Source organism: Rhamphochromis longiceps, linkage group LG11 (assembly GCF_057381845.1).
Source record: "Rhamphochromis longiceps isolate RC_006_pf linkage group LG11, R_longiceps_female_GT1.1, whole genome shotgun sequence".
In the NCBI taxonomy this organism is placed as follows: Eukaryota; Metazoa; Chordata; class Actinopteri; order Cichliformes; family Cichlidae; genus Rhamphochromis; species Rhamphochromis longiceps.
In genome coordinates, this window is record NC_140567.1 from 21,424,130 (window position 1) to 21,566,422 (window position 142,293).

The 142,293-nt window shown below is 39.9% G+C and overlaps 8 protein-coding genes, 1 long non-coding RNA gene and 1 pseudogene across 13 annotated transcripts in view; 3 read left to right on the forward strand and 7 right to left on the reverse strand.

The window, feature by feature from the left end:
- The first annotated feature begins 6,849 nt into the window (after nt 1-6,849).
- Nucleotides 6,850-11,488, forward strand: glipr2l (GLI pathogenesis-related 2, like). Its single transcript, XM_085422835.1, has 5 exons — nt 6,850-7,212; nt 7,776-7,884; nt 9,594-9,697; nt 10,111-10,188; nt 10,830-11,488. Exons 1-5 carry the CDS (start codon nt 7,200-7,202, stop codon nt 10,994-10,996), a joined length of 471 nt encoding a protein of 156 aa, XP_085278961.1. The 5' UTR covers nt 6,850-7,199; the 3' UTR covers nt 10,997-11,488.
- A 2,636-nt stretch (nt 11,489-14,124) lies between these two features.
- Nucleotides 14,125-26,612, reverse strand: nacad (NAC alpha domain containing). Its single transcript, XM_085422836.1, has 10 exons — nt 26,109-26,612; nt 22,687-22,973; nt 17,059-22,570; nt 16,683-16,916; nt 15,977-16,068; nt 15,491-15,559; nt 15,223-15,369; nt 15,007-15,141; nt 14,774-14,896; nt 14,125-14,280 (listed from the first exon to the last, which is right to left on the reverse strand). Exons 1-10 carry the CDS (start codon nt 26,191-26,193, stop codon nt 14,266-14,268), a joined length of 6,699 nt encoding a protein of 2,232 aa, XP_085278962.1. The 5' UTR covers nt 26,194-26,612; the 3' UTR covers nt 14,125-14,265.
- A 5,336-nt stretch (nt 26,613-31,948) lies between these two features.
- On the reverse strand, nt 31,949-38,312 carry tbrg4 (transforming growth factor beta regulator 4). The gene is made up of 11 exons (XM_085422837.1): nt 38,220-38,312; nt 37,244-37,753; nt 36,809-37,129; nt 35,963-36,137; nt 35,644-35,801; nt 35,444-35,554; nt 35,206-35,350; nt 33,544-33,786; nt 33,346-33,457; nt 33,087-33,201; nt 31,949-32,499 (listed from the first exon to the last, which is right to left on the reverse strand). The coding sequence occupies exons 2-11, from the start codon at nt 37,664-37,666 to the stop codon at nt 32,398-32,400; spliced, it is 1,905 nt and encodes a 634-aa protein (XP_085278963.1). The 5' UTR covers nt 37,667-37,753; nt 38,220-38,312; the 3' UTR covers nt 31,949-32,397.
- A 3,791-nt stretch (nt 38,313-42,103) lies between these two features.
- On the forward strand, nt 42,104-50,320 carry LOC146659026 (potassium-transporting ATPase alpha chain 1). The gene is made up of 23 exons (XM_085422838.1): nt 42,104-42,205; nt 42,434-42,493; nt 42,634-42,837; nt 43,030-43,143; nt 43,284-43,418; nt 43,730-43,847; nt 44,008-44,276; nt 44,468-44,546; nt 45,009-45,128; nt 45,218-45,327; nt 45,580-45,714; nt 45,835-46,027; nt 46,227-46,402; nt 46,508-46,644; nt 46,803-46,953; nt 47,224-47,392; nt 47,601-47,755; nt 47,989-48,112; nt 48,852-48,997; nt 49,116-49,249; nt 49,668-49,769; nt 50,002-50,093; nt 50,184-50,320. Exons 1-23 carry the CDS (start codon nt 42,113-42,115, stop codon nt 50,210-50,212), a joined length of 3,045 nt encoding a protein of 1,014 aa, XP_085278964.1. The 5' UTR covers nt 42,104-42,112; the 3' UTR covers nt 50,213-50,320.
- LOC146659027 (DENN domain-containing protein 3-like) lies at nt 50,241-69,243 on the reverse strand. Its single transcript, XM_085422839.1, has 28 exons — nt 69,144-69,243; nt 66,535-66,683; nt 66,141-66,333; nt 65,871-65,963; nt 64,417-64,532; nt 64,143-64,267; nt 63,846-63,957; nt 63,594-63,713; nt 63,389-63,487; nt 62,775-62,894; nt 62,507-62,622; nt 61,126-61,281; nt 60,933-61,029; nt 60,708-60,811; nt 60,201-60,388; nt 59,909-60,068; nt 59,530-59,725; nt 59,275-59,443; nt 58,016-58,302; nt 57,757-57,927; nt 57,008-57,137; nt 56,750-56,857; nt 56,305-56,444; nt 54,203-54,363; nt 53,926-54,062; nt 52,833-52,951; nt 52,329-52,466; nt 50,241-52,136 (listed from the first exon to the last, which is right to left on the reverse strand). The coding sequence occupies exons 2-28, from the start codon at nt 66,616-66,618 to the stop codon at nt 51,927-51,929; spliced, it is 3,849 nt and encodes a 1,282-aa protein (XP_085278965.1). The 5' UTR covers nt 66,619-66,683; nt 69,144-69,243; the 3' UTR covers nt 50,241-51,926.
- Nucleotides 69,244-70,818: 1,575 nt separating this feature from the next.
- LOC146659028 (zinc finger BED domain-containing protein 4-like) lies at nt 70,819-71,365 on the forward strand (annotated as a pseudogene).
- A 469-nt stretch (nt 71,366-71,834) lies between these two features.
- On the reverse strand, nt 71,835-83,256 carry LOC146659029 (polyamine-transporter SLC45A4-like). Of its 3 annotated transcripts, none has more exons than XM_085422841.1 (13): nt 83,058-83,256; nt 80,690-80,996; nt 77,632-77,820; nt 77,354-77,533; nt 76,316-76,980; nt 76,084-76,194; nt 75,742-75,990; nt 75,522-75,641; nt 75,207-75,306; nt 75,048-75,143; nt 74,825-74,955; nt 74,395-74,463; nt 71,835-74,259 (listed from the first exon to the last, which is right to left on the reverse strand). In XM_085422841.1, the coding sequence occupies exons 2-13, from the start codon at nt 80,943-80,945 to the stop codon at nt 73,948-73,950; spliced, it is 2,478 nt and encodes an 825-aa protein (XP_085278967.1). In that variant the 5' UTR covers nt 80,946-80,996; nt 83,058-83,256; the 3' UTR covers nt 71,835-73,947. The 3 variants fall into 3 exon arrangements, with proteins under 3 accessions (XP_085278967.1, XP_085278968.1, XP_085278966.1); XM_085422842.1 differs by having other exon boundaries at nt 75,048-75,128; nt 76,084-76,197; XM_085422840.1 differs by having other exon boundaries at nt 76,084-76,197.
- A 2,979-nt stretch (nt 83,257-86,235) lies between these two features.
- LOC146659030 (G protein-coupled receptor 20-like) lies at nt 86,236-89,619 on the reverse strand. The gene is made up of 6 exons (XM_085421817.1): nt 89,422-89,619; nt 89,043-89,309; nt 88,709-88,953; nt 88,070-88,154; nt 86,588-86,713; nt 86,236-86,421 (listed from the first exon to the last, which is right to left on the reverse strand). The coding sequence occupies exons 1-6, from the start codon at nt 89,617-89,619 to the stop codon at nt 86,236-86,238; spliced, it is 1,107 nt and encodes a 368-aa protein (XP_085277943.1).
- A 10,018-nt stretch (nt 89,620-99,637) lies between these two features.
- LOC146659031 (diacylglycerol O-acyltransferase 1-like) lies at nt 99,638-117,436 on the reverse strand. 2 transcript variants are annotated; one of them, XM_085422843.1, is made up of 17 exons: nt 116,897-117,431; nt 115,706-115,796; nt 113,841-113,881; nt 113,409-113,494; nt 108,433-108,485; nt 107,826-107,931; nt 105,057-105,185; nt 104,734-104,802; nt 104,497-104,600; nt 104,133-104,171; nt 103,996-104,037; nt 103,451-103,495; nt 102,993-103,105; nt 102,536-102,601; nt 102,050-102,137; nt 101,176-101,238; nt 99,638-100,709 (listed from the first exon to the last, which is right to left on the reverse strand). In XM_085422843.1, exons 1-17 carry the CDS (start codon nt 117,136-117,138, stop codon nt 100,560-100,562), a joined length of 1,527 nt encoding a protein of 508 aa, XP_085278969.1. In that variant the 5' UTR covers nt 117,139-117,431; the 3' UTR covers nt 99,638-100,559. The 2 variants fall into 2 exon arrangements, with proteins under 2 accessions (XP_085278969.1, XP_085278970.1); XM_085422844.1 differs by lacking the exons at nt 99,638-100,709; nt 101,176-101,238 and adding an exon at nt 101,247-101,695 and having other exon boundaries at nt 116,897-117,436.
- Nucleotides 117,437-141,860: 24,424 nt separating this feature from the next.
- The window catches only part of LOC146659032 (uncharacterized), a 3,021-nt gene continuing 2,588 nt past the window's right edge, over nt 141,861-142,293 (reverse strand). For both annotated transcript variants that reach the window (XR_014913768.1, XR_014913767.1), the window contains one exon: nt 141,861-142,293. This exon is cut by the window's right edge and continues 253 nt beyond it. This is a non-coding gene — a long non-coding RNA (uncharacterized LOC146659032).

A 142,293-nucleotide genomic window follows, 5' to 3' on the forward strand; every position in this document is an offset into this window, starting at 1 on the left:
TCCATGCACGAACTCAGTTCATAATACTCATACTCTGTTCATTGTGTCAGCTTAAACACAGCAGGGTGACAAATTGTTGCTCATATGAAAAGGCCTGCATATCCATATGCATAAGCAGTTCTTGGATATGCATGCCTACTGGTGGATGCAACAGACTGCAGGTGACCACTGGCAAAAAATATCCTTCCTATCGTTCAAGAGTTGATGGCTGAATATTATTCATGTCTCTCTCCCTCTCTCTCTTTCTTTCTATGTTTTTCTATGTGTGTGTGTGTGGGGGGTGGGTGGGTGTGGTTGACAGTCTGCTGATGGACTAACACCTTTTTTCCCTCTCACTAGAGCTTTGGAGACCCATTCAGCATAATAAATGTCCCTCAGATCCATCTATCTCTATATTCACAAGCATGCAATTAAGTCTGTAAGTATTCGGACAATCCAAAAATTGTCCTAGTAGTTTTCGTCCTCTGTCCATCACAATGATCAACATGTGATTGAAGTGCAAATTTTCAGCTTAATTCAAGCGGTTTTAACAACATTTTGGGATTAACTGTTTGGGAATTACATACATTTTATACACAGGACCAAATTTTAAATATGAAGATAAATGATGAAAATCATTTTCCCTCGATGCCTGCATAGCCATGAGCCAGTGGACATCACTAAATGCCATGTCCCCTTTGCTGAAATGATTTGGTAGGCTTTTACTGCAGCTGGCTTAAGGTGTTATTTGTTTGTGGGTGTCTCATGCTTTTGTTTTGTCCTTCATAACTGAAAATCATTCTCTGTTGGGTTGACACAAGGTGACTGACTTTTTCATTAAAAATATGCCAATTCTTTGGTTTGACAAACTCTTTGGTTGCTTTTGTAGTATGCTTTGGGTCATTATCCACTTGTCAGTTTTTCAGCATTTGGCTGAATCTGAGCAGAGAGCATAGCCCTGTACGCTTCAGATCCTGCTACTTCCATCTCCACTCACATTATCAATAAAAGCTAGTGACCTGGTTCCACTGGCATCCATACATGCCCATGCGTAACACTGACAATCTTTCCTTCTTGTTCTTAAATGTAACCAGGGGTTTGCATCTTGTTGTAAACCAAAGATGTCAAACTCGTTTCACATCAGGGGGCACACACAGCCCTCTTTGATGGTAAGTGAGTCATTCCAGTGAAACTTTGCTTTCTACAAGTGTGAAGAAGTGTAATTACACATTTGATGTCTGTGATATTTAATATAAGAAGAAGAAAAACAAAGCACACAATTTCAACAGCAAATCTCAATTTTCTTTCAGTGTGATTAAAAAAAATGCTGTCAGTGTGACTCCTGGGGCTTAAAATGCAAGAAATAAAACATAAATGTGAAAAATTACAAAAAAGACTGTCCTTTAAATATAATGCAGGCTGTTAATTTTAATTCACAGGTATTATCATTAATTTTTATTATTATTTTAAATTGTGGGCTCATTGTAAAAACAAATGATATTTTTAGAGAAACGATGAAATAATTTTAATTTCACTGTTTGTCTATTGCTTGTTTATTTTAGTGTAGCGTAATTGCTAATAGGGGAGGACTTTGTCAGCAGGAAAAGCTGTTAAAATGATCCAAATATAGCTCAAGGTCAACAAATTTTCCAACACTGTCCAGTGGACTAGATTGGAGTCTTTGTCGGGCCCCGGGGCCTCGTTTTTGACACCCCTGTTGTAAACGTTCTGTATTCCATTCAGCAAGAAATCACTTGACAAGCTCTAGACTTTGACAATAATACACTTACCTCCCCCAGATTTTGACAATGATACACCTACCTCCCCCAGAGTGTTCTTGAGTTGGCTAGACATTTAGAGGCTAGAACAGGGGTGGGCAATCTCAGTCCACAAGGGCCGGTGTCCCTGCAGGTTTTAGATCTCACCTTGGGTCAACACACCTGAATCACATGATTAGTTCATTACCAGGCCTCTGGAGAACTTCAGGACATGTTGAGGAGCTAATTTAGCCATTTAAATCAGCTGTGTTGGTTCGAGGACACATCTAAAACCTGCAGAGACACCAGCCCTCGTGGACTGAGATTGCCCACCCCTGGGCTAGAAGATTTTCTTCTTCTTCTTCACCAAGGAAAGAATTTCACGATCATCCACTTTAGTCATATTCTGTGGACCTTAAGGGTTTTTTTTTTGGTGTTGCTGACCTGGTAAGTGCATTCATTCTTTTTTAAAATGTACCGGATTTTCAATTTGGCCACTTCAAGTTTTTTGCTAGTTCTCTGATTGGTTCATACATGTATCCGTTCTCTTTGACTTATTCTTATCAGGGATGGGGCGTCTAGAGCCTGTCACAGCTACCATAGCGTAAAGGCAGGTTACACCACGGTCCAGGCCTTCATATTAAGAGTTCCAGTGACCAGCTACCAAATGAAAGTTTAATATGCATTTTTTTTTATCTGCTTAATTTGTCATAAAATAGAGAAAAAGACTCATCTTTCTGCGAAACTGCTTGTCAGTCAATTGTCTAATTAACTTTGAGATTCTGAAAATGAGGGGATATGTATGAAAATGATTTTAACTCCTAAACAGCTGAGGTGATGCTTTTGTTTACCCCTTGTATTAAAGCTGAAATCATGCACTGCAGTGCTGTACTGAGGCAAAACTACAACAATTGTGTCGCTGTGCAAATACGTGCAAACCTAATTGTGGCGTTTAAGGGAACTTTATTTAACGCTAACCTGAAGAAACACCTTAGCATTCCCAAAGCAAGGTCATGAAAAAGTACTTAATGATACAAGCACAGCCCAAAATAAACCAAAGAGGCACCATCTAGAAATACAAAATTAGCAAGCCGCCAAGCCCAGCCACAAAAGCTGTCCTAGATGCTGAGAAAAGCGCCTTCGGGAGCCCATGCAGAATGCTTAAGGCTGGGTTGTTATTTTCAGAGGCAATAATTAGGGTCTGTAGTGTCAAGAATTCTCCCTGGCTCTGCAAATATTATTTTGTATGACAACTATTAAATGGCATTAAATCAGCCCAAGAAGCGTATTAGCTATGTTACTTGGGCATAACTATTTAAACTTGAATATGCATAATGCCGGGTGAAAAGAAGCAGAGCAGAAGGAACGGGCAGCAGATCCAAATGCTAAAAAGAGTTAGAAAGCCTCTTTAAACACTAAGAGCTAGAAGGAAATTGAAATTATGTACAAACAGATGGACGAGTGGGAAAAAGTTGATTGAATTCACTTTCTTCCTTGATATCAATTAGTCATGACCCCCTTAGACTTAATACTAAATTATAAATACCTTTGCTGGAACCTGTCAATTATTACACACATCACTTTTAAATGGAACTAAAGGGCCCTTGAAATAAGTAATTACTGAAGATTATTATATGCTGTCGGAGACATCACCGACCCGTCGACTGACAATTGATGCGTGAGAGCCTGCAGTTTTCTGAGAGACTGGCAGTCTCCTTGTTTTAATCAAAACATGACACATCAATCAATGTCAAGGTCAAATAATACTTGTTAGTGCTGCTCCCATAGATCCACATCATAATCAGCCTGTTACTTTCTCCTCTTTTCACAGTTCAAGGTATCAGCTGACACACAGTTCTCCACACACTTCCTGTGAACATGCATAAATGAATGCACGCTTGCTGAAGTGTGTGGTTTGAGTGCGTGCATGTGTGTCTGTATGAGAATGAGGATGTGAGGATAATTTAATTATGGTCCAGATAGAGTGGGTTACTGGGGTTAATATCCTGCATGCACTCTGTTCCTCTCCGGACACAGTAATTGCTTTAAGCACATTAGGAACTTTATTGACTGTGATGGCCTTTTAAGACATTACATTTCTGCTGCTTAGTGTCAGACAAGCGTCGTCCAGCTCTTACTGTCTCCCACTATCTCGTTTTCTTTCTTTCCCACTCCAAGCCTTCCCTCTCCTACCCCTGTCACTCTCTTCTTTATGCATGTGTCTCCTTGCCTGTATCGGCTTAATTGAGGCTCCATAAATATGATGAGATTTGTATAGCGCCTCATCCGTAGAGGCGGCTTGATGAGGTTTGACTGGCAGGTGATTAACTCCTCTTAACCCACAGAATCATTTGTCCTCCATGGAACAGTTGCACTAATGACACCATAAAAGACTTCTTCATGTGTCAAATTCTGGAGCGGAGCTCTGGAGAGAGAGAATCCAACAACTGCCTGGAAAAAAAAAAGTGCAGCCCCCTCACTTTCTTTTTTTTTTTTTCTCAGCCGAGATCAATCCTCTCAACACCCCCTCAGTAGATGTCTCCATTTTCACTCAACTAGACCCCTTAATAAGGATGGAGGTGAATGGAAGGAGTTATTAAAAAGTCCTCACCTTCCTCCTGGGACCGCTAAAGAGGAATTATATGAAACTAAGTGCACTTACAGCCCCAGTATGAGTTATTTCATATTTCTGTTCTCATAAATCCACATCCACTGCAGTCATGACAGGAGTGGAAAACCTGTTCTGTTCAAGAAAGAATTTGGTTTTCTCTTCTCTTTAGGACAAGACCTGCGGGAAGATTCCTCGGAGGTTTCAAGTGGAAAAAAAAAAGAAAATTACAGGTTGACGGTGTGGTGGTCCGGGATACGAGACCTGGAGAAAGAGAGAGGGATGGGGAGAGAAGTTAAGGAATGATGTCACAGCTGACAGGGAGGAGAGCCAAGCAATATCTACAGCAGATAAGGACAGTGTGCAGAGATAAATGATCTAATATCTGCATGGATCAATGTCTGTACTGTCCCTCTAAAAGGGGCTCTCCTTATAAATTGTGCTATCCCTGTTACCACATGCATACAAACACACACTTTCGCACTGCGTATACTCTTTGATATTACACACTCAACAACTATCTCAATTAGTACGAATTAAGATATATTGCTGTAAAGTTCCGGCGTGTCGAGAGCACTACGTAAATGTCTTCTTCCAGCTGTCCAGTCCCATCACTCTGCAGATGGTAGCAGGGAGGAAATCTATTTGTTAAGATAGCACTATCCAGCTAATGAGAAATCAAGTGGCTTGACTTTTCACATGAATCCCATCATGTCCACTTGTATTATGAAACCAGGATGCCATTAGTTGCACTTAGTGTGACTAATGGCCACACTGAGTACCTTTGCTAACAGACCCACCTTGTGGCAAATGAAATAATTACAATTCAAAGCATCACAGAGTTTGTCAGTAAAGTCTTATTTTCATTTATTAAAGATGAGTGGATGATTGCCTCAGTAGGATATATAACTAACTTTAGCTATGTCTCACACTTATTTAACCACCATTTCTGGATTTGTTCTTGAATTTTTGGCCCAGAGAACAGCACATACGTCGTCTGACAAAACAAGGACCCATTTTCCCCACTTTTCCAAATTTCACATTTTTAAATGCTGAATCATTTCGTTTTCATTGCATCTCATTAGAGACCAACACCTGAAGCCTATACTGCAAATTAACATTCAGCTGACTCATTTACGAAGTTGTCTTTGGGATTACCATGTATTGTATTCACGGCATGAACTGCTGCATCAGTTGCCAGAACAGCAAAAATTACAAACCGTTGCAGAGAGCATAGCCTCAGTACAGAGCTACTTTCATCTACCCCCTTATTCACAAGGGGTCACCTCTGCAGGTAGTTCAACATATTTGATTTAGCAGATTTTTACACCAGATGTCCTTCCTGACACAACCCCAAAGGGATTTGTGTATCCGTCTGGGATCAAAACAGGGATCTTTCACTTGTTAGGCAAGTGTGTAAACCGCTGCCCTACGTAGTCAAATATAAATCCTTTTAAGTCTGAGAGGTTTTACAGCGGTCCTCTAAACTACACGATAACACTAGCACAGCAGTAGGCTCACGAAATATACAACTGTTTATTCTGTTCAGTTGTTGAGCATGTCAGCATTACTGCCAAATGCAAAATACAGCTGAAGACATGATTAGTTTTGTATTTATGTCATTATAAATAGACTGTCAAGATTTTATGGCGTGCATCCATCAGTCTTTAAAATATCTGCATATTTGCAAGACGTTTAAATATCTTGATCCTACGTGCATTCATATTCCGTGCTGCGTGTCCTCATTGGCCTTGATTTATTCAAGCCCAGCAAACTGTGGCTGAACAACTGGGAAATTAGCCAGTAAAGACTCTGCATCATCTGCTTTTAAACATTAAGCAGTTTCCTCAGAGCACTTTGGTGCTGACACAATGAAATCCTATTGATGGCAGTAAGAAAGCTGTAAGAGTGTTTTGTTTTCTAAAGTATTCTTTACACAAGCTGTAACATGAAGAAAATACTCCAGACACGATTTCCAAAGCAGAGTCAGACAGATGTGTGATAAAATATGAGGTAATTCTATGTGAGGTTTTGCTGCAAGCCAGCCCTGCTTTTATTATTTATTTTGAAATGACAAATATCTTTGGTAGAAGACATGGATAAAGTGTGGTGGTAACATAGCAAAAGCTCTGCAGCTTTTCTGTAGCATGATGAATATTGAATCACTTTGTTTCAAGGGGAAATTTGTCAGTTACTAATTTCAATCCAGGGAGGGAATTAAGGAATCGCTCATTTTCATTTGGGTGCACTGGGAATAACAATGGAACATATTGATCCTCGGGGTATTAAACGAGTTCCCAGTAGTGAAAGTGAAAGACATTTATTGTCCTTAGTGCACACTATTTAGCTTAATTCTTCATCATGAACATGTAGATTGTGAGAAAAGAAGTACAGGGCTACCAGGGGCAATGTTTTCCTGAATATTAGGAGTTCAGAGCCATATATGGGCATGTGTCTCACAGAGATGATGTCACCAGTGACTGCAGGGGCTCCCCTGCTTGGGTGTGTGCTTCTCTAGGCCAGAAAGGAAGAAGTAGGGCATGCAGATAGTATGGTGTGTGGCCAAAGGAGGGACAAATGAAAAAGAGGAATAGTTGAGCAATAATTGTTACATCCCGATAGAGCTAAAGGGGAAGACTGCAAAAGTTTATGTGAGTTCACGGTAGAATGAGACAGGAAAAACCAAGAAATAAATGCATTAGAAGCACTGTCAGAGTGCCAGCATTACACTGCACTTAAGAAAGAGAAAGTAACAGTGAGAGAGTTGAGTCTGAAAACAGCACAGAGGAGAGGCTGCTTCTAGTTTGCTCTAAGCTTGTTCCTGATCTTACTTGAAGGCTTCCTGTGTCAGCAACATGGGAAAATCAGGTAAGCAGATATTACACCCTGAAGCTTTTGATGTTTATTGTTGGCTGAACTTTGTCCCCATGTAGCTGTACAAGAGCCATGTTTGTTTACTGTCTGCATTTGTGGGCAATGCTCTTTTAAAATTAGAACAGACCACATACAGAAGTCTAAATCTAGTTTCTGTCCGATGTCCTTTTCCGTTATTAATTTACTGTCCTCTTTGATGGCACTAAATTGTAAGGTAAGCTTAATAGTGGTGCTGCATGCTTTCTCTCAGCCTTGTTGTTTCTGCGGGGCTGTTTCAATGTGCCTATTGTGTGAGTGCTCAAGAGACTGTGAGACTCATGAAAAGCCCCATGAGTGATAGGCACCAGTGGTGGTATGGGGGAGGGGGCTGATCCAGATGATGTTTTCTACTTCATCACCTGTCACCAAGTTGGTACTCGCTATCTGAGGTCACTCAGGCTGTAGGTTTCAGCTTGAGTTTGTATTCTACAACCTTCCCCGAGTCTTCATGTTGCATCATTACGTCTGTTTTGTCAGAGGCTGACTTAGTCTTCCTGTCTGTCCTGTTTGTCTCCCAGCCTCAAAGCAGTTTGCTGAGGAGGTGCTGCGGTGCCACAACGACTACAGGATGAAGCACCAGGCTCCTCCGCTAAAGTTGAGCAGCAAGTTGAGCAAAGAGGCTGCCCGGTGGGTTAATGCACAAACAGATCAAATTAGAAACCTAATTAGCAAGGACTGCACATACTAGTCACTGTCAAACTGCTCCAGATAACAGTGACAGTTCCAGCGTAGCCTGTCAGATGCAATAACCACAAATTATAAAAAATATATCTTGGGTGTTTGGTTTGTTTTCATTGTAATTACAGGTTTTGTTGACAATTTGTTGTCACTAATTGCAGCTGCATTAGCATTTTATTCAAATGAAGTTTGAATAAAGCTTCATTTCCACTAGACTCTTAGAGAAGCTCCACAAGAGAGTTAAATCTCTCGAGTATGTCAGCTTGTCCACCGCTGTCAGGAAGGACCGAGGCAGCTGTCATAAAAGTCTTTCTCCATTTTCTTGAACATGTGTGATGGTGCAAAGCAACAATAACATGGTGCTAAAAACCTCTTCAGTTGTGTGATCCCTCACAGGAACATTTGAAGCACAATTAAAATGACAGTATTATTTTAAAAGCCATGTATGAACTTAACTGTAATATCTATCAGTATTCCAATATCAGTATTGGAATTTTGAGATAATCTGATGCTTGCATGGAAAACTCAGTTCACTGGAACTCGACGAATGGGGTCTGTCTCACTCTTTGTGTAAACTGACTGGGCACACAGCTCTTACACGCTGTGTGTCTTGGACATGATTTGTGTATGAAAAACATAAATAAACTAAGTTTAAAGCACAGTTCAGCCAAAATGGATAACAGATCTCACTGCTTCCACAACATATGTTTTTCTTTTCATCCAAAAACCCCAAATGACCTCGACAAGGAAGAATTTAACATGTATTCTGGATCCACAGCACATTGTGTGGGTCAATCAGGCCACTGCACACCTATATGAACAGCTATGCTAACATGTGAAAACTGTAGAAACTACCTTGGAATTGATTATAAATTAGAATAATCTGGACACTACTCCTGAATTATATCACTACAAAGTTCATAGGACAGCAGTTACTCCTATATGTTTGTAGTGAGTTAACTTTATGACTTTACAACATCAAATTAGTCTATGAAAATTTATTTTGACCCCTTGAAATGATCCAAGGGTTGGGCTAACCCAGATTGTTTACAGAGGAAATGGTTTCTGTTTCTGCCCCACAGGTTTAAGGTTGTTGTTCTGTTTCTTGTAGAAGTGGAGAGCAGGATATTGCAGCAAGCTTTAAAAATGTGAAAGCTCTTGAAATTATTCTTGATGAAATATGTCTGTATAAGTTCCCAATCATCCAGGTAGTCCTTTGAGCTTTTCAAAAAGAAAGAAACTAGACTTATTTAAGAAGAAAACATCTCGTCTAAGACCTTTCATCCAACAGGCTCCTTCAGTTTTTAAAGCAAAAGCTGGAGTATTGCAGATATTTTGAGTGGGGGGGGGTCGAAGCACCTAGGAAGAGACTGATAGTCCAGTCTTGAGATCCCTTACCAGGTGCTTCAACCCCCACTCACACCTTGCCTGACAACGGCCATCTCCAAAATATCTGGAGACTGTTCACTGTTTGTTTTTAGAACTGAAGAAGTCTCTGACATGACAAGCGAAATTTCTTTCCTTTTTTCCTAGCTCTTCAATTTACTGATGAAGACTTGGACTTTTTAAAGTGTGCATCCACACATGCATCACCCAAAGTATAAATGGGAATTAACTCAAGCAGTACACTGTACAATTTTCTTTGTCTCTCTTTACAGTTATGCTGAAAGTCTGGCCAGCACACGGATCCTAAAACACAGCGTGGAGTCCAGTAGAGGGAGCTGTGGCGAAAACCTGGCTTGGGCCTCGTATGACCAGACAGGTTATTTTCTGCATTTGAATTTGTCTAAACTTTACAGTAATTCAGATGTCCTGTACATGTAGGTTTCTGTGAGAATGTGGCAGGAAAATCTAATAAGACACCTTCTTCCACAGATGCATTATTTTAGCCTGTGAAGCCTAAATTAGATCCTCTGTGGTGTCTGCCAAACCCTGCAAGTGAACAGCTGGGATCCATTTCCCTTCCACTTCAGATACTATGACTCAGTGCAGAAATATGTCAGCACAGACCGGTGTATTTCACAAGATACACACACAGTGAGGCACAGCGTGACAAAAAGTGCAGCACTGTAAGCAGGAGCTTAAGGAGGATTTGTAGAGTGCTTTCTGCTTACTGTGTGACACAAGGCTAATTTGATTTTCCTTTAAGTTCAAGCCAGTTGTTTGCATGTGCAGGTAAGGATGTGGCAGACCGCTGGTATGATGAAGTGAAACAGTACAACTTCAACCGTCCCGGTTTCTCCTCTGGCACCGGTGAGATTCATGCACATCTATCTCTAACTGTCTTTTTTCATCTTCTTTTTTTCCAGTTTGTTGTTTTCTCTGTTTCTTTGTCGTTTTTTTGTTTACTCGATGTCAGTTTCTCCCTCTCAGTGTCACATTTATTCAGGCATGGAGAAGGTTGTTGTTATTCTTGTGCTGATGTCACACCTCAGACAACGTGCAACTGCTTGACTGTGACCAGCCAAGGAGAAACTGAGGGGAAATTACAATCCTATGCATCACTTCTAACCCTGCATGTCACATCCACTGTGCCTTAATTCCTCCAGATGGTTTCCCATAGCCTCAGACACCAGTGTACATGAGCTGGTGTAACTTAATCACACATGAAGCAGATCACTAGTAGGCCATCGCAGTGATTCACACTGAGTCATGCAAAGTTCCCTTAAGAAAGGACTAAAGCGGTCGAGGCAAGAGGAGAGATTTCGAAGCGATGAATGAGAGAGGAATTAAAATTCCTGTGTCTGCAAATATTTGGATAAACTGAAGAGCGTGTGAACTTAGCCTCAACTGTTCACTACAGTAAAAGCACGTTTCTCTCTCTCTTACGTGGTCCAGATTTTGCCTTTCTAATTTCTTTCTATTCATCATTTCTCCTTTTATATGTCGCCTAGGCCATTTCACAGCAATGGTGTGGAAGAGCACTAAACAGCTGGGTGTCGGTAAAGCCATTGCATCAGATGGTTCTTCCTTTGTGGTGGCCAGATACTACCCAGCAGGGAACATCACCAACCAGGGACACTTTGAGAATAATGTCCTCCCAGCCAAAAGCAGCTCTTAAAGAGATATTGATCTCCTGGCCTGACTCGGGCCAGAAAAGGTATTTATTCAGTTTTCCAGAAGAGAAGTTGCTGCTCGAACTGCTGTGGAGCACATTGAGGTGATAACCACTTTTTGCTGTACTACAATTTTGGATGAATTTTGATGATACAAAGCAGGCTTTAAGTCCTATGTTTATATTTTGGAAGGAACTGTGTGTGTTCATAATGAAAGATTTACCACTGTTTGATGTTTGCTAACAGTACATTTCCACTGACCATGGTGACTAATCTTATTTTATAGTTGTTGGGGTTTTTCCCCCCCTATGGCATCATTTTCCTTTTAATACGATCACAGACTGAAACAGACATACTGTCCTTCACATCTGCTTTTGATGCTGCTTTTACATGTGGGAGTTAATTCAGTCAAAGGAACAGGCAATACTCATTAACAGTGGTCATTGCTTGTAATTTGATGATTCATCTGGATCAGTGTGCAGGCTTTTTTTTTTTTTTAACAAAGCACCCAGTAAATGTCAAATGTAGGTAGATCACCCACACTAGCAAGTAGATATTTGTACCAAAAATGTTATGCAACAGAACACTGAACTTTAGTGTCAGTGACACATATACATAGTACGTATTATTTTCCCTTATTTTTTTTATAGTTGTGTTTAAGTTTAAATGATTAACCAGTGATCAGTCATTGTGCTCTTGCCTCTACTTGTCAAAACAGACCCAGCATTTCCTCATCTATGCCTTGTATTTTAACCACTTTTGTACAATAAAAAAAATCATTTGGCATCTCTCTGTGATTGTTTTTTTTTTTTTTTTTTTCTTTTTTGTGGCATTGTTATATGTAAGTTGTGAGGGTGAATTTTCAGTTTAGGTCACATACACTTAAGATTGCCTTCCAAAAACATTAAAACAATTACTTGTAATGTTTGTTTAAGATACAACCTGCGGCCAGTTAAATAAAGGTCATCGATATACAATATATTGTGCCAAGCATATTTTATACAGTCTTCATTTATCTCACACATTTAGGCCACAAGACAAGACAGTTTTTTGCAGTTTTGCCTTTGTACATGACCACAGCGCATTGGAAATTGACTGATCATAAATATGTATGCGTGCAGACTTTCAGCTGTAATTCAAGGGATTTTAGAAAAAAACTGCATTAACTATTTTGGAATTACTGACATTTTTATACATCCACCTCACTCATTTTCATAGGCTCAAATCAATTAACATTAACATGGTTTTTAATATTTGGATAAATATTGTTTGCGCCCAATGACTGCCTGATATCTAGACCAAATGAAAGTCAATAAATGCTCTGTTCTTCTGAGCCTTTACTGCAACCACCTTCTTTGTGGGTCTTTCTGCATTAAGTTTTATCTTCAATAACTGAAAGGCTGCTCTGCTGAACTAAGATTAGGCAACTGACTTTTTACAGAACATCCCATTTGTTTGCTTCTTGGGCTGCCTTTGCTGTTTGCTTTTGCTTCTTACCTAATCGCTTTGTCTGGGTCAGTCAGAGTACAGCCCTGTACACTGCACAGTTCATCCTGCTGCTTCTATCAGCAGTCACATCATCATTCTCTTCTGTTTTTTTTCTCCATACAGGTGATCCAGGTGTTTTGTTTGTTTTTCTTTTTTTTTTCTTTCTCCCCCCCCCCTCTCACCATCTCTTCTCCCCTTTGGTTTTCTTTCTCTCCCTCTCTTTCTTTCATTCTTTCTCCCTGTCCTATCCCCCAGTCATGTCTGTCCCGTTTGTAGCAACTGAAAATAAAATAAATTCATAATTATAATAAAGGTCAATCAAATGGACCAATATGGCAAGGCCATGATGATCCACTTGGTAAAATAAATTGCTTGGCATCTTTCTTGGCCTCAAGACAACAATTCTGATGGCTAAAGATCCAAACGGGACACAAAAAGTAAAAAAAAAAAAAAAAAAAAAGCAGTCACATCATCAATAAACAGGCATTATATCCATATTTGACAGATGATGTGGTATGCTTTGGATCATGAGCTGTTTCTTTCCTTCTTCATACTTATTTCTTCCACCATTCTAGTACTATATATTGGAGATAAAATATCTGAATTCCAGGAGCAGGACCACGACTCCAAACATGCCCCTTCTGGGTCTTATCTATATATGACACCCCCAGTTCTAAGGGCTGTTCGTTCTTATTTCCATGCCCCACCCTCCTTGCCCTTTTTTCAATTCCTTCACTTCTTCACTTTTCATTAGTTCATGTGCCTTTATTCACCTTTATCTACTAAATAACGCTGCAAAACCTAAACTGAGGATGTGGGCCCAGCTAATGAATCCTCTTTCATCTGTTTTCTGGAAAAGTCTAATTTGGATTTCTTGTTCTTGCTTGTAACTGGTCTTTTGCACCTTGTTGTAAAATGTCTGTATTCATATTTTCTGCATTTGTGACGGCATCTCTTGATTATAGACTTTGGCAATAAACCTTTTCAATATAATTCTTGCCTTAGTTAAATTCTGTGAAGTGGTTTTTCTTAACCATGGAAATAATTCTGCAATCATTTACTTGTCGTCTGTGATCTGTCAGACTCTTTGCTGTTGCTTAGCTGGTCAGCGCATTCTTTCTTTTTAATAATCTAACAAATTGTTGATTTAGTCACTTGGTGGATTTGGTTTTTCAGCCAACTGACGACCTTCCTCACTTGCACTGATATCGTTTAACTTCATATTTTTAAATTACAGTAAAATGCTATAAAACACTGCTTCATTCCTGCTTCATTTGTAATGAAATTACAAGAGACTGAGCCTCAACTGGCTATGAAACTGTTTTCCACTCGATTTTTCTCATTATTTTTGAGCTTTTCAAACATGGGATTTAAAATTGTTTGATTTAAAATCCCCTGTGGTGGTGTACAGATGCAAAACTGCAAGAATGATGTTTTTGTCCAATAAATTAAGGACGTAACTCTAGCATGGAATCGAATAGCACAGATTTTGCTTCCAATAACCAATCAGAAACATTTCGCCTCTTCTTTCATTTAAATATTTTCAACTTCTCCTGAAGTGAAAGTTGGCGTAAAGGATCAATATAGCATGTTTGATTTAATGAATGTGAAAGACTAATCTTTTCAGTAAGATCAGTTTCAGGGTCCAGTCAGAGCCCACGTTGGAACAGACTTTATTTAGCAGATATTGGGGATGCAACATATAGTAGCAGCGATATAGAAGAGTCAGGTGTTTAGGCTTTATAGGCTGGAATAAAGGGGTCAGGAGTTGAATCGTCTTCACCGCTCACATGGTCAGCTCCTGTGGAAATGCAGGGGAGAAAAGTGAAGGTGAGAAAGAGAAAAGGTGGAAAATTGAATTCAAGATAAATGAAAACAACAAAAATACTATCTTCACTTCTACCCAATGAAAAAGATGTGCCACTGTGGAACATATCTCTCTTTGTATATAATTAAAAGGGATACTCATTATGTGAGGCTTCATTTCCCAGTTATCTTAATAGTATTTTATCCTGCATCAAGAAACAAAACATCTGCGTCACTTGAACAGCTCCAGTTCTTATGAGAGCACTTGCTGCCATCTAGTGGCCATGAGACTGTACTGATGACCTACAGAACAGTGGAGGTTATTCAGTTACTGGGGAGAAATTCTACTTGTCATTTGTCCTCTGCTCTTTCATCTCACCCCCTCCCTGCTCACTGGCTGTGACTCATTATTTTATTCACCATCTGCCCTCCCTCCACACTCTCTGTCTTCCCCTCTCTTTCCCGCCTTCAGCCTCATCGTTTCTCACCATGATAGCATTCACAATGTCATTCTTGTTGTGTTTCAGCGCACGGACGGCTTTGGCTCGTGACACATTGGCCTGAGCCATCACCAGCTCAATGTCTCTCTGCTCAAGGCCTCCCTCATCCACCTGATGTATAGAAAGAAAGAAAGAAAGAAGCAAGGATAAAGAGAGATTTCAGAACATACGTTTTAACGGTTGTTGAAATAGGTATTCAGAAACAATAGTTCAGAAAATACCTCTTCTTCTTCCTCTTCACTCTCCTCCTTGATGGTGAGGCTGGGTGGGACAGGTGGGGCTAAGGGAGAAGAGGTCACAGGCACCTTGAATTTCTCTGCGGCTGCTTTGTGAGCCTGCTGAGACAGGTCCTCAATCTGAGGAGAGAAAAGGACCGGATAAGTAAGCTAAAACTGAAAGCTGAAACTTGAGTAACCAAATAGACAAACAGTACTCACCTTTGCCTCTCCGAACACAATATAAATGTCTGATACGGGGCTTTTGAATACATCTGGTCTGCTGATGACAAACAAGATGCTCTTGGACTTCCTAATAGTGATTCTGGTCACACCGTGGACTGGCTTCAAACCCAGCTTAGACATGGCCTAAATGCACAATAGAGAAAACAAGAATTAGGGATTGAAATGAAAGAAAAAGAATCGTATCACTTTTAATATTATATTTGACCACTTATTAAGTTTATGTAGTAGCATATAGTAGTCCAACCTTGCGGGCCTTCTTTTCACTACGGCTCTGCTTTGGCCTGTTTAACCCTTCATCCGCAGAGGAGATAGACTAGAGAAAAAACAGTTAAGTTTATGAAATAATCCATTATGCTTTTAATATGCAAATGTTGCTAATATGTTTATGCTAATATACCTAAATATAACTCATGATGCTTCTGTTTTGTTTTGTTTTTTTGCTTTTTGCAATAGCAGCAACATTTTGATTAAAGTTTGCCTTAAAGAGTAGCTGGAAATCAGGGCTGCCACTGCTACTGGCTAAATAGCAAAAAGGCTAACATCTGATGAATATTAGATTTTATGAGTTTAAAATGCAATGCTAGTTGAACAACATGTTAAACAACATGCTTGGCCAGAAGTACATTGTGTAAAATATATATACTATATATATATGTATATATACTATATACTATACATATACATATATATGGAAAGATGGTCACCTTTAAAATCCCATAGACAAACTCACCTGTGGCTCTGATGGTCTCAGTGGTTCCAGTTCTTCCAGCTCAGGAACTGAACCCTCACTCTCAGACTCATTACATGAAGCCAGCACTGAACCTTCACAAAAACAAATTCAAAGCACACATATATAAAATAAGTCCATAGGAAAACTAGAGTAAAAATAATTTGTCTATCTATCGAATGATCTTCCTAATTAGTACATAATTAGCCTATTTTAATGATAGATAGATAGATTAATTATGTACCAATTATGTACATGAATAATCTATATCTGATATCTAATCCGTACCAGAGACTTTAATTAGCTTATGTTGATTAAAAATATAATAAAAAATCACTATGTGATATTCACGTCTTTTGCAATGTGGCTTCACAATAGTATGTAACACAACGTAGCAGTGTGCTCAACTCCAGCCTGAATAAACATGAAAATGAAAGAATGCTGGCACACATTGATAAGTGCACTTTCCTTGCTGGGTAATAACACTTCATCCATAATTTAGGTTACAAACTTTGAAACAGTTTAAAATATCCTCTCTGTCAGTAAACTTATAAATGTAAGATGGAGAGAGCGTTATCACGTTGCATAACCTCAAAGAGAGAATCAAAGAGAAAGAGAAAGAGAAAGAGAGAAGGGTGGGTTGTATAACACATAGCTAAAGAAATTTTGGGGGATTTCAGTGCCCCAGAGGAGGTATGAAACCACTTACAATTGCTCTGGAATGATAGGTCAGTCTCTTCACAAATGTTGTGGCTGTGTTTCATAGGACAGCTGGGCCGCCTGCCTGTAAGTTGGTGGGTAGAGAAGGGCTGAATTTCCCTTTGATTGGCTGAACCAGAGTTTTTCTGTAGTGATCCATTTCTGCTTCCTTGAACTCCTTTGGGCTGGGATGTTTTACCTCCATCGCCCTCACTGTCTGTCTCTTCCTCAGCCAAACTAGGACCTTACAAAACACACAATGATTATCACAGCTTTTATGATAACAGTGTTAGGAAGTGTTTACCTTTTCTTTGACAAACTCGCTAACTCAAATGTTTGGATTAGAGAGGGAATGTTTGGTTTGAGGTAATCATGACTTTACTCACCTTTGCACCTGTCTTGTGTGCTCCATGTGTGACCTTGACTGACTTGTTTGTGAGACTGTACTCTTGCGTTAGCATGAGACTGGGAGTATGACTGAGACTGGGGATGGGAACTAGAGTCTGGAATACAGACTGCATCTAAATTCCCCAGCTCGGGTAAAGATGACTCCTGGGCAGACTGAAACAGACTTAATGGCATGGCAGTGGAGAATAAGGGTGAAGAGACAGTTGTGGCAGACACAGTTGATGTACTGAGGACATCAGTAATCTCTTGGAGGTTAGTGGTAGGAAGGAACTGGGAATTAGGGGTGTTCTGTGTTGTAGGGGAGGTTGACAAACGGACAGGGGTGGTGTGGCACGTGAACAGTGAAGGTTCTTGCCGTTGTTGGGCTGAGAGGTCAGGTTGGGATTCCTGCACTGGTGTGGAAAGATCATGCTCTGGGTCTGTTGAGGCACAAGGTAGAGAGCAGGAGGAAGAGGAAGAGGAAACAGGAGATGCTGAGAAGCAAAGTGGATTCAGAGAGTATGGTATGGTATTGTGGGTAATATCTATGTTGTTATCATTAATGTCCACTGTAAGTCCTCTCTGATTATCAGGTAGCGGTCTATTATCAAGAACTTCCTGCTGTACGTCTTGGTTCATCGCCACAACAATATTTAGGTTGTCTGTTGTGTGTGTGGTAGAGACATCAGGACTCGGATTGTTTTCTACCTGGAGCTGTGAACCAGATTCAACCTTGTCTGTCCCAGGCGTCTTCTGTTGACAATCCAGTGATGAAAACTTGTTGCTTGCATTATGTCCTGTCTTAGATTTGGATGTTTCTGCATTCCCCTTTGACCGTACCCCTGGTGTGTTATTTAAAGGAACAGCAGGTTTCTCTGGATCAACAACAGATTCGGGGCTAGAGGCACCTTGACTGTCTGTCAGAGGTGCCCTCTGTTTCTGCCTTCCTCTCCTTCCTTTCTTTGCATCAAATGATGTATCTGTGCAATGTCCCTCCTTGGGGCTGTCACAGGGAAAGTGCTCTGAGTCATTTTGTGCAGAACGGGATTTCCTTTCCTGTTTCTTCTTCTTATCTTTTTTTGCACCTCTCTCTTTTGCTTTCTCTTCCACTTTGTCTTCTTCATTGTCTTCCCCTGAGTTATAAACAACATGCTGTTGTTCTCTAAAGGCATCTTTAGTCTTTGGTTCATCGACAACTTTGTCCATGAGGGGACTGCCATCACATTTTCTTTGGCTTTCTGTCTGAGACTCCATTATCTCTGTTTCTGACAAAGAACCAGTATTGACCTTTTCTTGACAAGCTTTACTTGGTTTGGAATCATCGGATTTGCATTTAGGAGTGAATGATCCAAAGGAGCCCTGTACCAAAGAAAATGATGTGTCACTCTCTGGAGTGATTGTCTGACACTCTGGGCCTGTATGACTTCTTAAGTTGGTTTCATTTTTTAAATCAAAGTGTTTGTTTGTTGCAGCTGCATCTGAGTGAGTTTCAGTTAATGGCACAGAGATGCTGGAGCCACCTTTCTCGGGGAATGGTGTCTGTGTTGTTTCTGGTGTCTGGTTTATCAAACTATCTGTTGATTTCCTGTCTCCATCAGGAATCATGTCCGAAACCTGAGGTGGCATCTCCTCAAGTGGAATATTAGAGACAGAGTCTCTAACACTGACACTCACACTCTGGTGTCTGACTTCCTCTGACAGAGCATTGAGACTCCCATGAGCAGAGCCAAATGCAGACTCACTGTTATTGTTACAATTCTTCCAAGTGTTTTGTATTTGTGTTTCTGTGTTATCGCCGTCATTGTGTGGATTTAGATTACTGATATCATCCTCCAGGAAGCTGGCGTTCCCGTCTTCTCCCCCCCCTTCTACTGAAATCTCCTCAGTGGACTTACAGCGTGCCAAGTTGGACTCAGAAACTCCCTCTCCAACCAGTTCTTCGGTATCTGTTTGGCGCTTCTCTCCATGCAAACTGTTGTTATCGTCTTCATCTAGCATAGACCCGAGAACATTATCATAATTTCTGCATTCTTCACTGTTCATGTTAGAAACCATGGCCGTCTGCTTGCTTTGGCCTTCTGCATCACACATGAGCAAACTTTCCGCCTCTAACTCATACCTCTTCCCCAGAGACAATGATAGAGATTCCCCTGCTCCCCAGACACCAAACTCAGCCTCTGCTCCTAATCCAAGACTGAACCCCATTCCCACCCTGGTGTCACACCATGCCCCTGCTACAGAACCCATCTCTCTGCTTGTGTCCATTTCTGAATTTTCCCTTTTCGGAGAGATGGCAAAAGGTGAGTGTGGGGAACCAACAGCTCCCAGTACTCCCTCATCAGTACTGAGGGTGTTTTCCCTTAGGTTCTCCTGGGAAGAGTCACCAGGGCAGTGTTCAGGTGTTAGGGCCAGATTGTCAGCTAGTTCTGAGATGACTTCTGGAGAGGTCGAAACAGGGATATTACTGGGATTGGGACTAGGGTCTTTAGGACAAGATAGAAGAGGAACACCTTTATTCAAGTCATTAGTAGCAATGACATTGTTCAGAGACGGACCAGAATCACTGATTCTACACTCCACACTCACTGACTCTGCTGAAGCATTCCCATTCTTCTGGTCAAGGTCAATATCAGACTCACTGTGAATACTGGTTCTGCACATGGCCTCTGCCCCTACAGGCACATCATATTTACTGCAGAAAGACTTTGACAACACACGTCTACTTGCTCCCACAGTCCTTTGGCTTTCAGAGTGATAGTGGCGAGGCTTGATGAGCAATTTGAAAGAATCTCTTTCTGGCCCATTTATGGGCTCAGTTACTGAGTTATCACTGTGTAATTTCAAAGAGTCTCTTTCTGGTTCTTTTTCCACTGTGCCACTATTACTGGGCAATTTGAAATCAACATCTTTGCCCTGGTGATCTTCTTCTGGAAAAACTGAAATGTTCTGGTCTGTTGTTTCCTGCACAGAAGTAGCAGAGGGAGGAATGTGGGACATGTGGGACTCTGTTGCAAAAGAAGGTGACACATGGCTGGTATCAGGAGTGGAGGAAGGGTTAAAAAAGGGACTGGGCTTAGGCCCCTCAAGAGGATTGGAGAAAAAATCAAGATAAGTCATTTCACTCTCATTTGCACTCTTATTCGGGTCGTCGGAGTCTGACAGAGAAGAATTCGCTTCTGCAGGACAGGATAGTTTCTGGTGATCCAGTGGTTTGTCTGTGCTTGCTTGTAGAGGGAAATGTTTTGCCTGACCTGTTTCGCTGGTAGATTCTAGTTCAGGGTCTGATTGGGTCTCAGGGATTTTACATGCATCCACAGGACTGGGATCTACATTGTTTCCTTTAGGGTGGGCAGTGGCTTCAGACAGACAGGTGGTTTTGCAGCGATCCGCTAGTTCATCCATGCTCTGCTGTGAGGGCAAAGGTTCATTTTGTACTGTGTCACTGACAGTTGCCCGTTCAGGTTCTGATTGTATTTGACCTGGATCAGGTCCATCTGCTGATGTGGGCTCTAATGATTGTGCATGCCTCTCAGTGCTGTACAGACGTTCGTCTTCCTCCCCGTTGTAGGAGGCAGAATCTGATGACTCCTCTGTATCGTCTTGGAAACAAAAAGACTCATCCAACCCCTCATTAAGAGAAGTTTCTGAAAGCGAATGAAGGAAGGATGCTGAGCTATCCTCATCTGTGGGATCCTCCACTGCTCTGCTATGACATTCATCATTGTCGTCCTCATCTTCTTCTTCTTCCTCCTCCTCCTCTTCGTCCTCTTCTACCACTTTCACTTCCACCTTAGCTTCCTCGCCTGACTCTTTACGGTCATCACTGCCATCATCTTTATTAGTTTTCTCATATTCATCACAGCTGACAGCACCATTAGCATTACCATCAAAATCATCATCATAATCATAATCGTCATCCTCTTCGTCTTCATCGTCATCTTCTACATCTGCCTCCTCTTCTCCCGCTGCATAGGCATCAACGTCCTTTTCTTCGTTTCTGTCATTAACTTCTATTTCATTCTCTTCTTCAGTGGGGAAGAGAGTGATTTCCATTGAATCAGCCTTAAAGATAAGGCTGGTGTGAAGGGGAAAGGAGATGAGGGAGGCAGGGATCATCCTCTCCTCCTCTGGTATATCATCAGCACAGGCTGCCTGGGATAGTATGAAGGAACTGGGACCAAGCCTATCAAACGCTCCAGGAAAGAAGGCATCCAGGGAGAGGACAGGTGAGTCAGGGCTAAGGCTTGATGAGGCCATGGTCATGTTCTCTGTGTCAGGAGTCAAGGCGGTTGAAGGAGGCTCTTGGTGGACATCCATCTGTCCATAATGTTCCTCTGATACGCATGCCTCAAGTTGCAGTCTCAGTCCCGACTGGATAGGTCTAGACGACTCAGCACTTTCTATACTGTCCTCATCTAGAGGGCAGAGTGAACTTTCATAACCCCCTCCATCCTCCTGGGAGTCACTACTGCTACTGCTCCTCAGAGGGGATGTGTCCTCAGTTACCCAGCAGGGGCGACAGCTTTCTCTAGAAACACTGACCTCGTCTCCTTTTAAAATTTCTTCCTCCTCAACTATGACTGTGTCTGTTATACCTGTTGGGGAATTCAAAACAAAATCCCCCTCATGGTACAGACAGAAGTCCCCTGCCCTTTCTTCCTCGCGTTCTGGAACTATTCTTCCCTTTTCCTCCCCAACTTCATCTCCAATTTCAGACAAGGACCCCACAAAACAAGCAGGAGCCTCCTGTGTTTCTTCTGTGAGGAGTGGATTTGGAGATGTGGAGGGGGAGGTGGAAGATGTGTAAGAGGAGGTCCAGCTGCCTCCCTCTGCTGTGATGTAAGAGCCAGAAGGAGAAGTGAGAGGGGAACAGAGGTCCTCACTGTCAGAGGGAGAACCAGGGGACAGTGGAGAGACAGGGGAGCCAGGATATGAATGATGTTTCAGGTGTGAAGAGCGAGATGCCATTTTAATTGGGGTAGAAGGAGCAGTGTAGTAAAGGTCAGGGTCAAGACATGAGGGGACACCCACTCGTAGTGGGTCAACAGCACAGACTGGCTCAGAAAAGGACAAAGCAACTGGACAGGAAGGCTCAGAAAAAGAGTGGGAAGGCACTTCATCTTGAGAGAGGCTTTGACACTCTTCTTTTTTCTCCATCAAGCTGTCATCTGTCGTGAGTGACCCTGGGGAGGTAGAGGGAGGGAGCAGGGGGTTGTGAAAAGGCATAGGGAGAGTCGCTGAGGGGTCTGCACGGTCTTTTTGCTGAGCCTCCTGTTTTGGGGATTGATTTTCCTCTTTTCTTGTTTCCAACTGAGTCTCTTTTGCCTGTGCCTGAGGATCTGAAAAGCTTTGAATATCTGGTAAAGGTACAGCCTGATCACTTGGGGCAGTAAAGGGATTCCCTTTCTTGATCTCTGTTGTTTTCAGCAGTGTTTCTTCACCCATCACCACCCTTGTATCAATAGTTTGTGGCTCCTGGTAGTCACTCTCCACCTCAGAACCAGTTAAGACCTGGGAATAAAACATTTTACATACACAATTACAAATGTTCATAATGGTATCCTAAGTGCTATGAAGCTACAACATGATCAAACACACATACATGCACGCACACACAAGACACGCACCTTGATTCGCTCCATCTTAACAGGGACATGGCGGCCACATGGTCCATGGCCACCTAATTTTCCAGACAGTCTGGGTGTGCTGTTGTTGCGATGATCGGAGCCTTCAGGTTGAGGTCTTGGGGTACCAGAAGAGCTAGGGGACACATGAAATAGTCGTGGTCCAAATGGAGAAGTGCATGCTGGGAGCAGCTTTTGTGGAGTACTGGGAGAGGCACTAGAACCACTGTCACTCGGGGATGAACCACTGTCACTTGGTGTGGAGTCAGTAGATGGGTGTCTGGTCATGTCTGAAAAAGAGAAATGAAAATAAATCAACTTCATAAGTAAAAGAAAAAAAGATCAAAACAAATATTAACCTCCTATGACCCGAACTCTTCCACGACATGCATTTTTGATTTCTCTTTGATATTTGGGCTGACTGGGGCCAGATGAATGTAAAAACAAAGAATTACCAGATTTTTTTTTACCTGATTTTTGTTTCTAAAAAAAAATGAGAGACGCATATACGGATATTTGTTTAAAATTTCAATAGCACAGTAGAAGTATAATGTCCTCATAAGTGGATATCAGACCCTTGTTGAGCAAAATTGAATATTTTGGTCTAAATAACCCAAAATGTGATGTCCACATATGTGGACACCAGGTCCTAGGAGGTTAAGAGTTCGGATATTAATACATTTGAACTCTGAGGAATTAACAAAAATATCATATAAGCAAGCTGACTAAATCACCTTAGTACCACGGCACTAGACGTGATGTGGAAAGTCATGCCTCTTTTATTGTATAATATTAGACTTTAGATTTCTGTGTTTGAGTTTCACTTATCTTAGCCCACACATTAGTTCAGAAAGAGCAAAAGAAAATTACACCAAAATGCCAGTCAGTAAACAAATACCCCTCAGCTCTCATGACACAGCAAATGGCTTTCAGTAGAAAAAAAAGAGTACTGAGACTTAAAACAAGACTGTTTTAATGTATTTATTATTATTATTTTTGTAATGCGTGCGGCAATCCTCCAAAAGCTTGGTCTCTATAGATGGAAGTCAGAAACAATGTTTCTTCACATACACAAGAATCTTTACCTCTGCACGTCTCTTTCACAATTAGCACAATTAGCCAGAGGCAAAATAAGCTGTTATTCTATTACAGCGTTCTCTGTCCTCTTGTCCTTCTGGACCTTGTTATCATTTTGTATCCTCACCTGTCATTGGGAATGGAGAAATCACTGAGATGAAATGTCAGGCTGAATGAAGGAAATGAATCAAGAGGGAGTAGAGGAAGTCTTGGGTATGAGTAAGAAAGTAAAAAGCAAGAAGATAAAAAAAATTTAAAATTCTATTTGTCATCTTAAATCAGTTCTTTGATGCTCTTTGATTACTACAATGCAAAATTGTACTTTTTTCAAAATATCCCTCAGAAGATATGCTCTAAGCTCTTTGTCATCCACACACCGAGAACAGAAACCTCATTTAACTGGGCCATTTGTAGGGTGACCTCAATTCACATGCTGATTGGTCATTACAACACACAAGTGGCTCAGCTCAGTGCCAGCCACATATACACCATCACTGACACATGCACGTGTTTTGTTCTCCATGGAGCATAGATATCACATTCACTTACTGTTATGTAGCTCATTCTTTCTATCACTCCCTTATATTACTCCTTAGCCTTTTCCTAGCTGATCCTCGCTTTGGCTCTGCTTTGTACGCAGATGTATCTAGCAGGGCGTAGTAGTAACTAAGCACATGCTCTTTTCTTCTCCTCCCTCGCTACTGTCCTGCCCTCCCTGGGGAGGTGGCAGATGCAAGCATCAGCACTTAGAAGCTCTTCCCGATCACTGCTCCAATATTAAGATGAAGGTGTGTTTGTGTGTGTGCTGAGTCACGCCACATAGACTAAAAGCTGCTGTTAGGTCAGAGAGATGCACAATACATAATACACAAAAGACAACTCTTCTGCTACAGCACAGCCTAGTCTCAACGGAACATAAACAGGCTGATTCTGATTGTCTTCTCCTGCAGGAGCTCAACAAAACCTCACTATGCTACGGTGACAAAGGCTAATATAGCACTGGTTTTCAACAGCATATCTGAGTTCAAGAAAATCAAGCAATATATACCTTGAAAACACATCTAGAAATGCTCTATCGTGCTTTAGTGACAATCATAGGAAGTACATAAAAACTGTTTGGCTAGGCTGCTAAATAAGTCAGTGACATAATACGACTGCCTGGCCTCGGAGCCTGGTCTCAGGGAATGCAGTTAATCTGAGCACCTAGCTTGCTGTATGAAGAACAGGCCGCAGTTGAGCAGACTAAAGCTGCGTCACAGTGGATGCAGTGCTGGATTTGCCACCCCCAAGAGCGAGTCTCTGATCTATCTATCTATCTATCTATCTATCTATCTATCTATCTATCTATCTATCTATCTATCTATCTATCTATCTATCTATCTATCTATCTATCTATCTATCTATCTATCTATCTATCTATACTCTAATAAGATCAAAGTAATTTATAATTATAATATATAACAATATAATGTATAATATAATACAATAGAATGATTATAAAGTTTAAGGTAAAACTTTCACTATAACCTATAACCATATTTAATGATCTTATATAGTAAACAATAAACAACAAAAATAATGAAAGCTCTTGTACCTGTGAGGTTGTGTTTTTGTGTTAAACTGTGCTCTGCCATGCTGCTGTGTCATGTTCCTGTTGAAGCTGGGGGGTAGGGAGGAGCTACGCCACACTGCTCTGCACTTACAGCTTGCATAAAACTGATGTAGAGATGGGGATGCGGATGTGGCATGAACATGGGGCAGTGGGAGGAGTGATAGAGACTACGGGGGCCAGATTTAGGGTGGGGGTAAGAGCACTGGGAATCCGATGAGGACTGAGGCTGGATGCTGGGGGGGGGGGGGGGGGCAGTTACACAATGAAATTAGTCGGTACATACAATACTGTGGTAGCTGAAAGGAACATATTGCTAATTTGGATTCTGTAATGGGGAGTAAAAGGAGACGAGGTAAGAGTTGATGTCTAGGGGTGGAATCTCTTGGGAGGCTGCTAATAGCTGCAAGGGGGAAGGAGAGGCAACATGCAGTTTACCGAGGAAGCAAACATGCAACTGAATCACAGCTTACTCAGCCTGCACATGTCAGACACACAGAAATCACCCAGGTCTAAAGTGAGATCTCCCAGGTACTTTTGAGCAGTTAGTGCTTGTCAAATAATCCTTTACCTTTGCTTTTCTTCCTGCTAATACTTCAGTCCTTCCTATCCTATCTGTTAAATACTACTTGCTCAACACAGTCTTGAGCCTTTCTTCTCGATTACGCCCTGGTCTCTGTCTCAATTAGTATCAATGGAAACCCTCTCCTTTCCCAGTGCTCAAGCCCAGTGGTCCTACCTGGTCCAGGGAGCCCTGTTTCCTCAGGTTCCTGCCCTGGATGCTTGCCGCTGGGCACGGATCTGTGAGTGCTCTCCCCCGGCATGCTTCTCGCTGGCTGTCTTTGACTCTGACGCAACGATAAACCATACAGCCAGAACAGACAAGGTGAACGAGGAGAGAGAGTGAGAGTGAGAAAGAAGAAGAAGGGGAGGGGGATATGAATGCTCAGCGACCCAACACTCAGATCTTCCCTGCAGCACGTGTCTGCCTCTATGTGTGTGTGTGTGTGTGTTTGTGTGTGAAAGAGAATGAGGCAAACAGAGAATGAAAGAGGGAGAGTCAGAGATGGGAGTATAGGCTGGTCTCTCTCTGTGGTGCAGCACAGTGATGCTGCTGTTGTGGGCGTGTGCTTCAGAGCCTCATGATCCAGTTCATCGGTGTGTGCGTGGTGTGTGTGTGTGTGTGTGTGTGTAGAATCTGAGAGGGAGCTGCAGTATTCTCTCTTGATGCCCAGTTCCTGCTTTCCTCCCTCCTCCTCTTCCTCGCATCTTCCATCCTCCGTGTATCTCTCTCCCTCCTCTCCTCCCTGGTCCCCCACCCTTCCCTTCACGCCCATCCAAGCTATGACTGGATCTTTGGAGATGATGTCAGCACATTTCTGCTGATCTCTCAGTGCTGCCCCCAACCTTAAAGGAAAGAAGCGGTACTGCAAAAACAAGAGTGAAATGGATAAATCAAATGGAAAACAAAACAGACAGTGGAAAGAGAAACCTGGAACACAGAGAATCGAATGCGCAGAAATGAATCCTGAAAGTATACTGCTGATTACACCCTCTGCCTCCTGCTCTGATTTGATCCAACAGGAATCAGGAAGGAGATATTTGCCCCAAGGGCCACTAAAACATCTGCTTCTGCCCTCCATCTTCATCTCTCATTAAGACAGCATCATTTAAAAAGCCAATTCAAAGTGCCTTACAAAGACTAAGTGGGTAATAGATGGTGTTAATCTTTGAGCAAAGGATTTTGGGACCTCAAGCTATGCTTATAGCAGCTCACTCTGATAGTTAGATGAGGAACATGCACATGAGTATTCTGTTGGGGTCATTTTGTAGGGCTCTAGGAGCACTCCTCCTGTTCCTCCTCCTACAAAGGCGCAGATACAAGTCCTGCTGCCAGGCTGATTCCCTCCTAAGGCCCTATCCTTGTGTAACAGCCATTCTCCTGGTATCTCTCTTCAGACTCTGCTGGGAGATACAGAAAACCTTCTTGCAAGGAGTTGGTTTAGCTGTAACTTGAATGGGCTGCAGGTACAATATCATACGACATGCAGTGGACACTTGCAACAAGCAAAACTGGAGTAAAATCAGTCAGGGGGGATAAGGAGATAGCAATGACCCGTAGCCACCACCTGCAAAACCATCAATTTTCAGGAGGGTCGTCTTGTTCACCTGGCTTACAGTGGTTTATGCCTCCATTCTGAATGGACTGATATTGCTTAAGTTGAGGTGACTTTGTGTTATACTGTGATGATCAAGTATCACACTCTTTTGAGCTTTTGTACTTTATAATGCTCAAGTAATCTAGTTCTAAGATACCTGATAGACCAAAGTCTGTTGTTGATATGGTTGATGGGCTAATTCTTTTGTATATTTAAGTGATATGCCAAATATTTCTCATCTAAAGGGGAAAAATAAAATAACAGCAGGCCAGAAACAGAGTGGCAATACTGTTTCAGTGAAGCTATAATTGATAATAACAGCCTCAAATTGCAACAAGAAACAAAGTAACAGTAGAACAAAGAAACTCATCAATCAAAACCACAGAAGAAGAATAAAGATTTTCATTGGGACTGAAGCTGCTATAATTAGATCAGATGTGAATAATCATGGAGGTGATTTCATGTGTGTGCAGTTAAAAAAGCTTCTGTTTGTTTGCTTCAGACTCCATAATGACCTAAGAGCTCTCGATACTAGGTTTATTCTTCATGAGAAATGTGTTTAGAGCCAAGACTGCTTAAATGGTAAATGGACTGATTCTTATATAGCGCTTTTCTACTCTCCCAGAGTACTCAAAGCACTGTATACAACATGCCTCATTCACACCCAGTTCTAAACACAAGTGCAAACTAATCTACATTCACACTCTGATGAACACATCAGAGAGCAACTTGGGGTTAGTATCTCGCTCAAGGATACTTGACATGCAGACTGGGGAAGCAAAGGATCGAACCACCAACCTTCCAATCAGTAGCTGATCTACCACCTGAGCCACAGCCACCCCTGCTTATTAACATTACATTAATATACAGCAGCACTTTAGCATAAGCTAATGCTGTGTTACACTCTTGGGGTATTAAAGTATTAAAATAGTTACTCCTGAAAATGAAACCACGAATGAGCTCCTCTTGGCAGGATACGTGACCTTTAATGTCTTTCTTCGAGATAATAGAGCTTGAGCATGTCATGCAAAGCTGTGATTAAAATTATTCTCAGATAAGATTTTTACCAATGAAAGCATTAAAACCTGGAAAACTCCAAAATGTTGTAGTAGTCTGCTTAGATTTCAGGACTGTGAAAGATAATATCTGTCAGTTTTCCAGTCTGCCCAGAAGTTTTTCTCACCTAAATGGTAGGGATTATACCCATCCCCAGCTCCATGGTCATGTTATCTCCCTTTACCCTGCCTTTAGGCCAACTTTGTTACTTGATTGGCTGCTCCTTACAAACAGCAGGACCAAAAAGAAGATAAGTTTATGGCTAGAACCTCTCACATATGCATCTGCACTTTCCTCATTTCATTCAACATGAATATGATCCAACGGTATGCGCAAAGACGATATTAGGACCAATCAGTACCATAAAAGATGTTTTATGTCAATATTTTTTTTAAACAGCCAAACAGCATTCTCAGTGTCATTTTCAATCACTCTGGCTGAAATGTGACCAAAAGGGCATTTGCATTTTCCTTTAGGAAAACATGTTGAGAAAGCTATTTTGAATAACTTGCCTCCAGAAATGCAAATGCCCTTTTGGTCACATTTCAGCCAGAGGATTTAATAATGGGTCTGTATTAAATTAATAATTCAAGAAACAATGGCGTCAAGGTCAGAACAGCAGGTGGATGAATTAAAATGCTCCATTATGTCCTCCAGAGTTTCGACTTTGTTGGCTGTACAGTGTAGCCAGTTCATTTTCTGCACACCTAGAGCAGGAACCCTTGTTCCATTGTTCAACATGGAGCAATTTATGGCCACTGTCATGTTTTCAATTAAAAAATGGTGCAAACTCATTACATTTACTGAGAGATAAGAAGTCAAGGGTAACTGTGTTGGGGATTAGTCAGAGCCCAAGCAGTGATAAACAATAATTTATTCCTGCTGACCGTGTCAAAAAAACTCTTGTTTTTCCTCATTTATGTCAAACTAATGTCTTCTTGTGTCATACTCAATCTGAATGCGTTTTCCTCTTCAGTGGAGCTGCTTCCTGATTTTCAAAAATGTTCTTTTACCTTTTCTCATAAAATTGCAAGAGTAAAAATTTGGTGTCTCATTGATGTAAGTGCCACAGAAAGAACTCTAGCATAACCATTATAACAGCAGAAAACAGCAAACTACTGAAAACACTGAAGCTGTCAGAAAGGCGTTAACAACATTGCTTAAAATATCTTCTTTTTTCCCCAAAAAGAAAACCACCCTGTGGCCTTGAGTGCATGTGTGGGTTCCAACAGCTCGGCTTACCTCAGAAGTCCTCAGCAGTTTTCTCTTTATTGTTGTGAATAAATAAATAAATAAATAAAAATGTGAGACAAAAGATGAAAGCCTCTCAGTGATTTTTGTCAATCATTTGTCTCAGATTATGACTCTTTAAATAATCAACTGCCTATCAATCACTGGGTTTTTTCCCTCCTCTTTTATAGACAACTAGCGAAGGAAATCTAGCCAGAAATAGAAAGCACGAGAGGGGGTGGCAGCAGTGAGCAAAATAAACAGCAGTGGTAGTTTCCATGGCAACCCAAAACTTCCCATGATGGAGTGCCAGCTCAGCACAAGTAATTAATGCTTCACTGGTCCGATAAAGTCTGATAGACTCTGTGCAAAACAGTTTACCTCAACCTTCAAAGCTTAAAAAACTGAAAGAAAAATGTATTTCTGGGTTTTCAGCTCCCAGATTGTCCTCTCAGATTGTGAGTTTCATGTGAAAGTGCTGCTGTGCCCATTAAATCTGCACCTGAAGCCATGTGCTAGGAGCAAAGGGGATTTAAAAAACAAAAGCAAAAAACATATATAACAAATAATATGGCTTGCTTTGTGGTTCAATACACTAACAGCTGGAGCGGGAGAAGCTGACAACAGACAGAATATTTTGGATGAATTTTTCACCAAGCATGTAATGGTTTTTCTTGTCTCTGTGCTGTGCCTGATATCATACTATATAATACTAAATTAATGACTTCTCTTAATCTGCATTTGGACATTGCATCATATATTATGACGTGCTTTGAGGGATGGTGGAAACTCAGCTTTCCCTCATCAGTGACGTGAGGCCAACAGATCTAATCTCATTTTACGTCACTGCTTGTGTGAAGCTCTGTTAACTTCCTGGTCTTGATGGAGGTTAAAGAGTGGAGCTGAGCAAAATAGAAATGTAGCAGATTTCCAGAGTACATGCTGTCAGCATAGCCATCACCAGTGTTCCCATTACACTTCTTCTGTTCTGTTATTACTCCTTGATTCAGGTACAGAGCTTGAAAATGCCTGCAGTCCTGCCCAAGTCACTGATTGACCATCAGAGAAAGTGTTCTTTAATATCAAGATGCCACACTTTTCCTTATTTGATTTCACTTACTTTAACATCAGCAATCCCACTAAGCAGTCACAGGAAGGTGTTATCAGCTAATTTTGTCAAATCTGCCAATATTTGTGATTAATAACATGCAGAAAGTGGGAGTCAAAAGCGTGGACCATAAACACACATTTAATTTTGTGTATTGTCACAGTGCCACCATAGCTTGTTCATGTGAGACACGCAACACAAAAAGTTACACATTTCATGTTTTTGTTTTTTACCAGAAATACTGTTCAGGTCATGATTTAACTTTAACCCTATCTTACTTTTATCATGAAATTTATCTTAACACCACTAAGCTGCAACTTTTAAACAGCAGGAAACAAAGGAGAGAAGAAGCAGCAATCTCAAATCGATTTCTTTGGAAAGTGCATTCGAGTTAAGTAATATTTTCTTTCTTGCTGCCTCATTCTTGGCTCTGGTTTTATCCACGCAGTGCTTTAACCATCGTTAAGTTCTCTCCTCTGCCCTGGTTTGCAGTTGTCAGTCTTCCTTTATACGCCACAACTGAGAGCTGCTGCAGCTGTCCATGATGATGTGTAAGCAGTTTCAAGTGAGCAACGTGTTTTATCAGTGAAGTTTACCCTAGCATGTTTCATCGTGGCAGTACTGCTGGGCTTCAGTAAACATGCACATTAATGCACATGCATATGAAGTTTGGAAAAATTACTTCAAATGCGGTGGAGTTATTTAAGAGATAACGCATTCACAAAATTCATGTTGCCGCTCAATACAGAAAATCTGGGCATCAAATGACTCGTCATTTTATCTGACATAGCAGTGAGAAGATCCACACACACACACACACACACACACACACACACACACACACACACACACACACACACACACACACACACACACACACACACACACACACACACACACACACACACACACACACACACACACACACACACACCGGTTGCGAAACACAGAATTGAGCATCTTGTATCTGAGTGCCACTCAAAGCAAACGAATGCAACAGCATTAAAACACAAAGGGAGGTAAAAGAAAATTAAATAAAACAATTTATTCCATCACAAGATGACACACATTCAGAGATAAGTTATTTCAGTATATTCACACCCTGACGCTGAGCACATTAGGAACAAATTGAAACACAGCCGTGCTGCTTCGGTTTTGCCTTGTCACCACTGATGACTTAGTCCTCGATCATAAAATTTCTGCAGAAGCCTTGTGTTCATTTCAGCCTCTCTCTGGCTCCAAAACTCTATCACTGTCACCATGGAAACAGGGAAAGCCCCACACGTTTCCAAGGGAACCAGATGGAAATTATATGCTTTTTTTTTTTCCTTTTCTTTTTTTCGTGCCAGTATATGAGAGCTTCTCTGCAATGCTGCTCTGTTCTGAGTGTGTGAACGTGGGTGTGTGTATTCCCGGTGGTCCCACATTTGATTGGGAAAGCTCCGATTTAGCTGAGCCTGCAAATGTTGCCCAGTTCACTTGGCCATGTCCTCGGCCACAGCCTTCCCCATTTTATCTTTGAGGTAGGCTAATTTCTGCCACTCTGTCTTGAGCTCCAGCCACTCGTAATACGGCACCTGAAAGAAAATAAAACAGACAAAGCATGTGTTTACAGAGCTGATGACCATCTGTCACCATTAAAGATGTATATTTAAAATAAAATGTTGGTTTTCACTCTTAGATTCATATAGTTGGTCAGTTAATACAGTCTGAAACACTGCAACCCGACAAGCAAGTGAGTATACAGTTGGCTAAGGAGATTGTCCTAGATGAGAGAAGAGACAGAGCTTGGATTGGCCTAGATGAGGCAGAGCTGCGGCTGGAGCTCTATTTATACCACAGACTGCAGCGGGGCCCACCTGACTCTCAGCTCTACAAGTATTAGCTCCATTGTTTGCACACAATCAGCCTGACAGAAACAGCAGCAGCGGCGGTGCTGGTTCTCTGCTTCTTTTCTTTGAAATATTGCTCACGAGCAGAGAAAAAAAACAGAAGATCTCTATTTCAGTTGGCTTTAGTGTGAGTTTGAGTTTGGGCAATAAAAAAAACGAATCTAAAGAACAAACAGAGCTGTTCAGCCTATATAGAGAAAATTATTCAGTCACTGTGGGGGGGGGGAAACACCACCATCTCAGGCACTGCTACAACGCTGGCTTCTACTCACCTCTACTGTGATGAAGCCAGCCAACTGAAGATGTCGCTTCATCATGACAAAACGTCCCAGAAGGTCTTTACTCTTTGAGCCAAAGTTGGGAAATTCCCAAGATAGGAAAGCTACCCTAAAAAAAAAAAAAAAAAACATATGTGGGGAAACAGGAGGACAAATATATTTAGATTCCTGGAGCAAAAGATGCTGCAACATTAAAAAGCTCAAAATAAATCTTTAAGTACCCAAACCCACATGACTCTTCCCTATGACTCACCGTCGTGCTCCTGTGGGTAAAGCCTGATCTCCTCCTCCGCTTGGTAGATGAGGGGCTTTTATTGTTACCATGTCAACTGGTTTGTTGTCAGCATCCACGACGAGCTCACCATCTGAGAACATAAAAAACAAAACCGCTCTAGTAGTGATGAAGCATGTAATCTCATATTATATCTCCAGGCTTATTATATCTCCTTACCAATAGTCCATCCATACACTGTGTCAGCACCAATGCGAAGGGCTTCTGACCTCCCGCCCACAAACTTCAGTAATGTTTCTCTCAGGGTTCTCTGCAGAGGGGACAGGGGGGAGCTGCTGGCCGGGAAAGACGGGACACTCTGAGAGGACAGAGTATCCAAAGAACCAGGATGCTCCAAGCTGAGAGTAGCAGCGATATGCAAGAGCTTCAGTTTGTAGTTCTCTGCTCGAGCTGGACTTCCTTCTATAGTGAGGGAAAAAAAAAAAAAACAACACAAAGGAAAGAGAAGGAGTGACGACAACTCACTGGCAACAGGGCTTCCAAAACCCTTACAAGAAGGTTTGAGGAAACAAAGCAATTTTTTGTCTCTACAGGAAAATGGGACTGATGATCAAGCTTGTCCAGTCAGAAGTATAGTGGTGTGGTACTGCCATCTGCTGAGCAGGAATGGTATTTAGGTAGTTAACCATAAATGCCCAGAAAGACACTACAACACAACGTTAAAAAAAGAGAAAAAAAGATGGGAATCAGAGAAATCTGAGGTCTTTTATATATATATATATATTTTTCTTTTTTTCCTTAAAAGTTTCCTTCCTGTCTTGCCTATATAGCCCAGACAGTTTCGTGGTTAGCATCCCTGCATTGCAGTTACATTGATTCAGTCACTCAGCTCTACTTCACCAGCTACTGTGAGTGGTAAGAGGTCTATACAATTGTCTTTGTTTGTGCACACCAACCACAGTTAGGGCTAAAACCTGTGATTAAGAAAACTACGGGGCCAATTTATTTTCATTTATCTATTCCCTTTATTTAACAAGGAAGTGCCACTGAGATCAAATCTGGTTTTACACGGGAGACCTTGCAAAGGTAGCAACCGAACAAACTCAAAATCTCAAAAACTGAACAAATACAACATAAAATGCAAGAGACACTCAGAGAACGCAGACCACCACCAAGGCAGCTCAGTATTTATTTTAAAGGGAACAGTATCATATTTTGTATCTAAATTCCATTTTCTTTTAAATATACTTTAAGAAGTTTGCACTAAAGGTAAAACAAGCATTAGATTATTGTAATGCACATAAAGTCAGAATAAAATGAATCAACTGCACTAAAAAAGTATCCCATGCCAACATGTTCCTGTCAGCTCTTTATTCTGGTATGACTATTTAGTTTACAATGACTATTTAGTTTACAATCTTTGAGCTGCTTTATGTATCGGTCTCCATGACAACTGTGGTGAACATTTCCTCCATGTTTCAGCTTGTAAAACTTTCAGCCTGTGGTGTCACATAGGTGCTGTGTGGGGATTCAGCTCTGAATTGTGGGAGGGATGTTTTTCAAGTCTTTTATTTTATTTGGCAAAACAATCTTTGTGCTGGTTTTCTGGGTCTGATTGGATGTCCTGCTGTTATCATCTGTTGTTTCTGCCTCAACGCATACCAGGAATTTTGGTAATGTGCTAGGGGCTTCCTTATCAGTTACCTGAAGCACATTCACCAGCCTCTCCTACTTTAAAGGAGCAGGCCGTGTATTTCACCCTGAACGTCTGACAATTTAGAGGAAACCTGATTTACTTGTGTGAGCCTGCTGTGTCACATAAAGCGCATATCTGCAGAACTGAGAATTGAGGATAAACGCACACACAGTACCGATTCTTACCTGAAAGTTTGGAAACGTGATTTTGCTGTATGAGGGGAATGAGATAGTGGGGTTTGGCCTGCTGTAGCACACACAGAGACCAAACCACATCCGTTTTCAGAAAGGGTTCCAGGCCTGAGACAGCCTTCTCCAACACAGAGTGCACCTTTAATCAAAACAGCACAGAGAGCAATCGTTTCAGTTAGGAAGAAGAACGAAATGTGCACAATCAACAAAAAGCCTTTAATGACATTAGCACCTTGTTAAAGAACTCTTCTCCTTTGCTGGGCTGAAAGCCCAGTCTGGCAAAAGTCATGAGCAGATTACACAGCTGAGAAGTAGTATACTTGTCGCTGTTTGCTGTGTAGTGCTGATAAAACAAAATGTATAGAGAGAGAATTTGAAATCACAGATGCACAATGTTTTGAAAATGACTTTTATCAGGGGCTGATTACTCACCTCAGCAAAGGCTTCAAATAGAGGCATATGGAGCCATTTGAGAAAACCAAGTGACTTAGCACAGCGTGTGATGTCAGCAGAACTGAGCTCAGGGACTCTGGGTAATAACTCCGAGGCCATTCGCTGAAATACCTGAGAATGGTGGAAACTCAGCTTCCCTAAAAGCAATGATAAAGGTTCTGTTGTTAGCAGCGCAGAGCGTGTGAGCAGACAGTCATATACAAAACACAACAAAACCTCATTCATCAGGTTTATCAAACCTAATATAAAGACTTGTGATGATAACACATACATAGCCTATTATTTATGGTGTTATTACCGTATGCAAAGGCCATGTCCATTATCAAAGGTGTGGTGAACTCTGCCGAGGGTTTCTGGAGAAGGTGGTAGGACAGAGCCCTGAGAAGTGGGACGCTTCTGTGACTCTGAGCTGCCAAAGATACACAGACTTTGCGAATATCTTCTCCTGAAAAGCCCTCTGCAAGCTCCAAAGCCTAAAAGTGGAGAAAGAGGATCCTTCATATGATTTCAATATATGTCAAGTCAAATCAGTGTATTCATATAGCACATTAAACACAACTGATCTTGCCCAGCTGCATAAGCAATTAAAATTAACAAAGAAACAACACAAGTAATTAAAGAAGAATAAAAACAATAATAATAATAATAATTAGGGAATGGAGTAATAATATAAAAATGATAATAGTGAGTTACGGTAGATGAAAACAGTAAAATGATATTAGAATAAATGCACAGAGGAAAATGACAGTAAGCTTAGGTTATATTTATACTCCAAAAGAAGAAGATGACTGTATCGCTGCCTTAAATACTAGGTAAAATCTCTGTACAGAGTTTTATGTATATGGACACAGTGTCTAACTCTAAGTTACTTTCACTGTGCTGCCACTACAGACACAATCATTTTTATCATTTCTAATCAACACATTAATATTTCAACTTTTTCTATAATATATATATAAAATTTCACACGTGCTTTCTCCATTTAGCAATCTCAAGGGATTGCATGTAAATGACTTTAACCCAGTGAGAAGGGCCAAACTTTTAAACACAGAAATCTGCCTAAAACACTGACATTAAAACTTTAAACTTCAAAACTGGAACTTTAACCGTGTTTTAAAGGTGACCGTTGTTTGAAGTCTGATACCTTGTCCTCCAGTCTGTCCATCAAGCTTGGCGACATGCGTTCTCCTTTGGATATCAGCGCACTGACAGTTTTCGTATCATCAATCTCAGTCCAGCGCAGTTCAAGTTGTTTAAGCGTAGCGTTCACTAGTTCCACATCCTGCTGAGCTTTCCTGCCTGCTCCCCAGTCTACCAAGTAGCCCAGCTGTCTGTACGTCAGCCTTCGAATTCTCCACAGGACTTCTGTCTGGACAGAACTGAGCACCGGATCACTGGGGGAAACACCCATAATCCAGAGAGTTCGCAAGACAGACACTAGACTGCTGTTCCACACAGAGGCCACCTTGAATACACAAAGATAAATGAGATATTTATCTCAACAGACAAGCTTAAAGTTCTTTTGAATGTTGATAACTTTAATAGATGAGGGCAGAGCTAGTGCACTTCACTCATGTACCTGCCGAGATAAAGTATTCATCATATCCAGGAGCCTTGAATCCATCATCAGTTCTGGTTGTTGTTCCTTAAACTTTCCCTTGGTTTTTAGTACCAGCTGGGCCCACTTCATGAGGGCGGTGGCAGCTTGATTACCATTACCTCCATACTTTTCCCAAGCAGACAGGATGTCCTCTGGCACTGTTGCCTTGTCCACCGATTCGTCCAGCTGTGTGCGAGTAGGGCTCACTGAATAGTGGTCTTCTTTGGTAACTGCTGTTCTTTCACACATTGACCTCTCTGTGAGCCATGGCCAGCCCTTGGCTCTTTGATACTCTGCAGGCCCAGCAGCAGATAGAGGTAGGCGAGCAGCAGCAGCAGCTGAGGCCTGAGAGGAGGACCTGCAGAGCAGACGGGCACATCTGCCCAGGAGGCGGCCAGCCATGGAGTCTGAGAGACAGAGAGTGGCTAAAGACAGGAAAGAAGGGCTTTCTCACGGCTCAGCAGCTGGTGTCACCATCCCACTTTAAACCTGAGGGGGCAGTAAAGAATTCAACATTAAGTGTGGCTATAAGAAAAGGGTCGCCTTTTAAATCTCACTACAAGTTAACACATTTTCAAGTCCGCCAAATGCTTTAGCCATGTTTCATCTTCTACTTGTGATACAGATTTCCTGAACAGCGTCGCTAATGGTGATAAAAGTGGTTGTGTAACCAGTGGTACGCAGTTTTTCTTCGTCAATAATGCATCTAAGCCTAGCTCTGCAGTACATGCCACTGTAACGCTGATTAAAACCCATCTTCTTTACACGGAACCCGGCAGCAAGAGAGAACACGCTGGTCTTGTCATGTAACGTTGAATCCTGACCTTGTAGAGAGGAAGAGGCGCAGTGAAACGCCGGTCTGCCATCTACCTCCCCTCATAATACTCGTGTCTGTGCGTCGGAGAGCAGACTCACTGCACGGTTTCACCGGCTACCCAAATAACCAAAGGCTTACCTTTAATTTACGATCATTTTGGCGAAAGTTGTTCACATGGAAAGTGTCTAGGAGAGGTGGTCGCAGAAAATTGACGTCGTCGGACGCTGTCACGTGATCAGCGGATGTCGCTGTCATTGGCTGGAGTCGCCCGACAAGAATCGAGAGTCCAGGTCGCGTTCAATAGTGTGTGTTTGAATCTATTTTATAATGTAATGCATTTCTATATAAACCAAATCCAAACGTTCGCCAGTTCATGAATGAAATGAAGCTCACATTCAGGGCAAATCTGTCTTATTTGCAAGCTACTTAGTTTACCGTCACAGTTGGTGTGAACGCTCTCATCACACTTGACAGGAGAAAGCACTGTGCAAAACTCTTGAACCACCCATTGCATTACTTTGTTATATTTTGCTTACATTTTTTTTTTCTTCTTGAGCAATAGTTCTACAGATTTTCTGAGGGTCAGTCAATCTTTCGACATTGGCTGCTTTTTCATTCGTCAGCACTGTCCTTGTACCTGGCCATTTTCACAGGAATTGGGCTTTCTCTTTTTCTTCTTCTTCTTCTTTTTTTGTTTTTGATCAGCCACTTAACATTGACCAAAGAATCATTAAAAAAGGGGCGAACCAGTGCTGTGTCTACACATAACAGACAACTTAGCAAAGAACTAATTTTAAATTCTATCTTTAGGCACAAAAACCCATCACTAGTTCCCATTTTATTTTCCATATTATTGTAGGTTACCATTTTGACAGGCAAAGTGATTTCCAAAGAGCTACAGCAAAAACAAAAACTTGGGGAAACCAGAGCGGTGGAGGCAGGGCTGGACTGTCTGAATGTGGCATACCTGGATTTAATGGGCCAATGGAAAGTCTAATGAAAGTGGTGAAAAGGTAGAGCTGAAAAGCTGAGAGAGAGAGAAAAACAAACAAACACACACACACACACACACACACACACACACACACACACACACACACACACACACACACACACACACACACACACACACAGTACCAGCAAAATCAAACAAAATACAAACCTTTTATGGTGACTTTCTCACAGTCACAGGAGGCTGCTGTTGTTAGCATTAGTCATGGAGAAGTGCAGGAGGCGGGACAGCAGCCCCAACAACAGAGTGAGGAAGAGACAAAGGAGGGGTTAAATTAACTCGGTAAGAAAATAGATGGAGGGACATAATAAGGAAGGGAGAAGTTCAAGGGTTCAGGCAAAATGAATGGCTACTTGACCAGTGAATGGCCACTGCTTATAGTACCAACTGACTAAAACTTGTGTCAGTTTCAATAACAAATATATACTGAGTAATCATGGTGAGCCACCTCGACTAAGAGTTCAGCCCTGGATGGAGGACAAAAGAATAAGTAGCAGCCCAAAACACTATTTACAACAGATGAATAGTATCTGAAAGTCATGTTTTCATGAAATTGGAAACAATTAAGCAAAGTCCTGATACAGAACATGAGATATGCATCTGGACCTTTATTCTACCCATCTACTGTTTGCTTGAGCCTCATCAGAAATGGTCTCTGTGCAAGGTTGGCTGTAATGAAGACATGCTTAAGGAAGAGAAACGGGGAGAAAAGGCTGATATATGTCAAATTACATAAACTGAACAAAAATCAGTGGCGAGAGGTCTGATGGAGCAATATTTAAAAATTTGAAATTTTGCGTTCAAGCCATTGTCAGTATGTATAAATGAGGAAGGGAGAGTGGTTACAACAATGAGTGTCTGCAGACATCTGTAAAAACACGGCAGAGGCTCTGTCATGTTTGGGCCCTGCAGACGACAATCTGAGCAGAGAGTTTCCCCTCACCTATCCACCCTCCAGCACTGCGTTCTTAGAGCTGATAAAAGTACTTTGATTATCTAACCACTGTACAGACTATTATACAGTGTGGTATAATATTGACTCTCACAGCTTATCGTACCTGCTATTTATCTTTTTATTTACACAGCATGCAAAGAGTTCTACGTAGGAACAGGTAAGGGACAGTATGACCTTAACTCCGTTTGGTACATAACCACAGGCTATTATAGTTAAAGTATATGTTGATACATAAATCAACTCTGAACTGTCCATTTATTATTTTTAAATGTATTTCTAAAAATTACATATTTTTTCTTCTTTGCGTCTTTCCAATCTAATATCTGATAAGCAAAGTCCAAACTGAGTCAAAACTACTAAACGTTTTGTCCCTCAACACGACGGTCTCTATACAAGCTAAATCTTTTTTTGTACTTATTAACCAAATAGCCTATTCATCATTACAGTTTTTTGATTTGGATTAAATCGATTGATTTGCAATTGCTAATGTTTAAAAATCAAATAGCCAGTAAAGGTGGAGATTCAGAATAAGGTAGAAGGAACTGGTAAAATTAATTTGTAGTTTGGGGTTAATGCTGTAAACGGAGGAGGATATGGGCTTAGACCGAACGAGTATGAGCTGTCACAGTGCCAGTCTCTGCGACACTCAGCTTGCAGCGGGAGGCAAGCGACATCAGTGAACACGCTGACACCATTAACCTTCCTCTGTGGTCGAGGTAACCTGCTCCAGCACCGCGGATAAGCTGAGATTGGCAGCAGGTGTGACAGCTGATTAACACAAGCTGCAGGCAATTTCCCCTCTGATGTTTTTGTTTGTATTTTGCTTTGTGGAGCTGCAGGCCGTCATTGGCTGTCTGGTCCTGTGGCACAGCTGTTAGGGTGTGAATTTTAGTTATGTCTGTTTTTTCACATCTTTTCCATCAGAACTACATTTTATTATATACTTATATAATTAGTAATAATCAGTGAATTATTTTCAATAATTCAGTCAATTAGATGTCTGAATTTATCAGAATCTATCAATGTAAAGTAGATTGTTGTTCAATATTGAGAGGTAGTGGGTGCACTGCAATGTTAAGATTATGTGGTTGGAATGACATTGGTCTCTATTAACCTTCACTGTTCCTTGCTTTTAATTTCATTCAGTTTATCAGGAAAAACATGCTAAGGTTAGATAAGAGATACACAATACAGTTTCACTCGTATCATAAGCTTGTGTGTGTGTGTGTGTGTGTGTGTGTGTGTGTGTGTGTGTGTGTGTGTGTGTGTGTGTGTGTGTGTGTGTGTGTTCCGTGTAACCTGACTAGAGGTGACATTTTACGCAGGCTGCTTGATAAACACGAGTCTGTTTCCAGCAGTGGGAGTGCGCATGTGCAAATTAAAAGGACTTTTTGAGGTATAAAAACCTTTCCCAGAAAATTTGTTGTGTCTCAGACCATTGTGTGTGTGTGTGTAAGATCGCGTGTGTGTGAGAGAGAGAGTGAGAAACAGGGCACGTGTTTGGGACTGTACCTTAAGTGACAAAATTTCGGGGGCAAAGAAGGACAGAGTGGTGTGGACCTCCATTGATTTGGGAGAACCTTCCCGTGTCACACCTGCAACCATGAAAGTAGGTGACACAGAATATTATGAATTAAGCGTGAAAAAGAGCAGCAGGTCGATCTAATATAAAAATAAAATGGACCTGTTTTGTAGTTTCTGGTATATTTGGGAATGGGTTCAAAAAAGCGTATATGTTTATAGATGTCTATAAATAACTGTGCAGTATACAGAAATGCCTCAGTTGAAATAGCAATACATAATTTCAGATATATACATAAATACATAAGTATTATTTATCTAACTGTACAGTTCATCTGTGGGTTTTGTAATGAAGTGGTAAAAAAATAATTTAACAAAAAACTCATTTAAGAAGCATTTAATGTTAGCAATACAAAGGTCACATTGAAGGGTGCTGTGTATACCAAATGTATGAAATTATTTTTGTTTTGGTCTCTTCACCATCAAAAATATATGGACTTAAGTATTGTTTCCATATCTACCTGCATTCAGGACTCATACGACATGTTCGAAATGAATGGCGACATGGACAAGAAGAAGAAGAAAAAGATGAAGAAGAAGGAAAAGCTGGAGGGCATGAAAAAAGAAATGGATATAGTGAGTGATTTTAAGAAAGCTCTGTTCTTTTATCACCTTTAATCATGTAGAAAGGATTGGGCATTAGTTGAATAAAGGCTCTATCACTTTCCACGTTACTTTTATGACTTATTCCAGCTGCTGTTGAGATCTGACCAAATGCATCAATTTAGATATGAGTACATAACCTTAGCTCACTCCCCTTTGGAAGATTTCTGAATCTGTAATTTTGTCTGTCTCCTTCTGCAGGATGACCATGAAATAACAATTGAAGAGCTTGAAATGAGGTACACCACCAGTGTCGATAAAGTAAGACATTTCTCATCTTTTATTTCAGTCTTGTTTATTTATTCTTTATTATGCAACATTAAACAAGACAAAGGCAGTGCCTCTGTCCTTTTTTAAAGTTCACTTTTTTTCATGTGTCTTGCTCTGTACTCCATCCACAGGGCTTGACCTCCTCATTCGCCCGAGAGGTCTTGGAGAGAGATGGTCTTAATGAGCTGAAGCCTCCTAAAGGAACTCCTGAGTATGTGAAGTTTGCCAGGCAGCTGGCTGGAGGCCTTCAGTGTCTCATGTGGGTTGCCGCTGTTATCTGCTTCATCGCCTTTGGAATTGAACTTGGAAGAGGGAACCTCACAAGCTTTGATGATGTGAGTCAGCACTCTTCCCTTTCTCTTGCTTCTCCTTTAGTGTACAACTGAACCGAATGCATTATGGCTCATGTAAATTGATTTGAGCAGGAAGTATCGGAGAGAACTGGGAGGCAAATGAAGAGAGACTGTAGGAAGGAGGGCAACGACGTCCTATTTTAACATCCTCTGTCTCTCTCTCTCTCACTCCAGCTGTACTTGGCCATTGTCCTTATTGCTGTTGTCGTGGTAACCGGTTGTTTTGGTTACTACCAAGAATTCAAGAGTACTAACATCATTGCCAGCTTCAAAAACCTAGTTCCACAAGTAAGTTGCACAAATGCAGGTGTCAAAATGTTACCAAATGTTGGCCTATATTATTAATGACGTCTGTTATATCTCTCTGGCCTTCATGTTTTAATCCTCTTTCATCTTGTCTAATCTGGCAACCCACTCTCCAACATTAGCAAGCCCTAGTAATCCGTGATGGTCAGAAGAACCAGATCAATGCTAACGAACTAGTGGTGGGGGATCTGGTGGAGATCAAAGGAGGAGACAGAGTCCCTGCTGATATTCGCATCATCACTAGTCAGGGCTGCAAGGTAAAATACACACATACTGCAGTGCACTGTGGACAGGATACTGTCCTATAGCATTGGATACTTTATTAGAAATGTTATAATGCTATGTTATAATGCAGGCCTATGGTCAAAGTTTAAAAAGTAAAATTTCTTTAAATAACACGAGTTGATGATTTGAATAATGGAGGGACACTAAAAGGTTCACATTTACTTGGCTAATGGAATTAAAAACATGAAAGAGCTCGGTCCATTATCGCACACCTCTGTTTCTTATCTCGATTTCAACATGCAGATATGTAGGAAATCTTTTGTAAATATACTTTGTGTGCCAGGTTGACAACTCGTCCTTGACTGGGGAGTCTGAACCACAAACCAGGAGCCCCGAATGTACTCACGAGAATCCCCTGGAGACCAGGAACATTGCTTTCTTCTCCACAACCTGTCTGGAAGGTACATTAGATAACAGGGTTGGCTTTTGTACTCTTTAACACATTATCTTTGCCTAAAATAGGTCTATGATGGCTTCTGCTAATATTTTTCAGTTTGTTGTGAAGCAGAAGCAGTAACTAAACACGGTAAACAAACATACAGTATCTCCTCTCCCCTCCAGGTGTGGCCACTGGCGTGATCATTAACACAGGCGATCGTACCATCATCGGTCGGATTGCCAGCTTAGCAAGTGGTGTAGGAAACGAGAAGACACCTATCGCTATCGAGATTGAGCATTTTGTGGACATCATTGCTGGTCTTGCGATCTTTTTTGGGTTTACCTTCTTTGTGGTTGCCATGTTTATTGGATATGCCTTCCTGGAAGCCATGATCTTCTTCATGGCTATTGTGGTGGCTTATGTGCCAGAAGGGCTACTTGCTACAGTAACCGTAAGTTTCACATCTACTATAACATCTGTGTGTGTCAAATACCTGTCTGTCTTATAATAAGAGAACCCAGCTTTACAAGTGCTCATTTTGAAGAATCACGTGTTGTGTATTAGTACACAGTTACTCGTTTTCTCTGTGGTTCTTCTTTGTAGTAACACACCAGCCCATAACAAACTGTTTCTTTTGGACAGGTTTGTCTGTCTCTCACTGCTAAGCGACTTGCCAGGAAGAACTGTGTTGTGAAGAACCTGGAGGCCGTGGAGACATTAGGTCAGCATATCAGACTGTTACTCAGCGGAGACAGCTTATTATAAAATCACTTCATGATGAAAGGGATCATTTTATTTATAATTAGATTATTTAAAGTCTCACTGAGTTCAATTGTGGTGATAAAATCATTGCAAGTTTGGCAATATTTAGATATTAGTTAATAATAATGTGCTGAGTGGTTTTCCACAGGCTTGACAGTTTATATCTGTCTGTGTGTTAAATTGTTTTGGGTTTTTTTGGCTGTTTTATTGTCTCAAGTTATAATAAACCTACATTTTTTATGTTTTCTCTTTCATATGAAGCTTATGTAATGAAATGTCTTATGAATAAAAACTGTTATTGCCATTCATCAAAAAGTTTATCACGTATGCAATTCATAACATCGTAAAAATGTCCTCATAAAATCCAGTCTCTCGTACGTTTAGAAGACGCGTGTGTAACCTTTGACCCTTGTGTGCTTAGGCTCCACTTCAGTGATCTGTTCGGATAAGACGGGCACACTGACCCAGAACAGGATGACTGTAGCTCACCTTTGGTTTGACAACCACGTTCACGCTGCTGATACCACAGAAGATCAGTCTGGTAAATAAGCACATTTAAAGCAGTGCCTTTTGAAATCACCCAGTTGTATTGCTGTAAACAGTTCTATAACAATAATCAAATATGCATAGGTCAAAGTTTCGATCAGTCATCAGAGACATGGCGTTCCCTGGCGAGAGTTGCAGCCCTCTGCAACAGAGCTATATTCAAACCGGACCAGGAAGGAATACCCATTCCTAAGGTACAGGATGATCTCTGGTGTTACTGTCTCATATGTACGTAATTACGTGAACTCTGTGCTATTTAATTAAACTTGGTTTGACTTGATTTGGAGTCAGCTTGCATATAGTGCAACTCTGGCCCTGCAAAATGTTGCATTTAGTCTTGCTTTATTATAAACATTATATAAAGTTATAGTAGCTCAGTGGCCCATTATCTAACTCTTTCATGAAAAGATTTGTTCTCATCACATTGCTTTTACCACCTCTCATAGCGGATTGTGGTTGGAGATGCATCTGAGACCGCTCTGCTCAAGTTCACTGAGCTCACTGTAGGAAACACCATGGACTACCGAAACCGCTTTAAGAAAATTGTGGAAGTGCCTTTCAACTCTACCAACAAGTTTCAGGTAGCAACAGAGATATTTTGTCATGCTTGATGAATCCCTGCATTCTTAATGATAAAAAAAAAGATCATTTTGTGGTCACCTGGAGCTTTACATTACTTAATTGTCTTGTCTGATCCTTAGCTGTCTATCCATGAACTAGAGGATCCGCTGGACCTGCGTTATCTGCTGGTGATGAAGGGAGCACCAGAACGTATTTTGGAACGCTGCTCCACCATTTTGGTAAAAGGCCAGGAGCTGCCGCTGGACGAGCAGTGGAGCGAATCCTTTCAGACGGCTTACATGGACCTGGGAGGGCTGGGAGAAAGAGTACTGGGTTAGAGTGCTTCTCATTAAAATGTTGCTAGAGTTGTTTGTTTTTCCCGCCACACACTGTTGGAGGTTTGAGCAAATCTTTCAAAACATTTTCACTGTAATCAGCTTTGTTTTATGGCCCGTAATAATTGATAGTACATAATTAATTTTGGTGGCGCTTTGGGTTTTGTGTTTTTAACCATCCTTCCCTGCGCTCCCAGGTTTCTGTCACCTTTATCTAAATGAGAAAGAGTTTCCTCGTGGCTATCAATTTGAAACGGATGACATGAATTTCCCCACATCTGGATTGTGCTTTGCTGGCCTCATCTCAATGATTGACCCACCAAGAGCCACTGTACCCGATGCAGTGATGAAATGCCGTACTGCTGGTATCAGGGTGCGTTACTATGGCCACACTTAAACGGCTTGTTTTTTTAGATGGTTTGAGTTCTAAAAAATAGTTTTTACTCACGTAATGCAATTTTTTTTCTCATAACTTTAGGTTATCATGGTAACTGGAGACCATCCAATTACTGCAAAGGCAATAGCAGCTAATGTTGGCATCATCTCAGAAGGCAGTGAAACAGTTGAGGATATTGCCCAGAGGAAGCGCATACCTGTGGAACAAGTCAACAAGAGGTGACTGCATCGCTTCAGACCACAGTTTAAACAATTCCCATTTCAGTGGCTTATACATTTGACTGTCTGTACATTTGAGTCTAATGTTTATTTCTCACAATCATTCAGCATATGTTGTGACAAATAAATAAACGATGTATATGTATGTGTCTGCACAGTGAAGCTCGTGCTTGTGTGATCAGCGGTGGCCAGCTGAAAGACATGAGCAGCGACGAATTGGACGAGGCGCTGCGCAACCATCCTGAGATGGTGTTTGCAAGAACATCCCCTCAGCAGAAACTGATTATTGTGGAGAGCTGTCAGCGTTTGGTAAATACAAATACACTGTGACCTCTCACTACCCTGCCTCCACCTCATAACTCGCGGCCTGACTTTTAAACTTGTTGTGCACATGTTTCATAAAAGCATATGCTAATATCTTACGGTCCCCTTACAGTAAGATATTAGATATTAGACCTTACTATGGCCCCCCTGTGAGGACAGTGAATGAAGAAGCAGCAGGGGAAGAGATTGGTTTGCTCATATCATTTTACCCAGTGTGTTCAGGTTAATGACTGTTTTCATCTTTCACCACCCCAGGGCTCCATTGTGGCTGTGACAGGTGATGGCGTGAACGACTCTCCCGCTCTTAAGAAGGCCGATATTGGCGTCGCCATGGGGATCGCTGGCTCAGATGCTGCGAAGAACGCAGCAGACATGATCTTACTGGACGACAACTTTGCTTCTATTGTCACCGGAGTGGAGCAGGGTGAGACTTGAGAAGAAACTCTGCTGTGTATTAAAAGTGGTCGTATGTAGAGTGAATTTATATTTTCCTACTTAAAGTACTATTGATTTTGAGGTAAAACCTGTGGTAATTATAAACATCCTGCAGTTGCTTGTACTAAGCAATGAACAGTTAAAGCTAAAGCACATTGAGTCCTTTTGTTGTCACACCTGTGTATGTGTGTCTGTAGGCCGTCTTATCTTTGACAACCTGAAGAAGTCTATTGCCTACACGCTAACAAAGAACATTCCTGAGCTGACTCCATATCTGGTCTACATCACCGTCAGCGTGCCTCTTCCTCTCGGCTGCATCACCATCCTGTTCATTGAACTGGCCACTGACATTGTGAGTAACTATGTCATTAGTACCAGTTCCTTAAGGAAGAAAATTGCTTAATTACAGTCATTACGCTGATAATTTGGTTTAACTAGTGATGATTGCTGTTATCCTATATTTGCTTGCACCACTCACACACAGTTTAGCCCTTAACAGTGGGTGATTTAGTGATATTAATATATTCTTCACTCTCATATGTGCTTTGGACTGATATCTCGTATGTTTATTTCTCTCTGGTGTAGTTCCCCTCGGTTTCTCTGGCATACGAGAAAGCAGAGAGTGACATCATGCACCTTAAACCTAGGAACCCCCGGCGTGATCGCCTAGTGAACGAAGCCCTGGCTGTGTATTCGTACTTCCAGATAGGTGTGGCTATAAGTGTTTGTGTCATTAAAATATACATGCAGTACAGTTTTACTATTGGAATTGCTTATCCCAGTTACCCTTAACTGAATGACAAACACAAAACTATCTCAGTCCATCCTGTAAAGTGCAGCAGATGAGATAATAATAATAATACATTTTATTTAAATAGCGCCTTTCAAAGCACCCAAGGACACTGTACAACAGATAAAAACTGGAAATATACACAATGATAAAAATAGAAGATAAAAGTTAAAACATACAGAAATTTAAGAATAGGCAATTTTAAACAGATGAGTTTTGAGGGTGGACTTAAAAAGAGAGAATGAACTAATATTTCTGAGGTCCGGGGGTAGGGAATTCCAAAGTCGAGGGGCAGAGCAGCTAAAGGCCCTCCCTCCCATTGTGATCAGACGAGCAGAGGGAACAGAGAGAGAAAGAGAAGATGAAGATCTGAGGCAGCGGGATGGGAGCTTCATCTGTAATAAGTCAGAGAGGTACGGTGGAGAGAGAGAATGAATAGCCTTGAATGTATACAGAATTATTTTAAAATGGATGCGAAATTTGACCGGGAGCCAGTGAAGTTGCTTCAGGATTGGGGAGATGTGGTGGGTAGAAGAAGTCCTAGTAATAATACGTACTGTAGATGGTACTGCTAATACTTAGAATATCTATTTTTGTCTCTCTGCATCTACATACTGTTTAGAAACTTCTGACCCTTTTTATTCTATGTATGTTTTAGGAGCCATTCAGTCTTACGCAGGTTTTACTGATTATTTCACCGCCATGGCTCAGGAGGGTTGGTTTCCACTCTTATGCGTTGGCCTGCGGGGTCAGTGGGAAGACGTCAAACTTCAAGACTTACAAGACAGCTATGGACAAGAATGGGTTAGCTTAGACCTTCTGTTTTACTTTCAGTGTTACTATAAGTGTTTTTGGTAATAGGGATATTTGTAATTTCTTTATGGAAGGACTTACTCTCTCATTTCCTCTTCTCTGTGTGCAGACTTACAGTCAGAGGCTGTATCAAGAATATACGTGCTACACCGTGTTTTTCGTCAGTATAGAGATTTGCCAGATCTCAGATGTGCTCATCAGGAAAACACGACGTCTCTCTGCATTCCAGCAAGGCTTCTTCAGGTCAGCAAAGACCCGTCTATACCATGACTTGCTACTAGCTAAATGTGAAGCGGAAACATTTCTAGTTTGTCAATAACTGTGAAACCAGGATAAAGTAGAAAACCAGCATAATTCCTGTCTGAGTGTTTAACTGTTATCCAAGATGGCTAACCCTGCTGATTGTCTTGAAATTAAGCAAAAAGAGCTTAAAGTGCAACACATGAAACTAGAGTCAGGAAAGTGGCAACATTAGATGCTTGTATAGCCACTTTTCTTAAGAGCTACAGCTGACTACAGAGTCTTTGTTAAACACTAATTTTGCAATTCCTAAACACAAAACACAAGTTTGATACATTTATCTGGGAAATTTCCCATGTGTTTGGTCTAATAAGTGACTGTAACAAGATCCAACTGGGAGATTTTATGTTTTCGTGTGCAGGAACCGAGTCCTGGTGTCCGCCATAGTCTTCCAGCTCTGCCTGGGTAATCTGCTTTGCTACTGCCCTGGAATGCCCAACATCTTCAATTTTATGCCCATCAGGTAAAAACACAGGTCCTCATTTACATGGTCACCATCTTAAAATCATAGTTCAGACTGGATTGGAAAACAAATTGTCAGTAATCTACAGAACACATTTTTTATTAAAACATAATATTGAGACAATAGGTAGAAAATGTTTAATATTATACTTACTAACTTACACAATCATTTTTGCTTGTTAAAAACCAAAAGGTTCTTTAAATGTTAACACATTGGGTTATTTTCTCTTCAGGGTTCAGTGGTGGTTTGTTCCAGTTCCATTTGGTATTTTAATCTTTGTCTATGATGAGATCAGGAAGTTGGGAGTGAGAAGACACCCAGGAAGTAAGTTTAAAAATCTTCTTCTTCTTCAATCATCATTAAATTAACCATTCTCATTCCATGACGATGAATCTATCTCTTGCTATTTCACAGGTTGGTGGGATCAGGAATTATACTACTGAGATCATAGAAGAAATTTCAGCCTTTTGTCCAGTGACATGCATGAAAGCATCCTTTATTCACAGAACATGACAAACCAGGAGAATGTCACCCAATTCAACAATTATCTACATTTCACTGAGATTTATGTATTTAATTTAATTTCAGAAATTTATGAATTTTCAAAACTTCCTAAATGCTTTTGACAAAATAAAAAAGGGTTAATCGCTATTTCAAAACTTCACAGATGTGTGTTTTTGCAAATCTTTGACTGATTGCATTGTATTTATATTAATAATGAATTTTATGACTGTCAAATCAATTACGTGTCTTTTTAATAAAATATGCTTCATGTGTGCTGACCTTTTCCAACCTACAATGTGTTTCACAAATGTTAACACTGCACATGTGATTCAGATTTTGGGTTATCAGTTTTAATGGTTAAGGATAACCTTTTTAAATTAATTTGGCAGAGGTCTTTATAGCTAATATGCAGTGCAACTGTCATAAATACAAACACACACAGATATTTTAGAAATTTGTCAAAAAATTATTTAAACTAAAATTATATCGTTTATTAAACAAATAATAAACAATTTGGATTTTTACACCCAAATTTGAGCTGGCACATTGGACTTCTATTCAAATTAAAATAATTTTTTGATTTAGGATCTTAATCAAAAAACAAAATTAATGATTTTTTGCAAAACAGTACATTTGCAAATTTTTGACTAACAATGATATTTTGGCATTACAAATATAACTTTGATTAAAGACCTTGCACACATTGGTGTATTGACGATTAAAAACATAAAAAAATGATTTTGATAACTACGAATACTGTTAATTTGCAGCAGCTGTGACATAAACCTTACACTGGGAGGTGGTCTAATACATTTGTTAAGCACTGTGTGCAAAAGAATTTCTCCAAGAGAAATTTGATTTCAGTTGTTTTTGAAAAACACCAATAAACTGACAACAATTCCATGTAGAACTGATATTTAAAGGATGGGAAGCATATGAATTAAAGTTTAAAATCACACAATCATGTGGCAGATTGAATCTTTTTACATGTTGTGAATATGCAAAAATTAAAATCTCAAAATGCCATGTTTAAGGGCTTTTTGAGATTAGGGGTTTTTTGTTCTTAGATATCATTTACATTTGAAATATTGGTACAAATGTTTTCCCCTTTTTTAGTCTTCAGCCTTTTCAACTTTGTTGTATTACTATCACAAATGATCTGTGTACAGTAACAGATAATGTGTCTTCAAACATGAGATATGAATTCATTTCCTGTGATATTTTGCTGTTTCATTAAAAAAGAAAAGTGTTGCAGCTCTTTTGAGGACTCCTTTTAGGAGTTTCCACTTTTTCCTTTCACAGAGGTAAACTTTGCATTAAAGTCTATTTTGCCATTATTTAGTGAACGTCACGCTTAAATACGACTTGAGTAACGACTTAAACCATAAATATTTTAGACAAGTGTTTACTGATGGTGTGAATAAATGAGACGTAGGGTCATTTTTCTTCCACACATTCTTTTTTCAGCCAGATGAGTTGCACCCTGCTTTTTCGTTTTCTTTTTTTTTTTTTACAAAAACAAATGTAATAATAATGCTGGTTTAAGACATGCATTGGCTTTCAGACTAACAAAACTGTTCAAAAATAGTAATTCTAGTAGTTCTTTTTTCTCTTCTTCTTCCATCTCTTTGGATCCTTCTTCTTTTTTGGACTCTATTCGACCTTCCAGATGGCGATCTTGCCGTCACGACACGCAGAGCCACTGAGGACATATCGATCCTCGGCAGAGCAGAGCGTCTGAATGCTGTCTGAATGGGCCTGCAGCTCCTTTGCTACCGTGTGGCTCTCTATGTCCACTACCAACACTTGGCTACTCAGCTGACCATTACACTGACCCCCAGCATCACTCCTTCCAACCCAGATCTAAGAATACAAAAGGACATCAATGAAAGGTTTCATTGGATAAATGAAAATGTTTTGAATGATTAAAACAACTGAATGGTTGACATGTTTGTGTAAACCTCACAAGACATGCTGACAACAATAGTAAAAATATCAATACAAAGCAGCAAACATAAGATCATTTCGTGACCTGACATGCTAATCACAGCTCACCTGGTCTTTGACACGAATCATACATGTGACCCCTGAACTTCCAGGCAGGGAGATTATTTTAAACGGATGCCTGTGATTGTTTGTGTGCCAGAGACACAACTCTACTGAGTCTGCACAGCCTGTCCACAGCTGTCCTCGCTGAAACAAACACACAAAACACATGAACAATCCTGTAACTGTAGGAGTTCAGAGTTAAGAGGTCAAGAGTTAATGTTTCCATTGTAACCCCTCCAGATTTGACAGAGAAACACTCATTTTTAACACTCGGTTTTAACTACTATCATTTTACACCTCAGAGTTACATTAAAAGAATGTGACTCTGCTTAGAGTAAAATTAACTCTACTTTTGCAAGAAGACTATTAACACCAAAACATTTAACACTTTTGAATTTGCTGTGTACACTGTGACTGCATGCCACCTACTGACTGAGACATGGATTGACACAATGAATCACCACTAGCGTTCTTAATTAACAGACATATAAGCAAGGATTGTAAAGTCACCTCTGGTATATAAATGAAGCTGCTGAAACTACTGGGCATGCTCTGTAGGTCCTTATGAAGTGTTATCTTTCTTTGTGGTGTCCCACTCTTTTTCACTTCCACAATGCCGTCACCACAACCTGCACGAACACACATCCTCAAATCATCATCCAAACACATTTGGCTTAAGGTGGCTTAATGTGTAGACATAATTGATCTACTTAGACCACCAAGAAAAAAATGTTAGGCATTGTCCCAGATACCTCTGGGCAATGTATGTAAGCAATGAGAACAAGTGGACTGTCATGCTCCTGGGCCTCCAGCCCAGTGTTTTGTTTTGTTTTTTCTGCACTTATTATAAACTTCCTTGGATTTAAGAAATATGCAAATTCAAGCTCTGTATTACTGAGTCTGGAGTTCAGTATTCCCTAGTACCACTGCACTTTTGTTATTTATATAGTTAATTCTTGGTTCTTGTTTATGTTAGTTCCCTTTTGTGTCCACTTCACCCTAGTCTCGTCTCCGTGTCTTGTCTCTGTGTTTTGTTACCCTTTTTTCTCCCCGGTCTGGTCTCCCTGTGTCCTGTCTCTGTGGCTGTATGGTTTCCCTGTCTTGCCAAGTTGTTACATCTTAAGCCCTGATCCCCGTGTTTGTCCCATCCTGTCCCTGTAGTCATCTCTCTGTGTTTCATCCTGTGTTCATCCTTTTTGTGTCCCCTTAAAGTCTGTTAAGTCTCTGTTTTTATAAGCCTTTCGTCTTGATCAAGCAGGTATGTCTTAGTCTCTGCCTCAGTGCTTATGCTTCCTGTTTTATTTTGACACTCCGTCGTCTCTTGTGCAATATGTTTGGTTTAACTTGCCATGTCTTTGATTGGCAGCTGTGCTCCCACCTGTTTCCTCTTCACCTGTATGTATTGTCAGCATCGCCCTCATTGTGTGTAAGCTTTTCTCAGTCTGCTTTTGCGTTTGTAAATTACCATCAACTCTGCTCTGTTATTGCCTGTCTCACGCCCGCTCTGTGACATGAAGCTCTTGAGAGAGAACTCATTACTCCGAAACACATAATCAGAAACATTGATTAAATGAGGGAGAAAGAGGAGAGAGCGTGTACTCACAGCACCACAGAGCACTGTTGTGGATCTGTATGGAGGAGAGATAATCACAGCTGAGTAAAAACTGCCGCTTCACTTTAAGACTGGATGAGTCCCATTGCAGGATCATCCCATCGCGGCTGCAGGAGTATGTCAGCAGGCTGGGAAAGAAGGCTCATTTAATACAGCATCACAACATGTTCATTAACACATTGAGACTCACTGTAATAAGACTGCTCTCATTTTTGCGCGTGTGTTGGTTTTTGTGCTTTGTACGAACTACAGATTAACACGTCTCTACCTGTTGGCTTGGTTGCTGGAGTCCACTGTGAGGCCAGTCACTTCATGTCTGTGTTCGGTCAGCTGTTTGTTGCTGGACATGCTGTGAGTGTCGATAATGTAGATTACAGAGTCCTGAGAACCAATCCACACCTGCTCCTGGACCAGTCCTATCATACAGTTCTACACAAAGGATAAGATAAGATGTATTTTATTCATCACAAAGCTGCCAAATTTCTATTTTTTACAACAGTTAAGCAGAACAAACAAATAACAAATAGTTTAAATAAGAAGATGAGTATGTAGCTCAATCAAATACACTACATATGTCTAAAGGTAAAAACTAATAAGAAATTAGAGAAGAAACAAATGTTCAAATTAAGTATGAATTTAAATTAGAATCTTAAATAATAATAGATAAAAGTAAAAATGTGATGGGAACTTGATGTATGTAGCTTAATGAAAATCACTATATCTTAGAACACAAAGGCAATACAATGTTGAAATATTGGTATCTGTTTTACTTCTATTACTATAAACTAGGGCTGCCACAAACGATTATTTTGATAGTCGACTAGTCACCGATTATTTATGCGATTAGTCGACTAATCAGATCATCATCCACTGGACGTAAAACTACAGCTTATTGCACCAGCAGCATCTGCTCTTATATAACTATCATTAGCTTACAGCTTTAAGCTTTTAAGGTGCTAACTAAAAATAAAGACAAGATGATAGTTTATTCAATTTTAATGAAATTTGCAGATTGTTTCGGTAAAGTTTAATAAACTCCTTGCTATCTAAAATATAACAGGACACCGGAGTATATTCTCCAGCATCTCACACTTCTGATAATCAGCTGTCTGCTTGACGTTTATTCAGCTGTGTAAAAACTATAACTTTAATCTCAGCCAAACCGATTTACTCAGGAACAAATAAAATACTAAAAAAAAGCCAAACAATAACATTTTTAATTTATCTAAGTGACTCATATATATTTAACCTGAGTCGCGAAAGACGGCGGTGGGTTTGAAAACAATTTGCCGGGAGTCCGGTGTTCTCACGGCGCTAGTGACCTAGCCCCCGGCTAGCTATCGAGCTAGTGGGTAACAGACGTCTCCGAAAACGTCGGAGCGCTTTTGAAAATATGTGGTGTCCTGATAAACTGAGCAGATATTTGAGGTTTACACAGCTACATTCTCGCCTGAAAATATGTTAAACGTTTATTTTGTGACCCAGAAAGAATAATAAGAGTAATATTAAAACTAACTAGCTACCGCCATTGTTGGAAACTAAGCTGGGCCGCGCTATGAATTCTGGGACACAGCTGCTTCTTCTTCTTCGGGGTTTAACGGCAGCTGGCATCCTTGTACATGCTGTGCTGCCATCTTCTGTTTCAGTCCGTTATTACACTCTTAAATCCTGCTATTATTCCTGCGTCTTTTGCGATCTTACAAAGCTTCAAACGACACGTCGACTATTAAATCAGTCGTCGACGATTTTGATAGTCGACGTAATCGTGACTAGTCGACAAATCGTGGCAGCCCTACTATAAACCTGCTCTTTTTGAATAATAAATACAGAGAACAACACAGAGAACAACAATACTGAAAACAACTGAATGTTGCACGAAAGCCCTCGACCAAAACAAATGTGTCCATCGACCACGCTTCCTGTGTCCCTTCACATCCTCTGCATGGTGTGGTAAACATAGACTGTGGATAAACAATTGGATGTAGCCTCTGGGTCTGAAAAGTGAAACTAATGTGGAAATGTCCCAGACCCCCTCTCAGCAGAAGGGACAGACATGACCCAGCTTTACACTTGCCATGTATTTGTAACTCAGCATGATATTTCTGGCTACACCTGTGGTCTAAAAACTGGCAGCTTGTGCGATAATATTGCAAGATGGTCTAAAGTTTGAATCACTGAGTACTGTAACAATCTAGCAATGCAAAAACTTATTGCATTTTCAGTATACGAATAACTAAGTCAAACAGCCATGACACTTTATACACATGTTGTTTGAGATCTATAAGCATGTTTCATTTTCATGGACAAAATCAGTGGAGAGATACATTAAATAGCTCATAGCTCAAATAGTAAAAGCACGCTTCCTCTCACCAGCTGCGACTGTCCAAGCTGGATACAGTCCTGCAGCATTGACCAACTCGCCGCATCAAATACAACCACCTTACCCCCACTGAGAGCCACCCACAGCTTTGGGTTCATATCACCCACTTTGCCAGTACCAGTCAGCTGACCTGAAATGAGAAAGAAACGTGCAAAAAATAAGAAAAAGTGTTCTAAATACATAAAAAAAGGATAACAGCAGTCAGTTAACACTGATTTTAAATTCATTAATTAACGCTTATTTCACATTTTCCATACATAGTTTTTTTACATAACTATATCACGTGGTAATAGCTGTTTTATATAGTTGTACAAATATCAGATCCTCTTCAAAATAGTGTGTATGGATAACCAATGTTGATATTGACAAAATATAAATAGGTTTAGTGATATTCTGTTGTAAAGGTAAGTAGCCTCCCCCTCATTTCAATGATACCTGGAGTGTAAAGCAGCACATGTACGGTCTGTGGCTCAGCCAGGTCCAATGATGGGTTGATCTTGTGTTTGAGAGTCTCTGAGGTAGTTTTAGGCACTATCATAGGCACTGGCCAGAAACAAGAACACGATAAACAAATATAAACAGCATATACTGAACATACTCTTCTATATTTATTTATTTTTTCTTTTATCAAAATTACACGATTTGACAGAAACAGTCAAAAACAAAACAAAACAACAAACTCTGAGCCCAGACCTTCTTGTCTGATTTTATCAAAGTAAGCCAGCTTTGAAGCAGCAGTGATGGATCTCTGATTCTGCAGGCAGCCTGTGACAGCATCTATTAGCAGAACGTTGGTCAGAGCCTGAGTCATGTACTGAGGGTCCTAGAGACACAAAGTGAGATTAAAAACCTAAAATAATAACAAAAGGATTAAAAGAAGGGGTAAGGCAGGTTGTACTTAAGAACAGAAAAGTTATGGCAAACCAACAGAGTAGCTAAATCAGTAACACTGCAGCAAAAGCTATAAAAATACTGGTGACCAGTGGTACCCATTAGCCTCCTAGTAGATACACCTATGGTATAAATTTTAAAATGTTAGGCGACCTATTTCTTGAGTTGTTACAAGATTTTTAGAAAAGTTTGAGGTCAGCGTCACTGAGATTCAAACTCATGAGAGATTTTTAGTAGATACAGGTGTGGAATCAAATTCAAAGTCCTACCCCACTTTGTTCTTGAGTTATCAAACTAACAAACTTGGGTGTCCACATCGCCTGCCCACTCGCCAGGCATGGTGATGACAATACCCCATCAGCCTTTTATGGCTGACAGGTAAAAAGTATAATTTAGACGCAGCATGCAAGCAGCAGCCAAACGTCTACGGCTGACAACTTGAAGGACAGTAAATCCTCGATCCTCAGCATTACATAGATGTGGACTGGGAAGGTACGTCTAATAAAATCACATCTGTTAAACTGTTTTAAGATCATTTGAGTTTTCTGCACCTTGTGTTGATCTGCCATCTTGCGTCCAGCCCACATCTCTTTGATCACGAGGTTCCAAAGCTCAGTCTCTGTTTTTAGGTTGGCCTCAAACACTTCAGGCCTGCGGGATGTCTGGATACGAAGGGATGGAATACGAACGAGCAGAAAGGGAACTGAGGTAATTTTTACCTCCTGTAAGAGATTGATTATTTATTAACAGACGAGAATGAGAACACACAAGGCACAATTATCAAAAATAGTCTTAAAGATGCTACTTGACCTGTATATCTCTGAACTTTGTGATTTCCAAGAAACCGGGCCGTCCTTCAGTGAGCAAAAACAGCCGTTTCTGCGTCATGGCGATTTTACCAACGCCGTGGGAAGTCTTGACACAGGAGGACAACTTGTAGACACACTCATTATTGTCAAGTCGGTCAATGACATCAGAGGGCAGGTTGACATCTTGTGCTTCAGCTTCCATCTCTTTCCAGAATGTGTAGAAGACTCTGAAAAGTTCAGGGTCCACCTGCTTTGGCTGACCTCGGACAGAGGGGTGTGCATACGCAACTAGATGCAAACAGACAGAGATATAGAAGACAAAGACACCCAATCTTGCAATCTTAAAGTGATCCAAACCAAAATGTCAGTGGTTTTTCCTTTGTCCATTTATCCACAGCTTTACCAAGAGCTGTGGATAAATGAGGCAGACCAAAAACATACCCATGCTAAGGTCCACTGCTTTGGTGCACAGCTGAAAACAGCTGTTCTAAAGACGACCGGCATAATACTACACCATGAGCAATAAATTTTCACACTCAGCACTGAAACAGTTAGCATTTGGAGTCATGTTCTTCCACCACAGAGTGAATTAAAGGCCAATATTTACTGCCCTTTTAGCTATTTTGTTGTTTTTGTTGTTGTTGTTTGCTAGCCCCCTGGGTTTTGCTAGCATTGCTTCTTGCCCAGCATCCAGCTGCCCACAACCCTGAAATCACTAAGCAGTTAAAAAACTGATAAATGGGAAGCTTTGGTTTGTTCACAGAGTTTCTTTTTATATGCATTAGCGTACAGTTTTTAATTTCAGCAGTTGATAAGAGTAAAGAGAATGATCTTAAACTATTAGTCTTGGTTGTACAAACCCAAACTATGGCCTGAAAGACTCAATCTGAGACAGATATGCAAATCAGAAATTATAATTTCTTCGTTAAGCTGTAATCTATAGATAAAGGATTATACTAGATCATCTGATAGCTGCTTAAGTTAATCATAATGGCAACTCTGGAGCGTTAATGGAGAAAATAATTAGTGTAAGTAACTTCTGTGTCCATCTTATCAGGTCATCTAATAAAATGACTTGAAAAATGTCTTGGACATTCACAAGCCAATTGTGCACCGCAGCATTTTAGTGAGTTCCCTTGGCTTGCACTCCTGATTACAAATACACACGTAACAGTTTTAATTCTGAGGGATCTTGAGGTTACACACAGCTCATAAGAGAAAGCTTCAAAAAGCAGAAGACAGCTTTTCTGTTTGACTTACTGTCAGTGAGAGCATCAAATAAACGCTGTATGGTCGCCACATCTCTAACAATCCTACACTCTTGAACGCATCGCATAAACTCCTCCTGATACAGAGGCTTACAGGGAAGCTGAAACTTCTTTACATGGTCATCAGGCTCCACCAGTGGCTTCTCATTGTCTGTCTTAACCTAAGGCAGAAAAAAATGACAACATCACTGCTTCATCACCAGCAGGTGCAGAACTTCAACCACGATGAAAACGTGCGTGAACCAACCTTGAGGATGAGTCTCTTGAGTTCAGGCCGCCTTTGAGCTTGTTGTCTCTCATCTCTTTGCAGCGAGTCTACGAGCCATGTGACCAAGCTAGTGGGAAAAATTGCAGTGTCGGTCTTATTGAGGTTTTGGAAGTCGCTCAGTGCGTCCAGTCGCCGCGAACACAGTGTGTTGATTAAACCACGCAAGTAGTAGTATCTGCAGGAGAAAACTTATTTTATTCATGTCTCAGGTCACTGGTGTCAGCAACAGCACTGAAAAGCTTTATAAAAGAATAAAGCGCAGGGAAAGCTGATTCTAAGCAGCGGGAAGCACATAAATATAGATATAGGTGTATATAATATAATATATAGGTGCGTATAAAGAATAACAAGAGAATACCTGGCCAGCATGGCAGGGTTCTCACTTTGGACAGAGAAAATGGCTTTTCCGAGCTGCTGGATGAGCTCAATGTAATAACTTTGGACAGAGTGGAAGGACAGAGATGCTGGGAAGTCTGGAAGCTTGAACACCTTTATAGGTTTTGGAGTTGTGCTTGGTGCTGGTAGAGACAAAAAACACAAAGGGGAGGAAGGCAGATTAGACAGATTTTCTTTGTCTTGACAGTGTTTCCTTCATTAAATCAGTCAATCAAGTATTATATCTAACTGGGTATTAACCCCTGGGGTCTCACCGGGGTCAGATAGGAGGATCTTGGAGAGCGGTGTGTTTCTTTGGAAGCCGATAATCTTATCTTCTCTCAAGTTAGGGAGACTCATGCCCAGTCTCTTACTCAGCCTCGTCTCTGTGATGGAGCCCTTTCTCCTGGCTTGAATCTGCTGCATGGTGGGTCTGTGTGGGGCTTCAACCATGGCCTTCATCCTAAAGGATGGAGGATAGAGACAAAAGAGTGCTGCAGAAAAAGTGTTCACCTGAACATTTACCAGCAGCGTAGTTGTCATATACCAACATAAGCATATCCATCATAACTTTATATCTGAATATATTTTTACTTTCCGGCTTAACAGGTACATGTAAGTAAAGCTGATACAGCCAAACGCGACATCCCTGTAACAGATCCTAACTTGATGAAGGTTGTGGTGCTTCTGAGTTTTTCCAAGAGCGGTTTGACCACCAGATTTGTGCCTCTTTTAATATTATCAGTTACCTCGAGCTCATTAGGTTAAAAAAATGGACATACTTTTGCATCTCAGAACGAGTGCTGAGCTCCATTCGTGCAAAGCTATCCATTTTCCTGTTGAGACGATCCTTGAGAAATGAATGGAAGATATGCGTCTCCAGCACCTGCAACACAGTCCTGTCAGTTCTTTTAATTATGCGTAACCTCTCCAGCATCAGTGTCTGTTGAAAGATGCCGGCTGATCTGTCGCCCTTCTAAGCAAAGCCGCACCGAGTCAGCCTTTACCTTCTTATAAAAAAGTTGCTCAGCTGGCTCTCTGGTTTTCAGGAACTCTTCACTGTGAAACACTCGATGTTCATAATTCAGATGACTGCTCACATCCCTGTTACACACACACACACACACACATCAGCAAAATATTAACACATATCTAAAAGAAGCATCCCACCAATAGTGGACTGATTAGTAAATTCAGAACCTGAAAATGTTGACAATTAATTCCAGTGCAATCCTCTGGATGTCGTTGTTAAGGCTGCGTTGCCATGTTCGCCTCTGTGCCCGCTGTTCACTGATGTCAGTGCAACTTGCATGGTGGCACTGATCCAAGTCTAAATGTATTCGTAATAACTTACACCTGCAAAATAAATTCAAGTTAAGTGAAAGTACGCCCTCAAACCCTCATCAGGTTCTTATCAAGGTCTACACCATGTTGCTACTTATTTACCTAATCCAGAATGCAGAAGCAGTGTGTGAAAAACTAAGTACACCCTTACTTCTTAAGTAGCAGCCAGTTGCTGCTAATCTAATGCACTTCCAAGATCATCAACAAATATGAGCATCTCTATAAAAGCAGATGTTTTGGCAGTTTGCAGGTCTGGAGTACTCAGCTGTATGTTATTAAAATGCTAAAGGAAAGGCTACAGCAATGATCTTAAAGAAGTGGACAGTCCTGCTACTACCCATCAGTCACAGAAGGGTTTAAAGCAATTTCCAAACAATTTAAAGTCCATCATCCTACAGGAAGAAAGATTATTTATAAGTGAAAAACTTTCAAGACAGTTGCCAATCTTCTCAGGAGTTGACATCCCAGCAAATTCACCCCATTGTCACATGAGCAGTGCTCAAAGAAAGTGCCAATAACTCAAGCGCTGCATCTCAAACTCAGGTTAGATGTTAAAGTTCATGACAGCAAAATTAGAAAAAGACTGAACAGAGGTTTCAATATAAAGACTCTTTTTCTATTTAGAAAAATAAGGCAGCACAGTCTCCACAAGGTTTCTGGCACAGTGTCCTTTGGACAAATTACCAAAGAGGAAATGTTTGACCATAATGCAGATTAATATTTGATGAAAACCAAATTGAGCATATTAGCACAAACACCCTAAAACAACGATCAAGCACGGTGGTGGAGGGGTGATGCTTTGGGCTTATTTTGCACCCACAGGAACTGAGCATCTTGCAGTCACTGAGCTGAACTCCTCTGTATACCGAAGCATTCGAGCGTCAAATGTGAGGCCAACCTTTAGCTGCCCAATAGCTAAAGATGGTTCTACAAGTTTTTGAATCATAAGGTGTACTTAGCTTTTACTCACTGCTTCTGGATCTTGGCTTAGTTTGTAATAAACGATGACACAGTGTAATATGTTCTTGTTCATCTGAGGTTGTAACTAAATAACTGTAAGACCTACTTAGGATGAGATGATTTGTTTTTTAATGATGTATTTAAATTTAAAGTGTTACAATAAAAAGAGGGTGTACTTTGGTTTTCACATGACTGTAAGACTCTGACTTTTTAATCATTACCTGGTATTACAGCATAGTATTTACTTTAACAGTTTTTTGGCAGTAAAATAAAGTACCTCTGTGTGAAGCAGTGTGCAGCAACTGGAGGAATGTCCGGCAGGTTAACAGTATCAAAAGTAGAAGTGCTGAGACTTCCATTATCAATGTTAATTAAGATCAGATCATCTGTTTCCTGTAGAACACAGTAACATGAACCAGGTTCAAACAATTATAGAACTACTAACTTATATTTGAGCTTGGGGGGTAACTCCATTTCTTAACCTTATCCTTTACAAGAGGTGGGCGAATTACTGGGAAATTTAAAGTAGAAGGTTATGTACTTACAGCTGATACGTCTGCAAAATGACTGAGATGGCAGCCCATAAGAAAGGCTGTAGGAGCCATTAGAAAGTCCAGCATGCCTTTAGCCAGGACAGGAACATATGGGTGCTGCCACAGCAGAGGCTGGAAGAGTTATTAGACAGGCAAGGAAGAAATGAATGGACCAAAGATTAAGGAGCGGATGGCTTTATTGTGGACTGAGGGGGTCCATCGCCCACTAGTGTTGGCACTTTTTAGACATAATAATTTAGGTTTTCTATACAGAAGCTCTAAAGTTTAATATATGTGACTTTTTTAATGCTTAAAGGGAAATTAATAATTGAGTTATCCATTTTTATATCCCATACTGTAATTTGGTGTAACATTAATACCAATTAACATCCATCATCCAGACACACTCATTTACATAAGAGGAATTTCATTTTGGCAAATTTTATGAAATACCCATATTCCCAAGGTTTCCAGCTGCACCCTTCCTTTTAACTGTGGCACTGACCCTTTAAGACTTTGATTGTAACTCTCAATACTTTTTTTTTTTTAAAGGATGGAATTAATAAGTATTGCATGCTTATACTAACTCTAGACCCTTGAAGATATGCTGTGGATTTTGATCTAACCTGCAGAAACAACAACAAGCTCTCTGCCATCAGCGTGAGTCTTGCCCAGTCAGCAGAAAATAACACCACCCGCTGCTCCTGCAAGAGACAAGACAGCACCTACAGGGCGGGAGACAGAAGAACAGAAACAGAGGGAGGGAAGTGGAAATGAATGTGAGTCTCCACTCGTTCGATTAACACAAACACAAAACAATGTGTGTGTTACCTGCAGCAGCTGCTGTGGCCTGAAGCAAAGGAAGGGCAGGTGGAGGTCTAAATCTATAACCGGGTGGTCCTTGTCTTCTCTGGAGGGCAGTATGATGGTCAGAGGACGTATTGTAAACATCTGTAAAACATGTGGATATGAATGTAGTGCACTGTGCTGGATACACTGGCCTACTCTGAGCTCCAGATTTTGAAGTCTCTTAAAGACAAATTTCAAAGTCTTTATTTAAGCCGATTACAAACACACACAAACCAAGTGCAGCTGTCCAGGAGGTGGAATTGGCACAAGTGTCAGTTTGGCCGCAAACTCCTTCACTCTCTCTTCCATGTCTGACAATCGACAGGTTCTCAGCTGGATTAAAAGACTAGCAAATCAACAGAAAGAGTCAGACGAGAAGAAGGCTCTCTAACCTGCCATAACCACACTTCTGAAAGTCAGATTTCTTACAGCTATTTTTAAACTCAAGAGTCAAAAATGTCACAAAAACCCCTTTTTGATCTTAGCAATTTAATTTGCTGAGTAATTAGGTTCAGTTCTCGGGTTTCTTACCATGAAAGACAGTCTTTGAGTGCAGTGAAGTAAGGATGCTTGGATATGACACAGATGCTGTAGGCACAGAAGAGTTTAGGACACTTTGAAGACCCTCTACCATTTCGATAGAGAGACATCCCTTCCTGTGGAAACACAGATAATCCAACAGGGACTTATTTTCTTTTAAGGGTTTTGTTAGTTTCATGAAACATTACAGTACACTGCACACATGCTGACTGCTTATCTTATTATTATACTATCATATGCAGTATTATGTGTAAGTAATTCGTACCAGTATTGGACGGTAGCACTGCATTACTACTCCATGGGTCTTGTTGCCAAGGATGTCTGTGAAAACCAGGAAGTGGAATTGTTCCTCTTTCTGTTCACTGGTTACTTGGAGGCCACCTGGTTAAAAAATGAAAATGTACATGTGCATTGTGTTTTATGAACACAATGTGTCATTATAGTACCGCTACAGCACACACAGCCAGAAGGCACATGTACAAAATCTCTGAAAAACTCTATAATTAAAATATATTTAAGAGAAGACTGTTGGTGTTTTTTGATGGTATTTAGGTGCAGTATATACAGTACAGTGCAAAAGTCTTGAGCCACCCATATTTCTTCATTCCTTATATTTTGCTAGAAAAACAGGGAACAGGTGCAGAAATATATTGAAACATGCAAACATGAATGGACATACAGTATATAAGGCAAAAACAGAGTTTGCACTATTCTAATGATCTGGTGTTGCATGGTGGCTCAAAATAACATGCAGTTAGAAACAACGAAAGCACCTCCACCATTTTTACCGATGCCTGTAGACACTCACTGTTGTACTTCTCTCCTGTTCTCCTCTGTAGATTCACTCTATCAGGGCGGTTGCCACTGATTTTCGCTCCAGTTCTTGAGTAATTTGACATACCTGAGGCTTTTCTCCCTGTTTCCTTTCCTGAAGAAAGGCTTCATAACAGCCACCCTTCCACAGAGACCATTTCTGATGAGGCTTCAGTGAACAGTAGATGGACCAGCTGAAAGGTCAGATGCATCTCTGAGTCCGTGTGTCAGGTCTTTGGTGGATTTTTTCTTATTTCATAAGGATGTGACTTTCATATGCTGTAGATTGTTTTTAGGTCTACCACTTCTTTTGTACTCCACTTGTCCATCCATCCAGCCATTCATTCATTCACTTCCACTTATCCTTTTCAGGGTCGCGGGGGGCACTGGAGCCTATCCCAGCTGTCATAGGGCGAGAGGCAGGGTACACCCTGGGTAGGTTCGGTGAGATAGATACCACGGTGGCCTTGTCAGAGGGGTAGGTAAACCCAGAGTTTGCTCCCCCAAAGTCAACGGGGCTCTGTCTGGCAAACACGGTTTCTCAAACCCTCACCACGGTCCATATTTGCATCCAGAAAGCCTCACCCTGGTCAACAGGACTCAGTAGCCCCGAGCGAGCACTCTCGCACGCACGCAGCGGTACCGCCGCCGCCCGAGGGGCTACCTGGTTGATCCTGCCAGTAGCATATGCTCAACACCATATACAAATGTTTGTTGTAAGTTTGCCAATGTCCGCCATCTGAATGTTTCATCCCCATTAAAAGAACCATTACCATGTTCCAGTGGACGTCAGTAACATGAGCTTTCATCGTGCATTGTGCATGTGTACATGTACTATACGTGTGAGTGAGTTGTCTTAGTGTGTCTTTGTGTCTGACGTTGTGTGTGCTATGGAAAACCTTTTACCGGGGAAGCAGAGCTGAGGTAAAGCCATGAGATCGATGTTTTTAGGTACACTGACATCTTCTATTCCTCCTCTTCGACCTGCCTCATCTCCACCTGCAAAAAGGCAGCTGGTTGGAGAGACATAAAAACTCCAAGACACAAAAAATCTATGGTAAGATAGGTAAAATGAAGAAATACGATATTAAAGATCAATAACTGTTTTGTATTTAATAATAAAGTGTTTTTTTCTCATGTTCCAACTGGTGTATTTATGGGTCAAATGTACCAGACCTTGACTGGGTGTTGGTGCAGCTGAAGGAGGCAGTTCTCTCTTTTTCCTGATAAAAGAGCGCCGCAGCTTCCCATGTGATCTCAGCATTTCACTTTCAGCCTGTGTTCTGCTAACAAAAGGTGGCGCCAAGACTGAAAGAACCTCCGGCTCCAACAGGAGGTGTTTGAGAGTTTCATCATCGTTGTTAATGGTCTGAGTGGGGCAGAAGATGGGAAAGATTTAAGAGGGTGGGAAGGGGGAGGAGAGTCCTTTCTCATACTGTACCTAAACTGGAACTTTGCTGATATAACCAGTAAAGGTTTCTGTTTATCATTACCATCACCCTTTTATCAGTTTATAGTAAATTACTTATGTCAAACATTTGTGTATCGGAGTGTATTTTAAGGCAAAAACCTGGCAGATTTCCTGGAGTTTGTCACTGGATGCTCCAACCACCACGCAGGCTTCCAGCAGAGCAGGCAGCAAAGAGTCTGCCATCTCTGAAACCAATCCACGACCTGGGTGAATACACCTGACCAAGGGTCTACTCAGATGTGCTGGATCTAGAGAAATAGAGGCAGGCTAGAGTAAAATGAGCCAGAAATTAGATACACATTAGGAGGTAAAGATAGGAGACAAAAAATACACTTAAACTTGTTTGTGTAGTAATAAATCAGACAGTTGTCTAAGCTCTCTGATCGTCATCCTTCTCTTTAAAAACAACACTTCTCAGCTAAATAAAGCTATAACACATGACCGAGCGGCTGTTCCAGCTCATTATTAGAGTCGCTGTTTTTGTTAGCATCATAAGAAAAATGGCTCAGATGAAAACTTCTCAGAAACCAGTGAGACAACACCACGCATTTTATTTGCATAAAACATGCTGAATGATTCTGTTGTGCACTTGTTTTTGCACTTCCCTCCATAGTCGGTTGAAATTAATTCAAAGAGAAAAGTATCGATACAGAGCAAAGCATCTCTTGTTACTCTTGTTAAATGCACAGGGCTTTAACTTCATATAAAATTATATCACAACATTTCTCCCTTTCATACTTTAACATGTGAAACCATCACTGTCTGACTGATTTTACATATTGATACCACTAAAGAATGGTAGGATTTGCCAAATAAAAGCATAATTTTTCCATTTTCGTGACAAAAAACAAAACTCCTGAGACATGGTGTTGACATCATAAGTTTAAAGCTGCTGACTGAGTGCTCAAAGAGCTCTGTGAGAATATAAAATGAACCTCGCCATGATGACTAACAGCCCTCTGGTTGTCACAGCACCGTACATCACTTTGTAAGTGCGTTATAAACACAGTTGATGTGGACAGTCCAAATTTTTCACTACAATTTATTCATCAGCTAAACCTTTAATGTTTGTTGTTTAACTCTCAGACTTGTTAATGAAACAAGCATATTAATATGTTGTGGCCTGTAAAATGAACAACAATAAATGGCCAATAATATTGAGAAAATGTTGCCTTGCAGCTTTAATCTGAAGGCAACCATAAAGCAAATCCAAAGTGAGGCCATACTTGACACGATTACATGTGGAAAGTATGGACAGTATATGTCATTGCACCGCATATATTTCCTGTAGCACAGTTTCCACAATTCTGTCTACGTTGTATTATTATCTTTGGCTGTACAGAGCATTATTATTATTAGTAGTATTAGTAGTAGTAGTATTAGTATTGTAAATCCTATCAATAGGCATCCTATTCCCTTTATCATCTGCTTCTTTTTCCTTAGAGCTTAATCACCACATCACATTTCCCTGATGGTCCAGACAGTCTAGTCTTTTCCTGGAAAATTGGGATCATGTGTGCAGAGGAAGATGGAAACATGCACAGAAAGCAGAGATTACTTAGAAGTAGGCCACAAGTTCTACATGAGGGCTACATGAGTTGATATACTACCAGCTGGCTTTGATATAGTTAAAAGACTAAAAGGACTTTCTTAGAATCTGAGCGGCACGAAAGTACTTTAAATGCTCTCACAGGGACATGAGCACTTCAATCAACTCATTCTAACAATATCTTAACCTTGACCAAGTAACCATGGGAACAGGGTGAGACTCCCCTTGTTTAGTCTAAATTAACAGCTACTGGACAACACCAAGAATGTTAAGAATAAATAAAGTATTATTGCAAAAGCATGCTGCATACACATGCAGACGGCTTCTTTCAGTGATGTGATTATCATTTTATGCAGTACAGTCACATGACCCCTGGAGAAAAAAGGGTAAATTCCATACAAAACCACCACAGCACATATCAAGGCAAGTGTAACATGTTCTGATACCGCCACAACACAATCGTTTACATGAACACTTGTATCTTTGATACAAGTGCTTGATAGCAGCCAGACGTAAACATGATTTAAAAAGGAACATTGTGATTTTTACTATCAGTTTAGTGGAAAATGCCCTGAAGTTGCCTGATGCCTAAAATATGATGTCTCCTTTGATCTGCTCCCATACTAATTGTGAAAAGTGCATCAAACAGGGTTCAGCTTGAACAGTGGCACTGTTACCAACGATCGAGATGAGGTTAAAGTGCAGTCAAAACGGCTCACTGAGATCTAACAATGATTCTTTTTACTGTTTTAATTTTTACTGTTCTTTTTATTGTTTTACTGCTGGGGCCATCCTAAGCTGCCTTAAAACTATGCAGCCCCTGAAACATAATGTCCAAGTCAGATCATTGCCACTGTTATGATGGAAGGTAGCATATGCTTTTTTCTGTATAAAGGTCACAATGTATAGTTGTATATCGACACTTGCATTCCTAGAGAACATTAAAGTGCCACACTTTAAGTTTAGCAATAACTGTTGTATAGATGTTGTGACATGTGATTCCGAGTCACACGCTAAACGGGTGAGACGCTTCTGTTTGCACAGCACACACACACACACACACACACACACACACACACACACACACACACACACACACACACACACACACACACACACACACAAATGTGTTTTAAAGTTTCTTTGACTTGTCACTAACCTCCTCACTCACAGGCTTCGCAGCTCCTTCTTATTTTTCCGCTCTCACATTAATAACGCCGATGCGGAGCTGAGCAGTGCGCAGCACGGACTGCGCAACCATGTCCTGAGCTGCTGAATGAAACAAACTCATCCCAGATAGTTCCCTTTAACGCGGTCTGTTTCCCGTTTCGCTATTGTAGCGGTTCAAACATGCGCACTGAATATTTGAGGAAGCGCAAAAAGCTTTTATGGACTTCAACACACGTTAGGTTTAAAGAGTGCATAAAGCGTAACTGGGCTCTGTATGAATGACTGGAACAATCTTTAACAATTAACGAAACACGTGTTTATTCTAATGTATTATATTTACAAAACGCTCATATTAAACACAAATACAATCTTGGGACTTACTGTGGTGATTTTTTATTACATGAATTCAATGTAAAAGGTTACACCCATTACAAAGAGCCCTATCTGAGTGGATTAACCGCTCAGGAGATATCTACGTGTCTGACTTTTCACGGAAAATTTATGATTTTCGATAAATAGTAAGTTTCCTTTTTTCAGCATCCTGTCCGCATCTGTCAACGGAATGAGGTCCCCCCCCCCCCCCCCCCCCCCAAAAAAAAGAAAAAAAATTACTCTCGCAAAGATAAAAAAAAAAAAAAATACATATCTCTATATAACAAAATGGAGCCCGAAAGGAAAGAAAAAGAAACGTTTCTGCTGTGTGGGATCATTTCGATATTTTAACTGTTTGTCTGTCTTTGTTTCAGTGTAATCTATCAGAATAGGAAAAACAACAGTGTGACCTGCAGTGTAAATTATGTTTTTCATTTTATGCAGGTTAAATGTCGCATCTGTTCTGCGGAGCTTTCTTACACAAACAAAAGCACCTCCTCAATGTTTAGGCATTACAGAGCCAAACATGAAAAGGAAGAGACAAACACAGGTAGGCTTATATAGACATTGAGCAGCTTTATCATAATTTTTTTTATTAATTAATATGTTTTATTATTTTGAAATCAAGCATCTAGGAAGACTGTTCTGGGCCAGGCAGTCCTGAATTTTATTATAAAGGCCTGCCAACCCCTTAGTATTGTGGAGAGTGAGGGGTTCAGGGGGCTGGTTCAGGTGATCCATCATACGTTTTGCCAACCAGAAAGGTTTGTATAGACAACGTCTCATCAGGTAGCTGATGTTAAGTACTGCATACTGATTTAATTTTGTTTCATCTTCAGACCATCAAGGAATTGATAGCCAAAAAACATGCGGAGAAACTCGAACGAGTGAAAATGGAAGTAAAGCAAGCTGTGGCAGTGAGTATAACAGCTGACATGTGGACCTCTTTGAACATGGAGGCTTACTTGGCTCTTACCTGTCACTACATTAATGAGAATATGCAGTTGTGTACATCTGTGTTGGGTGTGAAACACTTTCCACAAAGTCACACTGCAGACAATTTGGCCCAATTCAAAACAGGCATGATGGATGACTGGGCCATCACAAATAAGGTAAGGTGTCCACTGACCGACAGCACCAAACATGATTGCAGCAACAAGAACTCTCCAAAGTCGACATTCAGTTTGCATTGCACACAAAATAAATTTATTAGTCAAGAAATCATGTGATCAAATCCCTGAACTTTCATCCATAAGAGACAAATCTAGACAAATCGTATCATTCTTCAGATCCAGCACTACAGCCAAAGAAAAGCTTGCCAAAGTGCAGCAGCAGATGGGACGGCCCATCTTGAAACTTATCAACGAGGTACCAACACATTGGAACAGCACATATCAGATGCTGTCACGGCTACATGATGAGAAAGAACCAGTCTGGGTATCTGTTGCTTCTCTTCAACAGATTTAACTCCACTTACGGCTGATGAGTGTAACATCATAAGGGAAGCACTTCTTGTGCTGGCCCCTTTCCATCAGGCCACAGTGGAGTTGTCTGAGGAGAGTTTCAGGATCAAAGATCATCCCGATGATGAAAATGCTTTATTGTGCACTTGACCGGAACTCTTTACATCTACGCACACAAACAGCCACCCATCTCCATGACCAACTTAGGCATCATGTCACAGACACTGCTTCTAACCTGGAGTCATTAAGTGTGTTGACCCTATCAACCCTTTTAGACCCCAGATTTAAAACACTCGGATTTCGTAGTTCCTCCAAGTGTAGTGAGGCAGTCAGTCGCCTGAAAATGGAGTGTGCTGCAGTCCCGCACAGCATCTGAGCCACAGCCTGGACCTTCATCAGAGCAGTCACCTGTTCCAGACAAGTTCAGTATTATCAGCTTATTCTTACATTTATTTTGATGCTAATGTGTACTAATTTGGGGTAGATGACAAAAACGAAAATGGCCATGCATTTTTTATTATTTCAGAAAACCTGCAGCTCGATGAAGAAGTTGGCAGACAAACCAACAATGCAACAGCGGACTCCATCACTGAGGTCCAGCTACTTGGCAGAGAGAAACAGTCCAAGATCAGAGGATCCTTTAACGTACTGGGGGAATAGGAAGACGTCTTATCCGAACCTTTTCCACCTGGCTTTACAGTTTTTGTGTACCCCAGTTTCATCTGTGCCCCGTGAGCGTGTGTTTTCCAAAGCTGGGGAAATGGTGTCAAAAAAACGCAATAGACTGAATGGAAAAACATTGGATAAACGTATTTTTCTGAATAGAAATTTATAATAAACGCTGAGTCAATTACATTTAAATGGGTAATATTACATTCACAATACTTTCATTTTAATTTTCACTTAATGTCATTCACAATATATTTTAAAGATGCCTACAATATTTGAAATGTAAAAGATATAAAATGATTCCATGGAAAGTACAATACCTTACAGAGTATACAAGTATGAGTAGGTCATTGAATCAGTGTCTGTTGTGAGTCTCAAGTAAGTTGCCTGCAATGATATTTAAGGTCCAGCAGGTGTCAGTATGGAGCAAAACAACAACACTGTGTCGACATAGTATCGATACAGTTTGGGGAATGTGCTGAAACGCTTCACGAGGCCTCGTCTACCCATCACTAGTAGGATGTTCTCAGATGAGGAGTTTATCAAAGAGTATTTGGTGGACTCTGCCTGGCTAATTAGCCCTGAGATAAAAGAAGTATTTGAAAATATGCAAATAGTAACAAGACAGATCAAGGACACTGTGAAAAATGTGAGGCTTTAGCCAGACAATTTTAACTTTTCACTTCAGTTCGGGATGAGCGCTGTTAGGTCCGCAACACAGCCCAGTTTCTCATCTTTGTACGTGGGATAACAAAAGAGTGTGAGATTACAAAGGAGCTGGCAGAAATGCACTCTATGAAAGGGACTGTGACAGGGAGTTACTTGTTCACGGAGGTAACTGCATGAATTGATAAGCTGGGGGCTAAATTGGGACAAACTGGCAGGTGTTAAAAGCGATGGCTGTCCAAATCTGAAAGGAAAAAACATCTGACTTTTGAATCAGATACAGTATAAAGTGAGAGAAATGAACCTAGAACTGAAATTGGCATTTTTTGCACTATTAAATACACCAGAAGGTGTTGTGTAAGTCACTGCTAAAAATTAACTATGCTGTTGATGTTTCGGCTAAAATAGCTAACTTCATCAGGGTAAGAGCGCTGACTCACTTTGTTACACTTTCACTTGAAGTCAGTGTGACTGCTGGATTTTTATTCTTTTATTCTTCAAAGAGGATAGCCTTCCACACATAAAGAGATGTTTTTTACAAACATTCTCAGTCCTGACATTTAACAAATAAAGATAAACAACCTCTTTCAGCAATGATCACTTGTCTGCTTTCCTTCACATTTTTAACTCTGCCACAGAACCTGATTTTCATGAACTTACTCAAGTTCAAAACAGCCTAGATTTCGTTTGCAGAATTGAAAAACTGAGGATAAAATCTCAATGGTGCGACTAAAAAAAATGCTTTCGTTCAAGTAAACACAAAAAAGTCTCCACAACTCTGAAAGTCTCTGTGTGGTCAACAACAGACACACATTATGCATTATGGAACCTCTCAGATGCCCAAAGAGAATTCCAATTATCTGCCAGAGACAATACTGACAACAACAGTTTTCACAAATGCAACAAACCTTATGCACACATGACAAAATACTGAGTGAGCTAAAGTGACCTATGTCTAAATGACAGAATCCCATTGCATTAAAGCCAGCAACATTAATATCTCAAGGCACTTCAGCAAGAAATTGGAAAATGTTTTCTGCATCTGTATTTAGCCTGCAGGTAATGCAGGAATACACATAATTTTTACAGCATCGTGATTGTCTATTAAGCAGTTATAGAACAGCTTCTATGATGTAAAGTGTCAGACATTACTTTACTCTGCAGCATCAGCATTCAGAAGAGAGACAGAAAGTGCCCTGTGTGCTTCTTAAATCCATTTTTCAATAAAGTTTGTTTCAGTAGTACCATCTAATTTACTTTCAACAGTCACAACAGATAGCTGTCATTTGTCTTTTGGTATTCTAATGGCTTCTTTAAATCTAAGCAGCTGGAAATTTATTTGCATTAGAGCTGAGGTAGTACGACAAATGAAACATATCAAAACTGAAATACTTATTTCTGTTAGTACACAAAGCAAATAATTGTTCCAGCTCAGCTCCACCTTGATATCTTAATATGGACCTAACTTTCCGCCATGTCTTTTTTTTCTTTTTCTGATCTTTCCTTCAGAAAGGTCCAGAATGTAAAATCTGTAAATCAGGTAGATGCATTTGGTAAAAACCTCACATCCTGTGATTTCTGCTTGATGAGCATAATCCTAAGCAAGTCTTTGTATGGTCATGCTCAGGTAGAAGAGTGGTTTTCCATCTTATTCAAACTCTCCGTTTCTGTATCTGTGTTTGTGAGTTTCAGCAGAGCCTGTGTCTGCTCACTGGTATTTTCTGCATTCTGGTCTTCTACTCCAGGAAAACCCACCGAATCCTCGTCCTGCTCTGAGCTGCTGGGCTCCAAATCAGGATAAATGAGAAGGAAACAAGCTGCAAGAAAGCCAAGGAAAGAACCTCCAGAGGCCACAATGGGAATGACACGCACACTGCCAACTGCCTCTACCACAGATCCAAGTGCTGATGCAACCAAAATCTGGCTGATGTAAACCTGAAAGAGGAAATACTGTAACCAGACTATTTACAAAAACCTAAACATGCCGTTTCACTTTTGAACGTTTCTCATTTTGCTCAGTGTAACCTGAATTTATGCATCAGGGTCAGCTTAATTTGGTACAGTACTTACCTGGCAGGTTAAAATAGCGCAATCAATCCCAAAACCTCTTCGAGTGTTTTCTGGGCTGTGGTTAATGTACTGAGAAAAGAAGCATGACAGGAAAGACTGTAACTATACTGAAACGACCGATGTTTCTAATTGAATAAATGGGGAAGAGGCTCAAAACAAATAGTAATTAATTAAAGTGGTTTAATTGAATTATTGCATTAACTGTTTAGAAACTATAAAAACTGGAGCCATTTATAGACACATCAATCATTTTCAAAAGTAATTGGGGATATTAACATAATTTTAAATATAAGGATTGTTTTTAATTTTTGTGATTTGACACTATATAAATAAAACTGAATTGAACTGAATTACAGCACATTTGGTCAAACAACCTCAGACTTGACCATAATGGTTTTAGTATGCACCAGGAACATAAGTGTGATCATACCTCTTTTATTTCATGGTACTGGCCAAGTAATGCATAGGGACAGTAGGAGATACTCATGGAGATGATGCCCATGGTACTGATCATCACCATCGCAACATAAACATTAGGGATGATTGCCATGACTGCAGTACCTAAGATGAGAGGGAATCCAATCCGTAAGTAACTTTACAGAGGCTAACAACATTTATACTCATATTTCAACTATTCTAATAAGTCAGCTCACCTACTGAGAATCCCAGAGTCCCAAGAATGTAGATGACCCTAATGCTGAGATCAAAATGATCCAGATACTTCTGAAGGATGGCTGGGTGGAGAAAAACTGTCATTCACTGAGTAGTTAGCTGAATAGTTCTATAAAAAAATGAAGCCGTTTGAGTTTTACCAGAGCAGACAGCAGCAGTAGCAGCATAAACCACCAGTCCCCAGCAGCCCATCTGTACTCCTTTGTGATAATTTTGTAGCTCTGTGGAATTGGCTGGTGCCTTAAAGAAAAAAGAAAAAAAGTAGAAACACTGACGATTTGACTTCCACTGACATTTTAGTGCCTCATACTCATAAATTGTAAAATGTGCTAAGTCCACTGCACTACTGTGTGGTTTCCAAGGAATACAAAATAACAAATGATGTCAGGTAGTGCTTCAACAACAATACAGATGGGATTTGGAAGGTATCTGTATGTGTGTGCTTGTGTGTATACCTTGGGGTCTCCTTGGAAAATAACCTGCCCCATGAAATCTGTATAAAACACAGCTTCAGCTATAATGGAGAACCATGTGAGCAGGTGACACACACATAATCTCCAGAGCTGACTGGGCATCTAGAGTGAAAGTAATACAGGCAGTATTTATTACTGGAACATCAATCATCTCTGTTGACATAATCCAGTGCTGTAGTAGGAGAATGAAGAAGAAATTCACCTTCAACATGGACAACCACAGCAGCCGTACACTCCCACCCTTGTCTGTTCCTCCCTCACTGCTTGAGCCCTCAGATGACACACTGCTGGCTGAAAGCTGCAACCGTCGTCTGTCTGTATGCCGCTGGATGATGCTTAAATCATTCAAACTTTGGGACGTGGTGATTGGCCGAGGGGTGAAATGTCCTGTGTGTCGCATTCGATGCCGTTGTGCTCCAACTCGACCATAATATGAAAAGGTAAATGAGGGCTGAAGAGAAAAAACCCACCAAAATCAGTTTTTATACATCTGCAAAATAACCTATGTTGTCAATTAAAGATTAAACAATAAATTAAACCATACTTGTCTGTAGTAGGTGGGTCTGCCTGGCCGTGTACTGGATGTATGGTTTCCCGGCTTGGTGCCATGGGTTTTCATAACACTGGGGAACTCAGAACCATTGGCAGGTTTGGCCTGCTAGGACAGAAGAGAGAGGCAGTGTGGTACAAATTACTGAAGGAACACTGTTTGTCTCAAAGTTACCATAAGCTAAAAAACAAACAAAAACCATATTTGATCACAGCAGCCATTTTACCAGTTTCAACTGGGAATCCTCTGAGCCCCAGTTGGTCTGCTGGAAGGACGGATGACCATTTGCTGAATCTTTAAGTTCAGATAAAACTGAACTTATAGGCGTCACGTCGGCCATCCCATCAGGAGGGGGTTGTGGTCCGAAAGAAGGTGGGGCTTCAGCACTGGAATCTGATAGTTTGAAAACATCTTCAAGCTCTTCTTGCATTTCAGGTTGAAAGTGTGTCTCTGGCAAGAAATTTTGTGTGTCTGGGTCAAGGTCTGCATCTAACTCAATTGTAGCATCTGGCATGGCTAAGACTGAATCACTTTTACTCCTTACTGGCTCCACAGCAAGAAAGTCAATTTCCACTTCCTTAGGATCTGATTCAGGGTCGTCTCTGGATCGAGCTCGAGCAGAAGCATCCTCTTCTGTAATTACATCCAGTGTGCGGCCAGCTGGCTTCAAAGATACCTGGCCAGTAGAATCCCCATTTTCTGTGTCTTTAACCTGGTTTGATGGACTGAAGGGCTGCTCAGGGATACTGAACATGTGCAGTGTGACAGAGATAATAAAGACGATGGCTGCAAACATGAAGAGAACCTGCTCCTGTGATTGAAATGCTTGGCCCAGAGCTGTGCCAGTCCAGTCTAGACCTCCAAGCATGTATCCTATTGCTCCACCAAGCCCTAAAGAGACAGGTATAAGGGGATTAGTGTAGCATTATTATTTGTAAATATGTATGGAGGGTTGTGCAACTGTAATCCTAACATTATGCATGTATTCAGATTTGATAATATTCAGAACATTCGCTTTCTGCATCCATGTGAACATTCAAATTACACGGTCCATGTCTTTCCTCCACTGTGTCAAAGAGGTGAGCCTTCAACTTAAATTTCATTCTGGGAAAGAGGACGAAGTAGCTGTAGTATGCGTGGTGAACTGTGTGTTGGTGTCCAGATATCTAAGAATGTTGACAGTCTGATCCCCGCTGAATGAATTCCTGGTTCACAGTCTTGTGAATGTTGAGAACGAAACCTCCAAAAATCTACATAGACTTACCAGCAGAGAATGCATGAATGTTCAGCGCAATATCTTGCTCATCTGTGTCTGCAACATCCAGCAGATAAGCTCTGATTGGTCCCTCTGAGGCATCAGCGCAGAAGTCCAGCACCACCACGCCCAGCACAGTAAGAACGATGCCGATAGTATGCTTATTGGGAGTGTCGCCGACGGAAAGGCCTGAAGAGAATACCACAAAATATACACAGACCGGATTTGCTGAACTGCATTTTTTATGATTTGTTAGCAGATTATCTCCCTTGAAGCCTTGCACTCACCTATTAATGAACCATTTAAAAACAGTGCCACTCCCAGCAGTACACCTACACAAAGACCCAGAATGAACGGTCTTCTCCTGCCCCATCGCAGGCTACAGCAGTCACTGGCTGTGCCAATCAGAGGTGTGAAGAGGAGACCCAGGATAGGACTGAGAAACCAGGTTAAACTGTAATACTTTTCAGGAAGACCTGGAAAATAAACACAATTGATTCATTCAAGTATTTTCAATTACACTAAAGCTAATATAAGAATTAAAAAACAACCACAGCATAGTGAAGTGTGTGTATATATATATATATATATATATATATATATATATATATATATATATATATATATATATATATATATATATATATACACACACACACACACACTAACACACACACACGCATACATCATCAAATAACATAAAAAAACAAAATAAATGAGACGGAATAGACTGTGTGTTTCCAAGTGATCTAAAAGCCTGTGAAAATAGGTAGGTCTTCAAGTTGAGTTGAAGATTTCCAATGAGAAGGAGAACTATATAAAAGAGGGAAGACTTGCAGAGTCTTGGAGCAGCAACAGAGAAAGCCCTGTCACCTTTAGATTTTAAATGGGAGCATGGGACCCACATAAGTATTTGACTGGAGGACGCAGAGTTGGAGTGGTTAGGTGCAGGCTAAGGAGATCTGAAATGTAACCTGGAGCAAAGCCACAGAGAGCTTTAAAGACAAATTGCAAAACAGCAATCTGATCTGATCTGATCTAAGAGCAAGTGTTTTTGTTTTCTGACAGGCCACAAAACTTAATACTTAATGTATTACAACCAAATGTAAGTAAATGTCTCATATTTGTCATTTTATTTAGGTGGTGGTGGGAATAAAACATACTCTGCAGAATTTAATACCTTTATCTGTTATTTTTATTTTGATGCAAGGCAGTATTTGTCCATTGTCTATTCTTTTAAATATTGAGATCTATCAGGCTTTGGCATTAGATATTTGTATTTTGACTCTTTTGCATTAGATATTTGTATTTTGACTCTTTTGCATTAGATATTTGTATTTTGACTCGTTTGCAAACCAGTTTTTAGCTTTCACTAAAATAAAATAAAAATGCTGACAAAAAGCTGATGATTGTTTTGTAATAAGTTACTTATCTACCAGGCTCTGTTTTGAATAAGTTAAGTCAAAGTTAAGCCAAATTTAGATGCAGGAACAGGCACAGAACGTTTTCATTATGATTTCAATACACAAAGGGCAAGTTTTCCCATGTTTTAATAATATCACATGACTTGCATTCCACAGCTGAAGAACCACTAGTGCTTTTCCATTATCAGTGGTTTTTAACTTAGCAGAAGCATTTTTGGTAATATGGCGGCCAGTTACATCAACACAGTCAAAAATATGCTACAAACAGGAAAGTGGTGAAACCTGTAGTTGTGCATGTCGAAGACAAAACTATGTTACAGCATGTCTGCAAATCTCAAAACACTACTCTTCAGTTGTTTTTACCCATTTCCAAACCGGAGAGGCATTTCCATTTTTAGTGTACATCAACTCTAAAAGAAGTGGACTTTTAGGTTTAAAATCTGATGAATTATGTCAGCAGGCTGACTGAGCTGGATAATTCTCAAGGGAACATTATGCTCTGTTCCTGCCTTCCTTCTCCCTTAAGTCAACAAAAGCGAATATAACTTTCTCACAGCATGAAAAATATCTCTCTCTCCATCTGTCTTTTCCATTACTGCTTATTTCCTCTTCAACAGACTTATGCAGCAAAGCTCAGAGATGCTTTATACACTTTTCACTAATGAAGTAGTTATACATGAGTGTGTCTCTGTGTGTCCAATACAAGTACATGGGGAAGAAAACTCTAAATGTTTGTCTGAGCTAAAGAATACACATACGGTAAGTAAAAGCATGATAAACCCATGAGACAAGAAAAATCGTGTCTATACTTCACTTGAGTTTTAGGTTACAAACATACCTTGTGCACTGTGAACAAAGAAACATGAACAAAGTTGTGTATCTGCAACAAGTTAATAAAACACATTTACTGTGCTTAAAGGCAATGTCAAACAGTTTTCTAAACACATGTTCAGTCAAGAACCCTGGGATTTCAACAAGCTATGGATGCATTTATTTGGCAATAATCAAAGGTAAGTTCAAAATTACAACCTGTCCCAGCATAAAATGAACTGCACTGCACTTGCTGAATGTTTGTTTTAAAGGTGTTGGCTATGGCAAAGTAAGCAAGAGTATGAGTGGTAAGACAAAACAAATCCTGATGTTTCACCAGCTCAGCAGTGTCTTTCAGTCTTAACACAATCGTTTGCAAGTCCTGAAGCTTTAAAAAGCAAAGAAAAAGCATAAAGATTTCTCCTTTTCTAATGTAATTAGCTTAAAACGTATCCATTCCAAAAAATAAGTGAGGCTGATTCAGTTCAATAACTTTAAAAAAAATCCTATGTCAATAATCCGTTGTCATCTATAACCAATATTACTTGGTAGATCATTTACATTCAACAGGTTTAGCAATAAACTTTATTGGCATATGAAAAAATAACTACCCAATCAGACACGTTAATTAGAATCAGTCAGTCTTATCATGTTGTTAATGGAGCAGAAAAGTGAAATGTGCTGTGTTAAACATTCTTCTCATACCTAACCAGTAAAAAATGCTTTTGTTCCAGGTCTGTTATGGTTGCTAACTTGACATCAAACCACAAAGCTCCCCGCTTGAGTAGAGACACGGGCTACATGATACAGAAGAGCAGCCCTGAAACCAATGAATTGTGACAACAATCAAATTCCACAAAGTCACCACTGTTACCTGACTACTACCACAACCACAGACTGATGTGCATCTGGTTTGGATAACAGTGGTTAGCTTCACTGCAAATCAAATCCAGCTATTGTTATATAGATAGTGAACCAAACACAGCATAATCGCTGCTACACTGCAACCAATCTTCAAGTTTTTTGACAGTGATTAGGAGAATGCTGCCACAAATGTGTCACTAAGATAACTAACTAGTGGATAAGGAAAAAACTGTGTTGTGTCTCCTACCTATTTGCAGCAGAACTGGTGTTACCAGAGCGGTTTCCATGGCATAGCAAAACTCACGTCCAAACATCACTGTCCCGTGCATTACCCAGCGATGCAGAGGGATTCGTACTCCTCTGCCTTCCTCGTCCATGTCTGTCTCACTCTCACTGTCATATGCTTCTTCTTCTTTGGGTCTTCTGATCTCTGGAAGACGAGAAGCATCTCCACCCTCAGCTGCCATCTCCATTTCAGTCTGGTTTGACTTCAGGGGAACCATTTGTTGTGGCTGTTATAGATCAGTATATATGTCTTTGTGCCACAGTTTTTCCTATAAATGCAAGCACAATCTTACCATCTTATCACTGTCAAAAAGTGTAATAGGCATAGTTTTCACCTTGATTTTTTATAGCTCATGAGAAGATAAAGCTATTTCAGAAGACTAACAAGTCACTACTAAGGTCAAAGCAAAAGAAACACAGAGGCGAGAACAATCACAGTTTTAGCACATCTCCAAAAGTATTTAATGGTGATGGGTAGGGAAGAGTGTAAGAGAGGCGAGGTGGGGTGATAAGTGTTTTATGGTCTCCAGCAGATGTTTGTGGTGGTGACCTGCAGTGAACTCCTGAATAGAAGTGGCTGTGTGCATGAAGTTTGGGCAAGTCCAACTAAGAAAGTTAGTGCTAGTCAGGCAAGTCCGGGTTAAAATATCTTGAGATTTCTCAGTAAACTCCTACTAATAATGTTACAAATTAACCTGCAAAAACAAAACAAACAAGAAAAACAGATACCAGCTGTGCAAAAAGCTAAAGCTATGACAACACAGGATGTAGCTTTGCCTTGATTTAAACAGGGAAACCTGTTAGTGCATTTTCCAGAAAATCTGTTCAGTCTCCAAATGCTGATACAGAAGTCTTATTATTATTAAGTAGATTTTTTTAATGAACTGTTATTTCTGCAAGTAAATTCTAGTGTGAATGAAAAAACAAAACAAAATACACCACTGTCCTAGAAGGGTGCTGTAGCAACATCTTCCCCCAGAATTGCTTTATTCCCTCCTTATAAGATAAGATAACCTTTATTAGTCCCACACATGGGAAATTTGTTTTGTCACAGCAGGAAGTGGACAAAACAAAAGTTATGTAGCAAAAATTAGAATACAATACATTATATTAATTGTATAACTCCCAGAGCCACTACTCAAAGAGATAATACCTCCCTTAATGATAAGATGATGTTGATGGAGAGAGTGGTCAATCAGATCAACCCATACCAATGCACAGGTATCCAGTTTGGTTCAGATCTGGTGACAGTGAAGGTCATAGACTCCTAGCACTCTCATATCTATCATCATCCTGGAAGAGATCAGTGCCCTTAGGATTTAATTTTCTTATCTTACAACTCTCTTTTCAAGGGGAATAAGTGGAACCAGACACTGCCAACAAAAGGCCTAAGAGTTCGAACAGAGACACCTGATTCCCTTAGTCTAGGGTTTGAGAGGTTCACCCCATAATGGGTTTGTATAAATTAAGCCGTAAGACATAACAAATAATTTACAATAAGTATAAGCATCATAGACTCAAATAAAGGGCCAAACGATCAAAAAAATTAGACTGAATTAACCCAAGATTGCTCTGTTAAATCCAGTGACATCGCCACTATCTAGAACCTTGAAGTCATAATAGCAAAATCAGACTCATAGACAAGAGCCACATTAAAAAATAAACCATTATTACACCACTATTGCTGTTGCGTAAGTGGAGCAGAAAGCAAGCAGATCCTATTGACACATACCTTACAAGAGAGCATGGCAAAGACCATTCTTCTATTCTTTACTTATTCATTTTCTGCCTGGCTCTTCTGAGTTGAGCAATATGAAAAAAAAGCTTAGATCATGTATAAGTTGATGTTTAATGAGAGCTTTGTGCAGTTTTCTGTCATTTTCACAAAGAGACAGATCAAAGTGTTTTTGTGTTTAGTTAGTAATCCGAACAAATTAATGTAGAAAGGTAACTTTTTTTTAAACTTCATCAAGGTGTGTGAGCTGAATTCTCACAGGACTGTGTGTACACGTGAAGGTCCGAGGGGCTCGTTGGACCAGTTATGACATGTTTTGCCTCACCTGAACTACCTGCCAGTCTATAAATAATAAATTAATATATTAAAAATTATTTGCCGTTTTATGCGAATAAGGCGCACAGCGATAAAAGTGTATTCTCGTCTGGACTGAGAGGAAAAACACCAGAATTCAGGCGCATTACCGTTAACCTGACTTTGACTGACGCAAAAAGTTACCTTAGCAAGCTAGGCTTGGCTGATATTAAGCAGCTTACGTTAGCGAGTTAATAGCGGAGAAACCCACTTTCATGACAGACAGGAACGTGTAACGTACCTGAGATTTTACAGCGCTGTGGTAAAGCTCAGCCAGTTCCGCGTTGTGGAAAACTTCTATGACGTGTTAGCACAAAAAAAAAAATAAGAAGAAGAAAAAAAAAACTCTCACTTCTTTAGGTTTGCAAAACCTTTGCAAGCTAACTGGGTGACCATAGGGTTTACTACACTCACCAATTTCAATGGTTTCCACATTAACACAGCGGGGCGTGGCCATCAGAAAACCTTCGTGACGTCAGCGAACGCCTCACCTATGGACGACGGTGAAAGGGCAACTAGCTAGCATGATATAAGTGGAACCAACTGCATGGAAAATTGCATGGATTGATAACATAAAGAAATGAAAATATGTCAACAATAATGGACCTCAAGAACTGGAAAAAAAAGACAATTCACAAAGTCATAATGGAGGATATTTATTTATTTATTCATAATTCATTAATTCATTTACTCTTTTGTTTATTAGCTAGCACGCTTTCGACTCTTCCTAGAACTTGGTCCTATAGCTCTATATATGTTCCTATATGTTGTTCCTAAATCATTGACTTTGACTAACTTGACCATTAATTCGGTTAATTTCCTCCCTGCTCCAATATACATTTATTGCGATCTAGAGCTTCAAAAACAGGCTCTGAAGATTGATTAATTAGAAGCCATCAGTTCTTCAGGCTATTTAAAAATCGCATAATATTATACTCTGTTGTAAAAAATAAATAAATACATAAACAAACAAACAACCCTGTGCTTACATTCACAGAATCATTCGTCCAAGCGGTTTCCAATGCGCTGAAGTTTCCTTCGGGCTCGTTCTCCATTGGTTTTTTCAAAGAATAGGCAATGCTGCTCCCTGGTGTACATCAGTAGTTATTATTCTCTAATATGTTCTGATTATATTACTTGTTTGGGGATTGAGGAGGAAAATGCCCTCACTATTAAAGAAAGACAAGAAGAGAAAACGTATTTAATATACTTTTTAAATTCACATCTCAGTTTCTGAGCTGGTTAAAGATTGCATGGGATTAGAAATTAGTATGTATCAGAGGAACAGCACAAGTTGAGCTGTTTGGGGACAAAGTTAGAGAGGCAAGGCTGAGATGATTTGGACACATGGCGGGCAGAAATGATGGATATACTGGACAAACAATGCTGAAAATGGAGCTGCCAGCAGGAGGAAAAGAGGAAGACATCAGAAGAGTTTCGTGGATGTAGTGAAGGAGGAAATGCAGACAGAAGAGGATGTTAGATATAGGGTGAGATGGAGGCAGATGATCCACTTTGTCAACCTATAAAGTGAACAGTCAAGAGAACAAGTGTTTAAAATGAGCTCCACCTTAAATATCAGGAGCAGCAATACTGATCCATATATCACTGATGGGGAATTTTTTTGGTGCAGGATGAGTACTTTTACTTTTGACACACCTAATGTACAGTTTTCCATTGATACAGTTTAATGGGCAGTCAGGTATTTTCTAAGTGTTTTATTGCTTCATTTGCTAAACTAATAGTTCTATAAATGGTAACGACACTGCTCAAAAGTTTGCCTGTACTGATGTGGACTGGGTAATGTGTTAGGAAAGAAAGGATCCCACATTGTTTGACAGAAATGAAAACGATCAACCAACAGAGAACTGAATTTAAAGACGCCCTGAAAACCAAATTGAAAAAATGATATAGCAGCCTAGTCCGTTTTTCAGAAATTTCATTGCAACAATTTCAAATGTTACTCAGTATGTTGTATGGCTTTATGTATGGCCTGTTTGCATGCATGCCTAACAAGGATGAGGAAACTTATGGTGCCTTGGAGGATCTCCTCCCAGATCTGGACGAAGGCATCACTGAGCTACTCGACAGGACAGGACAACTTGGATGGACATAATATCCCAGAGGCGTTCCATTGAATTTAAGTCAGGTGAGCGTAAGATTTCATTTTGATACCAAATATCAGTCAGGGTGGGTAACCTAGCCTGTAGAGGTCTGTGCATCCCTCCATAAGCCTTTTCATCCCTGACCCATCCCCAAACCAGTCGTGCTGAACAATGTTAAAGCCAGTATAACGTTCTCCATGGCTTTTCGAGAACCTTTCATGCCTCAGGGTTAATCCTCAAGGTGACCCTGCACGAAAAGTTCAGGGCCGCAGTGGCAAATTTTGATATTATACAGTAAACATCAATTAGGCTCCAATGTCCTGACAGTAAGCACAGGGCCCACTGAGTAAAGCTACCCTCATTAAGTTTGTCTGTGAATGATTGGTCAGAGACATTCATACTGGACGCCTGCTAGTGGTCATTTTGTAGGGCTCTGGCAGTCTTCTTCCTGATATCTGCTTTTTGCACAAAGGAGCAGATACCAGTTCTGCTGATGGGTTAAATACTTTTTAAAACACTTTCCAGCTCTTCTAATGTAACTGTCTGTCTCCTAGAATCTACTCCATGCTCTTGAGTCTCTGCTGGAAGACACAGCAAACCTTCTGGCATCCTGGAGGATTGGACTACCCGTGCAACCTCTGTAGGGTCCAGGTATTGTCGTATGCTACCAGCAATGACACTGAGTCTAGTCACATGCAAAACTGATGAAAAAAAAAACAGCCAGAAAAGATAAGGAGGGAAAAATGTCAGAGGCCAAACACATTTTGTTTAGCAGTGTATTTAAATGAAAACTATAGAAAGAATAACATTTTACAATTTTTCAGCCAGGAAGAGTCCAGCAAGAGGCTGCGAGCACACTGTTTTAATCTGGTCCACTTCGTCTTGTTAAAGAGTCTCACCTTTCTGTAAGAGTGACACCGCGCCACTGATGAATATGCATCTTATTTCTGCCAAATTGAATGGCAGAAATAAAAGGAAAACAGACAACACTGGAATATTTACCATTTTATTGAGACATTTTCTTGTGTAGTTTCTAATAATATCCAGAGGGCAGTTGGCTAAATTGACCAAGTGTCTATAGACATTGACAAATGAAAAGTCAGTCCAGAGTGATGGCAATGTTTCTTGGTGTGAATATCATATCATATACATGTGAATATCTGCATGTTATTGTGTTGGCGCTCATCATTGAAAAAAACAATGGCAGCACTGAGTGTCTGTGTTGAGTTCTGCTGGTCAGCAAGTTGCAGAACTCAGAACTTTAACTGTGCCATCCCTATAACTTATAGTTTTATGCACCCTTTGTAAAATATTTTACAGTGTGCGGTCCTTTCCTGTGTTGCTGCTCTGCAGTGATCTGAGAATCTTGGTCATCAATATAACATTATTAGTCATGGCGTTGTCCGTCCCTGCTGAGGCTTTAGAGCTGTGCTGCATACTGACAATGTCACCACTGGTCTGCTTGGGCTCTGCGCGGCGGAAAAGATGTCTCATAGTGGCCTGGAGACAGCAGGAGAAGTAAATTATTTGGAGAATCAATGAGTAAAAAAATGATGATGGGCATATCACACCTGAAGGGACAGGTGGATGTGGAGAAAAGAAGAAAAATGTCAAGTTAAGTTAAAGAACATGGAGGAAGAGAATAGGAAAAGTGCTTCAGTCTTACCTGGAAATTATTTGTAACAAAACAGTAGACAACAGGATCCATACAGCTATTCAAACTGCTGAGGGTGACAGTTAGATGGTACACTATCACATGGTGAGGCATGTCAGGGTAGAAGTATACCACCACCTGCAGCACAAACAGGCAATGCCAAATGTTCCCATAAAAGCAAATACATTTTTCTCATTAAGTCAAACAAAAACGTTCATTTCATTAATATGTTTATTGTGTTTCACTGTTTACTGTTTTTATCTTTGTTGTATTTTATTAAAATTATAACTTTGAGATCCTTACTATTTTCCCTACTTTTGTATTCAGCTTTTTTAAAATAACATTCTATTGTATTTTAGTTTAGTATTTTATGTTAACTTTGCAGTCAATGACTGCCTGAAATCTAGAAGCCATTTATATCCAAATGCTCAGTTTTCTCCTCTGCCAGGACTTTACTGCAGTCATCTTCAGTAGCTGTCTGTTTGTGGATCTTTCTGAATTCAGTTTTGTCTTTGGTAACTGAAAAGCCTGCTCTACTGGGTTGACTGACTTGGGCATTGAACATTGTCCGATTTCTTTGTCTTGGGAAACGCTCTGGTTGCTTCTGCAGTAAGGTTTTTGTCACCATGAAGTGTTTGGTGCTGCTTCTGTTAGCAGTTGCATCATCAATAAATACTAATGACCCTGTTATACTGGCAGCCATACATGCCCATGCGATATCACTGGCTCCAACCATGTTTGACGTATAACGTGGTATGCTTTGGATCATGAGCTTTTTCTTTGCTTCTCCATACTTTTCTCTTCCCACAATTCAGGTACAAGTTAATCTTTGTGTCATCTGTCCAAATAATCTTTTCCTGCACTGTTCAGGCTCTTTTAGATGGTTTCTGACAAAGTCTAATCTGCCCTTCCTGTCCTTAAGTTTAACCAGTGGATTTGCACCTTGCTGTAAACCCTTTGTGTTTACATTGATTGCAGACTCTGACAATGATACATGAACCTCCTGGAGAGTGTTAGTGAGGAAACAGGCTTCATCTGACCATAAAATTATTTATCAGGAAGTTGTCCAATTATATTTGAGCTGCTGAAAATGGAGGACTGTGTACTGTGTGTATACTGTATGTGTGTGTATACATAAACTTTCTGTCTTTTTAATACATGTCAATATTGGTTTGAAATATTGTACATGTATTTTTGTCTATATATTTATGTTATATATATAGAGAGATTTTTCTTTTGTTGCTTTATCACCTGGTAATATTGTCTAATCAAAATTGTCCTGAACCTACCGGTGACCCACAATGCAGGGTCAAGGTTCACCCAAGCATGGACATAATTTATGAGCAGTTCAAGCAAAGGCTGGTTTTCTGCCTCACATTTGTTCATTTGTAATCCTTTTAGAGGATAAAGTTGAAAGCATCCACAGTTTCATAAGGGAGAATACAATCATTAATACTACTTGGCCTTTTACTTGTTCAAATACTTGTTGCTCACCTGTCTAACATGAAAGGGTGTGAAACAGACTGTGAAGATGATCAGCACAGTTGTCAACAGCTGGACAGCTTTCCTTCTCCTATCCCTGAGAAAATAAAGTTAAAGATACCATTATCTGCATATTTTTATGGGATATAAACTATCCTATGTGTCAGTGAGTCAAAGACAGACAGACGGCTCACATACACACATGGAACAAAGAGGCTCACATTCAAACCCAATTTCAGTTCAGAATCAACATTTAACAAACCCCCTGCACATCTTAGGACTGTACGGTGAAGCTGGAATAACTGGAGAGAATCCATGTAAACAGTTAATGCAGTGCATCCTAAAAGTATTCAGAGCGCTTCACTTGTTCCACATTTTGTCATGTTACAACCTTATTCCAAAATCGATTTATTTACATTTCACTCGAGATTCTGCACACAATGCCCCATAATGACAATGTGAAAAAGGTTTGCTTGAAATTCTTGCAAATTTAAAACAAAAAACAAAAACATAACATGTATATAAGTATTCAGAGCCAGTGTGTGATTTCCTCTGAATATTTTGTGGATGCACTTTATTTTCTTCAATACAAGAAAAACAACTTTAGTTTTCTTTCCCGCCATCTGTCAGTGTAATATTAGTTCTACCTACCTGCTCTGTTGCATCAGACGACGGTCTGTTAAGGCCCACATAATGCGCAAAGTGAAGACCACAATGATGACAAGTGGTAGAAAGAACTCAGTGATGGTGAGAAAGAGGAGCTTTGAGAGACAGCAGCCTGTGTGCTGAAAAGCGGTGGAAAGAAAGGAGTAGGTAACCACAATGGCAAACAGCCATACAGAAATGCAAACACATTTGGCCACACTGGAGTTCCTCCAGCGACGAGAGGCTTCAGCCTACAAAGACATAGCAGAATGTGCAGCCTTGTAAGTGTCTAGCATTTTCAAAAGCACGACTGTGTAACCAAGCTACAGACGACACTCACCTGCACAATGGCAAGGTACCGGTCGACGCATATGCAGGTTAGAAACAGGATACTGCAGTACATGTTGACAAAGTAGCTGAAGATGTGCAGATATGAGCAGGTGATACAAGCTCCTCCACTGTAGTAGAGCAGGATGCGAGTCGGTAGAGAGAGATTCACCAAGAGGTCACTCACGGCCAGGTTGATGGTGTAGATGACTGAGGTGGTCTTTTGCTTGGTGCGGAAACAGAAAACATAAAGTGCAACTATGTTGAGCACCATGCCCACCTGAAAAACCAAAAGAGTTAAAAGATAGATGCGAGGAAAATTAGTAAGAGGTACTAAATTTCAACATAGAAATTATGTGCAACATTAAAAAGCCTTCGTCAAAACACCTTACCAGGAAAATAAGGGAGTTTATGACCACCAGTGCAATCCAAAGGCCATAGAAGTCATTGTAGAGCCCCTCATCTAAATGTGCCAGTCTTTGAAGATATCTTTCCATACCACTTGTGTTTGCTGGACCCGATATTTGAGGTGTATTAAAGGAAGTGTTGATGAAAAGCCAGGACTCTGTACCATTAATGTTCATCATCATGATGATGTGCGATGAGGTGATAAGCCGCCTTAATGATGCTGATGAGGATTGTGAGGATGACACGGATGATAAAGTGGAAACTGTCAGAGAGAATAATACAAGTTTTATAGAGAGATATATACACCACATTTACTGACAGATCCACGCATTAGTTGCATTAGTTTTCATGTTTAAACAGAAACCTGCAGTTTTACAGTTACATCATCTCTAAAGGCCTGCCTTGCTGTACTATGTTACTTCCTCTTTTCTATGTTTGACTTCAGCATCTACAGAGAAACATAGGGACACACACTGTCCTCCTTTTCTCTGATGCTCACTCTCTCTGTCTCTGACCTCATACTGGCTGTTGCTGTTGTCACAGATACACTGGCATGGCTATTTTAAACCAATATCTGGCTTGTTGAACCCATATATTTATAATGTAACTATATTTATTTATCACTACAGCAATACTCCCTGAGGGGCTAGGATTAATTCTCATTCCAGCTATTATTATAAATAAAAAATAAATACTTTTGCTCTTATTGGCCAAGATATAACCCTCTCACAAAGTACAGAAACAACATGTCATTACTCTGGACATCCAGGGACCTTTTCATTTAATCATAATAAAAAAGAGATAGATCATTTGTTTTCTTTTCCATTTAAATAGCTCACAAAAGCTTAGATCTATAGTAAGAGAGTCATTTCATGGCTACATTAATTAGCCCCTGTTTGAGCTGGTGTGTGTATGTTTATTTACTTTAATTATTTTACTTTAAGTGACTTTTACTAAAAGTGATCTGAGGATTTTACACCTAAAGCCAACAGGACAGCAGTAGCGTGTTGAGATGAAGACTGTGAAGGAGAAGAAAAAGGTTACAGAATCAATCTCATGGAGAATCTACTGGCATTTAAAGCACTAAAAAAGGCCAAAGTCGCGTGATGTTTCGCATAAATGAGCTGGATTTCACTCCTGCATCCTTTGTCTTCCATGACAAATGCAGTTTAATTGCTCCTGTGAGTGCCACACTGGGAAGGTTTAAGAAGCCCAGTGTATGTGATGCCCGGAGTTTGTGTTTTGTGCTCCTTGCTTACAACAAATCTCTTAGCAAAATAATCATCCGGCTGATGAAAAATGTAGTCTATTCATGCTAATGGGAATAACATGCTCAACTGAGGGTGAGGCATGAATAATGTGATTCAGCTACATGAACCGGAGCAGTCTAGCCACACAACATTAAGAGCACTGAAGGAAATAAATGAGTGTTTTCACAGTGACACCCTCTGATATTAGTCAGCTTATTTGACCTAGTTCATCATTATTAACAGTGCTTACAAGCGTTATAGTGGAGCACTCTGAGGAAAGTTTTTATTTAGGCACTTGCTTCTTTCTCTCTCTTTTATGATATATGCACAAATATGAATGTTATTCATCCTAAGCAACCCATGAACTATGTGTAAGTTTCAGCAGAATGGCAAAAAAGTTAGCCCTGTTGTCATTTCTTCTTTATTTCTAATAACTTGTGCATTTAAGAGTTACTTAAAAACTGTTCCCAAACATTCTTTGAGAATTTTTCTTTTCAGTTTGTCAAAGTTTTTCCACTTAAATTTCACTCTTAGAAATGTAGTCAGACATTTTCCTGTGACACCCGTAACTACAGCCAGTTGCATTTAGTTTGCCCTTACACACTGTTCATAAACCGTGTCTTCACAGGATCCAAATGAAATGCTTTAAACTTTATAAATAGCCTATGAGACAATATTAAATTAAATAATATTTCACAGAGCATGAGAAAGTGTATATTTTTGGGTTTTGTAAAAAAAACCTCTACTATCACACAACATCATGCCCTGTTTAATCTAAATAATAAAAACATTGCAGCTATAATTGTTTAAATATATTTTATTGAAAGTAAAAATGGCGAGATCACGCTGGAACTGTTGGGATTTATTATACATTATAACCATTAAACATCATGTCTACTGCTTATTGTATAACTGCAAACTAGTCTGTGTATCCAAAACAGCAATAAGATATCACCTAGCACTGATCTACCCACTCCCTATTCCTCTTCTGAGTTCTATTTTAATCTAATTTAGCTGTCACCTAATTTAATCTCAGAAGTTCAGAATACAGGGATTCTACTGTCTTCATTTTTAGATTATTTAGTTACATTGTTGCTTCTCGCTCTTGCACATCTTGTGTCTGTATCAAGGCACCATCTGACCTCTGTTCTTTATGTGCATCATACATATGATCACTTCTATGTTTGTTTGTTTTTACTATTTCCAGACCAGCAAGTGCCTACCTCTGTGGGAACCTGGGCAGCTGTGGTGGGAACACAGTGTCAAGGTCACCCTCGAACTCTGTCACCACTATCCCATAGAAAATACACACATAGTTTCAAGATTCCCTAAATCCACAATTTTCTGTGATTTGACTCACACGAGTGGATCTAGAATGCATCTCAACAGACGCGGCTCAAAATTAACCTGAAACAGCCTCAATGTACAAAATCTAGTAGCACCTGCAATCGTATAAATTGACTGACCCTCTCAAGTCATCACTTTTCAGGCTAAACGAATGACATTTAGGATATTTTTACTGATGTCAAATGTCAAATAAAGCATGTAAGAGTTAATACATGTGATACAGCTATAACATGATTGGAATCCTTAGGCAACCCTAACAGCACGACGAGCTCATGTTTGTTCTTCTATTGCCATCATGGGCCATCAAGTAAAGATTTATGATAGGAAAATTAAAATGCTATTAATTTAAAATAAAATTTACAGTAGGGCTCGCACTCTCTATCTGCTATAAACTGTAAATACTGCCTAGTGTAACTGTACTGTAATACCGCAACATTTGGCAACCCAGATGTAATCTAATGCATCGCTGTTTCCATTTTATTGTTGCTCCTCTTCTTCCGAAATCAAAGACAGTCATGATGCAATAACTGTAAAATGATACTGGGAGGAAAAGAGAGGGCTCAGAGGAAGATCCAAAATAACACTGTGCAAATAAATCCTAGCAGCGTGGGAGTCTGGCTTTATGTGTGTGTGTTTGTGTGTGTGTGTGCTACTGATCATCTAAAAGACAGCATTCAAGAAAACAAATAAGGCAAAATTATGGAGTGTGACAGTGATATATTATGTTTTTTCCTAGTTTTACTTAAACCCTTCAAGACAACTCTGATTTTAGAGACATATGTACTCGCGATTGGACTAAAAGCTTGCCGTTGGTGTTTCAGCACACCCTGATTAAGAAACAGTTCACAAAAATCTAACTTGGTGAAACACTTCATTAAGTTTTCAATTTTTTAATAAAATAGAAATTTTATATGACATACCTGCTGAGAAAAAGGAGATCAGTCAAATGAGTAACTCTGAAGTCAACTATGATGAAACTGGGGTGTCTTTAAATCCTAATCCAAAATTCCTTCATCGTTGTCCAAGGATACTTCAGCTTTCAGTGACCTTTGCAACTTTGTATCTTCATCCCCGTTTCTGGAAGTCGTCTTTCTGCGTTAAGCAGTTCATCATCAGGTAGAATTCCATTTCTGTTTTGTGCGTAAATCTGTGAACGAGATGTACTTGCCCATTCTGAATATCTCCAAATTTTTCAAACACCCTCCTGTCTATTGGCCTCTCCATCTGTGTTTGTAAATCTCACCTGTGTCAGTGTGTTCTTATTTTTCTCTTTTCCTATTTCTCCTTCTTTTTCCATCATTTTTAGTCTCTCTCTTCATTCAGCGGCTCGGGCTTAATACCTTCCTCCCTCACTCTCTAAAGCTCTCTTCAGTTTCATCCCCGGACAGGAAGTCTTAAAATGTGTTTACATTCCCGGGAACATGCATGTGCCCATATACACTATGCACACACACACCAGTGTAAAGCACAAGCATGCACACATAAAACATATTCTGTAACAAATGTTGTGCATTTTCTAGGGGTTTTTCTTTCTGATTTTGTGACTTTCTTTCATATAAACAGAGTGCGCAGTGATGGATTCTTATATCAAACATGGCCAAAGTTTCAAAAGCTTAGTCAGTGTTTGAAGTCATTCCTGTGAACCAAAAGCTCAGGCTTCAGACTTGGCTCTCCATGATGTCAAACAGAAGGAGTATCTTTAACATAGTCCTCTCAAGCACAAGAGTTACATACATCTGCTGTTCAAACCCTTTGTTTGAGCTGAGTGGCCAATCAGGAAAGGCAGATGTTTCAGAAAAATGAACTAAGGGCATGCAAAGAGACATAGTGTAAGATACATATAAATTTGGCTCATCTGCACTTTACTACAATCGAAATAAAAAAATATTGGTGAACTTGTATGAAGGAAAATTAGAGGCTAAATATTGTTTGCTGTTTTTCTTCACTGGATTTTTTAAAAATGTGTGAAAATTTGTGTGGATATGCACACGCACATGTGTGTGTTAGACACATCTACTGTATTTTGTAGACATTTCTTAAATGTGTTGATAAATGTATAAAGACATGATTAGATTGCTTTAAATGTATTTACAAGCAACAATTACATTACAAACTTTGAAAAACTCATGTAATGTAATGTACTCAAATTGATGGATGCTTAATTATTGTCATCATGTCTCCTGTAATGTGCAGCATTTAGCATATCTTATATTTTTTATCCATAACCTAAATACAGGAAGTAAATACACTGGTCTGACTAAAAATCACATTCAAATGTAAAACTCGGGCTGTCTCTTGATAACTAGTCCTGGTTCAAGCATCCATCAGTCTTGCAGAATGGGACAGGTTTAGGTCTCCTGGTTTCCTGGCAGGAGAATCATCATCACTCATAACTTGTCAGGCTAGCTAGAAAAGATCCGGAATAACGGATGCCGAGAGAAGCGCCATGGATCAACCTGTTAGAACGAGCAGGGTAAGAACAGAATGGAAAGAAGTGCATGGAGCAAGGGCACGGGAACATTTTAGAGAAATACTCAGAGAAAAACATGGAGTAAATATATATGTCTGCACATGTGGGTAAACAGAAGACAGACCGTTACAGTATATAATATCTTTGTGAATGAAGGCTGTTATAGAGATGGTGCATCAATCTGTGGGTAAGAGGATCTGGAAGGTGTGGTTTATATCATTCTGAACACCGATGATTCGTAACAGATGTTGACATTTTTTGCATTTCTTACATTGGTGCAGCCATCTGCAGCAAAAAAGTAAAGTCTCCTGCCTTCCTTGTTTAACGGGAATGAGGAGATTTTTTAAATTATTCTGTAAACAACTACATGTATCCCTCATGACAACAAGCACAAGAGGAAAACGTGAACTTACTTGTGGAGTCTCTACAGAAACAATAATATCCTTAAAGACAGGAACCAAACTAGCCTTGTACAATTTCCTACCAAGTCCTTAAAGAAAAAATTATACCTGTTTATTTTTGTTTTGAAGGGATTGCCTCACATATCCAAAGTCCCCTGTCTTATCTACAGTCTAATCACCCGTGATGATTGTTTAACCAAATGTCACACTTGAGAAACTTTATGATTTGTCCCAGACTTCATGTTTAACTCTCTGTCAACCTGACAAAATGCAGGTTCACAGCCCTGTCCTCACACCTATGGATGACTAATCTACTAGCACATGGAGAGAAAGTGAGAATGTGATCTGGTTTTGTGCCCTTGGATAAAATAAAAAACTAAAATAAACTCTCACTGTCTTACACTGAATATTTAGCCAGGTAGGCAGTGAGCCTGATCATCATGACTATCAGTCCTTAAACCCTGGTTTGGTAAATGTCTGTGACTAAAGATTGAAGTGTATGAGTATTAATGACTGTGTCTGGATGTATTATTATATCTTTGCAGTTTCTGCTTTTACCTTGCTATCATCCAAACACACATTAAATAGTAACCATTAAAAATAAACTGGTAAAAGAAATAGGAGAGTAAGATTTGAGGTTATTTTGGAAAATACATGATGTATATGACTCTCACTGTAATTTGGGATGCAGGTGAAGTGAAGCATTAACCCATCATCCAAGGATGGAAGTAAATTTGCTTTTCTGAATGCATCACACGATCGTTCTAATCTTGATAAAGGAGCTGAAAGAAGAGCTAAGTGGTGAGTGTCACAGACATCATCATCATCATCTTGATTACAGATTTATACCACTGCCTGGAGGTATTAATATTTGATTACTTCAGAGCCTCAGACAACAGGGTCTTGAATTTAATGACAGGAGCCACTGGCGGTACATACAGGTGTAAAATTACTATGCACTGCTGTACATCGAACACTGTTAAGGGGTGAAAGGAGTGCTTAGGAGAAAGCTGGAAGGAAACTGCAGTAGTTGTCTTTTTCCTCAATGTTCTTTGAGGTATGATTCTCTGAATGGTGAAGTCTCGGTAGGGTGGTAGTTTGAGAAAAAAGTAATCCTTTAATAGAGTAACTTTTATCAGCAGTGTGATCTTATACAGTGGCAATTATGGGAAATGGCCTGTATTTGTATAGTCCCTAGTCCCTAAGGACCCCAAAAGCCATTCACACACTGGTGATGGCAAGCTACATTGTAGCCACAGCCTGGGCGAGGCGAGGCTGCTGGACACTGGCGCCACCGGGCCCTCTGACCACCACCAGTAGGCAACGGGTGAAGTGTCTTACCCAAGGACACAATGACCAAGACTGTCCAAGCCGGGGCTCGAACCGGCAACCTTCCGATTACAAGACGAACTCCCAACTCGTGAGCCATGTGAGCCATTAGATACAGTGGGGCAAAAAAGTATTTAGTGAGCCACCGATTGTGCAAGTTCCCCCACTTAAAATGATGACAGAGGTCAGTAATTTGCACCAGAGGTACACTTCAACTGTGAGAGACAGAATGTGAAAAAAAAATCCATGAATTCACATGGTAGGATTTGTAAAGAATTTATTCGTAAATTAGGGTGGAAAATAAGTATTTGGTCACCTCAAACAAGGAAAATCTCTGGCTCTCACAGACCTGTAACGTCTTTTGTAAGAAGCTTTTCTGTCCCCCACTTGTTACCTGTATGAATGGCACCTGTTTGAACTCATCATCTGTATAAAAGACACCTGTCCACAGCCTCAAACAGTCAGACTCCAAACTCCGCCATGGCCAAGACCAAAGAGCTTTTGAAGGACACCAGGAAAAGTATTGTAGACCTGCACCAGACTGGGAAGAGTGAATCTACAATAGGCAAGCAGCTTGGTGTGAAAAAATGAACTGTGGGAGCAAACATCAGAAAATGGAAGACATACAAGACCACTGATAATCTCCCTCGATCTGGGGCTCCACGCAAGATCTCATCCCGTGGGGTCAAAATGATCATGAGAACGGTGAGCAAAGATCCCAGAACCACACGGGGGGACCTGGTGAATGACCTGCAGAGAGCTGGGACCAAAGTAACAAAGGTCACCATCAGTAACACACTACAACGGCAGGGAATCAAATCCCGCAGTGCCAGACGTGTTCCGCTGCTGAAGCCAGTGCATGTCCAGGCCCTTCTGAAGTTTGCCAGAGAGCACATGGATGATACAGCAGAGGATTGGGAGAATGTCATGTGGTCAGATGAAACCAAAGTAGAACTTTTTGGTATAAACTCAACTCGCCGTGTTTGGAGGAAGAAGAATACTGAGTTGCATCCCAAGAACACCATACCTACTGTGAAGCATGGGGGTGGAAACATCATGCTATGGGGCTGTTTTTCTGCCAAGGGGACAGGACGACTGATCCGTGTTAAGGACAGAATGAATGGGGCCATGTATCGTGAGATTTTGAGCCAAAACCTCCTTCCATCAGTGAGAACTTTGAAGATGAAACGAGGCTGGGTCTTCCAACATGACAATGATCCAAAACACACCGCCCGGGCAACAAAGGAGTGGCTCCGTAAGAAGCATTTGAAAGTCCTGGAGTGGCCTAGCCAGTCTCCAGACCTCAACCCCATAGAAAATCTGTGGCGGGAGTTGAAAGTCCGTGTTGCTCGGCAACAGCCCCAAAACATCACTGCTCTCGAGAAGATCTGCATGGAGGAATGGGCCAAAATACCAGCTACTGTGTGTGCAAACCTGGTAAAGACCTATAGTAAACGTTTGACCTCTGTTATTGCCAACAAAGGTTATGTTACAAAGTATTGAGTTGTATTTTTGTTATTGACCAAATACTTATTTTCCACCCTGATTTACGAATAAATTCTTTACAAATCCTACCATGTGGATTCATGGATTTTTTTTTTTTCACATTCTGTCTCTCACAGTTGAAGTGTACCTCTGGTGCAAATTACTGACCTCTGTCATCATTTTAGGTGGGGGAACTTGCACAATCGGTGGCTGACTGAATACTTTTTTGCCCCACTGTATGCCTTCTAATTTGGTAAATGTTAAATTACTGTCTCCTAATCTAATTATTACAAACCTTCAAATTGTACACTAACAGGTGAAAGAGAAATTAGTCACCAACTCGGAGATTGTCTTTTCTCATAGACTTAAATATCTGCCTAGTCTACAGAAATCTAAGGAGATAAGGCAATACAGTTCCACAGTAAATTAGTACAGCTCTGAAACATCGTCTTCCAAAAGCTGCTTCAAGTTCAGATATTTGCAAAAATTTCCACCATTGTGGAAAGTTTAACAGCGAGAAGCTGAGTGAAAGTTATAATTGATCTTAAATGATCTACTTTAAGTTGGGCCTCTAAAATATACACTCACTTTGTTACATACAACCATTCAACTGAAGATGAATGCAAGTATGTATGAGTCAACACACAGCAGCACATTTAGGCTTGACATAGTTAAAACAACCTTAACAAAACTGAAAGCAGATGGGCTACAGCAGCAGCAGATCACAGGCAAGGCAAGGCAAGGCAAGTTTATTTGTATAGCACAATTCAACAACAAGGTGATTCAAAGTGCTTTACAGAGACATTAGAAACAAGAACAAATAAAAAGCATGATTTAAAATTGATTAAAACAAGCAAATAAACTAACTAACTAATTAACAAACAAACAAACAAACAAACAAACAACAGTATATAAAATCAAAACAGATAAAATCAGAACAGTAGATAAAATCAGTAGTTTAATGTAAGTTTTGAAATTTAAGCTTAAAGTGTGGATTTGGTGCTTTATTCAAATGCAGCTGAGAACAGGTGAGTCTTCAACCTGGATTTAAATAAACTGAGTGTTTCAGCTGATCTGACACTAGGTATCACTCCAGTCACCTAAAAATAGGAAACTGAGGCTGTAATTCAAGTCTGGATTTCCGATTTCCATGTGGATGACAGTCAGAATTTGGGCTTTAACAATATGAAAGCATGGATCCCTCATATTTTGTATTAAAGGTTCAGGCTGCTGGTGGTGTAATGACATGGGATAAATTTTCTCTGCACACTTTGGACGCCTTAGTACAAGGCAAGCACCATTTAAATACCACAGCCTACCTAAGCATTGTTGACTATACAACCAAATTATGAGAACAGTGCACACAGATACCGAAGGCTGCTTTTAGCAGGTAACGCACCCTTGACACAAAGCTCCTGTCACCTCAGACTGTTTTTTAAAAATTACAATCAGTTCACTCATTTGGCCTCCAGTTACCAACAGAGCACCTCTGGATTGTGGAGGAACAGGAGATTCACATCATTGATGTGCAGCTGACAAATCTGTGTCAAAAATCTCTGAGCACCTTGTTGAGTATTTGCCACAAAGAATGAAAGCAGCTCTGAGTGCAAAAAGGAGTCCAAACCAATGCTATCAAGGCTTTTCGAGTGTAAACAGGATGTGCAAAAGAAATTTTTTACAAAGTTAAAATCTCAACTTCCCTTTCTAGCAATATATTTACATATGGCCGCACGGAGGAAAGAAAATACATGAAGGCTATGAGAACGCTGCACTTGTCTTCTTGTTTTCTGTATATTTCACTTTCAATACCAAATATTGTCTATTTACTTTTAATCTTTTTTTTTTTACTTTTAAACTAAAATGAGAAAGACCATGTTCATGCCAAAATGGGAAAAAAATCTAAATAACACACACTTCATAAGACTTAAATTAAAACTTTATTTTCAGACACAAAATGTAGTTTGAATTATCATTAGACGTTACTTGGCACTAGTCTGGTGTTTAATACAGCACATTCTGTAATTGTTTTTACCACATTAGTCGTTTTTGTTGTCATACAAAATTTTAAAAAAGTCAGTACAAAAAAAAGTGGTGCCGCAATTGATACATGGCAGCTTCTCAGTTAAAAAACACCCCAAACATACACACACAGACTTTATAACCAATAACCACAATTTGAAAGAGAAAGTTACATTAATAAAATCCTAGAAGTATACATTCTTCTTATGATCCTCCCCTCACAGTAAAACCAAACAGTTTAAGGCCCCTTCGGTCACAAAGTGAAAAATGATTGGATCATAGATCTCTTTCCTAACCAACAACAACCCTTTGAATCATGGTGTCATATTAGCATTTCATAGTGTTCAAGCACAGTGTCTCCACTGTGATTCACATGCTAAAGATAAGTAAACCCTTTATGGAAATAGAGTAAAGAAGACCCTGTGTCTGCTGTTCTCACAGTACCAATAACGACAAACTCACCATAAACATGAATCCCCAAACTAACCATCAGGTTTTTACAAGGCACTGAAATAAAAAAATCCCCTGAGTATGATGCTGTATGCTACATCACCTTTCTCCTTATGTTACAGTAGTGTTTCAAGATGGACATTTAACTATTTCTGCTTTTCCCCCCACTGTATTCTCAGCTTTTCCAACAGGAAGACACAAAAGTCAGTGTGTCTAATGTAAACACACTACAACCACAACACAGTCGATGTGACCCGCTCATCCTGACATGTAGGAGTAGCGGACAATATGTGTTACCAGTGCTTTAGTTTAGTGGTATTTACACTTGAGTAAGAAAGATGTGTTGCAAGTTGTGTGAATATACATGTGTATTAGTCTCCCTCCTGTCTGTAGTGAATGACATAGTAGTCGTGGACGTACATGAGGACAGCAAACGGCTGACCGATAATGATGGAAATCCAAACTGCAGCGTTGCCGTAGTTACCACGCAGGAAACAGCCAACGAACCAGGCTAACGGAAGCTGGTGAGCGAATAAAACATCATTAAAAAAAGCCCACAAGGAGTAATCATGACATATCACTAATGACAGCCCTAATTAACCTAACTTTAATTTATTTAACTTCTTATTTCTTTTTGTTTGTAAATATTAAACCCAGAGAGACAGCCCATGATAGCCGATTATCATTGGTACATCAAACATCCCCCGCTACATTAATAAGGCTATTTATTAAGTTAATTATTTCGGGGTCAAACACTGACAACACCGCAAGATGTCCATCAACAGTTCAAAGAAATATCATAAAAACGTCTGTATTTTGACCCTCTGTATGACTTAGTTATATACAATGATGACATCTGGTCTCCATATAGCTTTGTTTTTCTTTTAGCATTTTTAAACACTGAGCAGGAATTCGCACCCATGTTACATTAAAAATTTCAGTACACGGCAGTTTGTGTCAACTGTAGCTGTATATTTATTGTCTTACCTGTGCCATCATGCCCATAAAAGCCCATAACCTGAACATCCTGAGGGGAACACTCACTAAGTACTGGCAGATAGGGAAACACACAGGGAAAGAAATCAGATCAGAATCATCAATATTCAGCTATAATTTCTAGAAATATGCTTGACAACTTGCACCACACTGATAAAGAGGTACAACACTGTGTACATTGTATTTTTTCCAGGTCAACGTGCGGCCATGTAAGAAAGAATGTTTTTCACAGCACTGTATGCAATCCTGTGAAAAACAAAACACACCCAATGATTCATAACTTGAAGCAGATAATTTCTGTATGACTTTATCAGTCATGGAGGCATTTTGAGCCACACTTATTTACAACATTGTTTCAGTTCATTGAGGTCTGGACTTTGACACCTTCATTCATTTCTTTTTCAGCCATTCTGTTGTAGATTTGCTGCTGTGCTTGGGACCATTGTCCTGTTGCATGACCCAGACACTGGTCACGGTCAGGTCACTGAATGCAAGCGCTCATGTCCTGTGGCTGCAAAACAAGTCCAAATCATCACCCCTCCACCACTGTGCTTTATATTTAGTATGAAGAGTTTGTGCTGATATGCTGTGTTCTTGTTCTGGTCACTTTGGTCTCATCTGTCTAAACAACATTGTTCCAAAAGTTTTGTGGTCTGAACCACAAAACTTCTGTAATGTCCTGAACATCAGTAAATGCTCCGGATGAGCGAAGAGGAAAAATTTCTGCTCTCATAGAGGTGCTAACACTTCTTTACTAGTTAACCAATCAGTGCATTTGATTAGCAGCACCTGGTTGCTACTTTTTTCCCTTTTTGAATGACAGTGAAAGCTCAGCAGAAAAAGCAGTTCTGGTCTCTATTCTTACCTCATGGAAAAAGGCTGACAAGAAGAAGACAGCTGATTGGCTGAACATTTTGCTGAATCCTCTCCTCAGAAGCGGCTTGTAAAAGTGGCTGCAAGACACAGAAGAACAGATATAAAAATGTGTGAATACCTACATTCAAATCAGAGAGATTATTCTGAGAACAAATTATATTTTTTCAGTAAACTAGAATTTGTTTACCGTGTGTACTACAGTAGACCTGCTGTAATTCTGTCTCTCTAAGAGAAAATACACTTTAGAAAGCACCGCGTTCACTTCATCTTGTTTAATAGAAATGTATTTGCTCCTGTTGCTGTATTTACCACCGCTGCTTATTCAATTATAGCCAGATGAATCCACTTCCTAAATACATCAGTGTGCCTTGTTAAGCGCATCCCGCTGCATCAAATTCACCGCCGTCTCCTGTGCCGAGTCCTATAATTTAATTCCTCCCTTCTAATGTCCTACTGTGTGAATAATTCACTTTACCGTAGACACCACTTGTGCACTGGGATGTTCCAGTTCTGCCAGAAATATGTCACCGACTCCGAATTCCTATAAAAAAAATAAAATAATAATAAAAAGCCATCAAACAGTGTGCTGGATTACAGCCTCTAAATAATGAATTTAAAGCAGCTTGATTAATATTGATAGACATAAGGAAATCTGTTTTCATGAGAAAGGAGGAAATAAAAGCAATTATTCCACAGTCCACTGACTGACACCTATTTACAAATATTAGAAATACACAAACTGATTCATAAGTTTACTGCTTTGATTATACAAATGGCATTGATATAAACCAAATACATTCATGAGAATGCACATAAATCCGCTCTCTTATGCACACATGCAGTTATTAGCGCATGGAGCTACTCTGAAAAAGTGTTTGAGCACAGTCCACCACACCTCATAAAAATCACAAACAACACAGACAAAAACTTACCACCAGTCTTTGTAAAACTGTCTGTCACCAAAGCGCAGCAGCTCAGCTGTGAAGTTCAAAGATGAGTGGAAGAACCAATAGAAAAACATCAGCCAAAGCAAGTGATTAGGAACCTGGAAAGACAAGTTCAAGTCTCGTGAACAAGAACAACACATGACCCTCACCCAACATGCTGCTGCATGCTCAGTATACGCAGTAACTGTTTACAGCTTAAATATAAATTGGCATATGCGCGCACACTACATGCATGTATTTGCTTTAATGATGACTGAGAAGTTGCACTACAGTTGTAGCATGATCTCTGGTCATAAATAAACTGTAGCTTTATACTGCAAGTCCAAAACACTGACAAGTACAAGAACTGGAAATTAACAGTTCTGATCTCTTGCTTCACATTTTTATCAAAACTGGAGCTCTGTTTTGATGTCACGGTGCTTAATGTTATAGTGTTTACGCACAGCCAGTCGCAGGAGTCTCTCAGTCATCCTGGACAGATCCATGTCCTACAGGAGAGAAAACACGAGGCGTGAATTGACAAACACACAGTAAAGGTCGTTACACACCAAGCACATTCCTAAAAAGTGAGAAGAAATTCATGCATTTTTAAATCCGAACTTGTTGCATAACTTCAATTTCATGCAATTATCACGAGAATGCAGCAGCAAGGAGGATTTCCTCCACTGAGCCGACTGATCTGGAACGTTGTCTGAGGTAAAAATAATAATATATTATAGTTTACTATTTACATGTTTTTGTAAATTCAACACTTGTGGGAGCTTTGAGCCTAGAGCGCACTTGTTGCCAAATGCTGTGGTCTGATTGGTCAGATCTGAGCGGAAAATTGAGCTTGGTTGCAAATAAGGTTGAAAATTTGCAAAATTATGCAGCTGGTGTGAACGTTACAGAATTTATTTTTAAGGCACAAAATACTTGAACAGATTTTACACATCTGGTTTAAAACCACTTCACCCTTGTAGCGTCTGTCTCATTTTGCCTGACTTACCTCTAGTGGTTTCATTGAGCTCTGAATGATGGGAATCATCCACTGACAGAAAGAGAAAAAAATACTCAAGCTACTTTAAGACATGAGCTGCAATGTACACATTTTAAACGGTGATGTTTAGGTTTATCCGACTGTACCTGCTGAGTGAGTCCAACTAACAGCTGGGTGAAAAAAAGCTGAGGAGAAAGGCACAAATTGATAGAGTGACATTATTTCAGTGATATAAATGGCCTTTTTTCAGTTCCACTCTTAAAGGATGCACCTGTTTGTGTGACATGTTGGGATTGTGCCCTGTGTTGTTGATCAAACTTGTACATACACTGCATCGTATCCATAACCCAATATTTCTGCAGAAATATGCCACCTTTATACTGTGATCTAGCACTTAAGCACTTTTAGGTGATACTTCTAATCGTCTGAGTGTGTGTCTGTGCTTACTTTGAACACACAGCTACACTAAAGGTGTTTAATGGGTGATGCTGACATGAGATATTTCCTCACCATCTCAAAGAGTCTCCTTAGCAGGAAGCTCATGCGAATGTTTGGAGAGCGGGGGAAGTTGAGCTCATAGCACAGAGTTGGCGCAAAGATGAAGTAGTACATGTCTACAGAGGTGGAGAGAAAGTCAGTGTGTTAACCAGAACATGTGACACAGTAAAACAGAAACAGTGGTGCATCACAGAAACACGATCAACTCACATCCCAGCAAACAGTAATGATAATAAAAGCTCTGAGTACCTCGGAGGGTGAGGTTGCCAGGATAGCACACTTTGCGTTCACCTTCATAGAAACGCTGTTCTGACGGGCCTGTACCAGACATAAATAAAATTTACACCATTTATGTAAGTTTCATCAGAAAGCTGTGATGTCAACTATCTGCCAGTAGATGTCACCATAACAGCACGAGCGATATACTGAAACCTCTTTCTGGGTAGAAACTAAATCACATTAAAAGCCATTTCGAGTATAAAAACAAAATGATAATGTATATTGCTTACTTTCTTATGATGTCAGTGAGTGTAAAATATAAATCTAAATAAGCATGCGTATGTGTGACTTACAAGACAGTGACCTGGACAGTTTCTTTGCCTTCATAGTGCTCAGCTCTCTGCACCACAAGTTGACATCCTTATAGGAGTACAGTTTAAGTAAGATAATGGTGTAAGTACCAAGTACGAATAAACCACCAACTGTCATGGGGAGAGGGAGAAAAAGAGGTAAGGATTAGCACTGTGGATAAACTAATGCAGAAACATGTAATTAGCTCATATGTGATCTAAGAAGAAGATGAGGAGGAAGATATGAGGGGATGCTAACAGTAAGGAAAAATTAGCGAAGAAGAATGGATGAGGACATAAAAACTAAAAGAACAATGCGAGGAAAAAAAAATTATGGGATGTACGTTAGAAGCAGAGCCAGGGACAGGATGGAAAACAGAGCAGAGAGGTAGGAGAGTGAAAAAGGAAAGGAGACAGACAATGAGAGGCTGTCATTTGATCTGGAACAAACAGCTGAATAAATCATCTCAACACAAAGTATAAAAGCAGTCTAACTATGCCAAGGACATTATTACATAGTCACCATGTTGTTGTTGTTTTTTTGAGAGAATGTGCACTCAGAAACCCGTGCCAAAGTTTGTGCTAATTGGCCAATGAGGAAAAGCTGATTTGAAAGGAGATCAATAAACATATTTAGTAAATTGCAAGCGCACGCTTACACCAGCTTGCCTACCAGGGCTTTATCAATAGTCACCATATGCTTGATAGAAAGGGATCAAGCCGGACAGAGAACAAACACGCACACGTATACGTGCACAAACACTCAGAAACGCACAAACAAAAACTGCCTGTTGTGCCAGCAGGGTGAGGAGGAGGTCAGCACACCTGGCAGCAAACCATACCAGATCTTATCCATTAACCATCTGTCTCTCTGGCTCAGTGTGGCTCCTAAACTGCTAGATTTTCTTCAAGACAGTGACTCAAGAGATAGGAATCGTTAAAAAAAAAAAAAAAAAAATAAGCACACAGAGGCGAGCCTGAGTGGGGAAAAACATGCCAAAACCAGCCCCCTCTCAGATGTGGTGTCGCCTAACGCTGTACTACACTATGCAAAGAAAGCTTTGACAGCTTTATGCATGCAGTTTCTGAGTCGTCGTTTGATAAGCTGAGTAAGAGCGTGCTTTAGAATATTAGAGGGTGGTTTACACCTGCTTATAAAAATACACAATGTATGTGGCACTGCACTTTACACCATCTATGTGGACGTCTGAATATCTGTGTGATTTTTATTTTTCAGTTTTTCAAATTCGCACTGTTATCAGAAACACTGCTGTAAGGACACTCAAACCCAGGTGCACACACTTAAAGCCATGATGCATTAAAGGACCAATCCAAAGCTTTGGAAATAATGAAATGATGTCAGCAGATAACAGTAAAGTTTAGTAGTATGTTACCAAATTTGATTGAATATCTATAAATGTGTTCTTTTTCTCCGTCTGTCACACAGACACACAAAATTAGCTGTGTTTTGTAACAGGACGTTGCATTTACATGATAATTGACAATGTGACTATGAAAACATCCCTAATATATGCCCCCAAAACCTAATATCAGTACGCACACATATTCGTACATACACACACCTGCCCTCTGTCAATTGTCCTTCCTGTGCGAACAGCAGTGCAGAGAAAACAGACAGACAGATGGACCGACTCCTTTACTTCTACACCTCCCAGTGAGAGAACAGATGAGATGAGGGAGGAGAAGAGGAGAGAAAAAAATAACCCAAAAGGGGAAACAATGACTTTCTGGGATAAAATAAACCAGCCTTACATAGGAAACTCCCAACATGGATGTCCTTTGATTGATTTAAAGTCAGAGGTGTGCTTACTAAAGCTTGAAGAGTAAAGGACTGGTGCTGTGCCAAAACAACTGAACTAAATACATTTATCAAGTCCATGACATAAAACACTCCTACCGTGGAACATTTGTGGATTAAGTGACAAATGTGACCTTGTCGGTGAAATATTTGTCAAGTTCGTTACGTGTTCCAGCTAAAACTCTACACCCCGGTACAGGCTAAGATTTTACCGTAGTATAAACCAGTCAGTCGGCGGAAACAGTGAAATTTGGATAACCACCACCACCATCAAGAAATTTGCGATGACACAGCAAATTATTGTCATCAAGCAATAACATTTCAGTAGATGCAATAATCTATTGTTTTTATACAGAGTAATGCACATTAATGTGATTGTTTCATGGTAAAAGAAAAAAAAAAAAAAAAGGTGCTTAAAGAGTATTTCTCATTAAATTTATGAGGACTTCTGTCTACTTGTCTTTCCTGTAAAAATACGGCGTGCTGTATTCCCAGTTCATCATGGGTCAATCATGTTGCGTGTATGATGAAGACAGAAGGTAGTGAACCTTGAATAACCCTGCACAGCAAGCCACACCCCTTTCCATTCCTTTCCTATCCTTTCTTCTCCTTTCCTCCCCTCTCCTCTCCTCAGAGCCAGCTGGAAACAATCCAGTCATGACCAACTGGTCCATTACCACTAACCGACTCCAATTATGACTCTGTATCAGAGATGCCTTTTACTGCACTGCCGAACTGGCTGCGTGTTTCTGTGAAGGGCAAGGAAGTGGATGTTCTCTTAATCTTTATTACCCTTAAATTATTTTCTACATTGTAAACTACGAGTGAACGGATAATGTTTTGGCTGCATAAGAGATGAGACCATTTTAGTAAATTATTTGTCGCAGTAATGTACAGTTGTTAGGAACAAGATTGCAGGGAGGACAGTTGAATAATAGGGAAACACATTTTACCTGAGGTCATGGAGGGAACCAATAGGACCACTGCTGCAGGGAACGTTAGCAGAACGGCCATGTTAATGAAATGGACCAGAAATCCCACAAGTTCACTGAATGAACCCTGTGTCCAAAAAACAAACAAACATAGGAACAGCAGGAGTTTTTTATCTTAACAATGTATCCATTTCTACAAAACTGCCTCCATTTTGGTCGCATGCTTTTAGCCTTGGGTATTTACTGGTGACCTAATTCTAAAACACTGCCAATTATTACAGAAACTAAATGTTTTAACCATTTTTTACTTCTCACCCCACCACAGATCACATTTTAAGTTATTCTGGCCTAGTTAAGTTAAAAAACAACAAAAAACTGTTCCAATTCGTGCCAAACAGGCAGAGCATAACTGAATGTGGCCCAAATGTAGATGGTGAAACTAATTTCTCATTTTACCATTTCACATTTGCAGATGCAACTGGGGAGGGTCAGCTCCACAGTCAGCTTTAGAGAACAGTTTTAGGAAAATAATCCCACCCGAGACTTGGGAAAGTGCTCTGAATTCAGCAGTCCGGTTAAAATTCACACTGCTCTCACGTTTTAGTGCAAGCAGGGTTTCTCTCCTCACCTTCGACAGCTGCCTTTCAGTATAGAGAGCCACCAGAATGAACACATTGGACACTGTCGGACAAAATGAACCATGTCAGTGCTGATGCTCAGTGATCATTTTTTCAGCCTGTATTTACACTAGGGAGCTCATGAACTGAAGACATTTTGGCTCCGAAAACACTGGTATTCAGCAGAACTCCATCATTTTAGTCAGTGACTTCTACGTTTTAAAAGCAGTGCTGAGAGAATATACCAATTTCATGTTTTGACTGAAAATTTCCTGAAACCTGAGCAACATGGTGTCTCTCACACACAGACACACACAGACTTTCACATGATTAAATAGCAACACCTGATGAAAGAAATGAACCGGCAATAACAGAGCATATGTGTTTCACAGCATATACCAACTGCTAGACAGCTGAGTGACTAGACCAGTCGATGTGTGTGGAAAAGCTCTCTCACACACACACACACACACACACACACACACACACACACACACACACACACACACACACACACACACACAAAGAATCACATCATTTTTTATTCTTTATCTTTTGTTTCCTGCACAGTATATCCATCTCCATATTCAGTGTCTGCTGCTCTTTTGACAACTTGTATGATGTGGAGGTTATCAAATAAATGAGTGTACTTTAAACTGTTTACTTGAATATGTAAGATCAAAAAGGCCATGGAGCAAATGACTGTGACAGAAAAATCCCAAGTGAATCAATCAAGTAACATAATCAAGAAGATTCTTTAGTGAAGCTTTAGAAAATAAAATAAAATAAAAAAGAAGATATTCTACAGTATGATTTCATATCAACACTTCAGAAAGACAGGTCTCATTTTGGGATGTGTGGTACTGTGCAAAAGTCTTGAGCAACACCTCATTTCTTTTTTACTTTGCTTCCAAGGAACTAGACTTCTTGTAATTTTTAAAGTGGTGTTGAGCAATAGTTCTCAAGGCTTTCTGAGAGTCTTTGAAAGTTTTCCTTTGGATACTGTCTGCTTTTTCACTCCTTTTCAGTCCATCAGAGGAAGGTTATTCTTTTTTTGTTTATACCGTAAAAAAGCACCTAACTCAAGGGCTAAACCAGTGTTGTTTCAACATAGAAAAATTAGAAAAATTATATCTTTAGGCCTTTTATTACTTGCAGCCTCTCACAAAAATCACACCATTTGTTCCAATTTTATTAGGTGAAACTATGCAAAATTACAAGGATAACATGGTTTAACAGGCATAACATAATATTTTTGCAGCAACGAGGTGATTCCCAAAGAGCTACCAACCAAAACCTTGGATGATATACAGTGTTTCATATCACTTACATCAGATGAAAATCTACTTCTGTCTCTGCATCTACCTGTATCAATATCTGTTTCAGTATCTAAAAGTTATGTTAAGAAATGGGGAAAAAAAAACATCCAGCAAAGACTTGACAGAGGACCTGCGAGGTACATCTGGACCTTCAGATAATCCATCTGTTTGTTGAAGCCTCAGAAATGGTTTCAGTGGGAGGGTGACCATCAAGAAGACATTTTTAAGGAGGGAAATGGGGAGAAATGGCTGAGGTATGACAAATTACACAAGAACTGGACTGAAAATTGGTGACAATGGGGTTTACGGAGCGATGAGTCCAAATGTAAATTTTCTGGTTCAAATTGTTGTCAGTATGTACAGATCAGGACCAAGGTACATCACTGACTGTCTATAGCAGGGGTAGGCAACTCCAGGCCTCAAGTGCCAGTGTCCTGCAGGTTTTAGATCGCACCCTGGGTTAACACACCTGAATCAAATGATTAGTTCATTACCAGGCCTCTGGAGAACTTCAAGAAATGCTGAGGAGTCATTTAGCCCTTTAAATCAGCTGTGATGGATCATGGACACATCTAAAACGTCCAGGACACCGGAACTCGAGGCCTGGAGTTGCCTACCCCTGGTCTATAGTCATAATACAGAGGAGGCTCTGTCATGGTTTGGGGCTGCATTTCAGCCAGTGGTGGAGACAATGATCCAAAACACAAAATGAAACAATATCAATCATGGACTGGCCTCCTCAGAGCTCAGACCTCAACATTACTGAAGCAGTGTGGGATCATCTTGACAGAAAACTGAATAAAGGGCAGCCAACATCCACAGACGAGCTCTGAATGGACTTCAACAAATCTGGAGAACTATTCCTGAAGACTACTTAAAGAAATGACAAGAAATCTTGTCTAAGAGAGTTCAGGCAGTGATGAAGATCACGTTGGTCATGCTAAAATATTGACTTTCAAGCTTGTTAGAATTGTATAAACTCTGTTTTTGGGGGGGTTCATCATGTGATCATCAACAGTGTCACCCTTGATAACTGCCATTACGAATCAATGTCTTTAGTCATTCAGTCACATGGTTGTTTTCGAGTTCGTGGTATACACGGCACATCAAAGACAGGAAGGAGGAAATGCGCTGCAGGCACAGCAGAGTCTATACAGTAAGATTACTGTGCACAAACGAAAGCAATTAATCAGCCTGTAGGCATCACTTCATCAGACCTCACAATACACTCCCATTATACTCATCTTTAAATGCACCTATAGGAAGGAAAAAGAAAAGTATGGAGTCAGGAAACCTGTCTTCTAACTAGGCTGCGTTTAACATAAGGACAACTCACGCTTTCAGCAAATATGCAAAGGAGAGTGTCGCAAAGGATAACACAGCAAATTTTACAAAGTACTGTGAGTGTATCAAGATCATTGGTGCTAAATTATAAAAAAGTTAAACAATTTAATACATTTAAATAAGGATCTTTATTGCTAGGACAGTTTTCTTTGACAATTTTATTATTGCCATCGTTGTCGTTGTATAATAATAAGAACAATTCACAGAATAAGAGACTTTTAAATGCAAAGAAGAGAAACCAGACAAAAGAACATCTGAGAAGAGCCCAAATCTTATTCCCTACTGCTTTTTCTTTTGCAAAGCATCTGTTGAGCCTCTTTGCCAAATACCAACTACTGTATTGTGCCCAAACTGCATGAAACTGGAACAAACAACTCAATTTAGCACCTGTTAGACACACAAACCTTTTATCTGGTGCCTTCAGGTATATATTGTAGAAGCAATGCACTTACTACAGCAAAGTAAAATAACATTTATCACTCACAATAGAGTTTTCTTAATGTCTAACTTTCTTTCCAAAGTTTGCCCATTTTGCTGGTAGGCTTCATGAAGTGTAGACTGTGTTTGTGTGTGTGGGAGTGTGCGTAAGTTACTGCAGTGACTCTCTGAATGCCCTCGGGGGATAGGCTGCTTTACAGTCCATGCCACTGTAAACAGACTCCCATCCTCACCTGCCTCTTACCTATTGTCTGTGCAGTCATTTGCCTTAACTCCATCCATTTCTCTCCTCCTCCCTCCCTTTCCCTTCTCCGGTCCCGAGTTGATGCAGCACTTTACTCCACCACTCTCCTGCTCTTTCTACCCCGTCTCTCTCTGCCTGTTCTTATCCTGTTTTCCAACCATCTATACAAATTTACTTACTTAACTTGGCTTCCATTAAATCCTTCCTCCTTACTTCTCTTCTTCATCCCTCTCTCTTACTCCCTCCTCCTCTCTGCAGGAGAACACCAGTGTGCAGTATATAGGGCAGGTGAGTGTCCCTCTAGAGACACTGAAAGCTGCACTACTGCAGACCTTCACTGCAATATACTATAAAAGTAAGTACTCGGAAAACAAAAAAACTGCATGTGTTCGTCTTATAGCAGGGTAGGCCTTAAAGGAAGTGGCTCTATAATCAGTTTTAAATGTTTTTTCCACCTAGTTTTCTGAAACGTTCTTGCTAGGTCGTTCGCAAATCGCAACGAATTACTGAAACATAAAAGAAAATACAGTACATAAGGCAAAAACAGAGTCTGTATAATTCTAACAAGCTTGAAAGTCAATATTTTGTTTATTCTTTATCATTTTTATTCCTCTCTTAAACAAGAGTCCTTTCAATTTCTTTAAGCAGTCATTCAGGAATAGTTCTCCAGGCTTCTTGAGGACATTCAAAGCTCTTGAACGTTAGCTGCCTTTTGTTTTAAAATTGTTCCGTTGTGTGTTTGACTGCTCTGGCAGTGGGTTTGGAATCATTCTCATGGTGAAAACAATGAAGCTGTTGCCAATCAGACACTTTCACGATGGTACTGCATGGTGGATGATAATCTGGTGGTACGGTACTCTTCTGTATACAGAAATCCATCAAGATCCCCAACACCACTGACTGAATTCAGCCCCAAACAATCACAGAGCCTCTACTGTGTTTTACAGATGGCTGCAGACACTCGCTGTTGTACCTCTCTCCTTACCTTCTCCACACATAGTGATGATAATTTAAGCCAATCCATTAGTTCGTTGCCACTGATTTTCTATCCAGTTCTTGTGCAATGTGGCGTGCCACAGCCTTGTCTCCCAGTTTCTCCTCCTTATGACTGACTTCTTGGCAGACACCCTTCCCGTGAGACCTTTTCTAATAAGCAGTAGATCAATAAACTTAAGGTCCAGATGGATCTATCAGTTTCTGTTTTTGTCCTATAGCTTAAGGGCAAGACTTTCAAACATTGTTCATTTACTGTAGGTAACTTTTTTTGCATGACCTGACATTTACACTTACATATCACACTTTTGTCCCCCACTTGTTTTGGTGATAGGATGTTATTACGTTTCTAAGGATTTTATTTTAAAACTGGTTCTTTGCTAAATTAAAACTTTCCCCAGAACATGTTCAGGTACAAGGAGTGGACTGAAAATGAGTGAAAAAAGTCACCAACCTTCATACAACCTGGAATACTAATGCTTAAGATCACTTAAAATTGGTCATCCTGGTCTTGGTTATACAAGCATTTCGTGCACGTTTTGTAGCTGAGATTTTTATGTTTTTTTAAACCCAGAAATAATATAATCAGTGTAAAATAATATTGAATCATTTCCATTATTTTGAAGTGTTACACAGAAAATATACCTACCAATCACTAGGCAAGCTGCTGGCCAGCTGTAGGGATCATTCAGAAACAAGGAAACCACCTGAACAGGATCGACCAAAACACCGTACCTAAAAAAACAAAACAAAGAACGATGGCCAAAAGAAAAGCCAGGATCCAAATTAAGACAGGTGTGTTTTTACAGATCTGAGCTTCAATGTAAGTAACAACTGATGCAGCAGAAAACTGAGCGCTGGCTCAGTTTTCTGCTTCATATATAATATTTTCCACAGCGGTTATTTTAACTTCTGAGAGGAAAAAAACCCCACAAGTGTAACAAATGACATTATGACGAGATGAGTTACATGAACCTCGTGTCACATTTAAAACACCACCCTCATTAATGTTAAGAATGGCACATTGGGTAAAAGTAGTCCATGAAGCCTTTTGAAATAATAGCTAATAAAACATTCTCACCGTAAGAGGTTTTCTAAGAAGAGGCGCGCGTTGCTCAGTACCTGTAACAAAAAGACAGACAATGATAAATATTTCTTGCACAACAATCCTCCTTACACTGTTCTCCACATGTACATTTATTTCATGGTTCTCATTTTAAAGCCTTCAGCTTTAATTGAATTGCCTCATCGTTCTGTATCACTCTCTCCTCCATGGTCATCTCCTTCTCTTGCTCCCCTCTTTTGCACTCCTTGCTGTATCCTGTCCGTTTGCTCTCCTCAGCTAAATGGATTGTAATATCTTATTACCAAACACAAAATCTCTGGGTCTGTCAGAATGAAGGAAAAACCTCCTATAATGAACACAATGATTTGTTGGATTAGCGGGGTTCACCACCTGAATCTCCTCGTTTCCTGCTATAATTGGCCCATTCTCCCAAGCACGGGCGAGAAAGAACTGCAAAATGTGCTAAGCTTGACACTAACAGGTCAGTTATTTTATGGTGGATGTACACTATTCGACATCTCTAGAAAATACACATTAGCTAGTTAGCTCATCTGTTCACACTTCATCACAATGCAGTTAGCGTTGCAACGCAAAATAACAAATGTGATCTTCATCTTGTGAACAGTTTCAATGAAGAACTGTTTGAGGTTTCACTAAAAATCTGACCAATACTCTTGGAGAAGCAGCCATTCTTGTGAATGGGGAATAGATGAACAACAGATTCCTGACTATGGCTAAAGCTCATAGGGTTTTTTTTATTGATGAGTGAAAAATTATCTGCCTGAACTATTTAACTTGAACAAAATACTTTAGAGTCTTGTGTGTCTGTGTGTGTGTCTGTGGTAAAGCTGCTGAGCCCCGCCTGAGAGGAAACTCTGCACAAAGAGGAAATGAGTGGACAGAAGCAGCACAACAGTAATGACAGCAAAACGTGACTCTGCATATTTTTTTCCTCTTCACTTGGATGAAATGCAGTGAAAACTCTGCATTTTATCAGGATGAATGTTGGCTGAAACGCTGGTGACATTTTTATACAATCACCATTAGTACAAACAAGGGTCAGCAGAAGTGTCGGAGGTCATGCCCATATATCAGAAGATAAGTTAATCAGGGTCTTAATCCGGACAATCGTTTTGTTTACTATTTAATGCAATATTGAATTATCTCAGTGTATTAGTCTATGACAGTGGATGGTCTGTATCACAAAAGTCCATTACTATCTATACTAATTGCTAAACTGATATTAAGTCATATGCAATAAAATAAGATTTATCTTACTGAAAAAAATCAATAATCAAAAAGTCTAATTACAGGAAGTGTGGTTAGACAGATTGTTCTACTAATAGCTTGGAGGTGTCCACTTGACAGGCCTGTACTGCGAAGCAGGATATCATTGTATACAGGTCAGTTGGGGGCTAGCACTGGGTTTTTGTATTATGAAGGTGGTTCCCATCTTACTGGGGTACATCACCGTGGTAACTTATGCTGCAACCCTAACACCATCGGGGCTGCAGCTGAAAGCAAGCTGATAACCAGTTTTCTTTCGACTGCTTATCCTGACTTCCATTTACTTCCATGTACATTGTAATCATAAAAATCATAATTTCATACAATACATCTGTCAAAAACACAAAAACTGACAATTACACCCACACTAAGAGCTGCTGGAATTAAAATTAAAGAAAAAACATGAGTGGGAAATAGAGATGGGAAAGACGCTTGGCTTTATGTCACTGGATACATGTTGGCCATGTTTGGAAATTCATTGAAATATCAACAAAAATATCATCTTATGTGCTCAAACAACAAAACAAGATTGTCAAATGCTTTTTTTTTAGGATTTTCATGGCAACACATGTTTCCTTTTGTCTGTGTCTTACCAGCATTACCACACACCAGTTGAGGACTCCTCTGTAGTTTTTATAACCACTGGCTGAACTCAGCAGGGACTCCTGTGTCTTGTGACAGTTACTGAAATAAATCAGATGGATACAGTAAATGAGTGAGACAATTAAAAATGAATGTATTTATGTTGCATTGATTTTCATTCGAACTCTAGCTGCAACAATAGGACAAAGTTAAATACACAGTGAGATGCGCTAGGAGCTCTGTGAAGGTTTTTATAGTCCTGCAACAAACATGTCCTGTGTAAAACTAAGTAAAACCCAATCAACAGCTTGTAGAACCACCTTTAGAAACAAGAGCTTTAAGTAATCACTTCCTGTCTGTTTTTATTATTATCTCACATCACTGTGGGGAAATTTTGTCCCACTCTTCTTTACAGCACTGCTTCAATTGCTTGAGGTTTGTAGACATTCATATGTGCACAGATCTCTTTTACCGATGGCTGTAGACACTCACTGTTGTGCATCTCTCCTGACCTCCTCTGTACATACTGGTGATAATTTGAATTTCAAATTTGGACTCATCACTTAATTGAAACTGTTGCCACTGATTTTCAATGGAGTTCTTGTGTAGTTTGGCATTCCTCAGACTTTTATCCTCCCTGTTTCCCTATATTAAAAACTGCTTTTTGACTACACCCTTCCACCCAGGCCATTTCTGATGAGGCTTCAGCAATCAGCAATATAAACGAATATGCGAAACTTTTGCAAACCAAACAGTGTTATATCGGCTGTTTGTGTTACATAACTGGTCTGAGAAGATTAAGTTAATTCACGCCTATTCATAGGGTTCCCCTTTACACAGCCTCCCACGAAACAACCCACATTGTGCATTTTATTTATTGGAGACACATATACCCGATCTTAAAGTTCCTGGAACTCGGCCCAGCAGCACTAAAGAAGAGCGGGAGTGTAAGTATGAATGAATGAGTGACAACTGTGGAAAAATAAACAGGCTCTGGTCCAGATCGTCCCCCCACGACCCTGAACCAAGTCGTTACCGACAATGAATAACAAGGACACGTATCTAGCATTAAGAAACGCTAGATACAACATTAGCCGTTAGCTACGGGCAGCATGTTGTCATATCTTTCTTGAAGGAAAAACAAAAAACTCTTCCCACTTTCCTCAAACTGGGCAACACTTCAGTAAGTTTATCCAGCTCACCTCAACATGTCACTTATATCATTCCTGCGTTTCTTCTTATCGTTCTTCGTTTTATTCCGGCTTATTTCCAGTGAATGGTCATGTTTGTTATGTTCATTTTCAAAGCTAATGTCTGCGGCCACCAAGCTCTGACGATCCCCTTCAAACCTCCTGTTCATCGGCTGGAGAGTCGCAGCTCTCGCCACTGCGAGAGTCGCTCTTCTCCTGTGGGTTAATGCTTCGGCTGGCTTGTAGTCACCCATGATGACAGAGAGACAGCGATGGTATAGAAAAACCAAGTAATAACTCACAGAAGTCCACTTCAACCGTTCACTGCGGATAATAGCATGCTTGTAGCAACGGTGACACCCAGGCGTAGTAGTACAGAGAAGGGGAAGTAAAAGGGTTGCAAAACAATCCGCCCAAAGCTCAGATTTCAGTACAGTTCACACACACACACACAGAGGTAGGAGTGTATTCATAACGCTGATGGTGAAAGCACTGTAACTTGTTTGACTGTTGCACACTGTGTGGCAGGTGAGTCAGAGTCTACTCTGAGGGCTTAGGCGGTTCATGGAAGAGGCGTAATGAGCTATTATCCGGGTCCCAAACAGCATGTAAGCATGTTAGAGACAACACAGCGCAGAAATGCGGGGTTTGAGCAATAATAAAGACATGTGATGCATACTAAACGCCAGCAAGACGGAAGACCAGCAGAATAACAAGTTGACAAAATAGTCCATCAGTTCATTCCCATTCACCACTCTCGAGGCTTTATTATTAGAAGATGTTAATTAGAGGATCAGTGTAATTTTCTTGTAGTTCATGTTGGGCAATTAAAAGTTGAGTTCCAAAATAATTAAGTATCAGCTAAAGATGTAAATGAACTTTTATTGCAAGTTTAAGTGCCAAACACGCGGCTGAGGTTGATTAATTTCAAGCCAGGGGTGTCATGTTTTGATGGGCATTTGGATTAAGAGTAGACTAAGCAAGTGTCTAGAAATTCATTTTGAGAAGGGGCTGGCGAGGTGGGACAATAGCATCCACATCTATCTATCTATCTATCTATCTATCTATCTATCTATCTATCTATCTATCTATCTATCTATCTATCTATCTATCTATCTATCTATCTATCTATCTATCTTTAATTATAGTTATTTAGTCTTCTGTTTATTATGGTGATTTTTTGCTTTCTGCTAGCTATGTCTTGCTTGATCCCGTTCTATCCCCATGTTGGTCTGTGCCCTCTTTTAAGTGTATTCAGTTTCTTGCCAGATGTTTCCACTTTGCCCTATTCCCTTTTGTTTAGACAACCGTTTGATTGTCTGTATTCCTTGTTGCGTTGTCCCCTCATACCCGTTGTGTATGTGGTAGCTCTGACCTGGCTCTGTGTTTATTTTTGTGTCTTTGTAAATTAGCAGTAATAAAAGTCAAATGCTTTCATGTCCTGTCTCCTGCATCCTGTACTATGAGTCCAAATCCTTCCTTCAGCACAGCGATACATGCTAAGAGTTAGACTGTATGATGAACAGAAAACAGAGAATCAGCACTGGTTCTGGTAAATGGACTGGTTCTTATATAGTGCTTTTCTACTCTACTTGAGCACTCACTTTATACAACATGCCTCATAAACCGATACATATGAGTACTTTTTTCTACACCTGAGTGCTTTCTAACTAACATTTACACACATTCATACTCCAAAGCTGTGCCTGTATGGTGTCCATCTGTGTGATGAACTAAACTACTTCTGCCAAGGACAGACCCATGTGAAGGCTGAATGCTGAGTTTACCGCTAAAATCATCAATGTCAATGGGGAACTACAACAGTAAAATTAAACAATACTTCAGCGCAGTTGTTTCTGTGGTAAACTAGGATTGAGTAACTTCAAAGAAACACAGCTTGCAACATGTACAAGCTCAGCTGTGAAACCAGAGTGCACAAGACCCCTAATGCAACTTTTAAGAACCAAAGAAAGAGCGAGTGAAAATCAAAGGCATTAACCAATTTAATTGGACCGTGGAGAACAGTTCATTTAACCATGTCTGTGCCATATGGGTGAAAAAAGTGCTGTGATTGACTATAAAATGAAGAAGCACTGAATAAGTGCAGCCATGCTTTCTTTTATTAAATACAGTGGCTAGATGATTCCTTTGGGTGTCCAAGGCCTATCCATAGGCATGCCATTGTTTCAAGCTGTGGTTGTTAAAGTGATGAATATCTCTTTTCAGTGATGTGGCACCGATGCCTAATCTAGAACCGGTTTCACGCATTCCCACTGGGAAAAAAATGCCAAAAGGCTGCAACTTGCCACCGACACCACAAAATAGCTGGGCCAGAAGTTGTAGCCACTTATATCAGGGTGCAAGTGATCAAGTGCTTCTGTCCACACTGATTTTTTTATGTCATGGAAACTGCACCAACTTTTCTTGTACCCTGTAAGTTACTGTACTCTTGATGTAAAAGACTGTTTGAAAGCTTTTTTTTTTAATGAGAATGCCCTTTCTGTCTGTTCTAGTTCAGTGTGTTTATCCATACTAAGGTGAGAGCTGATCAGTGGCATTGATTCGGCTTTATCAGTCCTTAAGGTTGTCTTTTAGAGTAATGAGCCCGCCTGCAGTTGGCGGGATAAGAGACCTTGGGGAAAGATCAATAAGAAACTTATGACTAATTGTTTTAACTCTCAAACTCCTGGACGAATTTGTCATAGACCTTTTTTTTTTCCCTTGGAGTGACTGTAAAAATATCAAAAGCTGCCCTGTTTGTGGATTATAAGCACAAATCCCCATTGCTTCCACTGAGTGTCTTTCCTAATGACTTGTAATAATCTTCCACGGGGAATGCTCTTTCTAAGGGGACATCTCAACAGTCTTAGAAAGTCCACAGCCTTTTCTATCAGCCTGTCATATAAACCAGTAGAGGGAGTCCAAGGCTTTAATCCCGTCTCTGTACTGTGGTGAGTCAGAAGCTTATTTGAGGGTTCCAGTTTAAGGCTGAGATTTGTGAAAACGTACATGTTAAACTCAGCACTAAAATATCAATTTTATGCTGTGTTAGTGAGTCAAACAGTATTTGTTTATTCAAAATGCATGAATGATTGTAAGAGAGATGATTTTTTTCCCCTTCTTGAAACATCACAAGGAGGGCTTTGTAAGCATGGTGAGAAATATGGAACTTGTTTAGCTTGGACCCAATGCCCTCTCTTTCCTGTAGTGCACTGAAGCCACTCTGTTGCGTGCAAGTTGACTAATGCTACACAGATCAAGTTATTTTTGATAACAGCCAGCCATTTAAAATTTAGAGAATAAGAGGTTTTATCCATGAATTATTCATGGTTTCTGTAGGGCCCTGAAAAACTCAGAGCTGAGAGAGGCAGGTAGAAACACAACAAATTTCTCCTCTCAATGACTCTCTTCTTGTTCTTGTCTTGCTATAGAAGCATGATTATTTTTAATCTCTTATCTATCTGAATATGAAAAATAAACCCATGTGCAACATTTTGGACTCCAAAAAAAACCAAGCAAGGGCTTTAATGTGCTTCTGGGAGTTGGGGCTCTTTGCAGATTTTTCGTCAACATGAACTTCACTCCTTCATGGGCATTGCACAGGGGAATTATACTGAATCAGAAAAAAGCATTTTCTAAATTGTTGCAAGCAAGTTGGAGGCACACTATAATCTAAAGTGTTGTTTGTTGCTGCTTCAACGTTTCCTTAACTGGACAAGGTAGAATGAGCCTTTCCAAGACCATTAAAGTGCCCCAAAGTAGAAATAGCAGGAAAATGGAGTCCACATGCTCTTGGTTATATCTACCTAGACATGCTCTCTCTTGCATCACATCCATCAAATGTTTACATCAAGCTCTTTAACCATTCTGGTGCTTGCTTAAAGGTACATGGAAAAGGAAGAGTGAAACACTGTGTGACTTGGAGGGGAAAAAAGAAACGGTATAAGGTGATAGGTATGGAGATAGATGATAAATTTAGAGACAAGGGAACAAGAGAGAAAGGAGATGGGTGGATATAAAGAGAGAGAGGAATTTCACTTACTACATACTGTATCTCTCGTTCTCTCTCTCCCTTCATCTGGAGAGGCAGAGCGAGCAAAAGATAGTGTTTGCCCTTGCAGGTTGTAATGAAGCTGTGGAAGGATAGATGACTCACTTTAACACAGGCAGAAGAGAAATACACAATCCAACATCACTCAGCTGACCTGAGAGTGTTTGTGTGTGGGTGCATTTAATATGAGATCCTGTGTATTTGTGGTGGTGATGGTAGGAGTGTGGCCAGATTGTGTGCGTGTGTGTGTGACAATAGAGACTAATGCTGATTGCATGGGAGACTGAATGGAGTGATAAAGGTGTCATTAGATAGACAGACAAAGATAGAGAGTGGATGTGTTCCACGGTTGGAGTGTGCACATAGCCCTTGTGTGTGTGAGTTGTTTTTTTTTTTTACCATGCAGTATAACTCTGTGTGCCGATACAACACGGGCATTTTTCTGCGTGTAAGTTCAGTGTTTTTTGCAAGTGCCAGCATAAGCATGCACCTGCAAGTGTGTTTCTGTATGAACGCGCTTGTGTGTCTGTACGAGCGACTGCATCATAGAGAGACAGATAGAGGCGTCACCACGCAGTTAGAGGGCTTGGCGCCACGTCAGCACTTCTGCAGTTCAGCCAAGGACTCGTGCACACTTTGTCCATCCGTCTCCACAATTCTGATGGAGGGAAAGGGAGAGGGGGAGAGAGAGGAAGAGGGAAAAGATGAATGCACTGTCTAATAGATGGCTGGAATCGGGAAGAGAATATGAAATGGGTGGATGAAGGAATGACTGATTCCAAACTTTGTTTGCTCAAATACCTTGCAATAGATCCGCTTGTACCACTGCCAAACAAGCCGCGCCCTTTTCTGACCCAATCATAGTCCAGCTTAATTTTTTTAGCCATTGAAGGATGCTGAGTTACTGAGTACTTAGTTCACCTTTTCCTGTAGAAAAATGAACCCTTCTTGCTGACAGAGTCTTTGCTTTTTGGGGTTTTCTATAGTTTCATAACCTTGCTATGATAGTCAGAACCACAGAGTAAGAGCTCTTGTTCTTTAAAGAAGCCTTCTTCATAGAGTCACAACACACTAACAGTTGTTTCGTCTTTAGATAGCTACTGTATTTTATTCTTAGTACATACTAGCTTATGTTACTATTACTGCAGAAACATGAAATCTCCTACCTGAGAACTGTGACCCTGACTCTTTGGATGTTTATTCAGTTCACTTCAATTTTATTTAAATAGCGGCAAATCACAACAAGGGGCTTTATATTGTAAGATAAAGACCCTGCAATAATACATTTGTGTGAGTTATTGGTAGTGGATGGGATGCAATCCTGATCAGTCTTAGGTGTAACAGGGATTTAAACTGTGTGAAATATCATAACTAATCATAACTGCAAATCCCTCTGAAACGCGGGACAGTAACCTATGCCGTAACCTGATGTGTGCCTTCCTGGATGTAGGCCATATTGTGTAGTTACTCAACCTAGCTTTTTTGCATCTTTACTTTTTTACATCATTATTTAATATTCATTATATTGATGTCCACGATGGATTTTCTATTATTCAACTGTCCTTTGTTACTTATCCCCCCCTCCTTGCTAAAGATGTCCTTTTCCTGTGCGCTTATTCCCACAGAGACAAGAGAAATATAGCAGAGCAATCAACAATATTTGAGGAGCAGATACATGAACATGGATTACATTTTTATTCCACAAAAAGCACACAAAAATGACAGTAAAGTGTAAACTGCACCCAGGCCACAACCAGCTACCATGCAGCGACTGCACAGACAGCATGTGAGTACAAAGCTCGCAGTGAAGTACCCAGAGTGATGTTAAAGCTGAGTGTCTGCCAAGCCCAACCGAGCAGCCAAAGCTTGATTTTCAGCAGGTAACAAAAGCAGAGATGGGCAGTCAGCTAGTAGCGGTTTCTACAGTTAAGTGGTCTTTTGGCTTTCTATTAATGCTGAAGCTAAAATAAGAGTTTTGTGTTGATAGGAAATTGTATCAGTGTGCAGTACTGTAGCCTGAGGTTTATGTTGTTATCTGGTAATTAAGTAACAGTGCATCTTAGACCTTAGTGCAGAGTAATGCAAAGGTAATGTGAGGAATTATTTTCTACAGGGAGCAAATAAGTAAAATAACGCATTATGTTTAAAAAAAAACGTTACAAGCAATGTGTAATGCATTACTTTTCTCAAAATATATTTAATTTTTACCTTTTACCATAATCAGCAGTGCATTTTGATGTTTTGATGAGTACCTGTGTATTTTTGTCTGCAAACACATGCTTCATGTTGACATAGTTGTCACTTTTACTCTGAATCAAGGCCTGTCAGATGCCACGTTCATTCAGCCTTCTGTGTTATGGAAAAAGATTTCAAAATATTGAATCTAAACTCAAAGATAATTATATCATGTGGAAGGTTACCGTCAGAGCAGTTTTCTCCTGTTGTGATATGCATCAAAAACACAAGCAGCAGGAAGAGTTTAATGCCGCCTAACACGGTTTGACTTGCCTATTAAAGGGCACAAGTGGGAGTTAGATTGCGAGAAAAAGCTGAGAGGCACAAGACAGTTTGTTTTCATAAGCATCCATTTTATCTGTGCGTGTGAATGTGAAGCAGACCATGTTTAACAGTTGGCCCGGGGAAATGTCATTCACCACTTGCTACATGAGGTGATGTAAAAGGGAAGTTATTTTAGATGGGACTGATGGAACAGCATTTTATCTGTTTTCTTTGTAGCCTCAGTGTTTGCCCTACTGTGAAACAGGTAATTTTGTTGTTCTTGCCTTAAAAAATATCTTTAGATCAGAACTCATTGGAAGGGCATTAAAGCCTGTTGGGAGCAGCTGGGAGCAATCTTTGGTGAGTTGCAGTTATCAGCAAATTATTCATAGCCTATAATTCATTTACAGAAACACAATATCAAATGTTGGCACCAAAAAAACTGGCTTTTCTTGAATAGGTGCTACTTTTGAATGCCAGAAAAGGTTGGGGACAGACGCATGTTTACAATGGTGTTGCATCACATCTTTTAACAAAATTCTGTCAGCTTTTAAGAACTGAGGAGACCAATTGCTGTAGGTTTGAAATCAAAGTTTTTTTCTCCTGCTGGATTTATCTCTACTCCATATCAAAGTTTAGCTGCTCGATAGTTCAGTCTTGACATATTTTTCATTCAGTAGTGTCTCAAATGTTTTCAGTAGGTGACAGGTCTGTTGTCATCTATTGTATTAATTTGAATTGGTGGAAGTGGCGTCAACCCATGTTGAAACAGTCGTCAGAAATGTTACTGAGAGCTTTTTAGTGTCTCCTGCCACAGAATCGTGCCTGTTTTTATTGCAGTGCCACTCGAGGGCCCAAAGGTGCCCAGTGAGTGCACTGAATTTTTTTTACAGTCGGGGACAGATTGCAAGTTGTTACAGAGACCCCTTTAGACCACTAGGTGATTGGTGGAAGGCAGACTGTCTCCAAACAGGTGTGACTGATTCTGGCTGACTGCAGTCACATTCAGATTGATTGGGAAAGGTTTGCAAATAACTGCTGTCTACTTTTTAAACGCAGGCAGAACGTCAACATGTTGCAATCAATCTGAGTCAGTCTGCAACGATGAACGCAGCTCATCTACGATGCATCTCTTTGGAATAGGGGACTCAACTCAGCTGCTTTCCAACTGGCACTTTTCTGACTATATTGGTTATGTCAGTGTTTCCCAACCTTTTGGAGCCACAGCACATATTTCACATTTGAAAAATCGCACCACCAAACAGAAATGTCACAAAAAGCATATTGATAATTTGCTTTTTGTGATGCATCAGGCATAGCAGAATTGGCGCAGTTTGTCCCCAGTATACCTTTTTTGCATTTTTCCGATCACTACTCATGCTAGGGGCTTCATCCGCGTTGGCATTTTCTTCAGGACCCAGATCAGATTGACAACTTTTTCTTTTCAACAATTTATCTATTGCTATTACGCGCTGCGCCGTCTCACAGCTTGACTATTATGTAATTTTTTCTTCATCTTCTTTTGTTTTACTGACAGTTGGCAACCCATTTAATTAGAGAAGGTAGCTGCACTGCCCTCTAATGGAAGAGAATGTAATTGAGAGTACTAATCAGGTGGAACCAGATAATCTTCCGCGGCACACCTGATCATTTCTCGCGGCACATAGTGGTTGGGAAACACTGGGTTATATATTAATACAAAAGCAAGGATACCGCGTGCCTATGTCATGTTGCAACTGCAAATTTCTCTTTTAGATTTATATGTTTTGGCCAGATCCTGAATGTATGTTAGTAGTTAATGCAAATTTCTGTGTATGTAGATTGCAACAGTGATTCATCACAAACAGTTTGCATGCAATTATCAGCTTGATGCCACTCATTCACAACTCATAGCAGACTGACTCCATCTTATTGCTGTTTTGTAGCCCATCTTGATGCAACAAAGTTGCCTTGACTCACAGTCCCTGTGTTCACAATTCACAAGATCACAATTTCATTTCTCACAGTGACAGTAACTTTGGTCATGCCGTGGTCTCTAACCACTGTTTTCCCCAGCACTGTGCATAGTAGGTGATGGAATTCACGTCTTCTTTTGAAGTTTGCTTAGTTGTGTTACTGAACTGTTGCCAGTTAACCTAATTAGCTGTAAGGTGTTCCAGGGTTTCACACAGCATCCCAAGCTTTATCAAAAAGTTTTCTAATAAGGAAAATGCCATTTGTATATCAGTAGGATAAGAGAGCTCCAACACTCCAGCCAGCTTGTATGTGCAGTCTTTGTTTCGCATGGCCGTTAAAAATATCCCTCCAGTTGGTCTGATTTTTTTGTCACCCCTCTTGTTGCGTGTCAGCAGTAGCTGTTTTATGACTGGAAATGAATAATATTCATCTCACACATGCTACCCAGAAATATGTCAGCATGATGATTTGTTGGAGGTGACACTCTCTGCACTCATTAATTCTTACTCATGAATTTTCAATACAGCATGACATTATGGTATCATAATAAAGTAGGCACAAAAGTCTAAACAGCAAGCAACAGATTTGATTAATTTATGTCATTTTTTTCGATTTTACTTTTAACTGTAGAAGTTTTTAAAACATGCACATCACAAAAGTGTGTTTTTTTTAATCTGTCGCTGTGATCAACACTCTTTTCTGGAAAAATATTCACCAAATTAGATTTAGTATCCATGAATAAAAATACAGTAAGTAAGTATTCTGCAGGTAGACGCAAGCAAATGAATCGTTTTTAATGCAGCTAGACAGCTGGAAAAAAAAGTTTGAGGTGATGAAAACAGATTTGAATTCAAAATGTCAAGATACCCATTTGAGGTTTCAAGAATTTTCATTCAGGGTGGAAAACCAGCTTAAGTCTGTGTGCATATACTCCAGCTCACAGAGACATTTGAGGAATGTATGCACGAATATATTTAACGTGATTTGATAAATGCATGGAAAACTGTGTTAATTTTAGATGCCCCTTTTTAATAGTGTATGAACTTAATTTATATTAAAATGTAAGTTCAGCTTTGAGCTAGTTTAACATTTGCTTCAGAGCTTCTTAGAAACTATCAGGGAACAAACAACACTCCAACGAATTTGTCAACTTGAGATAATTGTCAATGGAAAAGTCATTAGCAACACCAAATTCCACACAACATATTAATTTGTTTGTTTAGGAAAGCAGTAGGAAAACTCCAAATAGCTTCAGCTTAAATAATTTCCCCGAATCTTCATGTTTAAATGTGCTCAGTGTAAAAAATGAGATGTTCATGCTAAATTGAGCCTCTGTGAAGGTATAGCAGTATAACATAGCACCCTTTAGCTCCAGAGCTCTCTCTGATCTCCTGTTACTTCTAAACAGGGCAGTAATACAACTGTTTTCTTACCTTAGAGCGTGCACAAGGGTAAACGGTTGAAATGGGAAAGATGGAGATTTGAAGGGTTACAAGAAGAGAGGCGAGGTGTCCTTTAGTCACGGGGTTATGAAGCATTTTATCACAGCTTTTTTCTGACTCTGCAGCTCCTCTGACATTATCAACTTCGCACTTTGTGACAGCAAAACTCTGTGAAAAAACAGCAACACTGCAGTCTTCAAACAAATGCCTCAAACATTAATACATCCCCAAGCATTTTGTAGCCAAATTATCTTTTTATGCAAATCTGGGATCAATTCTCTTTTGATGAGGGGAAAAGCACCGGTTCAGTCTGGCGGTCTGCTGTTGTTTACATTGTGTTCTAGTTTTTAACAGCTTCATAATCAAAGGCTTTTCTCTTCCTGCACCGTGTTGAACTCTGAGCTGTGATAGAGGAATAAATTGAAGTGCTGAGATTTCAGCATACAATTTTGTTTTATCTCCTGCTCATTATCTTACACACAGATCTACACATGCAGACACAGAGTATGGATGCAGAAGGACATAAAGAGCACAACACAAATGCTGTCTAGAAACACAGTTTTAAACATGTGCATCCTTTCCTTAAGACACTCTAAAGCATTTTGTTCAAGCAGTTCTGATGCAATTTTCCCCAATGTGATGATTTCTCCACACTCAGCTCTTCTGTTATTACACACTTTTAACTGCAGACTCCAATTAATTAATCTAGATCTTCAGTTGTTGTCTGCCCTCTTGCCGGCTGGTGATAAATCACATAACCATCCAGTATTCTCCTCTGATGCAGTAAAGGAGGTGGATATTTTGTGACTCTTTCATTATCCATACAGTGAGTAAGCGGTCACGGAGTTAATAAATGGGTTTAGGGCAGCTTTATCTTCCAATAAAGAAGAGCGTAGTGGGTTGTTACTGTGGCTCTAACTGCATTTATTCATTATAGTAACAAACTCTACCTCAAAAAAAATGTCTGCCTACTAAAATTTAATGATTAGTTAATCCCCAGATTGTGTGGTTGTTTAATTTACCCTTAAATTTCTCAAATAACTGTACCAAATGTTTATTTAGTTGTTTTTCTTTTTTGCTGAATTGTTTGTATTTAGATTAGATGAAACTTTATTAATCCTGCAGGGTTCCTGCAGGATTAATAAAGTATGGGGATACTTAATAAAGTATGGGGATTTAGAGAAGAGTAAAAAGGGACATCTGTGACTGATCATCATTGAACAGAAGTCTGAAAATGACATGAAGATGAAGATGTTTCATCTGAGGACCACGTCTAGGGAGGCATCCACACTAGGACTTCAATATTTGGACTTTCTATCTGCTGTTTTAGAACTGAAGAAGTTTTTTGGATGAAATATCTTTATGAAACAAAAAGAAGTGCACTCAAGAAGTGCATAACACACGCTATCAGCTCCCCAACCAATCGGGGCAGATGGCCACCCCCGCCTGAGCCTGGTTCTGCGGCAGGTTTCTTCCTGTTAAAAGGGAGTTTTTCCTTTCCACTGTCACCAAAATGAGCTACATAAACAAAAGTCAACTGTATTAAAACTGAACATTGTCCAAACAGCTCCAATAAACACAAACTCTATTTATGTGTTGTGTTAATAGGGAAAATTCTCATTGCAATAAAAATAATTTAAACAGTCAAGCAATTATCAGACCAGACTTAAACTGGTTCAAAGTTATTATTAGCAATTTTTTCAATAGAATCATTCTAATAAAAAGGCAAAATAGTTCAAATCTTTTCACTGTTGCATATTTTATTTTAATTAATTGTATGTTTTTAAACTTGTTTACAGTTTTACTAAACCGATTCATATTCCACAAATTCAAATCAGCAAATGTCTGGCAACCACATTAAGCTAGTAGCCATATACTACTAACAAGTGAGACAGTGCAAAAAAAGTCAATGTGTACACACAGGAATTGTATATCATATTATATGATATAATACTAATTGTCTACACTATTAACAGCGTGCCATGTAGTTCCATACTTCTCCATATCAGGAACAACAAATGCATCCAGTTTAAGCATGTGATGATTCTGCTGTGTTTGTGTTAATGAAGGCAGAAGATGGTGTTTATTTGGAGCTGCTTAATTAGCAGCAACCGTAATGAAGCCACATGGGACACAGTGTTGGTATCTGGACAGCCAGGATATGATGATTATTTAGACTGGATTTGTCCAAGAAGCCGTTCTTTTGCGTCTCCATACAAGCAAATACACAATACAGAGAAGCACACGGCCTCATACACACACACACAGATACACAAGCTTTCTTCTGCTGCCAGAAAAGGTGCGTGCATGAAATCTTCTATGTGTGTTTTATGTGCGTGTTTGTTTATCCCTTTATATTCAAATGTGTGTCTGTATTGTGTATGTATTTATCTGCACTGTATGTGTGTGTGCACGTGTGCGTGCATGTGTGTTTCAGCTATTTGAAGAAGAGCTACCAGGGACATTGCAGGGATTAGCCTGATTAAGACGGGTTAGTTGATTGTAGTGACAGTATAGCTAACTGTTTTATATCTGCAGGAATTTAATTTCTTTCTGACTTTCATTAGCTTGTGTGGCATTAAATATAACCCAGTTACAAAAGGAAATATAAACCGAATAAAGTAATTATGGTAATATACATTAGATTTTTTTTTAAATAATAGCCATTGAAAAATTTATGTAAGACCTCAGTCATTTAAATTTGTCCTGGGAGGTGCAGGAAATTAATATGTAAATGGAAGAATCACACTTTATGTCAATGTAGGTGTTCAGAATAATGAGGACTCAAACTGGCATAGGTGCATGTATTATTGCAGAAGAAAAGGAAAGGAGACGAGCAACAGTGAAAATGCAGCTGTATGTTTGCAAGCCCTGTTTTATAGAGAGAAAACATGGAGATTTTCAGTGTGCATTCATGGCTTTCTTTTCTTCTTTGTGTGCTTTTGTGTCTGTAAGCCCAAATAGTTTTGTATATGCGTGCGTTGTCCCAGGGACAATGCTAGTTGTTTGTGTTTTAACGATGCTGGGCAGTAGTTGAGCAGAAACAGCAATAAGACTGACAAAAGTCATGTATTCCTCATCACTCCAGTCATTTCCTCTTTTACTCAGTTCTCTTCCCGTCTCCTCTTCATCCTCCCACTGTCCCCTTCCATTATTGCTTCTCATTTCTCTTATCTCTAACACCTCCCTTCTAAGCCTCACCGATAGAAGCGACAACAATGCTACATGCCCAGTTGTTAAAGGTCTACATCGATGCCTTATTTATAGGTTTGAAAGCATTTTCTTACCTTTTCATTTGTCTCTGTGATTTTTTTTAACCTCTAAGTCATTTACGTTGCAACCACTAATATGTAAGTATATATTAAACCGACAGTTATCCTCTTTAAGGCTCCACTTTCTTTTTCATGTCTGTTTCATTATAGTCTTAAACTACCTGCAGGATAAAACTGCATCACATTCAAGCTCTATATTGAAAATAATAGCTTGAGTAACATGTTTTAAAGTTCCCTTCAAAGTGTTCAGGTGAACAACGGGGACTCATGAAAACAGCACCCCATCGCTATACATCTCTGTCTGCATAGGGATGATGATTCTCTGCCAGAGTTTATGAGGACAATTTCTTAAAGTGATTTACAGCCCTCTAAAGCACTGCTGTAAAAATCCACAAATCATCAGGGTTTGATTTTATTACAGTCAACGCAGTGCAAACAAAAGTTCACTTCATCACCTGAGGGTGGAGGTATTGAGCTCTACAATGCCTTCTCTCCATCTGTCTCTGCAACCTGAAGAAACTGCGCTACAAGGTTAACATCTGTAGGAGTCAGGAAGAGAGGGAAGGCGGCAGAGGAAAAGTGCAATGAGGAAAAGAGGATGGAGGATAAAAAAATTGGGGAGAATATCAGAAAAGAGCAGAGAAATAGAAAAGAAGGCGAAGATACAATGATATCGGGTAGAAAATATCAGGAAAAAAAGCTGAGTAAATGCTAATTATATAGAAGAAATAAAATACATAAAAAGTATACATATGCGTTTAAAAAATATGCTGACAATGAAATGGTTGGAAAGAGCTAGAGAGTGAAAAAAGGAAGGACCAGGAAGACTGATGATGGGGATAGAAAAGAGAGCCACAGAAATAAGAGATCAATACTTTACTGCTGGGTGCTGAAACGGTGGTGGCAACTGTCTCCCTGAGTTTCCTTCTTTGCTAGACACACACACTCACACATACATTCACAGACACACACACACTGAGTTGTGTATCCATGAATTGAGAGTACCTTCCACTGGCTGACATCAGTTTCCTGGGGATTTATCCTCACCTTTACCATAACATCTTCTAATTGTAACCTTAACCTAACCTTGTAACACGTGTCTAATGATTTGCTTTCTCTCCCTGTAAGGAAGCCATCATCCCATAATGCGATTGTGTCCCCACAATATGAGTAATACCTGGACCACACACACAGATGCAGACTCAGACTCAGCTCCCACAACCCATTCCCAATAGACGTATGCTGAAGCCAACATACGCAGGCACACAGAAGCTAACTTCAAGCCTGAGTGGCAGAGTGTCTCTAACAGTTAGAATGATAGAAATGCAGGGCGTCTCCTGAATTGTAAGGAATATCTGTTAAGAGTGCTGTTTTAACTGTAGTGAACGAGCATGAAACAGTGTCCTTTACATGCAGCATATGCCAGGACTGGTCAAACGTTATTATATTATACATATATAATATACATTATACATATATTTCTTGAAAAGTGAGCAAAGTCCATGTGGTGAGGTGAAATGAGATGGGAATTTTTTTTCATAAGATAGGCCTTAAAGGAGTAAGTATACATATATATGTAAGTATACATATTCCCTCTGAATGTTCTGATTGAGAATTCAATCCTCATCCTCATCACTTCTCTCCTCTGTCAGTCTCTTTACCAGGAAATATGCTGGTGGTAATGCCCTGGGCAAGAAATGTTTGCAATATTCTTCAAAAAGCACTTTTCTATATGTATTATCCATTTATAAGTGTTTGGGGAGAAACAGTCCAGTCTGAAACTCATAATACAATTTGTGTTGCCAAAGCTGCAAGGTCTCTACATACGATACTGTACTGTATGTCACATTTTCCTCACTGAATTCCTCCTGCATGGGTAGAGTGTCAGTGTAGAGCTTTGTGGCAGCTTATCACAGCAATCTCCACTTACCACCCACCCTTGCAGATTTTTCTTGACGTGACATTGTTGAAGCGTTTCTCCACTTCTTTAGTTTTTGTTCCTACACACAACAATATACTGTTCTTGGATTTATCAGAGGGTCAGACTCCTGTGTACATATTTGAACCATGTCTGCTTTTTTTGACACTCGAGTACCAAAGATAACTGTTCTTAATAAGTGATGCGGTACCATCTTGCAGTTCTGTCCAAAGAGGAATGTCGATGTGTTGATCCACATCTGCTGTCATTGTAGGGACTAATACACTGATCCAATTTTAAAGGTCCTGGTAGGCCATCTGTGCTGCTGACTCCTAGCTCATCAGCAATTAGGCGAGAGAGTGTTTAAGCTGAGGGAGAGTAGAGCTACTGTGCCAAAGTTGCCAATCTCTTGACAGCGTCTGAACTATGTGTTTGTGGCCTCCTAGTTTTTAGGTAGAAGCATTTATTGCATTAACCTTTTGACTCACTCTTCTGTTTGTGACCAACTTTTTCTTTGAAGTTATAACATTGGCTTTTCTGTGTCTTTAAGCTTTTTGATAAAAAGAAAAAAAAACTTCATTCCCAATTTTGCCTCCCAGTCTACTTTTTCACACAGACACTTTTATTGTTACCTCCTCACATCCTCTGAACTTACTTGGGAATGTAACACTAATCCTATCAAAAAGTCAATCCTACCAGTTAATTGTGTCCCTTCAGTGTGGCTTTGGCGGCGTTATTGATCTTAGACCAGTTTGGAGTTAATCAGAGCCCATTATAGTATCTTAGTTCATCCAATTATTATTTCTTACGAAAAAATGTTTGCTATGAAGAGGGGTTAAAAGAGAAATTAAAATTAATTCTTCACCGTTTATAAGCACACGCTATTCTTGCTATTCCAGTGTGTGGAAAAAAAGCTCTTTAGCAAGAATTCCACAAATATTTTATATCATTAGTTTGTGGAATAACACAAGGCTGCAGTTGTTTTTACAAGTTAGAGATGTATGGAGATGTCCACATCCTTTTCAAGTAAAAGGTGCTTAAAGCCAAGACGACACAAGAATCAAAACAACCGTATCACTGCACACTGAGAACTGAGTACCGTATTTTTCAGACCATTGTGCGCACTGAATTATTAGACGCACTGTCGATTAACTGGTCTGTTTTCATTAGGGCTGGGTATCGTCACTGATTTCTAGAATCGATTCAATTCCGATTCACAAGGTCCCGAATCGATTCGATCCACGATTCGATTTAATTCGATTCGATTCGATTTGAATCTGGGAAATTTTGACAGTCAGAAATATTATAATTCAGATCAGTACATTTACATATTTTTGTATCTATTAAAAGGAAGCTGACACACGCAAGACTTTATCAAAGGTGTGAGCATCACAGCAGAGGCCTTTGTGTCAAAGTAGCTGAAGATAAAACACAGAAAAACATGAAGGTGATTTTTCCTGGCCTGGGATTTTATAAAAATAATCTGCAGTACATCAAAAACGAAAGAAAACCATTAATCAACACATGAACATTACCTCTGAAGTTACAGCGGTTTTATTAGAGACACGGCTAAGCGTTTTGCATTTTACTTACTTTTAACACCCAAAGAGCCACTTGGACCGGGTTTCCACGCAAAAGAAAACACTGGGAGCCGCAAATACTTTTTGACATCTAAAATGAAGAAAACACTGTATATATTGTTTTTTTTTTATCTTTATGCTTTGTGTGAACAACTAAAGTAAGTAAGTAAGTAAAGTTTATTTATTAAGCGCTTTTCACAGACAGGCAGTCACAAAGCGCAGTATACAAAGATTAAAATAAACAATACAATCAATAGACATTATACACAATGTAAAAGATTTCACTGTGTGTTATACTTGTATAACTATGCATGTGACAAATAATAAAGAACCTAGAACCTAGAACCTAGATGTAAATAATGTAAAGAATATAAAATACGTAGATCAACAAAAGGTTTGTTTGAACAGAAAAGTTTTTAACTGCTTTTTAAAAGAATCCACAGAGCAACTAAGGTGTGTTGCTTGTGAAATCCATGAAGTGCTACAGAGAAAATTGCATTTTATTTATGTAATTAACACATTTTGAACTCTTAAAGAAATATAACAAAAGGAAAGACACCCAGCTGAACTAAAATGATCCATGTAGCAAACAAAAACTGTTGTGAGCCGCCACCCTTATATCGCCTTTGGGCTTTTGGAGCCTTGACCTGACTTTTAAAAAATAATTGGAAAAAAAACCACTATGCTGCTAAAAAAAAATATAGATATTTTGCAAAATTCTGCCTAAATATGTATTTTACCTAGTTAATGTGTGTGGCGGGGCGTGGTCTGCAGCGCCGCTGCATAATCACGCCTCGCCGCCTTAAAGTCTGTGCTCTCTCTACTGTTGTGTTGTCGGGCTGTGAGCTGAAAAGCTCAACAACTTTTAACTAACTAACAATTAGCTAACTGCAGCCATAACACTTGACAGGATTGAATAGTATCTCACTGCTGTATTTAGAGCTCATGTTATTTACTCATAATCACTACAGAAAACTGTGGCATCATGAGGTTTTTGTAGCTAAGCTAGCAAGCATTTTAATCGATAAGTGATTTGATTTGAGGAGTTTGGGTTGCTAAATGTCAGAGAAAATGTTTCTGAGTGCTTGAAGAGCCTAACAGAGTGTACATTTATTACCAGTGCTGATATATGATAAAAACTATATTTCACGTTTTAAGTAAAAAAAAAAGGACAAAATACTAGTTGGAGATGTTGCCAGTTAATTTGTATTAGAGCACTGTACTACTACCACTACTACTGCTTCTGCTACTACCCCTGCAGTGTTATATATGTGTGACAATGGCTTCTACTTTCCTGTGTCATGTAAATCATAACAGTGGGACTGCTTTAACAACATTAGGATCCCAAAACTGAAGATAAACACATTTCAGCTGTGACTGTATTGCTGTGATTGATTGTATTACTTATTATACCTGTGATTTCCCCACCGTGTTGTGTCAGAATGTTTGCTGTGAAAAACAACTTTGTGATTCTCTTTTTGGGGCTTTTATGTTTGCTGTTGCTTTACTACTGGCCTTCATTGAAAATGTCATTGCTTCATCTGACTTTACAAACCGTGTAGTCTTTCTTCTACTTACTATAAGATACACAAGAACATGAGTGGTCAAACCACTCTATTGATTTGCTGGCAAGGGGGGCCTTGACAGTTCTTGCAGACTAGTTGATCATGGTCTCAACCAAACTGCCCCAAACTCATGCAACACAACATGAAATGTGTAAGACATGAAGTTATGTTCAGACCCTCAGAGATAGCCCTCTCTGAATCACGTATCTTGCAAACTTCAAAATTTTATTGCCTCTGAATTGGAGAAGGAGCCAGTGTTAATGGTTACAGCTGTTACAGGATTCATAACACAAAGTCTGGGAAGCACAAAACCAGTCTGTTTTGTTACAGGCTTGTACTGCTCCCCTTTGCATCCAAACCTTGATGGGCAAGGAGATATACAGCTGGTTGCTGCATACTGAAAATCAGTGATATAAAAGATTTTACCGAAGAAAAACATACAAGAAAGACACTAAGTGGTGCAAACAAGGCTTAAATGAATGCAGGATACAGTTTTATTTGTTCCCTTGATAGTTTCAAGTTAGAGTACATCACCATTTTGAGCGTTTGTCAGTTTAATCATAACAGTGAAGGAATGTAATCTGTCAAAGACAGTGTAAAAAATGTAAAAAAAAAAAAAAAAATTATTCCCATATCTGCAATATTATCTCTCACAGCTGTCATGATAAACTTTAATAAGATGTACATCACCGCCTCCGGGCCAGTGCAAAAATGTTATGTTACATATCGCACTTGTAGTTTCTTGGGCTTGCTGAATGGTAAACCTTCACCGCTGTCTTCTTTTTAATACAGCCTTGTGTAATATCTGGTGTATCTCAGCTTATGTGAGCATCTAGGCTGAGAGCATCTGTGCATGGTTTTATATGAACCGGCATTGTTTTGGTGTTTTTGGTCAGGCAAAACAGGAAAATGAGCTGAAAAAGTAGCTTAAGGCAAAATGGGATGTTGATTCGGGGAGCCATCTGATTCAATGTTCATGTAAAAAATATTGCTTAATGTAGCTTTAATGATCTTGGCTGCAACAATAGTAGACTCCATTTTTCACTTATTTCCTGAACTGAACAAGCTGTTGAGCTCCTGCATTAATTTTCAGTATGTATTTGTTCCTCATCTCCCCACTGCACGTCTATTATTTTGCTCCCTTTTCTCTTTAAACATAACGACCCTTGAGAAAGGCTTGCTACCCTCCCCGAGACAACATTTTCTGCTGCAGCCTTATCAATTAAAAAAGACAAAATAACGTACACCACCCGCAGTTATTTGCTGTTTCGTAATTCCACGCCATTTATCAATACAAGCTTCTTGCGGGGTGCATTTACATAAACCTGTACAGCGCTGCTTTATCATTTAATTGGTCCCAAGTGAGAGAGACACCTTAACATGCAAATAATACCGAAACTGTGAATTAGAAGCAGGGAACACGGAGAAGCTATTGAATGCACAAGTGGCTTCAAGTCAGCAGGAAGCCAGAAGTCTGCTATGTGAGAAAAGGTGTGTGTGTCTGTGTGTCCGTGTGTTTTTTTCCTCGTGGTGTTGATGATTCCTGCCAAATTCGTACAAATGTTTCATCAGCTGGAGACAGCTTGACAACAAAAAGCAGAAACAACAGTCACGATGAAAAGGAGCAACATGCTAAAGTTAAATAAATACTTGGCTTTACGTTTAATTTGCAGTTAATTTGCAACTAGCTAAAACAGATAGCTCTTCTGATTGTTATATATATATATTTACAGTTACCTTCCCACCAGCCAGAGCTTCTGAATGTGATAGTGTGATGATGATACTAAAAAATAACCTCAAGTTTTCCAGAACTTGAACAGAAATAAGACACATATGCTGTCTAAAAACCTGTTGTTATATCACAGAAAGCAAACTTCACAACGTTTCATATGCAGCCTAAGGTCATGATCACCTTTTGCTACATGCTTTCACTGCAGTGCGCCTAATGACTGTATTTCCGCTCCGTGCAACCTGTGACTTGCTATCCCTGAAATGACAGTGACTGGTAGGGTCTAGGTTGGATGACTTTGTTGTTTACTCTCGAGGGAAAAGTCCATTTATCATACTGAGAGTCGAAGCTGTGAGTGGGAGTAGTTTGATGACACGAGCTGCTGCACCGTAGAGAACTGCTGCTGTATGTGTGCTGCTGACAAGATGTGCAAAATATGTCTAAAATTAACGATTTTGCTGAAATAAATTTGTGGATTTATTTTTTAAGTTGGCGGTATGTGTCACATGAATGCCAGGATGTAAGGTCTCCCAGCATGATGATCAATATTAAATGAATATTCCCTGTCCAGTTAGCTTGGTGTTTCTGGAAGTTGCTGGCTATTGCCAGGTGAAATCTGTCACCTTCAATTTGCATGAAAGTTGCACACTTTTCTGCGAACTCTTGCTAACTAGCAGTAGTGAACTTCAAAAAGTGCAATGGAGACTGTTAATGGTGGATGTTCATATTTGAAATAAAAGTTGTGCCACACCACTGCAACCAATACTTTTTTAAAAGGCACAACTGTTACTTATTTACTTCTTTGGTTGGCTTTCCTAATAGCACCCTCAAACCAAAGGTTCAGGGAAGACATGTTTTTCACTAGCGACCAGTGGTCGGAATTGCATCACTAGCTGGTCACTAGGTCTGCATGACTGAGGCTTGCTGAGCAACCTCCAGCAACCACTCGAAACCTTGCCAGGCTTTACGCATTTCTCCTAACAACCTGTGGTTACCAAGTGGTTTCAAGCCGGCCTCCAGTCCTGTGTGACTGTGTCCGGCTTTTCCTGTTGAAGTTTTATTCCTGCATTTTTTGTTTCTCAAGCATTTTTCAGACATTTAGCATAGAAAGCAAAATAAAAAGTGTCAGAGAGAGGAAACAACATTGTGCGACATTTTTCTTATTCTTCTTTGTCACATTTTGTTGCTCAGATTAGCTGTAGATATGTCAAATTGTATCCAGGAACATTTTGCGTTGTATCTCTTAATAATGCCCCTTGGAAATTGAAACTGAACGGGGAACACTGGTCTATTGATGCCTCGGTATTATTTAGCATATGTAGGATAAGGAAGGACTTTATTTATCCGAGAACTTTAGGGAAAGCCAGTTTCTGAGGTATAATGAAATACTTGTAGTTCAGGAATTAGTAATTATAGCTAATAGATTCTGCATTGGCTTTTTAGTCCTAACAAAACAAGTTAGAATACCTCAGCTGATGGCAGCTGCCTTGCAAACAGAGGCTAAACTAGGCAGCAACTTAGTTTTACAGAGTGAAAAACGCTGTGGGTTAAGAGCCTGTGAAGAGTGATTTACAATGGTAAGGGTTTAACAGTAACTCTGATTACATGTGTGGACAAGGACGTGCTGACTAAGTTCTTTGGTGCTCTGGCTGATTGGTCCCTTTGGACAAACGGATTCACTGAGTGGCCTACAGCATGCAGCGGGCAGCATGCAGGAAGTCCTCATAAAGAGAGCGGGTGTTCAATCTTCAAGCTCCCCAGACAACTGCATCCTGACTTCTGCTGAGCCTCATCTATTTCTACAGGCGTTGCTTTCTCTTCCTGTCTCTTTTTGTTCTTGTTTGTTTTACTGTTTAGGCTCACTCTTCTCTCTTTTCCACCCTCTGTCTTTCTCCTCTTAAATTGTCTTTTTGTATTTATTTCTGCCTCCATAACATTCTCTCTTCTTCTCTCTAACGCTGTCTCGGACCTCACACTGTCTTATATCTTCTTTTCCTTATCTCCCTGCAGTCTCCGTCTGCACTGCTGTCCCTTCTCTTTTCCTCACTGCTCTCTTTCTTTTCCCTAAAGCAACTCTCACAAAATTGTCTTCTGTATTAAATGAGACAGCAGAGATTGACTAGCTGTATTAGAGTGAGAGAGAGACCCTGGAACGAGGTTGTAAAAATTAGTCCTCCATGGGGAAATACCCACAGCTGTATTAAGATCTCCCTGTCTTTTAAACGGCTCCCATTCTCCAGCTAATTGTTTTGAAGCCAGGCCTGCAGATCCCCAGCGAGATCTGGCATTACTCATTGAATTAGCCTGGAGTTACAGAAATATCTCTTTTATCAATCTTGGAGAGAGAAATATGTCCCTCCTCCCCCCTTTTCTCCCTCAATCTGTTTGCAGCGCCTCTGAATTTCTCCCTTCTTTTCCTGTCTCATGAAAGCATTTCTGCTTAATTCATTTCACTGAGCAACGGGAAAAAAGGACAATGTGACAGTGATTGTGAGGATTCACATCATGTCACATTTCTTAATCCACTGAACATTATGCATTGCTCCTAATACTGCAGGATCAAAATATGCTTACTCAGAACATATTATATCAGGAGGTAAAGACCCTAAATGGCAGATACCTTCCCTCCTTTCAGACAGTTTGTTATCTGTACCTGACAATTTATTAACGGGGGTATAGCTTCCCACTGAGGCTGGGGTTTGAAGGAGACTTTGACTGAAGTTAAAGCCCAAGCACTGCAAGCAATATACTGAAATGTGTCATTTGTAGCTGCTAATCTGAGGCCTGTACGATGCACTGCAGGTGGCAGATTTGAAGGGCCACCAGCTGCTGTATTTTAACACAATACCAGGTACCACCACAGAAAACTTTAAATAGACAGACTTTTGTAACCATTTTTGCATACTGATTTGACTGTTTTGACGTCAGTCATAAAATGTCTCGCAAACTACACATGTGATTTGTCCTTTTTCCAATGTTCAAGGACATTTCCCTGCTTTTACTTAGTTAAGACCAGGCCTCCTTGCTAGAATAGGTTGCAGCCTTTCTTGTGACGTGTGACTCATTGGGGATAGATGCAACCAGCTGTGGCCGGTATCATCCTTTGGAGAAAGTAATTTTTGAAATCATATTTTTCAAACACTAAGCTTTTTTCCTTGAGGACAGCGCAGACTGGGGACAAAGCGGCCGTGCTAGCTTAGTTTGCAGCCATCAGTTAGCATGTGACCTAGCTCAAAGAGCTGTCTGTAGTGTGTAATATAGTTATAGTTTGCCAAATAAAAAGCTACTACATTGCTTTACAGACACAACAGATGTACTTACTTTATAAAAAAAAATGACAGGACACCTGCATGGATCCTTGTAATCACAGTCTGATGACAAAATTCACAGCAGTGGACCTGTCATACTTACAGACACATAAACTGTAACAGTCTTGTAAAAGTACATTTGAGATTAGAATAAGTGTTCGTACATGACACCAAAAGTTTTCTGTTTTTACAGGTTAACATTTACACAACAGTGGCTACATGTTTATGCTGACACAGCCTACATGGTAAATGGGCCTGATTGTCATATAGCACTTTAAACAACATGCCACAGTCAGCCATTCACACCACCACTTTCTTCTATGCTTTTAAGTACTTTCTAACTAACATTCACACAACTTGGTGTTAGTATCTTGCCCAAGGATATTTGGCATGCAGACTGGGGGAGGCAGGGGTGGAACCACTACCTTCTGGTAGTGATCAATAGATGACCTGCTCGAGATCCTGAGCTTCAGCCACCCAAAAAAAAGAACAACTGCTTCGCGCCAGCCAGGAGTCGAACCTAGAATCTTCTGATCCGTAGTCAGACGCTTTATCCATTGCGCCACTGGCCCCATGCCTCACATCTAAACAAACATTTGTCCAGCCAACCATTACAGAATTATTTTTGTTTAGACAGCTATGATTTGCCATTTGGGGGAATACTTACTTAATTACCCCTGTGAATTTATAAGTTGGCTCACTTCACTTTCGAGAAATGAGCAGTCCAGTCTAGTACAGGTCTGTCTCACGTTTGCCACTGGACAATAAATAATACAGAGAGGGCTTGGGGGAAAGTGCTGCACTGAAAAAAATATGTTGTTGGATTTACTTAATTCAATGGTGGACATTTGTTGCACACAGATGTTTTGCTTTGGCAGCAACTTAAACAATTGAGTTAAATTAACACAATTTATTCATGTTCAATAAACCTGTGCAATTTGTGTTGATAAAATGTGACTTAAACATGTTTTGATGAAGTAATTTGAGCTCTTGAAATATTTTAATCCTTCACAATTTTCTCACTTTATCCCAACACCATTCAATAACTTTTACCCAATACTACTTGGTCACTTAAATACTACATGTTATCTTCAAATTACATTTTGCTATTATATTCTAGTATCAAATACACAATTTTCAAATGGAGGCCTTATAACAGATTATATTGTTCTCTTCCAAGATGGTTGCTGGCATCCACCAGTAACCTTTCAAAACAAAATGTCTAATTTCACTGCATTGACAGTAGGTAAAGAATTAAACTGACATTACTCCACTACTGAATCTATATAAACCAACAGTTAAATAATGTCAGTTCTTCCGTGTTCTCTGGAATCAATCACAGCAAAGAAATTAGACTCTTTCTTTTGAAAAATGTTGGGAAAGAACAATACAAAACATTCTATTTAAGGCCTCTAACGTCAAGATTCAGTTAAACAACAATTATAACTAAACAATTTGAGGTAATGTTAGTTTCCATTAACATTAAATTAGGTTACTGAATTGGCAAACACCTTCCTATTAACATTACCCATTTTACCCCAATAACTAAAGAAATTAGCACTTGCAGGTCAAAACCTTTATTCAAGAGATGCAAAAATAACATTGATACAGTGACTGTCAAAAATTACGGCACTGATCATACTGTGACATCTTGGTTCAAAACAGCACACTTAGAAATATTCAACGTTCCTTACTTCAACTGAATGAAACTGAAAATACCATTTCACACGGCCCATATGGGATATTTAGACTGCATAACTGTTCATGCTACATCTCTTCACTAGTAAAAGAAAGAAAAAATACAAAGAGAAATTTAAAAATGCTGCCAAACAGACAGAGAACTTGTACAGAGCAAAAGGAAAAACAAACAACAACAACAACAAAAAAACGGCTCGTCCTCATGGCAGTTGCAGTGTATATAAAAATGAACCCTGCGATCTGTTCCTGGAATTGAGCTTCAAAAATGCAGCAGAACAAGTGTGAGATTTAAATGTCTTCTCACCTAGAGCTGGTCACCTCACATGCATAACAGTGAGCTTCGTTGCAGGAGCAGTTTTGTCTTAGTTGTGAGCTTTTCTTGAGAGCTGAG

What these genes read in the sequence shown, in the direction of transcription:
- glipr2l (XM_085422835.1), top strand. An exon ending in TTGAGCAAAGAGGCTGCCCG is followed by an intron (nt 7,885 to 9,593) that starts GTGGGTTAATGC and finishes CTCTCTTTACAG; the next exon opens with TTATGCTGAAAGTCTGGCCA. An exon ending in CGGTTTCTCCTCTGGCACCG is followed by an intron (nt 10,189 to 10,829) that starts GTGAGATTCATG and finishes TATGTCGCCTAG; the next exon opens with GCCATTTCACAGCAATGGTG.
- nacad (XM_085422836.1), bottom strand. Translation starts at nt 26,193, where the DNA reads ATGCCGGGGGAGAGCACTCACAGATCCGTGCCCAGCGGCAAGCATCCA. An exon ending in TTGTGTTCGGAGAGGCAAAG is followed by an intron (nt 15,142 to 15,222) that starts GTGAGTACTGTT and finishes TTCTCTCCTCAG; the next exon opens with ATTGAGGACCTGTCTCAGCA. An exon ending in GTGAAGAGGAAGAAGAAGAG is followed by an intron (nt 14,897 to 15,006) that starts GTATTTTCTGAA and finishes TCTATACATCAG; the next exon opens with GTGGATGAGGGAGGCCTTGA.
- tbrg4 (XM_085422837.1), bottom strand. Translation starts at nt 37,666, where the DNA reads ATGGCTGGCCGCCTCCTGGGCAGATGTGCCCGTCTGCTCTGCAGGTCC. An exon ending in TCACGTTTCCAAACTTTCAG is followed by an intron (nt 33,787 to 35,205) that starts GTAAGAATCGGT and finishes CCCTCACTATAG; the next exon opens with AAGGAAGTCCAGCTCGAGCA. An exon ending in CTGGCTTCATCACAGTAGAG is followed by an intron (nt 32,500 to 33,086) that starts GTGAGTAGAAGC and finishes ATTTTCTTTCAG; the next exon opens with GTGCCGTATTACGAGTGGCT.
- LOC146659026 (XM_085422838.1), top strand. Translation starts at nt 42,113, where the DNA reads ATGTTCGAAATGAATGGCGACATGGACAAGAAGAAGAAGAAAAAGATG. An exon ending in ACCTCACAAGCTTTGATGAT is followed by an intron (nt 42,838 to 43,029) that starts GTGAGTCAGCAC and finishes CTCTCACTCCAG; the next exon opens with CTGTACTTGGCCATTGTCCT. An exon ending in TCAAAAACCTAGTTCCACAA is followed by an intron (nt 43,144 to 43,283) that starts GTAAGTTGCACA and finishes CTCCAACATTAG; the next exon opens with CAAGCCCTAGTAATCCGTGA.
- LOC146659027 (XM_085422839.1), bottom strand. Translation starts at nt 66,618, where the DNA reads ATGGCAGACTCTTTGCTGCCTGCTCTGCTGGAAGCCTGCGTGGTGGTT. An exon ending in AACTCCAGGAAATCTGCCAG is followed by an intron (nt 66,334 to 66,534) that starts GTTTTTGCCTTA and finishes TGCCCCACTCAG; the next exon opens with ACCATTAACAACGATGATGA. An exon ending in TGCACCAACACCCAGTCAAG is followed by an intron (nt 65,964 to 66,140) that starts GTCTGGTACATT and finishes GCCTTTTTGCAG; the next exon opens with GTGGAGATGAGGCAGGTCGA.
- LOC146659029 (XM_085422840.1), bottom strand. Translation starts at nt 80,945, where the DNA reads ATGGTTCCCCTGAAGTCAAACCAGACTGAAATGGAGATGGCAGCTGAG. An exon ending in GACTCTGGGATTCTCAGTAG is followed by an intron (nt 74,956 to 75,047) that starts GTGAGCTGACTT and finishes CTCTCATCTTAG; the next exon opens with GTACTGCAGTCATGGCAATC. An exon ending in GCGCTATTTTAACCTGCCAG is followed by an intron (nt 74,260 to 74,394) that starts GTAAGTACTGTA and finishes TTCCTCTTTCAG; the next exon opens with GTTTACATCAGCCAGATTTT.
- LOC146659030 (XM_085421817.1), bottom strand. Translation starts at nt 89,619, where the DNA reads ATGATGATGAACATTAATGGTACAGAGTCCTGGCTTTTCATCAACACT. An exon ending in CGTCTGATGCAACAGAGCAG is followed by an intron (nt 88,155 to 88,708) that starts GTAGGTAGAACT and finishes TTATTTTCTCAG; the next exon opens with GGATAGGAGAAGGAAAGCTG. An exon ending in CACCCTTTCATGTTAGACAG is followed by an intron (nt 86,714 to 88,069) that starts GTGAGCAACAAG and finishes TTTGTGCTGCAG; the next exon opens with GTGGTGGTATACTTCTACCC.
- LOC146659031 (XM_085422843.1), bottom strand. Translation starts at nt 117,138, where the DNA reads ATGGGTGACTACAAGCCAGCCGAAGCATTAACCCACAGGAGAAGAGCG. An exon ending in ACTGGTGTGTGGTAATGCTG is followed by an intron (nt 113,882 to 115,705) that starts GTAAGACACAGA and finishes TTTTTGTTACAG; the next exon opens with GTACTGAGCAACGCGCGCCT. An exon ending in AGCAGCTTGCCTAGTGATTG is followed by an intron (nt 108,486 to 113,408) that starts GTAGGTATATTT and finishes TTTGTCCGACAG; the next exon opens with TGTCCAATGTGTTCATTCTG.